Source organism: Strongylocentrotus purpuratus, unplaced genomic scaffold (genome assembly GCF_000002235.5).
Source record: "Strongylocentrotus purpuratus isolate Spur 01 unplaced genomic scaffold, Spur_5.0 spur5_scaffold_13, whole genome shotgun sequence".
In the NCBI taxonomy this organism is placed as follows: domain Eukaryota; kingdom Metazoa; phylum Echinodermata; class Echinoidea; order Camarodonta; family Strongylocentrotidae; genus Strongylocentrotus; species Strongylocentrotus purpuratus.
Genome location: NW_022145598.1, coordinates 19,725,361 through 19,849,175, shown reverse-complemented (window position 1 = coordinate 19,849,175; position 123,815 = coordinate 19,725,361). Strand labels below are relative to the sequence as shown.

Sequence of the window (123,815 nt, the reverse complement as noted above, 5' to 3'; positions counted from 1 at the left end):
TCATTGCCAACATCAATAATATCAACGCCATCGCAGAAGCGCAAGACACCTGTCTGACGATCCAAGTCACCTATCACATTCACGTATTTCTGACTCGGATGGGTCCATTTCTAGCATGTTTAGATTTCTGTGTGTACCTGTCATTTCCTTATTATTCTCATCGGCCCTACGAGCTTTAGAATAAAATAATCGACTTCATGTCTTTTGAGGCACCCGGGCAAAAAAACTCTCACTTTCTACAACTTACTGACGTAAGAATTATCAACATACGCCTAGTTGAGGCACATGGGCTTAAAACTCAACTCTAAGCCAAAATATTAAGTGACCTGGTTAATACAGAACCTGAATATCTGTATGTGTTCTCTGCCTGTGGAAACGAAAGTGTTAACAACGGGAAACTCTCACTCTCACAGGGAAGGTGTTATAACAGGATACAGACGCAGCATTGTCAATAGATTTGTTTCAGCTCAGTGTACTTTGGATCATAAAGCGATGTCAATGAACTTTATTGGCTAAGTACAGTGTCACATGACCACCAGAAACGTTGGAAAACTATGAAATGAAATGATTGATTTTTATTTCTCATGCAAAACATAATACAAAAGTAATTATATCACAACAAATATGTAATGAAACGATAAATATAGTGGAAATAGCACGAGAAAGAGGAACTAACTTGAGGAAGTAGGGACAGGTTTTCCCAGCGATTTTACAAGAGTTTATTGTTATGGTTGATTGTTGTTGGCACTTTACCAGACGGAGAAGCAGGAACATACGGGCTGTGAATACCATAGCAAATATTAAACCAGGCTTAATTCGATAAACTTGAGTACTGGTAATGCGATTGCATTGTGAAAGAAAAGGTGTGGAATGGATCAGAAAAGTTGATCATGTAAGTAATGGTGTGTAATGCAAGGTTGTAGAGTCATCAAAATCATCATAAATTTGGCAGAGTCTTGGTAAAGTAACAATCACTTACACAGATAGATGTATATGGGACAACACACATGGTGTCGGGGCTAGTACTACCCTGATTTCCTTTTCTTTCTATGCTCATTACTCAGCCAGTATACATTTTGTTCCAAAATTGTTTGGCACATGACATTTATTTGTAATCTTGAACATTCAGTGTAAGTTTCGTTAGATTCTGTGAGAATTCATTTTCTTTTTTTTACCAGAACTCAAGTTTATCTTTAATTCGAACTTTCTACATAGGCCTAGATTTAGTTATACCATGTATACAGCGTAGACGATGCAGGGCTTCATCATGTAAAATTTGAACAACAACACAGCAATCGAAAATATTTATCCACTCGCTGGTAACTTTTGAAATGTCTTTCAAAAAGTGAAAGTGTTGGATGGTTCAACTCACATGCATTGGAAAGTATCATTATAGTGCCAATAAACCGATGAAAAAAGCAATCACTTGAAGAGTGATTGCAGAGAATGCAATTACGGAATTGTGAATGCTGCAGACTAATGACAGGATGTGGCAATGATGTTCAAGGATGATATATGACATTATTTGTATCCAGGGGCAACGATGTAAACGGAAATTCATACATTCGCACCGGAAATAGTGCTGATCAAGAATTGGAATTTGATCTTGACCTAATCTTGGAAGTGTTGGAATATTCTTATACATAGGAAAGACCACGTGCGCCAATACCTGAGCGACATTCCTGAATTCACGTGTGATATTAGAAAATGCATCCACAGATATGCGGATGTTTCAGGTACAAACAAATTAATAACTGATGCCAGGACTACGAAGGATGGCGTAGAGTTCCGTATTCAGCAGAAACAATAAAGATAATATGTTTTTCATAGAAATAGCGTTGATCGAGACTCGGAATTTGAATTTTATGTACCTAATAAGAGAAAGTGTCGAGAGTTTCAATTCTCGTATATTGGAACTAAAAAACATTGTGCCAATACCCTTACAACACTCGTGGTATATTGATGGATGCATTCACGATTGTTTCTTAAACGGACAGCAGCTCCAGGTGTCAGGGTTTCTAAGAATGACATCTCTTACATAATTATTTTGTATCCAGCAGAAACATTTTTAAAAAGTAGCGTTGATCTAGACTAAGAACTGGTACTGGATGTACCTCATAACTTGAAAATGTTAAAACCGACTTCGAGAGTTCTCCTCATTCTTGTGATCTTCATCCTTCCGATATTATACCTGTCCTACAATATCTTGAACACGGAAATGACACCTTGGATCCAACACAGACATCATTCAGTCGATGACGACCAAAGACAAGATGGAAAAGACGATCTTGACAACCTAGACAACATACATAACACGATTCTAACAGCTGGATCAAATTTAAGTAGTACGGATCCTTTGGAAATGGTGGAAGGTGGTATTGGTATTTCAGAGAGAAAGGAGCCAATCAATATGACTTGGAGCGTAAGGAAGGATATACGTAATGGGAGTGTGTTAGACGGGAAAGGACTAAAAAATCACTCAATGTTTGTAATCGTCATGGCACAAATGCGCACAGGGTCTACAATCGTTGGGCAAATGTTCAATCAAAATCGGGGATTCTTCTACTTTTTCGAGCCGCTTTATCCAGTCAACTTCCTGATAGATCAGAAGATTATACCGGCCGAACAGAGAAGGAGCGCACAGATCGTATTGCTGCGTGACATAAGAACAGAGAAGGAGCGCACAGATCGTATTGCTGCGTGACATAAGCAGATGTAAGTTCTCTCCGAGGTTTGTGAGGATAATTCAAAGCTGGGGAGGGAGGCTAGAGAACCGCGCCCTAGCGCCATTTTGCTTGCGGAATGCCACCTGCAAGTGGTCGCCTTTGTTTTTTCCAGGAGGTATGCCACCGACACAAGGAGCGACTGGCTGTTAAGTCTATCTGAACCGATTTGCTGCATATTCGCCCTTTAGTGGAATAACATGGCGTCGATGTGCGTGTCATCCACCTTGTTCGTGATCCGCGTGGGACGGCAAACTCAAGAGTGCAATATGAACTGATGAAGTTACACCCTGAACTGCAGAAGAACAATTTAAGCAAATCGGAGATGACCGCTGACATCTTCCAGAGGCTCTTACGGAAAAGCATCATTAACCTATGCAAACAGATGGTGCGGAATGCAGATGAAGTCTCGAAGGAGCCCGTGTGGCTTCAGGGTCGGTATACACGGGTTCGCTATGAGGATTTCGCATCAGCACCCTTGAAGACCACTCAAAATGTCTACAGTTTCCTAGACCTAGAACTGCCTGACAATGTGAAGCTATGGCTCAGGAAAGCAACGGGGAAACATGCGCAAAAGGACAGCAGGATGGGCTTGTTCAATCAACATAAGAGCTCAAAGGTCGCTGCAGCTAGGTGGAGATATACTTTATCGGCGGATCAAATCAAACAAATAGAGGACTCGTGTGAGGAAGCAATGCGATTATATGGATATGAGAGATTTAATGATACGAAATGACGCAACCATTATTTAAACACCTTACAAAGTGTTATCCGGCAGGGTTAGGGGAGGGGTTGGGAAGGAGGTATGTAAACATTTCAAAGAAATCTCTGGAGTAGGATCCGGAAGACAATTTGTATTAAATTATTTCTTATGTTTCGTTTAAAAGGTAAATTCCATCGATTTGTTTTCTTTTCATACTCAATCATGGTGAAATTACTTTTATAAGACTAAAAGCAGATTTATATTTTACCGACCTTGTTTAGATTGTTCCAAATAAATATAAATAGCCACCTTCGTTCTGTTCAAAATGCTTTCCTCTCACTATTAATCGATTCGGCTGATATAGGGCTATATAAAAAAACGATTTTATCTATTTGTGCTTATCATTAATTTGCCACTTAAAATGTATAGTTTCATGAGTAATAGGACTTTCGTTAACATAAATCAGTCAGTCAAGGAATGCACGATTGAATCGAATATGTATGAGTTTCTTTTCTGTTGTTACTGTATTTGATATATATTTGGTATATTACTTGTCAATGAAGGAAATTCAAAGAGAAGACTGGGTTCTGATAAAGATGAAAACAATCTGGCCATCTGCCCTTTATATTACATCAGCACTGCAAGTTTAGAAGGATTTCATAGTCAAATGCCCCCATATTGAAATGTTTCTATTAACTTTGTTGACTAAATATTGCATATAGATTTGAGTATGTGCATGCTGTTTTTCTTCTTCATTATTTATGTCTTGTTTTTGAGAATTGGATATATGCTATATCGTTTAAAGAATATATTTTCCATTGTGACGTATTTTACTGTGATGTAAAATGTGAAATAAAACTAATTGAAAAGAGAATGGAACTGAAATATGTTTTACCTAAAATATTCAAATTTCGTATTCTTTAAACATATCAGAATTAATCACAGGAACTGTTAGTGATATTTACCTATTAAAAAGAAATACTGACTATATATCTTCAGGAGTTTTAACCCTTTCGAGACGGTTCTTCCGTATTCAAAACGTGGCTTAAAAATGTTGAATCAGAGCCCTTAAAATATTCCAGATGCATGAGCAGGGGAGTGTTTTTTTACAAAGATCCTAAGATGAACTTATCTCTAAGTTGGACTTAACAATTATGGACAGCCGTTAGCATCCTTGAAAATATTTAGTAAAAGTTATTTTAAAAGGCATAAAATGTTGATTCAAATCATTCATATTTTCTATTATTATAGGAGATTTCATGTTCTTGATGTGGAATTTATGAAAAGTCTAAAATACTTGAGTTTTTGCTTTTGAACATATTTCATTATAAGACTACAAATGGCTCTCCATAATATTTAAGTCCAACTTAAGAGTTAAGTTCGAATTAGAATCTTTGTGAAACACCCCCCAGAAGGGAAAATATTTCTGCACATACTGTGACCATGTTTGGTTGCGTGACCAATGCATTGGACTCCAGGAAATTTAAAATGGAAAATAAATGTTGAAAACCTTAAATTGGCAACATTTGGGAGTTAAACATCAATGTTCTCGTTCAAAATTTGATAACTCGTGTATATTGCTTCTAGAGACATTACATGTTAGTACTAGAGCAATACAAAAATTATTGTTACCAATTTTAAGAATATTTGAAGAATAACGTATGAACAATTTGGCCCTTATGAAATATCCGTCTTGAAACTAGGATTAATGTAACTATATATCAGCAGAAAAATATATTTGCAAATACCAACAATATCCGCTCTGCATTGGAAATAAAATTTTCGGGGGTATACCGTGCAAATATTTTAAAGATGTAACATACAAAACTTTAACTACAATCGGGGAGGTGTGACCAATACAGTTTATCCATCATGAGAAGCATCGTTGATACCTCCCCTCATAACATATCTGATACAAATTAATGCTCTAGAAATGACATCAGGTAATAGGCTGTGATAATCCTATTTGATCTTTCTTGGAGACATTATGTCTACCAAAGTAGACTCAAAGGCCCATGGTCAGCGCTTTTTATTAGAAAATAACATCCCACATACATGGCCCATGTGAATGTAGGACCGTGTCCTGAATTGAAATTATTGATTCGTAAACGACTGTAGATAATCATAATAAGCTCCGTATAGTGAAATATAAAAATGCTTTAAATACATTTGGGGAAAAAAAATAGTTCTCAAAAGCACGTACATGTAAAGACTGAATGAATATAAATATTAATGACACATAGAGTTATCCATATCTGGATAAATGATGAATCATAGAATGTGGTTGTTCGAAAATGAATAATCAAATATCAAAAATAATCATCAAACTATTATTCAGTAAATAAAAATTATACTCACATTCAAGCGTCTGCAGCTTCGTCCACCAATGACGATTTGTGTTGCAAACATAATGTTGAACAAAACATGTAGTGTACATTACAAAGAAAGCAACAAACAGGAAATGCAAGTTTCCTCCAGGAACCAGGAATAAGGAAGTGAATTTCATATTTTTTTCCACACGAATTTATAAAAGCTGCAAACGAACTTTGTAAAATAAAACTGAAACATGAAACTCTAGACAAGGTTTCAGTTCAACTGTACATTTGAATAACTATTACTATATAAGCGTTGAAGCTTAATTACCCTGCTTTAAAGTGTATATGCAAAGAGATATCACGCATAGCCATGCCCAGCAACACGACACTCATGCGATACCTCAAAGAAGAACGTTTGTATAAAACATTTAAGGATCATCTTGTTTACTTGTCAAGCTGTGTGATGCGGGTTATCTAACTTCTCATGAGGTTGGGTACAAAGTCCAGAGTATTTCACAACATCCGTGTTGAATATATGACTAGACGAACCAATCGGGGGGGGGGGGGGGGGGGTGTTTCTCAAAGATCATTAAAATTCATGGAAAGCCCTTAGCATCTATGAAAATATTTTGTAAAAGTTATTTTAAAAGGTATGAAATGTTGATTCAAATCATTCATTTTTTCTATTACAAGGAGTTTCATGTTCTTGATGTGGAACTCAGAGAAAAGTCTAAAATACTTGAAATTTTCGCTTTTGAATATGTTTTGTTTAAAAGGCTACAAATGGCTCTCCATAATTTTGAAGTCACACTTAGTGTTAAGTTCGACTTAGGATCTTTGTGAAATACCCCCCCCCAGGAATATTTATTCCATAGCCTGTTACATAACGGGGTATTATTTACGTCCTCGTTTGCATACGATAACAGGGGTCAAAGTCCAACCCGGAGTATTCACTTTGCGAGGATGTTTTTTGTTTGTTTTACCGAATCAAACAGGACAATACGATTATTTAGCAGATTAGTAATGCTTATAAAAATAGTAACAAGAATGTAACAGAACCACAACAATAGAATCATTCGTAATAATAATAATAACAACAAAAAGCAATAATATATATTTTTTGTCTCCCCCTCCCCTATTTTCTTTTCCCACTACATTTTCTTCTTTTTCCTCTGGTCCTCATGAAGGACCAGCTACACTGCAATTGCAGCTGAAAATGAGCTATCCAGCTGTCTGCTTTCTCTGTCTTTTCGTTTATTTCGTTGAACATTTTTTTCGTTCTCAATGTTTTTTTTATTTTTTTTTAATTTAATGCAATGTGTTTGTTCTTGCTCCTATCTCTGTTTTAGCGTTTGGTGGTGTGTTTTTTTCTCAGCTAAAGTGGCGCGCGATCACTGGACTCTCCATTGCGCTCGACACGGGAACAGTCCAGACAGCTGACTTCACATCAAGGCACATGAGGACACACCCCTCTTCTTCTTCTTCTTCTTTTTCTTCTTCTTCTCCTTCTTCTCCTTCTTCTTCTTCTTCTTCTTCTTCTTCTCCTACTTCTTCTTCTTTTTCTTCTTCTTTTTCTTCTTCTTCTCCTTCTTCTCCTTCTTCTTCTTCTTCTTCTTTTATTGCTCGTCAGACAATTTCGGAGTTCCGAGGCGCCCCCAGCACCGCGCACACACATAGAATACCATATGCATAAAAGACATGACAATCACGGATCCGCCATTTATCCCCAGATATAGGCCATGGTAAATTTGTGTGGAAGATATGAAGCATTATAATAAACCCCATGTTTACACACAGGGTGGCATTATATACGGCCTAGTCATAATGATAGCGAAATAAATGTAAATAATCTTCCAAAATCATAAACAAGCTTTGACCTTGCGTACCTTTGTCGATATTATACATGTAAGTCCAGATGATTGTGATTTGCGGCGATGACTTTATGGTAAGAATAAATAGGATGTAGGAACACAAACTTCCTGTAGTCCTTTATAATACCGCTTGGAGGTAAACATTTCTTAACGGAATATAACACAAACTATGCTTTCATATGATATTCTATGACGTCATTAACTCATTTGGCCCCTGATAAAATCCAATTGCTATCTCATAGCAGTTTTTCTTTCAGATGTTAGCCATATACACTTGGCATGCTTGGTGCAAGGACATGTCGACAGGGAGAGGTTCGCCTTCTATGATACCTCTGTCACACTAACGAGACCGACTCCAGACCGACTACAGACCAAACAAACAATCACATTACCCCCCGAATGGCCAAGGGTCAGTCGGTCTGGGGTCGGTCTTGAGTCGGTTTTTCGGTGTGACTGCATGAGGTCCAACCTTCCTTTTTGTAGTTACATTTCCCCGTAATTTCTGCAAACAAACTGTGTATCGTTGAAAAGCTATACAAACACATGAGAGAACATTACACCACATTCACGGTTAAGGCCGCCATTTTTATAAGGTTTATGTTTAGGATTAAGGATAATGTTTGGTTCAGGGCCCTGTTCCATAAAACTTGATATCAATAACAAGTTACAAGCTACTGTTATAAGCTACTGAAATCATGGCCGCATCTGATTGGCTGAGAGCAAATTTGTCATAGAAATTTAGCAGTTGTTATAGATACAAGTTTTATGGAACGGGCCCCGGGAAATCGATGAGTGTAGGATAAAGACCGCTGAGCAATTGTAGCAGGAGCATGTGTCGTACAACCTCATGCTGGCAACGTGTAGAGAATTTTCTTCCCCCCCCCCCCCCCCATGTAAACTCAACTTAAGTGAGAGCAGTTTTGGTGTAATCCAAAGTCAAAATCTTTAAACTCTAAGTTCTGGTGCCAAAAAGAAAATATCTGGAAAGAATTTGAAAAGGTTGATTATGTCGTACATTAGAATTTGTATACATTGTTAGCTTTCGAAATCACTAAAGTTGATACGAAATTGTGTTTACTTTGCAATGCGCATAGAACAGTGTATGGGGACTTTTTCGGGGGACATAACTGAATGATATTTTCCCCAAAATTAATCTAAAAGAGTGAAAAGCCTCGCAAATTATTTGTCATCGTTACCAGAACTCAATGTTCCCTTCAATATTTCAATACACCCCCTTCCCGTCAGATCAGTTCCTTTGGTGGGTCGGCTTGGGGATGGGACGAGACGAGGCAGCAGTTCCATGATTGGCGGTTACGTCAGCAAACTTTGAGCCAATGAGGTCACGCTAAGCTCAAAATGGGGGTGTGGTCGAGATAAGCACGCACGTGGATAGGAATGGCGAAACGGTGAACCTTGAACCGTTTGAACTGAAGTAGTTGGGAATGGCACTAATCATTCGCATAGGGGCAGGTAGGCATGTGAAGACTGAATTATGATCACTGAACCGAAAACACTTTTTCCAAATTATGGGCATACTGGTTCCGGTGAGTAGAATGCACTAAAGGGACCATGGGGTTGAATTCATTACTGGTTTTATCGGATTCCTCTTCAAAGTAGTTATTTAACCGCCCTTACTCAAATTAATTGCTTAATTTGACCCCCCCCCCCCCAAAAAAAAAAAAAAAAAAATCAACAACAACAATAAAATGTTATTATTTTTTCATTGATTAATTATTAATTGTTTTAATTTTTTAAAACTCAGATACATCTACAGAGCTTATGACGCAGTCAAAGGCGAAGAAACCTATCCTTCATATCAATAATAAAACCTTCGTTTATTCACATTATGATCATGTTTCCAAACTGCCCATCAATTAATAGACAAATAGCTAAACTGACATCTTTGAAATATTTTCTTCGACATTTCGTCATTAAATAGTAGTGATAGACGTATTTTTAAAATTTTTTGTTCGATTTCTTGGCGTAGTGGTATTTCTTGTAATCATGGTAATCGTTCATCTGTGTGGTTTTTGTTTTGTTGAAGAACGCGCGATGTTGTCTGATGTGGATAATTTTTCAAAGTTCCAGGTACTTTATTCAGTAATGTTGGCCTAATTGGCTGCTGTCACATTGTATTTCCGCGGAGGGTGAAACTACATCATATCCGAACTCACGTTCCGTCTTCTGCATTATCAAAAAGTAAAAAGAAAGAATAAAATAAACAAGCGTTCCATATACAAGTAGCATATAGTGTTGGGCAGGTCTATAAACATGGGGGGGGGGGGGTTATTCATCGATTTTCCACATTCCAGTTAAAAAATATGCAAAATACAAAATAATGTACATTTCATAAAATACAAAGGAATACAAACATTTGTACGAATAGAAACAAACCTACACCAAAAATAGAAGTAAGTGCATACAGGGGAAAATAACTACTTAATATTGTTAATCACTCTGCAGATGCGGAAACAAAAAAGTAAAAGTTGCATGTCAGAATTTTAAACTATGCATCCCCCTAAAAAAGGCAATATTATTGATACAAATTATCTTATATTGACAATGTTGAAAGGAGAGCAACGGGTTACCTGAAGGAGGTAAAAGTTCCTTCAACAAAAAGGCTACGTCAGGAAAATGCAATCTTTATACAGTAATGCTCTAATCATAATCGCAACTTAATAAATGAATAATTAAAAAATATCAACTCAATGTTAATTTTTAGAAATCTATTGGTTTGCCTGTAGAAATAACGTTTTAATTACTAATTCTAATTCTAAAGTTGAACTTGTACATTCTAAAGGTGGTGGAGAAGACTATTGAAATTCAGTAGAATTCGGTAGAATCTGCGAGAGCCTATGTGAACGTGTGTTTGTATTAAAACTCATTATTGTCTTAGAAAAAATTGTCAACATACCTGTAAATATGTATCTTGACGGACAGGATAACGATGGCGATGGTGACGATCATAAACAACATTGCGAGAGTTATCATCAGTCCTTTAGAATAAAACAAGAAGCGACCAGGAGGGTAAAAAGATTGTGGGTTTTCATTTTTGTTTTTTGCTTCCATTTATCTTGGATTAAACAATCGTAATTCAAACTAAGCTACGTCAACAAAATACTTGTATAATGTCAAATTAAAGGCATCGTTTAACAATGTTAAATCTGAAATGGACGGCCCTACGTGCTATCAGTTGTTGTTGTGTCTGTGTCTGTGATATGGTGTAATATAAAAGCCCTGAAAAAAAAAATCGCGCTTCAAAATGATCAAGAAGTGCCTCAAATAGTAAATATCTTTGAGTGACCGGTTTTACCACACTCGTTTTCCCCAATAGACTGTAGTGTTATGAAAACTGTTTGGCAAACACAAATTTTGGTTTCGATATTCAATCATGAATATCTTGATAATCAGACAGACGATCGGCTTGTAAACGTCATGGAGTTCCTGACTGGCACAAAGGTTTATAATTATCACTGCAGCATGAGCTAAATCCAGGGTTTTGTTTCAGAATCTGAGACAAAGTTACCGGATCACTTTAAATATAGATGATCAAAGTATTTATGTATCCTAGAGCAAGGGTAAAGAAGATTGATCCTTTACAACACTCTCTTATACAATCATATCATCAAAACTACGACGGGCTAATGTTGGCTCAAGAATGACAAATTAATATAGGACCGGGATCAGTCTATTTAGCTAAAGTTGGCTTGCTGCCTGAGACCGCGCCGTGCATAGTCCATTTTTTGAACAAGGTAAAGCCATCTTTATTTTTATGCTAAATATATTACTCATTGCGGATGTAGTATCGAAAATAATATCGCTAGTAATATTCGTTTGTCCATACATTGCGAGACAAGTGAATATCACTAGCAATATTATTTTCGAAACTATATTTTTGTTAGTCGACTTAGACCGTGCATGTCATGCTGGGATAATGTACATTTTTCTTGCTTTATACCTCTCTCGTACACTTTGGTACGGAATCTTGTATATTAATGGGCGAGAATACAACAAATCTCGAAGGATAACTCAAGTTTTTTCTTAGGGTAAGGTTTCCTTTAAAGAGGATCGCGACCACTGTTTTAACTTACCGAGTGTTTTATCGGCTGAAAGGTGCCATGTCTGCTCCTGCACTCTGTCATTAGCAATGAAGTCAATCGGTGACGGTGATGGCGAACTGATGACGACAGCTTAAGGACGAAGAAGAAAATAATATTTTCATACAAAACTGTTTTTATATTCCGGTAGGATGAAATTCCTTGAATGCTTCAGCGCCTCGGCTATAACCGGGATAATATTTTAATTGCAGGGCTCTTAGGGAGAACAGTATTAATACTGGAGAGGCTACCCTGGGTAAACAAGACATTATTATTATTGTAATTATTATTATTATTATTGTTATTATTATTATTATTATTATTATTATTATTATTATTATTATTATTATTATTATTATTATTATTATTATCATTATATAATAAAAATATGAGCCTGTTTTGGCAGTGATTTGGGATTTCGGCATGAGACGAATTGGATAAGAACTTTCAATGTTTACAGCTATAGCTATTACAAACTTCAACATACCATGCACTCCACATTAGGAAAATCAACACTCCTTGGCCAAAAGTTAATGGGTAAACCTTCGGTGATCTTTTACAATTTGCATTTGAATATGCGGGCCAATCCCAGGGACATCTTGAGACTTCATGTTATTATAATACTCCCGGGCAAGGGTTTGCTTCGACATATCTTCCGATGGTTGCGCCGGGCTTTAGTTTTGCCAAGTACGGGATTAGGATAATGGTTGCAATTGGGTTTTGGGTTATGGACATGGTTAGGCTTGGCTTTAGGGTATAGTGTTTATTCGAGATTTGAGCTTAAGAATTAGGTAGTTATGGTAGTGCAGGATGTGAACCGCGAAAGAACTTGAGCATGTGGTGTTTCACAACCTGGCGAGCCACACTTATACGGGTGGATCTGATGATGATGATGATTGTTTTACCTGGCTGCTAAGAAAGCATGTAAATGCTTGTAAGTAAACAACTATTGGACCGACGGCTTTAATGTCTTACCAAAGGACACGATCGCATTGACTTGGCTTCGAACCTGGGACCTCCCAGTTACGAGACCACTGCTCTACCACTGAGCTATCGCGCCTCTTTAACCTCTAACCCCTTACCTGTTGCAGTCGTAAAGTCAGGTTCCAGACATGGGCCGAAACACTTCACGCCAACATCTTCAGCATGGGTACAGTCATGTAATCCCAGCTTATTCCTCGGACAATGCCCAATGTTGACCTCAGAACCATCGCATTCCAAATCGTCGAAAACAATGTCTCCAGCGCCCTCCCCGAACGCTGAACAGCACGCGGAACTCTCTGCTCTTTCATATCCAAGCATCCTGCACACAACGTTGGCATCGTTTAAATCCCAGTTGTCGTCACAAATTGTTACCCACGTGTTATTGAAGAGAACTTCAACTCGACCCTCCCTAGGTGTGTCGCCTCCAACAAGGCGGACTTCGAGATCAACTACAGGTGTAGCAAATCGAAAACAAATGCATTATGAAAACGAATATAGAGCAGAGTGAGTGAGAGAGAGAGAGAGAGAAATAAAGAACGCCTCTAATTTACGTAATTCAAACTGCCTTGATGCCCTGTTGCTTTTGGCCTAGTCCTGCATCAGGCCTATTTAATTTTGATCTCCACCACACCAACGCTACCTCCCCCTACTTACTTTGTTACCAGCCGATGATGGCGTGATCATTAAATTAGGACGCCAGGCTGGGCTCGTGACCATAATTATGAGTTTGTTGATAACGCCATCTTCGACGGCTTGAATCAAGTACAGTGTGTAGGGAATTATAAAGGACCGGGCAGATTCTGGACTACTGTTGGCCCTAATTAATTTGTTAGACATATGGGGACAGATGAACTGTGTTTGCATGAAATTGAATGCCTTGAGGTTGTTCGACACGGTGAACTAACCATGAACAAAAATCAGTTGAAGAATAAGTTCAGGAGGCTTACGATTCTTTTGACAAGTCACCCCAAAGTCCTGGAAGTGATTGCACCCCCTTCCACTTTCATGCCATGTTTGACATGACAATAAATGTGACTCCTTGCCACTGCAAACTGGCAAACTGATGAAAACTCCCCCAATGCCGGGTCCGTAGTATCCGCAGCAATGGCCGCCCAGTGCATCCGGGTAGCCTAACATGCGACAGATCACACGTGCGTTGTTCATGACGTTCTCGGGTGTGTGCCTGTAATCATTGGAAGGAGCGCACACGGTTCCCCAGGAGCCGTAGTAAAACCTCTCCACCCTTCCTTCACTAGGTTCCCGACCCCCGGAGAGCCGGAATGGTATTGCACCTTTGAAGAGAAAAGAAAGAAGGAATGAAAAACAGATCATGATTCAACTACTATGGCTATATTAATATGTGTTGGGAAAACTTTTTTAAAAATCCCAAAACGGAAGTAAAAGTATGTGCAAATAATCGTTTCCCATTTCGGTAACACTTTATTATATATTACACTGTACACGTCATTAACGTCATGTATTCAAGCATTGGACGGTAACATGGATATAAACATAGCATTTTAAGATGTCGGCAATTTACATGATGACACCATACACTTTATAGTGACTTGTCTGCACTGACGGTATTGCTTATTTTTTTAATAGGATAACATTTTGTCCTAAACATAATTATAATAAAGCAGTGCTGGAATACCCCGGAATTACAATGATACTACATGTTGACGGAAGCATGCTCATTGAAAGACAAAACAGCCAAGCAAAGCAGACTAACTTTTGTCCAGTTTACTCTGTTCGTGTTTACAATTGCTAACCTCATCACCATGTGTTACCGTAATTACAGCACTATATGTATGTGAATTTAGAATATTATTAAGAAGTTAATTTCTAATTGTTTATGTCTTCAGTTAATTCATTTCCTTCATTCAGTTTTTTTTTATTTGTCCAGAAGTGAGAGTCTGATATTGGTGCTCTACAGTTTACAATACCATTGGAGTGAATTTAGCCAGAATTTCTTTATTTTATTATTTGTATTCTTTAGAATAATTTTAATCAGGATTATCTCGATCAGATTTTAGAAAGATAAGCTATTATCTATATAGCAATTAAGAGGAACACATTACGTTTTCCGATACACCTGGCTGCAGCAAGGCCCATTCCAGGACAACGCACTTCCTCTAACTCGGACATGTTGCAATGTGCAAGGTTTCTTTCTGTTCCGTTACACTGAACCCATTCTAGCACCCCGGGTGCAGAATTTGCCCCACCGCGAAAGGCTGCTGAGGCGCCCTCATAGCCCAACATGCGACAGGTAACGTTGGCTTCGTTAATACCCCAGGAGTTGAAGCACACATTCTCCCACGAATCGTGATAGAAAACCTGCACATCTCCTTCATCTTCCTTGCGCGAGTTACTCAGGCGAATGGGCACTAAAATGCAAGGAGATAAATATTAACACAAGGAAATAATTATGATGATATTATATTGCTACCGTGCATTAAGTTAAATAATATCAGATATTTACAAAGGATCGAACCAATCACCAAACTTTGTTTGCGTCGTTTATTTGCTCCTCCAAGCTAGTATCCTATCTTCAAATTGTTGGCTCAAAAGGACTGCTTCTGACAAAACAGACGTTACAAGTCAGAATTCCGGATTTGCAATCAACTATAATTTGTGAGACGCACTCGCATAACATATCGTTGTTGCCTTCGCGGGGAATTGAACTCCGAGGTTACTTCCATTTGAGTCTACATAACCCTTTGGGTTCTCTGACTGTCACTCCTTTGTACGTCCTATATAATTTGGGGTGATCCCATGTCTCATAACGATAGATAAACTATTGGTTATATTGTGTGTTTTCTCCTTTAAAGATGTTAATAAAAGAAGAACAAATATCAGACATATCAAGAGTCAATAAACTAATTTTAGGGCTACTTAGAATTAGGATTGAATTAAAAAAACGCATACTGCTCTTCAATGCTATGATATCGAAATGTTTTTGGTAAACTTTTTCGTATGGAAGTACTGCAGACACAGATTAGAAATACACGTGTGTTAAAAATGACTATAATAATAATAATGATAATAATAATATTAAAAATATCAATAATAATAATAATTTTAATAATAATGAATACAATAATAATAATGATAATAATAATAGTATTAATAATTGAAAATAAAAGACAAGTTCTTATTAAGCACATTATACCTTTGTAAAAAGTCTAAAAGCTCTCAGGTAAAATTTAGAAAGAAATGAAGAAAAAAAATGAAGAAAATATCCAGGAAAAATTGTTTATGACTAATGAGTACGAATATCAATTGATCAACTTAAGAAATATGATTTAAGAGCAGTCTTGAACTGTTGAACTGTCATAACCTGCTTTACGATATGAGGGATACTATTATATAGCTAAGGGACAGCATGCTTAAAGAGAAGGTTGAGTTCTGGGAACTGAGGTGAAAAATAATTTGGGCGAATTATCATTCTTATTATGCAAGTGTGGACGAACATCAGATAAGACATGTTTCCTAAAAAGGACGGCTCTTCAAATGCCTTCATAGTTTAAATATGTCATGTAACATCGTAAAACTCCGGGGTAGGATTTTTTTCGTGTAGTCCCATATACATCTTTCTGTGTACAGTGTTTGTAACTTTACCAAGACTTGGCCAAATTTCTTATCATTTTGATGATTCCAGAACCTTGCAATACACACAAATGCTTATATGCTAGATGATCGACCTTTTCTGGTCGATTCCACACCGTTTCTTTCACAATCCAATCGCATGACCAGAACTCAACTTCATCTTTAAGACCTCGTTTGAACACGGGTACAGCATACAGATATTTCTGTAGTAAATTTGTTACCGGGTCATATTTTATGAGTGACTGTGACAAACAGGTTGGAGCCAAGCCATGAAAACATTAGAAAGCTAGCAGCAAGATCTTGAACTTAATACATGTTTTGATCGGTAACCAGTGTAAGACTCTTAAAACAGAAGATACGGATTCATAGGTTTTTGTGTTTGTTTCCTTTTTGTCACAGGCCTTGAAGTCGAGTTCTGGATGACCCGAAGGTAGGTATCTGGTACTCCATACAACAGTCATGCATTAGTCTAGGTGACCCATGACAAATGCATGCACTAATATTTCTGTGGTAGCTTTGTCATATAGCTGTTGCAATTATCATATAAATATACAATGTACTTACTTGAGATACAAGAAAGCGTTGCGATTCGACTAAGATCGCCTGTGCTATTTATCCCACCATTAGCAAAGTCACAGTCGTTGAAGTGTAGCTCTTCCCCTGTGCATTGGAAAAAGCCGTTGACAATCCCATCACGAGGTTGCACCACCACGCGCTCGTGATAGCTTTTTGCAGTATGATAGTCCAACATTCGACACAGGAGGATAGCCAGGTTGAAATCCATCGACTCGGCATAGATGGCCTTCCATACATGGTCGTGTAGGATCTCCACTTTACCTTCTTGCATCGTAGGGTCGTATCCTCCGTTCAATCGAACTTCAGCTGTGAAATGACAGAAAACATAAACCTTGTGATAGCTTTTCAAAATCTGTAACGGACTCAATGCTTTCAAGAAACATCAGGGTCCCGTTTCACAAAGCTTTTTTTCAATGACAAATGACAAAAATCAGTGACAAGTCTGCTGATAACCAGTCAGAAGCAAGGATTTCAGTAGCTTATAACACAAACTGTCATTTGTCATTGATGGCAAGTTTTGTGAAACACCTCCCCCCCCCCCCCAGTAAGAGCCTTCACAACACTTTCTTATCTCAGCCCTACTACCAAGACTGAGAGTAGTTCATGTCTCTAATATCGGACAACTAGCTTGAAGATGACTATCTTAGAAATTAATTATCATTGTGGGTAGTTTTATCCGGGAGGATACCAAGTTCTCCACTGAGAAATTTGTTCTGGCAAGGGGGTATTCTGTGGTAATTCTTTGTAATTATGGTCTTTTTGATGAACTCTGGAATTATGTGAACATGACGCATTACGTAATCTGATAATGATTTTTACGGGAAAACAAGAGCTTATTGAAATTGCCCTTGAGTTGATTCTTCGAAAGTCTTAGCGCTCTTGGTTACAATAACGTTTCACAATACACCAGTTTACGGTTGTATCAGTGCGCATGCGCAGACAGTTGACCTCGGGTCATTGGCCCTGAAACAAAGCCAATGACCTGAGGTCAGTGGTATTTATGCGTAAATTAAGATTGCGCCCATGCAAATGATGATGTGCGCGCACAATGCAGCGCGTAGGCAGTGATATCATCATACTTTGCATGGGCGCAATCTCAATTTACGCATAAATACATGACCTCTAGGTCATTGGCTTTGTTTAAAATGGCGCACACAACCGTAAACTGGTGTATTGAAGAGGTAAAGTCATAATGGGTACCCAGTAGGATGGGATCGTCATTGTTGGTCAAACAGTTTTTGAGCGTCATGTAACGCCTGGCTGGAATGCTCCCCAGGGAGTGGAGATCGTGCAAACAGTGCGTGCGGGCAAGCACTGAATCCAATGACCGGGGCAATAGTATATTTATAAAGCGCTTAGAGACATTTGTATTAAGCGCTATATAAAAGTTAAATATTATTATTATTATTATTATTATTATAATTTAACTTTAAACCCATTACCTGGGTCGCATGTAAGTCCAACGTCTTCTTCGTGACCACAGAAATATTCGGATATCATTGACTCGTCATAATAGTGCTCTTCGATCCGATATTGGCATTCCTCTATGCTCTGTTCGTTCCCCTCGCATCGGATAGAATCGAATACATAGTTCCCGTCTCCGGATCCGAGTTCTCCGCAACAGTGGTAGCTGATGGCTGAACCATAACCAAGCATCCGGCACAGAACGTTGGCCGTTTTGAAATTTATGGAATCATCACAGATTGCCATCCATCCGAGGTTGACTAAAAAAATCTCCACAAGGCCTTCGAATTCCGTTCTTCCACCAGTTAGGCGAATATCAAAGTGCCCCGGGCCTGTTTTACCTAACCAAGAGGGGAAAGAAACCATGAGGCGGATGAGCCATTGTTGAACAAAATTTAGAAATATAAGAAATTGAGAAGTCTAAATTATCAAATTTTATGAAAACATACATTCCCGCTTTTCGCCACTGGTTTTACACAACACTCTGTCTCATCATGCTTCTGCCTTGGTAGGCAGCAGCTCAATAGACCTTCCTACCAACAGCAAAAACACTTAAGAAAACAGAGAAGCCTACCTTATCATTATTTTTTCGCAAAACAACTACCCCCCCCCCCTTCCGCCATCCAGCCATCCGCCGAGCAATACACAACATGCTTACATGATGTGTGTGTGTTCATGTTTCTGCAATATTAGGCTGCAGCTCAACGACCCATAAGACCGAAGATACTCTAGACCGACAGTCCACGAGACCTGGGGAGTGTTTCACAAAGACTAACATTGACTTTAAGTTGGACTTAACTATGGCAGACCGTTCATGTTACTAGTTTCTCTTACCATTCCTGGCATTGGTTTCTCAAGGGACCTACAAATCATGGTCACAAATCTCCTCAATCTACATCTTTTGTATAGTTCATTATTGAAGGAAAATTGTTATTTAAAGATCATAATCGAGAGACCAGTGGTGAAAGCAACTAGTGACATGAATGGCCTGCCATAAGTCTTTGTGAAACAGTCCTCAGACATTTATATGTTTCTACGTTGAAAGTAGGTGCCGCGGATATTTGGTCTCGTGGGTACCTCCACCCCCCCCCCTGCTCTAAGGAAGACAACGGACATCTCTATCAGTATAGCACCTTTGATCTTCGTTTAGTTGTGTGTCATAATTACCTGCAGCCAACGAACATGTAACCCGGGCAAGGAACAGAAACAAGGCAACTGCCGCACCTTTCTCATACATTTCAAATAGTCTGCAATCGTTTTCCCCCAAAAATGAAATCGGAGTGTCGATGAGGTCTTCACCCGGCGAAGGGATTCAAATCGAGCTTTTTAGCATGTTCAGCTACTCTGATTTGTTTTTATAGAATACGTTCCTAATCGTTTTCGTTAACAACTGAAGAGAATGTGGCCATAGAACAGCGCAAAAGGGGCAAAGGTGAACGAATTATTGCCTTTTCCAAATTTCTACTGCAAAAGGTGTTTTTAAAGGACACATCCTGACTTTTTATACAATCTGTGTTAAACGATTTTCTCTTCAAGGTCCACTCTCCGGAACAAACTTCGACCTTGCTTCCGACATAGCGGATATGCTCCTGTTTTGTTTTTGTTATTATATGCACGGCAGGTGATTTTCATTAGTCTTATTTGAGTTTATGTAACTTCATGTCGTGAAAAAAACCCAAATGATTTTGTATCAATTTGTGAAGAATCATAACACTCTACGATGCATTCAGATAAAGTTGAAAAACAAATTACCTGAGTCCCATGTATATCTTCTGTCTGATTACGTACGCGAGCAATGAAAGATGAATCCTTAATGCCACTTTCCTGGTTATTCCCCAGAACCCACCTCTGCTTTCATTCCAATAACCGTAGGCTTATGAAGCGTCGGGGGAAGGGGAGGGGTAGTCTTGTATTGTGGGGCCCCTAGAATTTTTTCTACTAGGTGTATTCATCCCCATGATGAAATAAAGTTGGAGGAATGAATGGCTACACAACACACCAAAGTGCATACCATTGTCACAAATTGTCAGAATTTGTTTGTTTGTTTAATTATTTAAAATGGTGATTACAAAACATGCCTGCTTTCAGCTTGTCAGATGTTTTACAGCATGTCCGTATATGGTACATTAAACTACATATGAATAAACAGATAAGATACAAAATAAATCGATAACAATACATACAATTAAAATAATCTCCCTCTCTCTCCCATTCCCACCCTCACTTTCCCTCTGTATCCCCCTTCCCTTTCTTTTCCATTCCCCTCTTTCTCTCTCACTCGCACTCGTCATCTCTCGCTTTGGTCTTGCTACATGTAGACCTTCGTTGAATATTGTATTGTAAACATATTTTCATGTACGTAAAACAACATGTTTTTCTTAAAGACACTATGTCCCTTTTGCAGCCAACCTCAAATTCTGTAGAACTTTGCAGGAATTATGAATCATTATGTTATGTATGTCCTATCTGTGAAATTTAAACGTTAGCAGTGTCCGTATATTCAAATTATGCAAGGAAACCCGTTTACTTGCTAGACTTCACTGTCGTACACTATTGAGTGACTGACTGGCATTTTTTTCTTTGGTATTCATAAAAATGAGCTGTAAAGGGTACATGAGCATTTGTCTACATCAATAACCCACTTCTTGTAATGGCCAAAATTAGAGTGATTGAATCTTTGCGCAGCACAAAACGTACGACCATTCGGTACAATGGTCTGAAAATTAGACTATGACTTACTGGCTTTATAGCTCCTAAGTCGATTTGACAACTAATTATCGTTATTTTCCCACTTAAATACATTTTCAAGCTCCCTTTTTTTAGGGAAGTTTTAAATTAGTATTATCTTTCAAATGCCGTTGGAATTTAACCTTTTCATTTTTTGGCCTGCAAATTGGACATAGTACCTTTAAGTGTATTTATTTTGGTTCAATTTTGTTTACACTATTCAATTTCATTGTAAATCAACCATTATGAGTTCCTGAACTTTACGTGTTGATGTTTTTAAACCGAATGAATAACTAAATATAAAATAAAATAATTCAAGAAATATAAAGGCAAAACCTTAAAGACAAAACCTTATAGAGACTAAACCATAAGGCAGGATGTTCTTGTTTCAATATCAGGAAATATGCATCCGTCTCCCTGGGTTCATATTTATAGGTCACACAAACTTGCAGTAGCTAGCTATCTTGGTTGTTACTTGCCTAAAGAGGACAGCATTATTCATTGGAAAAAATGGAATTAGATTTTGAGATTTCTTTCAACAATTAACGCTTTCGTTTATTCATAATGTTAATAAAATATCAGAACTCGAAAACGGGCGACACAATAAAAAAATTCAGTGTTAAGATGCTTCTGCGCTATATACATATATTTAAAGTGTAAATGTTTGACTGTTTCTAGTCCAGAATCTGCCCGGTCCTTTATAATTCCCTACACACTTGATTCAAGCCGTCGAATATGGCATTATCAACAAACTCATAATTATGCTTACCAGCCCAGCTTTCGCCGGGCGTCCTAGTTTAATGATCACGCCATCATCGGCTGGTAGCAAGTAAGTAGGGAGAGGTAGCGTTTCTGTGGTGGAGATCAAAATTAAATAGGCCAGATTCTGGACTAGACTGTTTATTGAGGAAAATGAAACAAGTAATTACAATTATCATGGCACCCAAGAAATCATTTCAGTCAATGGCATCTTTTCACCATATGATTGGAGCAAGTGCCCGTGTCCCCAGATATACATATGTACTTAACACACACGCTACTAATTCACATTTTATTGGTAGAGATATTTGGTACATGAGGGTAGAGCAGAACTCCTAAAATGTCCATTTAGGGAGGCAGAGCGTGCCTTAGTAAGGGCCCTTTGTCGGGCTTTTCATATCCTGCACTACGTATGTGTCTGCATTGTTTGTTGATTGATATCTAATGGTGAATAAATCGTCTCTTTATATTAACATGTAAATTTTTTGTCTTTTTGTTAACGTGCAAATGAATGGCAGATGTTCGTAATCACTGAGCCCTTCATTATAAGATACATATATTGGTATTACTTTACGTCATCGTGAACAAAAAACCGCCTCGCTACAAGCGAGTTCGTAAATAGCTCTGGAACGCATAACCCCAAAATATCCACGGATCTTTTTACACTATGGATACGTCCCACATGTGCATTTTAGAATAATCACTGCCAAAGGGATGGAGGTGCTTCATGAAAACCTTTTGTTTGCCTCTTGAGAAGAATACTTCCACCTGTGTATCAGATAAATGTACTGTTGGTGCATAAATGAATACTGATAACATAACTTTTATAAACACGATCCGAATATTCGTCTCAATGGTTTTACAATTTGCGTACGAATGACCTTTATCTGCCCATGCGCAAATCCTAATTACGAACTCGCTTTTAAAATTGCCGCGTCATATCTGAACGAGCCTCAAGTCATTGTAATGGACAATTGCGTAGTTAGCACATGGGTCAAAAGACCCAAAATATCCACAGACCTTTTTCTCATGGAGAAGTCTCATTTTGTGTATTTTAGAATGATCGATGCCAAAGTCATGTATGTGCTTCATGAATAGCTTTTGTTTGTCCTCTTGTATCATAGAATGTATCGTAGGTGCACAAATGAATATTACATAACATAAGCACGTATTCATCTCGGTGGGTTTTAATTAAAAATAAAAAAAATCACAAATGACCTATATCTGCCCATGCGCAGATAGTATTTACGAAATAGCTTTAATATAAGGAAGTAAAGTTCCATTGTTAAAGGGATCGTTTAACAATGTTAAATCTGAGATACACGGCCCTACGTGTTATCGGTGTCTGTGATATGGTGTAATATTGAAGCCCTAAAAAAATTGCGCTTCAAAATGATCAAGAAGTGCCTCAAAAAAGTAAAAATCTTTGAGTGACCGGTTTTACCATACTCGTTTTCCCCAATAGACTGTAGTGTTATGAAAACCGTCAGGCGAACGGTTTTCAAAATTTGTAATTCCAATCATAAATATCTTGATAATCAGACAGGCGATCGGCTTGTAAAAGTCATGGGGCTCCTGACTGACCTTAAGGTTTATAATTATCATTGCATCATGAGCTAAATCCAGAATTTTATTTCAGAATCTGAGACAAAGTTACCGGATCCCTTTAAGCTCATCATGATCCCATCTGACAAATAAATTCATTATCATACCATACTATGCACAACTGATGCACACCATTCTTGGGAAAATTACTTTCTTAGTAAATGGCATGGGCACCGGGGCCTCGGGGATGTGCCCCCAATCAAAGGACGTAGACAAAAAGAAAAGAAATTAAGAGATAACAAGGGTAATAAGATGAAAGGGAACGCGAAAAAGAGGAGATACGACACTCACTCATCCTTCTAATCAATGGGCTTATCAAAATGTGCCCCCTCAGTATATACACCTAAGCTATGGCAATGTTCCTTTTTATTCAGAATGGATACTAAACAAATTGAAAGTTCGTCTTGATCTCATTCCAGCAATGATATCGACGTTCTAAATTGAACAAAAACACAAGATACATTTAGCAGGAAACTGACTCAACACTTGACAGAGGGGCTCATTTCCGTAAACAGAAATATCAATCTTTACATTATATTTCCTCATACAACGCAATCACGTACATTAACGTTTTTTGTTAACAATATATATGCGCATGCGTTGTGCCTGAAAAGAGGACAACCCTGTCCACCGAATGAGCTTACGGCTGAATGGTCAAGATTCATAAACTCGTCATCTTCATTGCTTCCATTTTCTCCAGCGGACAGAGGAGGCACCATGAAGGATTTACATTCGATAGCATGTATTTGTTTCCTGCTTTATATCTCCAGAGTCGCTAATACAACATCGCCACAATATGGTAAGTACAACATTGTGACATGTTATCTCGGAGGAGAGTCAAAACGGTTAAACGGGATGAATAGTTGCACAAAATGTTTTTAATCATTTCCTTTTCAAAGTAGTCATACAGAATTACGACATTTATCTTAACTATGCACCATATGCCTTTTGCAGCCCACCCAAGACGAATATGATGGGATTCAACCCATTTTAACCCTGTTTGGAATATATTTGAAGAGCTCGGTTCAAAAAGGTACTACGGTACATCCATACATCCAAGTTCTGAGAAGAAAAAAAAAAGAAAAAAGCTATCTTTAATCATCATAGTTAGCAATGCCGGTTTGGAATGATACTGTGGCTGATCATCCCAGAAGGAAAAACCAGTTACCACCAGTTGAAATTTCCAACTGGTTCCAGTTAACTTCAACTGGAACCAGTTAGATTCAACTGGTTCCAGTTGATTCATGATGCACATCAAGCGGATATTTGGTGCGACTGCATTTCATTTAACTGGAACCAGTCCTTATAATGACCAGTTACACCAGTTGATAACTGGTCTGTTTGCATACTTCCAGTTGCACCAGTTGATAACTGGTCTGTGCATGGCATATTTCCAGTTGCACCAGTTGATAACTGGTCTGTGGGCATATTTCCAGTTGATAACTGGTCTGTTAATTCCAACTGGCCCAGTTAGAATTTGACCAGTTGCATTCTAACTGGCCCAGTTAGAATTTGACCAGTTGAATTCTAACTGGACCAGTTCGAATTTGACCAGTTGAATTCCGACTGGACCAGTTAGAATTTGACCAGTTGAATTCTGACTGGACCAGTTAGAATTTGACCAGTTGAATTCCAACTGGACCAGTTAAAAATCTGACCAGTTGAATTCCAACTGTACCAGTTAGAATTTGACCAGTTGAATTCCAACTGGACCAGTTAGAATTCAACTGGTCAAATTCTAACTGGTCCGTGTGCATATTTTCAGTTGACACCAGCTAATTTGCATAATGGATATGGGGTGCGACTGCATTTCATTTAACTGGAACCAGTCCTTATAATGACCAGTTACACCAGTTGATAACTGGTCTGTTTGCATACTTCCAGTTGCACCAGTTGATAACTGGTCTGTGCATGGCATATTTCCAGTTGCACCAGTTGATAACTGGTCTGTGGGCATATTTCCAGTTGCACCAGTTGATAACTGGTCTGTGGGCATATTTCCAGTTGATAACTGGTCTGTTAATTCCAACTGGCCCAGTTAGAATTTGACCAGTTGCATTCTAACTGGCCCAGTTAGAATTTGACCAGTTGAATTCTAACTGGACCAGTTCGAATTTGACCAGTTGAATTCCGACTGGACCAGTTAGAATTTGACCAGTTGAATTCCGACTGGACCAGTTAGAATTTGACCAGTTGAATTCCAACTGGACCAGTTAAAAATCTGACCAGTTGAATTCCAACTGTACCAGTTAGAATTTGACCAGTTGAATTCCAACTGGACCAGTTAGAATTCAACTGGTCAAATTCTAACTGGTCCGTGTGCATATTTTCAGTTGACACCAGCTAATTTGCATAATGGATATGGGGTGCGTGCATATTTATGTTTCAATACAATTTATCTGATTTTACAGCATATTCCTTAATTACTGCTGATTTAGTTATGTGCAATTCATTTCGAAAATACTACAAATACAAATTGCCAATTATTAGGACATTTCATTACTTCGTGTAAATAACATTTAATTAAACATGAAATTGGGAAAACATTAACTATGAACTAAAATATATTCGATAAAATACAAGTATATTCAAAATATTTAGTTAACAAGTCTACCTATTACCAATGCCTTTACAAATTGGAAATTGCAGACGATCTAGTTATACTGGGTTGTTGCCTATTGGCAAAATTAATTAGTAGAAGTGCTACTTATGCCTTTAATTACTAATTACGTTTTCAATTGGTAGTTGATTGGTCCAGTTAGACCAGTTAAATCCAACTGGTAACCCTGGAAATTGAAATGGGCCAGTTGAATTCTAATTGGACCACTTAGAATCTGACCAGTTGAATTCTAACTCGTCCAGTTGGATTTGAACTGGTCGAATTCTAACTGGTCCAGTTAAAATTCAACTGGTCTGGTTCAACTGGCCCATTTCAATTTCCAGGGTTACCAGTTGGCTTTAACTGGTTTAACTGGACCAGTTGCAACTGTTTTTTTTCTTCTGGGATTGTATGATACATGTATAAAGCCTCTAAAAAATCTAAGTCTGCATTAATATTTTTCAGGAAATCATGTTTTTTAATCTTTGTGGATGTAGTACCTTTAGGAACCGAAATTGGATGTAGTACTTTTGGGAACCGAAAATCTTGCATACTGTATGCAAGTTACAATGCATAACTTAAATGGATGTTGGAACCGAACTGATTTTTAAATGCCAATTTGTTGTTGTTGTGAGAATTCAGCTTTTTCGAAGTGTCAGTGTATGAGGCTACTAATAATGTGTACTAATTCAAATTTGATAAAAAAAGATGTCCCACCTTTTGGAACCGAGCTCTTCATTTAAGAAATGATGCAGTATGCTTTAAATCGAGTTGTGTATAAAACGTTATTTCCATCTTCGGACGGAATGAAGAAGATCGCCAGTCTTTTTTGTTGTTGTTTACATCAAGATCTCGCAACACTTTTAGTCTTGCATGTAAAGCATGAGAAAGAAATCAATTGCATCTTGGGTTTAAAAATTCTCTATTATAATGCAACAAAGTACAGAACACAGTTATTCAAAATTACACTACTGATAAACAGAAACAAGAGGACATAAGGATGGGAAATTTCAAGGATGTCTTTGACAGTTTGTGAGAATAGCCAGTTTGATTTGGAATTTGAAATTATTCGGAGATTGTCGCATTTTAAGTGAGGCTATTTTGCAATTTGTATTTTTATTCAATTTTTAGCCTTTTTTATTCTTCATTTCTTGTATTAGTGTCTGGAATGTTTTTTCTTGTTCTTCAAATATTTCGGATCGTTGTAAGCCAAAATAAATCAACTTCGCATAATAACAAAATAAGAACCGTATTTTGTAAGCACTATTATGGTACTTGATGTTTTTAGCGCTCCTATGTAATCGATATAATTTTCACTATTTGAATGTTTTGCACAACTTTCCTTTTGAATACGTTCCTAATAGTTTTCGTTAACAACTGAAGAGAATGTGGCCATAGAAAAGCGCAAAAGGGGCAAAGGTAAACGAATTATTGCCTTTTCCAAATTTCTACTGCAAAAGGAAATTGATAGGTGTTTTTATAGGGCACATCATGACTTTTTATACAATCTGTGTTCTCTTCAACGTCCACTCTCCGGAACAAGCTTCGACCTTGCTTCCGACATAGCGGATACTCCTGTTTTGTTTTTGTATAAACCACCACATGATTTTGTTTCAATTTGTGAAGAATCATAACACTCTACGATGCATTCGGATAAAGTTGAAAAACAAATTACCTGAGTCCCATGTTTCAACTTTCCGGTTTGAAAATGAATAGAGATAAAAACGTTTAAATTGTTGTTGGGTCCCCTCTCTAAAGAAAATATTGTTAGCCCTTTCGGTAAATTACTGGATGTCATACAAATATTTGGTATAACCTTCTCATTAGACGTAGAGGTTCGGGAAAGGATTAATTATAAAGAAATTCTAAGTAAAATAAAAAAAGCTATTATTTTGGTGTAAACAGAGGGATTTAACTTTAATGGGTAAAATACAATTAACTAAAACGTTTGTATACTGCGAAATTAAATTATGTGTCATCACTTACGCCAGTCACACCTTGGGTTTTTGAGGAAAATGAGAAGTTAATGTTTGATTTGTTATGGAATGGGAAAGATAAAATTAAAAGAAATGTGGTGTTTTTTTTAATTATGATAAGGGAGGACTTAAAATGATAGACTTCAATTTATTTGTTTATACACAAAGAATTATGTGGATAAAAAAATACTCATACTAGGACATTCTAATATGGGATCGAGACAATTTTTAAAATATAAGACTCGTGAGATGGGAGGTCTACTGATAATCTTTTAGTAATGTTTCATTGAGCATGAGCAACGGGTCTTTGCCAAGCTTTTATAGGAATATGCTGGAAGTTTGGGCCACTATGAGAGAGGTTTTACTTTAAAAGGAAACATGTAAAAGAAAAGTAATTATTTTTAACTATAAGTTTATTCGTTTGGATGGACATATGTACTTTGATGAAAATATATTCCTTGGAAAAATATATAAATTACATCATATAGTCGATGGTGGAGGAAAAATTAGATCTGCTAGGGGTTAAATTAAATGAATCAGGAATAATTGGGCTTCAGCAGCTATTTAAAAGTATTCCATTGAGATGGAAGGGTCTTTTAAAGAAAAATGATTCGTGTAGGGACACCGATTTAACGTTAGAATTTGTGTTTAATGGAAGAGTTAATACTTTGACGTTACATCGACAGAAATATATGCGGCATTGTTGAATATGAAAATGGATAAGTCATATGCAGTTGGACGTTTGGAGAGAATATATAACTACTTCGAAAAAGACATTCATACAATATTTTAAGACCTAGGAAATAAACTTTAAATAGTAGGTTAAGGGAATTTCATTTTAAAATGTTATATGAACTTATATATACTAGGAAACATCTGTTTGCATTTAAATTTTCAATTAGTAATATATGCCCCTTTTGTGATAAAAATGAAAAGGCCTATGAGCATCTATTTTTTTACTTGTGAAAAAATAAGAGTTCTCTGGAGAGATTGTGGTGATTTATTCAATTTATTGCATATTACTAATTTAAACTGGGAGGGAATTTTTATTGGTATACAAGTTTTAAATGTAGGGAAGGAGCAGTTAATTATTAAATCAAATTATACTTTAAATTAAATACACGATTTTTGTTTAAAGCAGAACTAAAGGTAAACCCCCACTCCTCAAGAAATTAAACAAAGAATAAGGAAAAGTGAAAGAGAGGGAAGAAAATTAGCTGAAGAGCGAGGTACATTAACACACCACCTTAGGAAATGGGAAAATGTTCATACATAGAGACGGCGAGGCGAAAAAAAAAATCTATTTTCGGTTAGAAAAAAAAATGCTGGAACGGCTGCGATGCATTACTAGTATGCATACATCTTTTGGTACATGTCACTCTGCTTTTGTTTTTCAGTGTGTGCGTGTGTGTGTATATGTCAGGGACGGTGGAGCGACTTCCAAAGTGGGGGGGGGGCACCAACAAAAAGGGCTCTGGAGAACAAAAACGGCGCCTACAAATGGAATTTTCAAAGCGAAAATATATATTTTTTTTAGACGTTGGTATATACACCTACATTGTAATTACATTGTCAGGGATGATTTCAATATTTGTTTATACCTTATACATACTTTATACATCATACAAGTGCTTAAGCTTCATACATTGCGGTGGGGTGTGATGCTCTGAATACGCTTTTGCGAGCAAGCGAGGCAAGTGAGGAAAAAAAATAAGATTTGTGAGGTCGCAGCGCGAAAAATTACGTCTTAAAGAGAAGGTTGAGTTCTGGGAAGAGGTGAAAAATAATTTGTGAGCATTACTCATTCTTATTATGCAAGTGTGTAAGAACATCAGTTAAGACATGTTCCCTGAAAAGCATGGCTCTTCAAATGCTTTCATTTTCTAAATATGCATGTAACATCATAAAAATCGGGGGCCGGCTTTTTACGCCACGTGTTCGTGTAGTCCCATATACATCTTTCTGTGCAAGTGTTTGTAATTTTACCAAGACTTGGCCAAATTTCTTATCATTTTGATGATTCCAGAACCTTGCAATACACACAAATTCTTATATGCTAGATGATCAACCTTTTCTGGTCGGTTCCACATCGTTTCTTTCACAATGCAATCGCATGACCAGAACTCAACTTCATCTTTAAAGAGGAAAAACCCAAACCTAATGGGGTTATAACACATTCTCATAACGGAAGACTGAAAAGACCTTTGATAGGTAACATAATTATATCATCTATAATTGCGAGCGTAGCGAGCGACCTTTAGTGGAAATTGGTCTTAGTCGCTTTAAATTACGGGCACGTTTAATGATGAGAGAAAAAAGGGACACTTGTCGAAAGGGAAAAAGACACTTATTAGAAAAGAAAAGGAGCACGTGTCAAAATACAAAGGGTAATTATCAGAAAAAAATCATTTCAACAAATTTCTCTCAAGTATACTTTAATATTCTTGATCATAATTATATATAAAAGTGTTTTCTAAACAGTTTATAAATATGTACTTATGTTTTCTTGTTATTATTGCAACTTAAGTTTAATCCAAAATATTAATGTACAATATATCCATTTGTGTTCAGAATGATATGTGCAATATGTATTTGATTTGATAGAAAATAATAAAAAGTGTAATTATTATTATTATAATTACCATTGTTATTACTATTATTATTATTATTATTGTTTTTATTGTTTTGTATTGCTTGTAGAACCCCTGGAACTTCGGCTGACAAGTGAACACGAGGGGCGAGTGGAGGTTTCAAATGGCGGGCCATGGGGGCCGTTGTGCGATGACCGATGGACGGCCAACGATGCCAATGTTGTCTGTCGAACCCTCGGCTACACACATGCTCTATTTCCCAACGTCACCGGACACGATGTCGAGGTCAGTGGGAGCGGCGATCTCGAAATGGATGAGGTTTTCTCAGATACTGTGAGATGCGTTGGCAACGAGACGAACATCGCTTTCTGTCCCATGAATGTCAGCTTTTCCGACAGATGCGATGAAAATGACGGTGTAAACGTCAACTGTGAAGGAATAGGTATGAATTATTTTCAAACGTGGGCAAGTCCTTGCCATTTTGTCATATACGTTAACCGTCTACATGCAAGATTTTAGTATATACTAAGTCACTAATGGTCGTATTAAGTTGATTGCCCAACCCGAGTTTGGATCATAGTAATGAATACTTTTGAAGATCCCCCGAAACATATTGGACACCAAATGACCAAATACTTGAGATTGATTTTCACACTTATCATGACAGGTTACAAACCAAATTTAATAAAAGCACGTATGATCAACTATCACGATCACAGGCGAGTGGGTACAAGAGGGGGGGGGGGAGGGGCATTGGCATTACCTGCCCATTTATACTTTTTAATTCATATCAAATCGTGAATTCTTGTAGTGAGTGTGTAAATTTGTCTTCAGAGCATTGTAAAAGATAAGATTTTATAAGTGACCAGTTTTCAAATACAAGTAATTTCAGAATTCTAGAGAGAAGGAGTAATTTTTTACTTTTGTGCGCCTCTCATAATTAAGCTTCCGCTTATTTTGTATAACCTGCCCCGTCTAACCCCTCCCTTCTATTTCTTCCTCTCTCTGTATTTAACACACACACATCCCACTTTTTTCACACTCTCTTTATTTTAATTTCTCCCCCTGACCTCTCTCTCTCTTTCTCTTTAATGTCTCCTCCCTCTCTCTCTCTCTGTCTCCCGTCTTTCCTGCCTCTTCTCCGATTTGATCCTCTACAGTAAAGGTCCGCTTGGAAGATGGCACCAGTGACAGGGAGGGCAGAGTCGAAGTGTTCCATCGAGGCTCATGGGGTACTGTCTGCGATAATAACTTCGGCTTACACGAGGCCAACGTCGTTTGCCGAATGCTGGAGTTTGGCTTCGCTGATCGCTACTACGCCGGGGGACTCTTCGGAGCGGGCACCAGTGAGATCCTCGTGGATGATCTTCAATGTATGGGGGATGAATTGAACATTGGCCAATGTTCCCCGAAATATACTGGGACCCATAATTGCACGCACGAAAGCGATGTTGGCATCAGCTGTGTAGCACGTAAGTAGTACTTCATATCTTTTCATTAAAATCCAAAATCTAGATTTTGTGAATCATAAGCGCGGTCGAAACATAGTATTGCATCCTGATATTCCTAATTTCTTGATAAGAATGACAACTGTGACTATGCTAAACACGATCTCAAAGACTTTCAAGAAATCGACTTAAAGGCAGTGTCCATACCCTTTTGTATTGTCTATATAAATCATTTCTGGATCAATTAATTTGCTATTGTCAAAATCACACAGTTTAGTGACAGGGACCAGGGGTATAAATAATTACACCGAAGCGCATTGAAGTATGCCCGTTATGCGATATATAAACGCAGAATATTCCTACAATTGTCGTTGTATTTTTAGTTGATATCATTATTGGCATTATAATTATTATTATTATTATTATTATTATTATCATAATTGTTAGTTTTATTATTATCATTGTTCTTATCATCATCATCATCATCATTATCATATAGTTCCTGTACGCCTTGTCGAAGGGGGATCACCAAACAAAGGTCGCGTCGAGGTGCACTTCGAGGGGTCATGGGGAACGATTTGCGATGATGATTGGAACATGAAAAGTGGCAATGTCGTCTGCCGAATGCTTGGCTATCCTGGAGTCCTCAAAGCTTACGGGGTAGCGTATTACGGGGAAGGAATCGGGCAGATCATCCTCGACCGGTTTGAATGCAACGGAGGGGAAAGTCATATCGCGCGCTGCGGACAAGACATATATGGGAAACATAATTGCGGGCACCATGAAGATTCCGGTGTAGATTGCTCGGGAGAAGGTAAAAAATTAATTGAATAAAAAATAGTCATAAAAGTAATCACATTAAAACTTACTCGCAAAATATTTCAAAGTGCATTTGTTTGTTGGTGCATTGTTAAATTGATTATTCAACAGTAAAGGAACAGAGATAACTCATATTTGGACAGCATTGGCTGCAGAAAATGCTTGACTTGACGAGATTCATGGTCCATGCAGGAAGGGATCACTTGATAGAATCAGGAAATAGTAAGAAATAATATGTTGAAATTACAAACTATAATCATCTGAACATTTGACTTTATCAAACCCTTTTGGCTCACGGGTATAGATGAGGCTGTCTTTGGTAATCTGGTATCGCACGATATTGATTTAATTGATGATGAGCATGAGTCTAATTTTCAGATTTTAAAATCAAATCCATATCTCATTTACCTTGTAAGATCGTCCCATACCTTATTTCAATTACACCTTTAAAAATGACTACGAATTGTAGGTAATGTTAGAAGAGGAAACAGTATAGAAGCGTTTTTAAAGGTTTTAATGCTGTCACCCCTTCCCACTACTCCAGCAACATCGAACATCCGACTCCGCGATGGCCCAGACCCAAGCCAGGGTCGTCTAGAACTGTACCTTATGGGGGCATGGGGCACCGCTTGTCTGAGAAACTGGACATCAATCGACTCTTCTGTAGTATGTCGCAAGCTTGGCTACCTCGGCGCTGCGGATACCCTATCGGGGCCAACCTCGTACGGGAAAGGAACGGGGCTGGTGTTGGTACAGGAGCCCCGCTGCGAGGGCAAGGAATCAGATCTTCTGCAGTGTGACATTGCCTATCCTTTAGGAGTCACCAACTGCACGCATGACGAAGACGTATGGGTGAACTGTCTGCAGAAAGGTATTACTCACCACTCAAAATGCTATACGATGCAGGACGAATTTCAAAGTCGAAGAATTGATATGCTGGCAAAAGGCGTCAGCCATCTTTGCGGAAATGTTCCAGTACGCCTAAAAAAATGCTTTGAAAACTGAAAGTTGAAGATTGTATCATGATCGCAAAGATTTTCAAAAAATCAACGCAGGCACGTTAAAGTGGAAGTTATGTAATATGTAACTCTACTGTTCGACCCTTTCAAAAGGTGACGCTCAAGGCTTTTGAAAGTGCTCTATGTTGATTTTCAAAAAAAATATTTGCGATTGTGATTGTGATTTACAAATCATACAATTAAATGAGTTTACCGATACAGAATTCAAGGTAGTCGTATGAATAAGGTACATGAGGTGCAATAAAGTCAAGTAGTCTGTATTGTCAATTATTTTGTAATCTGTCCTGTATAACTATCTCTATTGCACCTATTCCTTTAGCTCCCGGCTGTAATTCCCTCTTCCGCTCTTTGTCTCTTTCAACGTCTCTCTATCCCTCTTTCTATCTACCACTCTCTCTCTCTCTCTTTCGCTCTCTCTTTCTCCGCGTCTCTTATACCTCAGGTACACCGTCAAACCGAGATCAAATCGACCCAAGATGGACCAATTCTTGGAGATACAGAGTAATGTCAGTTTAGTTCCGTTTGTTGTCGGTCTGATGTTTGTCTCGTTGATGTGACTGGAGACTCACCCCTTCCCTTCTTCTCTACCCTCTTTTAAAAATCATAGAAAATCTTGAAGTGCGTCTTGTCGGTGGACAGTCTTCTAATAAGGGGCGAGTTGAGGTACTACACCGGGGGAGATGGGGAACCATCTGCGATGACAACTGGAACATCCTGGACTCCCACGTCGTGTGCAGGATGATGGGCTTCGACGTCGCAGAGGACTACGGACATTTCGGCGAGGGATCCGGAGTCATTCTCCTCGATGAGGTGCAGTGCAACGGAGCAGAAGAGAACCTTGGACACTGCATGCGGGAAGACTATGGGGTCCATGACTGCGACCATTCGGAGGACGTGGGAGTATCCTGCATAAGCTACGGTTAGTTTCTGAAATGCAAATAACGAATTGGTAAAATACCCTGGATGTTATTCCCCGACCCCCCCCCCCCAAACAAAAAAAAAATAAATAAAATAAATAAATAAATAAATAAATAAATAAATAAATAAAAATAAATAAATAAATTTAAAAAAAAAATTATAATAATAATAATTAATAAAAAAAAAAAAATAATAATAAATACAAATAAAAATAAACAAATACATTTAAAAATAATAATAATAATAACTAGACTTTAATTCGTCACTTTGACGAAGTAGGTGATACGTGCTATTTTGTTATCATGAAAGTGTGCCGATGATGATCTAATGATAATGATCATAAATACGATAAAGACCATGATTAAGAGTGGTATAGCTCCCCCTTCAGGTATTTGATAGAGATTTGTAGAATCAGGATTTCAGAAAAAGTCGCCTAACACGCAAACTAAGACAATTTTGACATGTCGCCTTGAATTGAATTGTTCGTTATGATGATGTCATCAAAATGATAAATGAAGTCCGTCATTCTTGTAGACAATTTTCTTAGCTACACCGTATCAACATTTTGGAGAACATAGAGCACAAATAAGCTAGATAGTGCTCATAGATGAATGCCATGTAGATTCATGATGTGAACGAAATTCACCTTACATAGGCATAACACGCAAATTGAGAAAATTCTGACATGTGGCCTTTAATTGAATTTTGTACTATGATGACATCAATGAAATAAAAAGCAGTGTGTATTTATCTTGTAAGCAATTGCCTCAGCTACAAGATACCGCAATTTGGAAGAAAATCAGTCAATATTATGAGAAATACACTAAATTGTCCATAAATATAATGACGTCATAATATGCAATTTTGTATTTTGACTTCCAAGGCCATTATGATGACGTCAAGATGCATTTAATGGCCAAATGAGATATGAAATCATATCTCCAAATCGTACTCTATCTAAATATGAAACAAATTTGGCAGTCCTTATTCATCGCAATGGAATTTTGATAGGCATGTTTTTGCCCATATATGCTATGTAATACATGAGCTCGCGCGCACGGATATTTATCTTGAACGGACGCTCATTCCGTTATTAATAGTGATAAAGAGATAATCATGGTATCAAAATGCTTGGAAAAATTTGCCAAACATGATGACAGAGAAAATTTGGCGATTATATGTTGCGAAATGCCAGAACGCGCAAAAAACGCGCGCGCATGCGCGTTTGAGTGATTTTTTGTCAAATGCTCAATATGGCTTGAAACGTATGCAAAAAAATTTAAGAATGATTTGGAGCATTTTAAATTTTTGCGCGCACGTAAACGCGCGCACGAACGCGTACGCGCGGATTTGCGCACGTTTCTTTATCTGAAATTGACCGGAAGGATATTGATCTTATTCATGATAAATATGAATGAAAAATTACTTTCTGTTATGAAGATATGATCATAAATTGATTTTTACAAAATGGCGCCTGGATGACGTCACGATAATTTTGTGTCTTTGAAAAGTCATGCAGTTTTAAGTTAGACAAAGATCTATCATCATTGAAAGTTTGATGACAATGGCTTTTGCCATTCTTGAGATATCCTGCGAACAAAATTGAGGAAGAATAATAACAATTTCCTCTATACAGACACAAAATAAATACTAGACTTTAATTCGTCACTTAGACGAATTAGGTGATACGTATGATAATGGTTTACATAACGAATAATGTATTACACGATACATTATTTTATAAAATGCTCCTCCCATTTATATGCTTCTCCCATTATGATCTATCAATATGTCAAGATTAAATTGTGTCTCCTTTATTATTATGGATCTAGGGAAGAAAGATTGAAACAATATATGACCTTTGACCCTGTGCAGTAACCAGTTACACATTTGACTCTAATTTACATCATGAACAACACCTTTTGACGATTTTATCTTAGTAAAAAAAATGGATTAATGGATTAAGTGAAAATAGGGTAATAATAAAGTAAAAAGGGTTGTTTATGACATTATTTGCGATTCTACGTGTTTAAATAATCAAAGGAGATGGTACAGTGAAAAGTCAAAAAGGAAAAAAAGTGAAGAAAAATTTGTTGGAGACACCCAGACTCGAACTAGGGATCTCGAGGTTGGAAGTCAAGTGCGTTACTGATATACCAAAACATCTCCCATAGCGATTACACGTAAACGGGAAATGGAATTCTAAAGTCCTACTTTGCAAGTGAAATATGAGCATGATCCCGGCATATGATCGAAAAATAAAGTGCACACTGGAGATAGCTTATTGTCTCAGCTACAATATACCTGAAGCTCAGCAAAGAAAAAGCTAAAACAACGGAGATATTGCTCGCGAAAGAGGGAAATGTAGAATCCAGTTTTGAGAAATAGTCATGTCCCATAGACAATACACGCAAAATGTGAAAAATTGACATGCCTCCTTTAATCGCAAAAATAAGACAGGATACCTTTGTCAAACTGGAAAATTGTGGCACTGCATTTGTAGAAAATTATCTCAGCTAGAACATATCAAAATTTGAAAGAAAAACAATCAATATTTACAGAGATACAATCAATTTTCCAAAAATATGCAAACGTCATAATATGCAAATTGAAATGTTGAGTTTGGAGGCCATTATGATGACGTCATTAGTTAATTGAGGGGTCAAATGAGACATGAAATCATATCTCCAACTCATAATCTATCTAAATGTGAAAAAATATTGGGAGTTCATGCCTATTCTGAAGAGTTACAAAGAATTTTGTATAGGCATGTTTTGCTCATATATTGTGGATAAAGATAACGCAGGTCCGCGCGCGCTGTCAACTTTGACGGACGCTCATTGTGTTATTAAAAGGTTAACAAGTTATCAAAATGCTTGGAAAAATGTGCCAAATATGATGATAGAGAAAATTCGGCGATTTTATGTTGCAAAATGGTAGTACACTCAAAAACGCGCGCACATGCGCGTGAGCATAATTTTTTTTTAAATGCTCCATATGGCCTGAAACGTATGCAAAAAAAATTTGTGATGATTTAGAGCATTTTAAATTTTTGCGCGCGCGTAAACGCGCGGACTAACGCGCACGCGCGCATTTGCGCACGTTTTTTTACCTGAAATTGACCGGACGGATATTGATCTTAATCGTAATAATTTTGAATGAGAAATACTTTTCCGTTATGAAGATATGATCATAAGTTGATTTTCACAAAATGGCGCCTGGATGACGTCACGATGACTTTGAGTTTTGAAAAGTCACGCAGTTCTAAGTTAGGCTAAGATCTATCATCGTGGCAAGTTTCATGATAATGGCTTTAGCCATTCTTGAGATATCCTGCGAACAAAAGTGAGGAAGAATAATAAAAATTTCTTCTATACAGACACAAAATAAATACTAGACTTTAATTCGTCACTTTGACGAATTAGGTGATAATAATAATAATAATATTGGCATTTATATAGCGCTCTTACAGACATACATGTGTATCACAGCGCTTTACAACATATTATTATTACCCCGGTCATCGGATTCAGGCTTACCCGCACACAAGGTATGCACATTCTCCACTCCCTGGGGAGCATTCCAGCCAGTCGCCATTTTACAAGCGCCACATGCTAATCAAACCACATTAGCTTTCGCATCCTACCGGGTACCCATTTTAACACCTGGGTGGAGAGTGGCAAATGTAGATCAATGTCTTGCCAAAGGACATTAGTGCCGCGGCGGGACTTGAACCGCGGACCTTGTGATCCACAGTCCGGTGACTTATCCACTCGACCACGACACCTCTATACGTGATACGTATGCTAATGGTTTACATAATAAAGAATGCATTACACGATATCATATTATTTCATGAAATGCTTCATCCATTAAGATCTATCCATATGTCAAGTTTAAATTGTGTCCCCTTGATCATTATGGATCTAGGGAAGATAGATTGAAAAAATATGACCATTGACCCTGCGCAGTAACCAGTTACACCTTTGACTCTAATTTACATCATGAAGATAACATTTTGACGATTTTATCTTATTCAAAGAAATGAAAATGTAATTGATAAATGATTATCATCATTATGATAATGATGATCATGATGATCATGATGAAGATCATAATCATGAGCGGGATCCTGACATCTTATTGACAAAATGAGGGGTGATTTAGATAGCACATAGTCTTAGCTACAGCATACTCAAAAATCAACAAAATCCAAGCAGAAATAACGGCGATATTGCTTGCAAAAGACAGGAATGTAGAATCCAGATTTGAGAAAAAATTATCTCCCACAGGGATTACACGCAAAAAGTAATGGATTAAGTGAAAATAGGGAAACAATAAAGTAAATAGGGTTGTTTATTACATTATTTGCGATTCTACGTGTTCGAATAATTAAAGGAGATGGTACAGTGAAAGGTCAACAAGAAAAAAAAAGTTCAGAATTTTTTTTTGGGAGACACCCGGACTCGAACCCGGGATCTCAAGGTCGAAAGTCAAGTGCGTTACCGATATACCAAAACATTTCCCATAGCGATTACACGTAAACGAAAATGGAATTCTAAAATCCCACTTTGCAAGTAAAATATGAGCATGATCCCGGCATACGATCGAAAAATTAAGTACACATTGGAGATAGCTCATTGTCTCAGCTACAACATACTCGAAGCTCACCGAAAAAAAAGTCAAAACAACGGAGATGTTGCTCGCGAAAGACGGAAATGTAGAATGCAGTTTTGAGAAATAGTCATGTCCCATAGACAATACACGCAAAATGTGAAAAATTGACATGCCTCCTTTAATTGCAAAAATACGCCATGATACCTTTGTCAAACAGGAAAAATGTGTACACTATATTTGTAGGAAATTATCTCAGCTACAACATATCAAAATTTTGAAGAAAATCAATCAATATTTACAGAGATACAATCAATTTTCCAAAAATATGCAAACGTCATAATATGCAAATTTAAATTTTGAGTTCGGAGGCCATTATGATGACATCATGAGTTAATTGAGGATCAAATGAGACATGAAATCATATCTCCAACTCATGATCTATCAACATATGAAAACATATTGGGAGTTCATATCTATTCTGAAGAGTTACAATGAATTTTGTATAGGTATGTTTTTGCCCATATATTGTGGATAAAGATAACGCAGATCCGCGCGCGCTGTCAACTTTGACGGACGCTCATTGCGTTATTAAAAGGTGAACAAATTATCAAAATGCTTGGAAAAATGTGCCAAATACGCTGAAATAGAAAATTTGGCAATTCTATGTTACAAAATGCTAGTGCGCACAAAAAACGCGCGCGCATGCGCGTGTGCATGATTTTTTGTCAAATGCTCCATATGGCCTGAAACGTATGCAAAAAAAAATTGAGATGATTTAGAGCATTTTTAATTTTTGCGCGCGCGTAAACGCGCGGACGAACGCGCCCGCGCGCATTTGCGCACGTTTATTGACCTGAAATTGACCGGACGAATATTGATCTTATTCATGATAAATATGAATGAAAAATTACTTTCCGTTATAAAGATATGATCATAAGTTGATTTTCACAAAATGGCGCCTAGATGACGTCATAATGACTTTGAGTCTTTGAAAAGTCACGCAGTTCTAAGTTGGACTAAGATCTATCATCATGGCAAGTTTCATGATAATGGCTTTATTCAGTCTTGAGATATCCTGCGAACAAATTCGAGGAAGAATAATAATAAATAAATAACTAGACTTTAATTCGTCACTTAGACGAATTAGGTGATACGTATGATAATGGTCTACATAACGAATAATGCATTACACGATATATTATTTTGTAAACTGCTTCTCCCATTCATATGCTTCTCCCATTATGATCTATTCATATGTCAAGATTAAATTGTGTCTCCTTGATCATCATGGATCTAGGGAAGATAGATTGAAACAATATATGACCTTCGACCCTGTGCAGTAACCAGTTACACATTTGACTCTAATTTACATCATGAAGAACACCTTTTGACGATTTTTATCTTATTCAAAGAAATGAAAATGTAATTGATAAATGATTATCATCATTATGATAATGATGATCATGATGATCATGATCATGATCATGAGCGCGATCATGACATCTTATTGAAAAAATGAGGGTTGATTTAGATAGCATATAGTCTCAGCTACAACATACTAAAAAATCAACAAAATCCAAGCCGAAATAACGGCGATATTATATATAGGATTTTATTGAAATCAAAACATCAAAAACCAAGAGCAAACAGTCCAAAGACTGACAACTGTCTTGGGTACAAAAATATAATTTAAATCAAATATACATAATAAAATAGTAGTAATGAATAAATACATAAGTTACATAAGTTAAAATATCAAATAACTAAACTATTATCAATAAATATTGCAAAAAGGACATATAAACAATAAGTATACATCATTACAATTACGTCATATTGCTCGCAAAAGACGGGAATGTAGACTCCAGATTTTAGAAAAAGTCATCTCCCATAGGGATTACACGCAAAAAGTAATGGATTAAGTGAAAATAGGGTAATAATAAAGTAAAAAGGGTTATTTATGACATTATTTGCGAATCTACGTGTTTAAATAATCAAAGGAGATGGTACAGTGAAGGTCAAAAGGAAAAAAAAGTGAGAAAAAAAAAGTGTTGGAGACACCCGGACTCGAACCAGGGATCTCGAGGTTGGAAGTCAAGTGCGTTAACGATATACCAAAACATCTCCCATAGCGATTACACGTAAACGGGAAATGGAATTCAGAAATCCTACTTTGCAAGTGAAATATGAGCATGATATCGGCATCTAATCGAAAAATAAAAGACACACTTTGATAGCTCATTGTCTCAGCTACAACATATCTAAAGCTCAGCGAAAACAAAGCTAAAACAACGGAGATTTTGCTCGCGAAAGACAGGAGTGTAGAATCCAGTTTTGAGAAAAAGTCATGTCCTATAGAGAATACACGCAAAATGCGTAAAATTGACATGCCTCCTTTAATCGCAAAAATACACCATGATACTTTTGTCAAAAATAAAAATTGTGAATACTACATTTGTAGAAAATTGTCTCAGCTAGAACATATCAAAATTAAAAAGAAAATTGATCAATATTTACAGAGATACAATCCATTTTCCAAAAATATGCTGACGTCATAATATGCAAATTGAAATTTTGAGTTTGGAGGCCATTATGATGACGTCATGAGTTAATTGAGGATAAAATGAGACATGAAATCAAATTTCCGACTCATAATCTATCCAAATATGAAAAAAAATATTAGGAGTTTCTATCTATTCTAAAGAGTTACAATGAATTTTATATAGGCATGTTTTTGCCCATGTATTGTGGATAAAGATAACGCAAATCCGCGCGTGCTGTCAACTTTGACGGACGCTCATTGCGTTAATAAAAGGTGAACAACTTATCAAAATGCTTGGAAAAATGTACCGAATATGATGACAGAAAAAAATCGGCGATTCTAAGTTGCAAAATGCCAGTACGCGCGAAAACGCGCGCGCATGCGAGTGTGCGTAATTTTTTTATCAAATGCTCCATATGGCCTGAAACGTATGCAAAAAAAATTTGGGATGATTTAGAGCATTTTAATTTTTTTCGCGCGCGTAAACGCGCGGACATAAGCGTACGCGCATTTTTGCGCGCATTTATTGACTTGAAATTGACCGGACGGATATAGAGTTTAATCATGATAAATATGAATGAAAAATGGCTTTCCTTTATGAAGATATGATCATAAGTTGATTTTCACAAAATGGCGCCTGGATGACGTCACGATGACCTTGACTGTCTGAAAAGTCACACAGTTCTAAGTTAGACTAAGATCTATCATCATTGAAAGTTTCATGATAATGGCTTTATTCAGTCTTGAGATATCTTGCGAACAAATTCGAGGAAGAATAATAAAAATAAACTAGACTTTAATTCGTCACTTAGACGAATTAGGTGATACGTATGATAATGGTCTACATAACGAATAATGCATTACACGATATATTATTTTGTAAAATGCTTCTCCCTTTCATATGCTTCTCCCATTATGATCTATTCATATGTCAAGATTAAATTGTGTCTCCTTGATCATCATGGATCTAGGGAAGATAGATTGAAACAATATATGACCTTTGACCCTGTGCAGTAACCAGTTACACATTTGACTCTAATTTACATCATGAAGAACACCTTTTGACGATTTTTATCTTATTCAAAGAAATGAAAATGTAATTGATAAATGATTATCATCATTATGATAATGATGATCATGAGCGCGATCATGACATCTTATTGAAAAAATGAGGGTTGATTTAGATAGCATATAGTCTCAGCTACAACATACTCAAAAAACAACAAAATCCAAGCCGAAATAACGGCGATATTGCTCACAAAAGACAGGAATGTAGACTCCAGATTTGAGAAAAAGTCATCTCCCATAGGGATTACACGCAAAAAGTAATGGATTAAGTGAAAATAGGGTAATAATAAAGTAAAAAGGGTTATTTATGACATTATTTGCGAATCTACGTGTTTAAATAATCAAAGGAGATGGTACAGTGAAGGTCAAAAGGAAAAAAAAGTGAAAAAAAAAGTGTTGGAGACACCCGGACTCGAACCAGGGATCTCGAGGTTGGAAGTCAAGTGCGTTACCGATATACCAAAACATCTCCCATAGCGATTACACGTAAACGGGAAATGGAATTCAGAAATCCTACTTTGCAAGTGAAATATGAGCATGATCCCGGCATCTAATCGAAAAATAAAAGGCACACTTTTGATAGCTCATTGTCTCAGCTACAACATATCCAAAGCTCAGCGAAAACGAAGCTAAAACAACCGAGATTTTGCTCACGAAAGACAGGAGTGTAGAATCCAGATTTGAGAAAAAGTCATGTCCCATAGAGAATACACGCAAAATGCGAAAAATTGACATGCCTCCTTTAATCGCAAAAATACACCATGATACTTTTGTCAAAAATAAAAATTGTGAATACTACATTGGTAGAAAATAATCTCAGCTAGAACATATCAAAATTTTAAACAAAATCAATTAATATTTACAGAGATACAATCAATTTTCCAAAAATATACGAACGTCAAAATATGCAAATTGAAATTTTTTGTTTGGAGGCCATTATGATGACGTCATTAGTTAATTGAGGGTCAAATGAGACATAAAATCATATCTCCAACTCATAATCTATCTCAATACGACAAAATATTGGGAGTTCATACCTATTCTGAAGAGTTACAAAGATTTGTGTATAGGCATGTTTTTGCTCATGTATTGTGGATAAAGATAACGCAGGTCCGCGCGCGCTGTCAACTTTGACGGACGCTCGTTGCGTTATTAAAGGGTTAACAAGTTATCAAAATGCTTGAAAAAATGTGCCAAATATGATGATAGAGAAATTTCGGCGATTCTATGTTGAAAAACGATAGTACGCGCAAAAAACAGGCGCGCATGCGCGTGAGCATAATTTTTTCTCAAATGCTCCATATGGCCTGAAACGTATGCAAAAAAAATTTGGGATGATTAAGAGCATTTTAAATTTTTGCGCGCGCGTAAACGCGCGAAAGAACGCGCACGCGCGCATTTGCGCACGTTTATTGACCTGAAATTGACCGGACGGATATTGATCTTAATCGTGATAATTATGAATGAGAAATACTTTTCCGTTATGAAGATATGATGATAAGTTGATTTTCACAAAATGGCGCCTGGATGACGTCACGATGACTTTGAGTTTTTGAAAAGTCATGCAGTTCTAAGTTAGGCTAAGATCTATCATCATGGCAAGTTTCATGATAATGGCTTTAGCCATTCTTGAGATATCCTGCGAACAAAATTGAGGAAGAATAATAATAATTTCTTCTATACAGACACAAAATAAATACTAGACTTTAATTCGTCACTTAGACGAATTAGGTGATACGTATGATAATGGTTTACATAACGAATAATGTATTACACGATATATTATTTTGCTTCTCCCATTCATATGCTTCTCCCATTATGATCTATTCATATGTCAAGATTAAATTGTGTCTCCTTGATCATCATGGATCTAGGGAAGATAGATTGAAACAATATATGACCTTTGACCCTGTGCAGTAACCAGTTACACATTTGACTCTAATTTACATCATGAAGAACACCTTTTGACGATTTTATCTTATTCAAAGAAATGAAAATGCAATTGATAAATGATTAGCATCATTATGATAATGATGATCGTGATGATCATGATCATGATCATGAGCGCGATCATGACATCTTATTGAAAAAATGAGGGTTGATTTAGATAGCATATAATCTCAGCTACAACATACTCAAAAATCAACAAAATCCAAGCCGAAATAACGGCGATATTGCTCGCAAAAGACAGGAATGTAGACTCCAGATTTGACAAAAAGTCATTTCCCATAGGGATTACACGCAAAAAGTAATGGATTAAGTGAAAATAGGGTAATAATAAAGTAAAAGGGGTTAATTATGACATTATTTGCGAATCTACGTGTTTAAATAATCAAAGGAGATGGTACAGTGAAGGTCAAAAGGAAAAAAAAGTGAAAAAAAAAGTGTTGGAGACACCCGGACTCGAACCAGGGATCTCGAGGTTGGAAGTCAAGTGCGTTACCGATATACCAAAACATCTCCCATTGCGATTACACGTAAACGGGAAATGGAATTCAGAAATCCTACTTTGCAAGTGAAATATGAGCATGATCCCGGCATCTAATCGAAAAATAAAAGACACACTTTTGATAGCTCATTGTCTCAGCTACAACATATCCGAAGCTCAGCGAAAATGAAGCTAAAACAACGGAGATTTTGCTCGCGAAAGACAGGAGTGTAGAATCCAGTTTTGAGAAAAAGTCATGTCCCATAGAGAATACACGCAAAATGCGAAAAATTGACATGCCTCCTTTAATCGCAAAAATACACCATGATACTTTTGTCAAAAATAAAAATTGTGAACATTACATTTGTAGAAAATTGTCTCAGCTAGAACATATCAAAATTAAAAAGAAAATTGATCCATATTTACAGAGATACAATCAATTTTCCAAAAATATGCTGACGTCATAATATGCCAATTAAAATTTTGAGTTTGGAGGCCATTATGATGACGTCATGAGTTAATTGAGGATAAAATGAGACATGAAATCATATCTCCGACTCATAATCTATCCAAATATGACAAAATATTAGGAGTTTCTATCTATTCTAAAGAGTTACAATGAATTTTATATAGGCATGTTTTTGCCCATGTATTGTGGATAAAGATAACGCAAATCCGCGCGTGCTGTCAACTTTGACGGACGCTCATTGCGTTAATAAAAGGTGAACAAATTATCAAAATGCTTGGAAAAATGTACCGAATATGATGACAGAAAAAAATCGGCGATTCTATGTTGCAAAATGCCAGTACGCGCGAAAACGCGCGCGCATGCGCGTGTGCGTAATTTTTTTATCAAATGCTCCATATGGCCTGAAACGTATGCAAAAAAAATTTGGGATGATTTAGAGCATTTTTAATTTTTGCGCGCGCGTAAACGCGCGGACGAGCGCGCACGCGCGCATTTACGCACGTTTATTGACCTCAACTTGACCGGACGGATATTGATCTTAATCATGATAAATATGAATGAAAAATTATTATTCGTTATAAAGATATGATCATTAGTTGATTTTCACAAAATGGCGCCTGGATGACGTCACGATGACTTTGAGTCTTTGAAAAGTCACGCAGTTCTAAGTTAGACTAAGGTCTATCATCATTGAAAGATTCATAACAATGGCTTTATTGAGTCTTGAGATATCCTGCGAACAAATTCGAGGAAGAATAATAATAAATAAATAATAATAAAAATCTTGACGAAATCAAAAGGTGATACGTCTACGTACGTATCACCTAAATAAATAAATAATAATAAAAATCTTGACGAAATCAAAAGGTGATACGTCTACGTACGTATCACCTAATAACAAAAAAAAATGTATATTTATTATGCCTACAGAATTAAGTAATAAGTAGATGAAAGTTTTACCGACAGTAACATCAGGGCCCTGTCTTATAAACAGTTGGGATTAATCGCAACTTCTTCGCGAAGGATATCAATCGCGCCTATGTATATTAAAGATAGGAGACTGTAAACTTGCGATTGGCTGGAGGACTTGCGATTGATTTGAATCAATCGCAGCTCTTTATAAGACGGGCCCAGTTATGTGAGGTCAGTTATAATTTTTTTCAATAAAATGTTTTATCTTTTTATGGCAAGATTTAAAATGTTTGATTGTGTATTCTATCTATTTTTTCCCTTTTAGTTTCAAAACCAACGGTTTCTTTCTCGCAAAGTTCAACTGAAAAACCAAGAACAGGATTTCCATCGGTACTATCCACAGGTAATGGTTTTCAAGAGCCCTTATAACAGTTTGCATATTGATTGAATGTACATCGTTAAAGTAAATCAATAACAAAAAAAGTAAATAATATCATGTCAATTTAAACTTGTCCGTGCCTAGAAATTATTTTTCTGCTGACTGCCTTACTTATACTTGGAGGAAAAACCAAGGCCTTGGTAAATCTTACTACTTACAATGATTTCTAACTACTTTAACTAAATTTGGATAGTCTTTATGAAAAATAGGTCGTTTTATTTTTGAGAATCTCTTCCTAAAAGTAGTTGCATGGTTCATGCGGTGTGGTGGAATATAAAAATAACAGCACAAATTATATAGCATAATTACCCCTAAATATTGTGGATTAATGACAGAGAGAAACAGAGATAGAGAGAGACAAAGAGAGACCGAGATAGAGAGAGAGAGAGAGATGAAGATATAGAGAGCAAATGGCATAATTGTTTTTCCACAGGAATCTTATACTTGGAAAAAATGATCGCACCGTCTTTCATCAGTTGCCTTAATCAATTCGTTATCTTTGTTTCATCTAGCTACTGCTGTTATGTTTTTCGTTCTTTTCCTGATTTCTGCGGCAATTTTGGTTTACGCATGGACTAGAGTCCAACATTACAGGTATGATGTTTTCCTCTGAATTCTTTTTTCCTATTTAAATCATTTACGAAGCATATCGTCCAGTTTTAATGAAGGGTAGAGTAAAGATTTTTATGAAATGCTCTTTATACAGAGGATTTAATTTTTTTTTTATTTTGAACGGCAACTAAAAGCAATAAATGCCAAAGGTTTAGAATAAAATGTTTTGGGAAGTTTTTATACTTTTCTAATTTGAAGGTTATAATCATCACAAAAAGATATATTTACCGACTCCGATGTTTCCATAGTCCTACCAAAAGTATCCATTTAAGAATTTAAAGACTTTTCGGTATGTTCGATGATTATCATATCAGACATTTTAATAACTCCATTGTTTCCATGACCCTAACGAACTTTATCCATATAAGATTGAACAGGTATAAGTACCTAATTAATGTTTTTTGTTTTGAATTTATAAATCAGTATTAAGGCAAAAACACCTTGTCAAACACTTCTCAAAGGAAGATTGTTGGAGACATTTACATCACTGGCGTAGCGTGATCCCAGCCGGGGAGGGGGGGGGGGGTGGGCACTGGCACTATAGGGGTCCCCCGTCTTGAAGGTGAATTGAAAGTGAATTCACAAGGCTACCGGTAAGGGGTGTTTAAGGGTCTATCATCGTCTTTTTCACGCCTCTCTTCACCTTCTCCCCTTTCAAAATATCATTCATCCTTTTACCGGGAAGGTTTTATTGGAAGGGGGACGTGCCCCCACCCTTCGACGTAGCTTTACCACTAATTGGTATCTCTCACTAATGACTAATCTTAAGCTTGTTTGATAGCCAACCACGAGATTACAAGTGGACAATCAGAAGATACATGTCGCACACTAATTATTTCCTGTCTTTTTAGTGGCGTCATTAATGACAGCGATCGTGCAGCGGTTTTGCTTTGTTTTAATACAATCAGTCATTTCCGTCTTTCATGAGGAAATAAACTCTTCAATCAAAATATTAAATGTGTTATTTCAGTGTGTTATTCTGTATAAAATTGGGAGAACACAATGTTCATATGTAAACATATAAACCACATTAATATTCTCCCAATCCTCGTACAGACAAAAAAGGCACACGCTTAATAGATAAACAGGTTTTTGCGATGATAACAATATCAATATGATAATATTAACGTTGGAACATTGATAGCTTTTGCGACATAATAACATGTATATTAATCCGATGACAATTCACCCGCGGGCAATATCCGAAACAATACGAAATCTTCACTTCAACCCTGAACAAAAGACAATAATTTACCCTAAACATAACGTCAATACAAACCTCAATCCTAAACCTGACCATATATATGCAATTGTCGCAAGAGCAAATGTCGGATCACCTTGTAGATATTAGCCGTTTATCAGCATTTGCATGAAAGCTCCCCTTTGAGGACTTCTTTCTGCGAGAGATAAAAATCCTCCTTTTGCATTATTTCTTTTATTGCGCACAACAATATCCAGTTCAGGTATCAACAGATAATTGTTTCCAGCTGCTCGCACCAGCAGTCCCTGTACATACTCAGCAATGGGGGTGCAATGCTGCTACATAAGCAGCACCCTCTGTCAAATACGCGTAGGTGAATCAAATCTTCACCCATAATTCTTAGTGTGTAAGGAGAGCCCTCAATATGCATATCAAATTGGTCAGATGGGTCAAATGATGTAATGTATCCCTAATCTCTTAGGAAAAACAAAATGATTGAAACAATATTTTACCAACATAATGAGCACCAATGTCGGAATGCTTCCTTATTATTGTTATTTTCATGTAAATATAAATTGTATGTACACTAACGTCACCCTTTAGAATTTAATATCGCGGATATTGAAAAAATGTCATTTGTTTTTTTGTATGTTATGTTTTTTTAAGGTTTTTTAAGGGAAAGTGCGGTCAGCAGAAAGTCAGCCGAAGGTCTCAAATTGTCCATTACATGCTTTTTCGCGTTTCGAGACCTCATCCGGAAATCTCTCTTGAAACAACATGGGGCAATGCTAAAGTTTTTAAACAGTGTTATTTCATACATATATCTTAGTAAGATTATCGAGTAATACTCGATAAATCTGTTGACGGTCTGTTTCTCTTTTTTTTGTCATCATGACGTGTTTATTGCAACATCACTAGCTTCCTTGCCATGAAACCCAGTCTCTTTATCACCGCAGCATTAACATATACTAACCATGTAAACTATTGTTCTCCTTTAGTTTATAAATTGTATTAGATCAGAGAAAAAAGATGTCCATTTGCTGATAAGCAGAAATGTGTAAGAAACATCATATGCAAGTTCAGAAGTCTTTTGTTTTTTTAGTTATTGCCACAGTTGTCGTGCACATGTGGCAGCCTGACGTCTTACTGGAGCCTTTAAAAAAAAGACCATTGAGGGAGATATAAGAAACCTTTAACAGAGAAAATGCGGTCTTTACAGACGGGTGATATTGTTATGCAGGTTTTTTTTAGCAGGTTTGTGTTATACATTCTACCCTATCTACAGGAAGAGTGCGGCACTGGCGCAAAGGGATCTTCATCTCCAACCACTGTCACAGAGGAAGGCGGAGTGCTCAAACAGCTACGCCAAATCCTTCACGGGTAGCTGTCGCGAGCGCACAGAAACCAACCCCGACTTGACCAAGGGAGATTTTATAGTTACCTGCCGCGTGACTACAGAACCAAGAGGTGCACCAAGCAACGGGCACACGAAGCCTGCTGAGATTGTGGTGAAAGCCACCGGGAAGCAGGAACAGACGGCACACCCAGAGGTACACCGGGCGGAGCCCTCACTACCAGAAGCACCGCGACCTGACTCACCAGTGACCTACGAGTGTCCCCTTGATATTTGGGAACCTCCCGAGGACTACGAGGACGTCATGATAGCTACCTGTAAAACAAATGTCTAATAACAACGGGGATATAGCCCAGATAGCAATACTACATTATAGCAACGTAAGACGTTTGCTCAACGTCACAAACGTTACAATAAGTCAACAACTATTTTCTTTCATTGGGTCCACGCTTGATTATCAGTGCAGGGTAAAAGTGTTTTCCTTGGGCAACAGTTTGTGCAAAGTTTGACCGATCATCCAATGTCGTGCATGACAAAAGCGTTTTCCTTTGGCAACAGTTTGCTCAAAGTATATGACCGATTGTCCAATGTCGTAAAGACAATTATCAATATTCAATGGATATGAGCAATGAGTAACCCTAAATGTATAAGTCCTTGGTATCAGGGAAGACTAACGGCTCAACGTTCAGCCAACAATGGATCGCCTACTGCTACCGTTTCAACCGTTTTTTTTTGTTTATACCGACGTTGCTCCCCCCCCCCCCCCAACGTAGTATCGCTATCTGGTAAGCGCTCGTAAGAGGAGTCTAATATGAAACTGGTCAGCTTCTTTATTAAGCCTATAGCGATCAGAGAATTCAGTAATCTGTGGGTTCAGTATTAGCATTTCTACATTGCAAACCTGTCAGGTTTTCAGCATTGCTTTCACGAAACACGAAAGCGTCGTAAACACAATTTCGCCCATATCACATAGAAACGCGTGCATTAAAATCAACATGAATTTAAAAGGGACGCACCTACGATGATTTCGTGGAACGATGCCTTGACTTTCAACTTCATTACGATTTTGTTTAATTGTTGACTGCTACTAGAGTAGTAGGCGGATACACATAGAGGAAACAAAATGGCCGCGGCCCCTTTTGAAGGATTTTTTTTCTCCCGCTATGTCCATAAAGGTACCCATGGAGCTCTGACTTTATAATGTATATACGCAATATTATGTAGCATGCTATTATTATATTATAATTATAATTGAATTATAGTAAGTCTTATTGATGAATGAAATAATGTTTTTATTTACTTCACACTTTGATGGGCAATTGTAGATTACTGTCTGACCTAGGACGTTACAGGACTCGATCCCTGTACCTGTGATTAACAGCCCGATGACTGGAGTATCTTTGTTTATAATGGCCCTACTGCAGGGCTCTGCTCAATAGATAGTTAGCTTTAGAGGGAAGGAGACAGTAGGCTCTTGTTAACGCTATAAACTTAACTATAAAGTAAATGATATGCATGATTTGTAGATGACGGTTGTTGCTTTTTATGGGAAAATACTTTTCTTGTTTAGAATATGGCAAACAGTGTTTGAAAGGTTACTCCCCTAACCTTGTTTATTCCTTTGATCGTAGAAATGTGTATGTTAGATTTTAATCGCTATAGTATGTTATAACTGGAAATCTTAGCTTTGTCAGTGTGTTTGATGGACACAGCTGTTTTAACAGTGAAGGGGAAGAAACAAATTACAATCTGTGCAGACATGATATTCCATTTTCCAATTCATAATGAGTCTGAGTTCGGAATGTGTGAATGCAGTGTCATTCTCATTAAATGTTTGAAGAGAATATATAACGAGGCACGAACAAAAGTGTCAGACAATTAACCGATTTTAGCTTTTATATACGTAACCAGGGCCCGCATATATCTTCCTGGGTTTTTGTAATTAATGTATAAATTACATTACTTTGAATAACAAGCGGACCATTATTACAAATTGTAACTTGATTACATTAAGTAGCTATTTTATTTATTTTTGCCCGAAGTGTAATACGAAGAATATTTAAAAAAAACTATCAAAATTAATATAAATTTACGTAAAAGCTTCTATTTTTACTAATATGTTTATGTCAAGCAAAAATTATGCAATTCTTTTTATATAGTATTATAGAGAATAAAATATAGCCCGGAAAGTTCATGACAAATCATTGTCAATATACTTTTTATTCCTGTTTATTAAAACATAATCAATGCTTAAGCAATATACATCGGAAATTGTCAGTGTAGTCATATGTTATTCTTTGTTGTACCTTTGTTATCGTAAAAATTACCTGAACAGTGAAGTGTTTCTGAACAAGTATTCATGTCATATATAAATATATGTACATAAACATTTTTGAACTACATTTAATGGACTCGGTATAAAAGAACATCTTTGAAATGTTTAATCAAAGACAAATTAATGGAGAGGAACCCGACAAGAAAATCATTTGAAGTATTGCCACTCTGTGTAATCAGTTTCAAACTTTAAGATAAACCATGAACATCTCGTGGCGTATTTCATCGGATGGACCATTAAGCGTCTCCGACCCGTTCTTCTCAACTTCTAATGTTATCGAAATGGTCTTCCCAGGTTGGGCTTCCTGTTTTCATCTACGCGGCTTTGTCTATTGCCTCTACTTAAGAAATCATTTTCAAGAAGCAAGTGACTTCGAAATATAGGAATAAAACAAACAAAACAATGATTAAGAATATTTAGAAGCAAATTAGTGCCAAGTAGATTTTTTGTATAAAACATTTTATTCAGTCTTGTTTTCCTTCTTTTTCTCTTCTAAGGTGACTCGGTAACATTGTCTCGGATTCTGAAACAAAATCCTGGATTTAGCTCATGCTGCAATCTAATTGTAAATATTTAGGTCAGTCAGGAGCACCATGACTTTTGCAAGCAGATCGCCTGTCTAATTATCAAGATATTTATGATTGGAAATCGAAATCGAATTTGCGTTTTCCTAACGGTTTTTATAACGCTACAGTCTATTGGGATAAATGAGGATGGTAAAACCGGTCACTCAAAGATTTTAACTTTTTTGAGGCACTTCATGATCATTTTGAAGCGCAATTTTTGTAGGGCTTCAATATTACACCATATCAAAGACATTGATAAAACGTAGGGCCATGCATCTCAGATTTAACATTGTTAAACGATGCCTTTAAATCTCCGTCAACAATTTTAAGTATTTCATCCAGAATCAGTCCATCTTCAAAGCCATCAAACCCAGGAGCAGTACAAAGCCAAAGATGACACTTTCGGACAGAAGAGGTTTCGCTGAAGCATTATCACACGGTGATGTGGTAGGCGAGGCGGGCTCACTTGACGCAAGCATGTCGACGTAACGGTCCCGGGATCCATTGTTTGGAGCTGGGTCCAAGGATAAGATCTCACACATCAGCTGGTAAACGTCCACCTTTGAGGAATTATAAGTTAACGGAAAGGAAAATATGTTTTTAAGTAACATGATTTAATGTTATATCCCCAGCTGAAACATGACTGAATGAGGGTAAATTTATTGAATGTATTTGATACATTAATGATTGACCAATAATTTTCTTTTAAAGAAAATGGAAAGCGAAAAATCTGTAAATATATAACATAAACCGAACAAAATGTTATTCATGCCTATCACATCTAAACCAAATAAATTGCTATGGTTGTATCTAAATGAGGGAAAATAAACCTCTTATCCTTTATCATTGTCTTTATGGCGATAAGTCCTAATGAGGGCGTCCTAATCCATTCCATAGATTAGTGCCTTTGTTACTCTGGTTAAGTTTGGCGATTAAAGATAAATTAGTATTGGCTTGTTGGTAATTCATGTACCGATTCTAGTGGAACAGCAGCGTAGTTACGTCTGAAGTAAGGACCCTGTGCGTAGAAAGACGACTTCATTACCATCCACTGTGTGTCGTAGCCATGGTCAGATAAAGTGAATGAATCATTGGCGCCAATCGTCTGTCAAAGAAATATCAATGGAAAGGAATAAGTGGTCATCAATCTAAAATATCCGAGATAATTCAGTATACATCATAGATGATGGTTAAATGTGCACAATATGGTCATAGTTTAACGATAAAAATAAAAGTGTGTCATTAAGGGAAAATATCCATGGAAAGAAATGTTAAAGTGGTCATCAATCCAAAATATACTAGATATAGAAGATGGTTAAATGTGCACATATGATCATAGTCTAACGATAAATAAAAGTGTGTCGGTAAAGGGAAACTATTATCACTCTAATATAGCGGTGAGTTCTTGTGACGCGGTTACATTAAAAAAAGAAACTCTCTGGAAAAGTTGAGAAAGGTACATTATGTAATACGTCAGCATTGAAATGTAATGTGAGATCTTGGATTTGCGAAAATGATCTGAAATTAATATGGCTGAAAATCACATGTAGTACACACGTAGAAATTGGTATATGGGACTTGAACACATATTACTTTTTTAAATGTTTTTTAATATTTTTTTTTTCATTGATTACAAACAATACAAATCAATCTTAGAAATATAATACAGTTGTTTTTCATCTTGACATGAAATCAAAACATTTTCATGACATAGATTGTACGTTCCGAGTGCGCCATTACCTGCGCCAAGCATCTGTGCCAATCAAGCCCGTGAAAGGATCAGCTCACGTACCAATAAAGGGAATGACTGAACCGTTCACTGTCCACTCCCGTCTTATCCGATGTCACTGTCTTATGGTGCGTCAAATACCGCGTCAAGCGCTAGCTGACGCAGCCGTGCGTCATAAAAAATGACGCCTCATGCGGACATTACGTCACCCTTGTTTTTGTTTACCGTGTGCAAGTGCCATCCTGGATCGACGAACCCAAAGATAGGGAGGACCCTCTCGTGATTGCCGTAATGAAGGCGTTCTGGAATCTCCTCCTTCTTGTACACGTGGAGGGCAGGGTGGGCAGACTTCAGCGCTTCGTACACCTGCAATAGAGAAATGCCAAAGTTTTAGACGCTTAGCCCAACGCACACTACATGATTCTCCTGCTAACCGATTTCGAAGAAAATGGTATCTGTATTTGATATGGAAATCTGAACAAACATAATCTTCCTGATTTATATACCAACATTTATAGATATATATACTATTATAAATCAAATCAAATAAATCCAAATAAACAATGAGACGAATACAAACAACAGTTACTGGAAGTTTAGTGCATTTAAAGCTTTTAGTCAGAATAACAGCCAAATTGGCTTCAAATCCTAGACAATCGCACTAATCGTCGGATGTCACTACGATTCAGAGCAGATTTAGCTTTTACTCTTCCAAGGAAGCATGGAATCCCTTGAAATTCGAATTGTATTAATGATATGACTTTCGAACCCTGGATCATTAAGATTTAATAAGTTTGAATGTTCAAATTAGATGTTTTTGGAAAATTCTTTAAAAATCGGATCGTAGTCAAATCTCATAGTCAGAAAGTGGGCGGTGGGCTAATAATAGTAGATTAATAAATGTAATTTTACATTCAAATGATCGCAAAATCCTTCGAGAAATAAACTAAAGGGACATTACAATACTATTGTAAATACTAAAGACCTCATCTTTACGGAATATGCAATGTATCAATGTCCACATTTTTCCATAACTGATGCACAAGGCTATTTAAATTGCCTAAGGTTGACTTTTCGAAATTCTTTTGAAATGTGTTATCCTTAAGTTTCAATATTATGTTTTGTGAGTTAGTAATCAATGATCATACATAACACCGAGCTGCACGGACTATATTTGAACGAGAACACATTATTGCTGTTTCAATATCAAGAAAGGGGTATGATGATGCGCTTCCAGATAGCCCAGGATTGCCGACTCCAATACCAAATCTACGATCTCGCTACGATTTTGCTACGATTTTGCTACGATTTTGCACTTATCCCCTCCATTCTTAATTCATCTACTACTGTACACCACAATATTATACGATTTGCTGACTCATAAACGTACCCTGACTAATATAAATGAATTCGCCAATACCTACTCCGCTGTTGATAATAAGAAATTGACATCTTTGAACCCTTTAATAAATCAATTAACTGCCCTTTTTAATGGATTAATCACGATGACGAACCTTTTTTCGTTAAAAGGGGCTTATTTGACGGCGATTTATTCTTGAATGAAACAGCTAAATGTTCAATTACCTCGTCCAGTTTTCCTTCAACGGCAACCATTTGAAAATTTGGACCGTAATCAGCGATGATGAAATCAACGTCAGAGCTAGCGATATAGTCGTACAGGTTGACGTGTTTCGATGTCTCGCTATTTATGTGCCCGTGGTCGCTTAGGATGATGACATTGACGGTCTCGTCCAACCCTCGTTCCTCAAGAACACGGAAGAGATACCCAATGGCATCGTCGACTTCGTATAGCTTATCGATGGCCTCTTGACTTCCAATACCATACTTGTGCAGCCATTCGTCGGGGTTGTCGAAGTACAACATGATGAGATCGAAATCGTCATCGGTTAACCAGGAGATGGCGTCATATATACGCGACGTCATGTTGTAGTTCAACCTGTGACATCAGTCAACATCTTTAAAAAACGGTATGTTTTAAACTATGGCATCATCAAATCATGGTGCTAGGGACAGAGTGGGGCATGAAAGCGAGTGATATTCAGTGTCTCAATTTGTCGAAAAGGGCAGAGATATAATTACGTACCTTCGAAAAAAGTTTGAAAGTACCACGTCTTAAAAATGATTTGAATTATATGATGGCAGAAAACAAATCTTTGAGAACCCTACAACAATATAAAATAAGAAAGGATTTTCATTAATCGCTATCTAACGACATTAAATATTTAAAAAAAAATATTTATCATAAACATGTCATGGAGAAAATTCTATTTTCGAATGCATGTTTTATGAATACTGACAATTAACAAGATGGGATTTGCCTTAGTCCTGCAGAAAACTAATTGTCAATCGAAAAGCAGTGTGGTTTATGTATCCAAATCTAAACAAATCTGTCTAATAAAATCCGAAGATAATTGAAAATTGCATGTTCATTTTCTTCCTGGTGTTAGTCCAATTTTGTATAATCATGAGAAGTAGGTAAATGATAGAGGTAATATGAACTCATTTTTACCATAGATATACTAGCGACTATAGTAATTAGCATGTCTAGTATATCCATGATTTCAGGAACCCAAACCACTAGATGCTCGGGATATTCTTATCAGTGATGCTTTTGATGGGTACGCTACGGGATAGAGAATCGTAACAGCGTGAAGACCCTGCTAATTGATAGAAGCATATGACCATTAACGTCACATAAAGTGCTTTGGTACTGCTTATTAAAGGCATCGCTTCACAATGTTTTATTTCACATCTCTTTATAAAACACATCAAAAGATATAAAAACAAATCATTATTTAAAACAATATAAATATATACAAAAAACATTCATTTACATTGTACTGATGAAAGAAGGATGAAGGGTGGAGGATGTGAGGGATCAACAAAGGCCATTGGCCTGTCAAGGTTGATCTGAGATGCACAAATCTGAGACGCACAGCCCTACGTGTTATCTGTGTCTGTGATATGGTGTAATATTCAAGCCCTACACAAATTGCGCAAAATGATCAAGAATTGCCTGAAAAAAGTAAAAAATCTTTGAGTGACCGGTTTTACCATACTCATTTCCCCAATAGACTGTAGTGTTCTGAAAACCGTTAGGAAAACGCGAAATTAGGTTTCGATTTCCAATTATAAATATCTTGATAATTATACAGGCGATCGGCTTGCAAAAGTCATGGGGTTCCAGACTGACCTAAAGGTTTTTTTAATTATAATTGCAGCATGAGTTAAATCCAGGATTTTGTTTCAGAATCTGAGACAAAGTTACTGGAGCCCTTTCTAGAAGAAGGAGAGGGATATATTAAAACAGTCATCAAAAGCGATTTTACTTACCAAAACCACTCGGTGCTCGGGATATTCTTATCAGGGCTGATGCCTTTGATTGGTACGTTACCCCCAGGGTAAAGAATCGTACCTGCGTGTAGGCCCTGCATGATTGCCGTCACCCAGACCGGCTCTGCCCCGGTGTCGAACCACTCTGTAATGTTGAGTGCTTCTGGGTACGAGTAGGTTCGGTTCTTGGTGACAGGATCGAAGTATAAGTTGTGAATGGCGCCATGACTTTCTGGATACAACCCTAATGCGACATTAACAAAATAGTTTAAAAATGGGGGAAGGAAAAGTGCGCTCACTGTAATCATAGTCCTTTGTTGCAGAGAGTGAGGAATCTACAGAGGCACGGCGGTGTAAGTTAGTACAAATATATAGAATTAAGAAATAGAAAGAGGAGTGGATTAAGCAAGGCAATGACGTTACCAAAAAAATTACTCGTCCTCTTCCCAAACATCACTCAATGGCCCTGTTCTCTAACATGTCATCAACCTTATGAGGCAGGTAATACTACCTGACAGCGGTGCCCTTTAATGGCTGGACCCTTTCCAATCATGCCAATGGATAACTTAGTAAGGTCTATATTCATGTATGAAACGTGCTTACGGGAACCCTGTAGTTCGTGACCGCACTTAATCCTAGACGATTAAACAACTCAGTCAACAAGATAAACAAATCATGAAAGTAATCTGGGGAGGGTTCACAAAGACTAAGATTGACGTTCATGCCACTAGTTCTTCTAACCATTCCTGGCATTCGTTTCTCATGGGACGTACACGTCGTGGTCACAAATGTACAGAATTTACCTGTATGATAGTTCATATTGAAGGAAAAAATAGTATCTAAAGATCATAATTGAGAGACCAATGGTGAGAGCAACTAGTGGCATGAATGGCCTGCCATAGTTAAGTCCAACTTAAAGTCGATCTTAGTCTTTGTAAAACACCTCCTGGACATGGTTCACACCTTACCTGTGGCAATGGAGTACATACTAGGCGTAGACATTGAAATGAAGACTCCGTTCATCCAGCTGGCTTTGACACCGTTCCTCTCCACTTCTTTAAGATTGGTGAGGTCCAAGCCATATGAATCCCACCTCAAACCGTCAGCCAACAGGAGGATCACCTTTTGCTGCTCAACGGGATTTTTTTGAACATGGAGTGAAAAGACGATTGCAAAGACCTTCCAGAAATCATCATCAGGGCGAATTCATTACCCTATACATGTAATATATCCTGTACAAAATCAGGTTCGGATTATGCCATTCTTTTTCATTTTGTCATTTTCACACAGGTGTCCACGAGTACACCGATACTTATGTGCTATATAATCAACTTTTCCGTCGTGGGATTGATCCCTTACACGGTATTAATGTCCTATGGCAAGCATCGATCTATAGTTGTCATGATATATAGTTGAATGATGATAGCCTTTTTGATAGATATATTGTCATATGCCCTCAGGGTGACCATATGGTAAGAATACTCCTCAGCGAGTGGAAATAGTGCACACTGGGTATTGTTGTGTGCATGAATGAATCCGATGAACGGGTTAATTATCTGTAAACCGCTTAAAAGAGGGTATTCCGTATTATGAGCCATATACAATCAGATTTATTATTAGTAGTATAACAATAGGCTGATTGGGGTGGCTTAATAGTATAGTATTAATGACTGCTTTGAGAGAAATGGTTGTTTTTGTACGCTCAAGGGAAGGTTAGAATTGTACTATTGCCCGAGGCGTGCCGAGAGCAATAGCCCAATTGTAACCTTCCCGAGAGCGTATAAAAACAACTATTTCTCGAATATTAAAGCAGTCATTAATACTTTTATATGCCGAAACAAAGAGTCAACTTATGACACCACCTTGGCCTTTATCTATTTGATCTGCACGGTTGTTTTTTTATGAGTGTAGACTTTGAGAGTAGACTAAAAAATACAAAATACAAAATAAAAGAACTTTTTATCGAAGATGATATTCGATCTCTTGCGTTCAAACGATGATGTGACTAAAATCACCGCCTTAGACCGCTCGGCCATCGCACACAGATACCATACTTAGCAGTTTTCTCTTATATATACATTAAAATTGATTGAAAACGGCTTCGCGTGCGGGATGTTTGGCGGCAGCTCCATTAAACCAGGGACTTGGGATACAACTAACAAGTCCCTGATTAAACGGGCCCTTCTTTTACTTTTGCAATGCATTGGCACGAACTTAGATCAAGATCTATCGGCAGATGTTGTTTTTGGAAGTTTATTTTCATCTTCATGTCAACAATGCAAGATAAAATTGTCGGTAAGATCGATCGAGATTCAATTGTATTGAAATTACCGACCAATTCTTCGCACACGTACGGTATCCGCGATCGCTCAAACCACTTTTTAACATGTAAACCTATGGGTATTTCACCAAGACTGAACTAATTTCCCGGTAACAATGGTTACTGGGATTTAAGAACTATTTTTTTAGAACTTTTACATGGGTTTGGAATTTTACCGAGAATTTTACAGGAATAGTTAAAGTTTATGAATGCAATTTCGACCAATCAGATGGCTGGATTTCTTAAGTGAGGTATATAATAAGACCTATTCTATATTTGTATGACATATATTTTGAACAACTGAAGCAGTGGACGGGGGCAGTGGACGATTATGGATTTTGTTCTCATGATGTATGGGTATATTTTAACTCGTTGTGTGCGTGTGTGTGTGCGTATTGTCTGTTAATTATCATAGCCAGATATACATGTATGCTTGAAAGAGGCCCAATCGTTATTTCACGAAACCTTCACCGCCCCCGAAACACCACACACAAAATAAATCGTCAGATTCTTCCATTTTTTGTTGATATAGAGATACACCATTACTAAGCTTGCTGTACATAGATTTGCGGAATATTGTTTGCATATAATAGTGCCCAATTTTCGATGATGATACTTCATTCCTGTATCGTAAATATCACATCGTTAACAACGTGTCCCTGTATTTTGAACTGTTCGAACGGACTTTGGATGTTATTAACCCGGCTTAATTTAGCTCCGGCAAATTCAACGCTCAGTGCATTCAAGGAATAAATCCCCCCCCCCCCAGGTACCCACTTATTACACCTGGGGTGTTTCACAAAGATCCTAAGTTGAACTTATTTGATTTGATTTGATTTGATTAATTTATTTCTGTTTGATTTTCTTTTTCTTTTGCATTTTTACAAATATATAACAAACAAAATATTGCAAATTTTACACATTTCAAAAGAATATAATGTCGAATAAAGTAACTAATCGAAAACATCAAACAGGACGGTTGACAAAGTAAGCAAAGCTTGATAGCATGACTACCCTCAATGGATACATAATAATACGAATATCGTGAAACAAATATTGGTAAAAGGGGAAAGAGAGAAAGAGAGAGAAAAAAAAAAGAAAACAGAAAGAGGGGGGGGGGGGTGTACATCAAAATGCACAGATGTATGTGGTACAATGTAGTTGGATTTCAATTTGATATATGAAGATATAAAAAAAAGAGATGCACATTGGAGTATTGGGTGGCCAACTTGGGATATATTATAGAATGAGAAGAATCACGAGGTTTCTAGGCAATATAAATAGAAATGAGATATCAGAGAGCTGGTTTATGTAAACTGTAAACCTTTGTTTGTATACAAAACAGGAAGTAACCCAAGTAGGTCACTCTTTATTCATAAGTTTATTCATACCAGGTCATGGAAGGTTATAATCAACGTTGTACTTTAAAATTATGGAGGGCCAGTAGCATCTATGAACATATTTTGTGTAAGATATCTCAAAAGGCATAAAATGTTGATTCAAATCATTCATATTTTCTATTTATCAAGGAGATTTCATGTTCTTGATGTTGAATTTATGAAAAGTCTAAAATATTTTTCTATTGCATACATTTCATTTCCCCAGGGTCGGGTGTGGTAAATGCACCTTGTGTGTATTTAGAGACTTTAATATCCACTAGACCACAACACCTCGATATTCATGATCTCCGCCACCCCCTCCTTTATCCCCATTAAAAATGATGATTTGGGGTCTCGCATGTCTGGGAACCCCGTTTTAGAACAGAGTTTTGATGATTATCATTAAATTCAAGTTATTTACCTTTTCACCGTGTGCTATCCACGTGATCATCATGACCCCTGCTATCACTAATACCACCTTTGGAAGCAGCATACTTTATACCGTATACCTGTACATGGTGTGTAGAGCGTGGATAATTTTTTTTTTCATAGAATGTCGACAAATCTCAATAATGGTTGAAGACCCCCCCCCCCCCCTACTTTAATGTAACGCGCGTCTGGAAATCGTAATAGTACATAATATCCGTAGGCCTGTCTGTTAGAATCGCATTTTTGTATGCATTTACCATATAGAACTTTAATACAAAGTACAACTACATACTGCCAATCTCTCCTCCGTTCATCACTTACCATGAAAGAGTAGGATAAATGACTAGATTCATTTATTGCATTGATTGTCCAGCAAATCTGCAAGAAGAATAATATAAACCTACTTACCAATCAGGAGTGTGCGAATCGAAGGAACAGCCTTAAATAGTAATATTTTAAAATGTTGCCGTTCGCAGAGGTTTATTAGTTCACGAATAACGTGTAAAGAAATAATTTTACGACCCTTCACACCAGTAAAATATTTTAGACTTGCGCAGTTCATATAGGACGTTACTGTTGACAGGAGTTTTATTGTGTCGTCTGTACACGACTAAACGAAAACGCCCCCTGTTTGCACATTCGTCACTGAGGCTGCAATGTTGAATCAAACAAAAAAACTGCAATGATGTTGGTACCATTAGCTCCTTTCCCACTTCATTTGATTAGCCTAATGTACATGTCATTCTTGATCCTGCCCAACTGTGTGTAGGCTGAGAACGTGACCTAACAATGATCGCGGGTCAATTGTTCCAGGATTCATTTCGTCAAAGGTCTGGGTTATACCTCAGCCACGTCGTCAAACAGAGTTCAGACCGACTCCAAACCAAGAGATTTTAGGTCATAGACGTAACATAATATTTTCGTTCAGTCAGGTGTCGGTCTTGTCGGTGTAAATAAGGTATAATATACAAGATACAAGATACAATATATTTTATTTGGTCTTTGCAAACAAGTAACATAGAAATTTGGTTTCCACTGGCGTTACACTAATATTCAAGAACATACATAATTACAAGAAATAAATACATCACGTTTATAGAATGAAATAGATGAAATAAGAAACAAATACATGCAAAAGATAATGAAGAGACAAAAATGGTCATTGGTACTTCAAATCCTGAGTTTCAAAATGAAGCCTTGGTCATTGGTGTTTCAAATCATAATAGTTTCAGTATTAATTAATTTCCGACGCAGAAGTTTAACGTTTAACCTGTGAGTTGAATGTATGAACTGAGTAGGGTACAAATGAATCGTGAAAGGCGGGTTGGGGTGGGGCGAAGTCGGATACCAGAACGATTAAATGAATAAAATAAATGAATTGGATGGGTATTGTATTTCATGATTGCACCGACCTTATCAACAATTTGCTCAGTACAATGAGACTCGACAGAAGCTAATTCTACCCGAATTATGCGTTGTGCCATTTTACGTGGCCTTTCCAATTTCTTCTTGTCCTGTTTTGAGAGATTGCCAAATGAACATATAATATTGAAAAGCAGGACACTCTTTATTATTGAATTGTAGAATTGCGTCAGGATTGTTGCATCTATATGGAAACTTTTCAACTTACAAAGAAAAACAACCTCTTGTTAGCTTTCTTATACACCGATTGTGTGTTATCCCTCTATGATAGTTTGTCATTTAAGACAGTTCCAAGATATTTATAGTTTCCAACCTGTTCAATCGCCTCATTATGAATGATCACATTCTCGTGGTCTGTACCTTTTCGACGGAAGTAATGATTATCACACCAGCGAATGAATTCGTCTACCTGTGAGAAATAATCATTTCCCTGATCAGACAAAAGAGCAACAATTACGGTGTCATCAGCATATTTGAGTATGCTACAGCAAGAAGTTGAGCTTACACAATCACTTGTATAGTTACAGTGATAATAAAACCGGGTAAAGGACACACCCCTGAGGGGCACCTATGTGTGTAGTCACCGTAGATGACTGATGACCATCCGCCTTTACGCACTGTGTTCGACCTACCAAGAAGTTGTGAATGCATCTAATCAATCTACGGTCACAAATGTTCGTACGAACGATTCGTTTGTACGAATCTCCCTGTTCCTACGAATATCAGAGTTCGTATAGATTACGTCTTTCTTACGGAGTTCGTACGAACGCCGTTTTAATTCGCAAGAACAACTCAAGACCTTCTTGAGAAACGAAGTGATTTTCGGTATTACAATGGCCCTAGAATTCGTACGTTTTTAGTAAGAACGCCTTGAGTTCTTCTTACGTCAGACTTACACCAATATTACGAGTCTTTGTTCTCCCAAGATGGTCGTACGTGTAACTCATGGCATGCACAAGTCATTCGTAAGAAGATGTTATGATTTTTAAAAATATTTGGCCGGGTTGCAAAAAAAGCGCTTCCGTATACTGTCGAAAATTCTATGACTGTTGAAAGTTTGATGTTTCACGATGGCAGTATTGCCAAGAAGACTACACCTGCAACTGCAACTCCATCATGTGTTTCTTGAACTTACTGTTATCATATCTGTTACTTCCTGTATCATAAAAGCAGTCATGTTCACCGAAGAAGTCAACAAGTATTTGCTCTGTGGTGGCATCAAAGTCATACTTCTCCTTTCTTAGTTTCCCTGTTACCTCGTCTTCCACGCTATCAAACTGCCGTCTTGATGGTTCTTCCTCCTCCTCCTCGTCATCTTCCACCGCCTCCTCCCGGTCGCTTCCAATGGCAATCATTTCTTAATATTGTTGTTGCTGCTCTCCTCCTCTTTCTTCTTCCTCCTCATCTCTTTCCTTACGTGTTTCCCTTCCCTCTCTTCCCTCTAAAAGATTTCCCCTTTTGTCCCATATTTCTTCGACAGGAGATGCACCCTCGACGAACACTATGAACAGGCGCGCCGAAAGCAGTTTGGGATTGGGGGGGGGGGGGGGGGGGGGGGGGGGGGACATTCCAGGGGCTCACCTTCCAGGGGCAATGGCGTAATGAGCAAAAACGTTTTAAAGGCGGGGGGGGGGCAGAAGAAAAATCTGCATCACCACCACTCTTACACGTATATTGGCGTGGGGTCCAGGGCCTGAGCCTCGGCAAGGAGTCAAGGGGCTGAGCCCCCTGAAGATCAGGGTTTTTAGGCATTACATTACTGTCAGAAAGGCACATTTAGATAAGCTTTAGATGAGCTTATTTGTGACACTGGCATGTCACTAATTGGAGGGGAGTACAGGAAGCATAGCAAGCTCAGAGGTTTTTAGATATTTAACTACAGTCAGATGAGCATCCAGGGGCCAGCCTTTGGGCCCTTGGTCGGGTCCAGGGGGCAGAGCCCCCGGAAGCTCAGGGGTTTTAGGTATTTAATTACGGTCAGATGAGCATCCAGGGGACCGATTTAGGGCCCCTAGTGGGGTCCGAGGGCGGAGCCCCTGTAAGCTCTGTGGTTTTTATTAGGCATTTTAGTTACGGTCATATCTTTAAATTTTAATACCTCATTTGTGACATTGGCAGGTCACTTATTTTTTCTCTCTTTTTTTTCTTTTTCTGTAACATACTTTTTCAAAAAGTGAGGGGGGCTCAACCCCCCGAGCCCAGCTGTTCTGCAGGCCCTGACATAAAGACTTTAAATAAGCATATTTTTCGCCCGCCTGTAAATTTGGAAATTTCTAAATTTCCAACAAACGCCTTACAAAAATACTGAGAAAAAAATACTGGAAAATCATGTCATTTCAGTAACATTTGTAAATCACTGGTATCGAATAAGAAATAACACCCCACCCACCTATCAGTACGCCAGCGTTCAGGGGCTCATGTCTTCTTACCCCTATAACAAAAAACACAAATGCTTTCCCATCCTCTCACAATATTTCGAAGATATGCTCGTATCGCTATTATAAAAACATCCATTGACAAATATAGGTGGCATGCGGAATGTTTAAGAATTTAAATTCCTCTTAACTTTCCTTTTCTTTGAATTGAATTTTATATGTGATTTATTTCATGTTTTATTATTGTTATGTTCTTTTGGGTTAAAAATACAAACCATTTTTACTCCTTTACTGCTTTTCTTTTTTTGGGGGAGGGGGAGGGGATGGGGCTTTTTTTTTGGGGGGGGGGACAAAAAGGCGTTTCTTGGTTGGTACGGTGTAATTACGGCGTTCGTATGGCCGCCTTACGAAGAGAGGGTTTCGTACGATGTTAAACAAAATCTTGGACAAGACCATCGACCAATCTGCGATCTTACGAACGGTCTACGAACGGTCTACGAACGCTGGTTTCGTACGGCCTTCTTAAGAAGATCTTACGAAATGGTCTGAAAATCGTTCGTACGGCGTTCGTAGCAGCCCGTAAGGGTATTTGTGACCGAGGCTTAATGTCTACATTCATTCTCATCAGCTTACGAGCCAAACAGTGGGGTGCAATAGTATTAAAAACACTACTAAAGTCCAAGAAAAGCGACCGAGCATAGGTCTTTGTTTTATCCAAATGCTCATATATTTTATGCAAATACACATGAACGTCATCCTTAACACTCCTGTTCGGTCTGTACGCAAATTGAAAAGGATCCATAAATTCTTTAGTTTGTTTCAACAAATATGTCAACATCAATCTCTCAAAAAACTTCATAATATTCGATGTCAAAGCTACAAGGCGAAAATCATTAAGTTCATTTCCCTTTATAATCTTTGAAACTGGAACGATTGAAGATTTTTTCCAAGTATTGGGTACCAAACCAGAATCGAAATCATCAAAAACACTTGCCGTAGAACTGGAGCCAATTACTGGCTACACACCTTTAATGTCCTTTTTGATACACCATCGGGCCCTGTAGCTTTGTTGATTTTCACTCGATTAAGTACTTTCCTGACATTTAATTCAGAGAAGTATACTGTACCATCAACGACATTTGACAAAGTATCTTGGAAGAAAAGAAGAGAAAAAAGAAAGGAGAAGAGAAGAAAAACAGGAGAAGAGAAAAGAAAAGAGAAGAGAAAGAGAAGAAGAGAAAAGAAACTGGGAGAGAGAGAAACAAAAAAGGAGAAAAGAAAAAGAAGAAGGAACAAGGGATTTCAATTTTGCTTCGAGGACTTTACGTCACGGGGGGCGTTTTCGTTTAGTCGTGTATATACGTAACATCCTATATACTGCTGAAGTCTAAAATGATTTATATATATATATTTTGGTGTGAGAGGTCGTAAAATATTTTCTTTACAATTTATTCGTGAACTAATAAACCTCTGCGAACGGCAACATTTTAAAATATTACTATTTAAGGCTGTTCCTTCGATTCGCACACTCCTGATTGGTAAGTAGGTTTATATTATTCTTCTTGCAGATTTGCTGGACAATCATTGCAATTAATGAATCTGACTAGTCATTTATGCTACGCTTTCATGGAAATGTATACTATTAACTAGATCTATTATTTTTAAATTATTTTTAAAATAATTCCATAAATTGGGGTAAAACTAAAATATTCCACCTTTATGAGCGACAGTGTACATCAGTTAAAATACACATGTTATATGTATCAAGATTTCTTTCTATTTGTTCTGTTCATGTTGCTCTCACCTCCCTTTTTGTTCCCTCTTCCTCTCTTTCTTTTTATCCTCTCTCACTCTCTCTCTCTCTCATTGTATCGGTCTCTCTTTCTCTGTTCTCTCTATCTCTCCCTTTTTTATATTTATCTACTTCGTTTCTTCCCTCTCTCTCTGTCTGTCTCTAAAGAGAATTTTAAAGATGATAACATGAGTCCTGGAATTTCGGTTAAAAAATGATCGGATAGCTATCATTACTCTGTATTAATGACTGATTTTAACTAAAAGGTATGGAAGCCAGCCCTCCTCACTCGAAGGTCATTTTATTATGATATTGGTCTACAAACCAGTCCTGGAGTTCTGAGCTATCAAATTGTGTTTCTTCGAACACGAGATGGCGCTGTTTTGAATGTTATTCTTCGGAAAGAGAGAAATCGTCAATGTTGTGTATTAAGTAACGGGCGCAAACATTACTATTGTCTGATTGTGACAAGAGTATTATTCCCTTAACCTAAATGTTTACTTATACTTTCATCAATAAACAGTCATACTTGTTCACAGCTGTATACATACCAGTCTTTAAAAGAACGAAATACCTGTGATTGTGATTAAAAATTTAATATTCGACATCAGCCTAAAATACACTAATGTTTTCCCTCAACCATAAAATGTATGAACTATGAAATACATAGAACATTCAAATACAAGAACTGGCAATTAAGATACATAAAGCTTATGTACGAAAAATAGTGCCACATTCAGTTCAACGTGTTCAAGCCCGTTACCATAATATAAAATATGAAATACATAGTACATTCAAATACAAAATCCGAAAATTAAGATACATAAAGTTATATACGTGATACAGTGCCACATCCAACGTATTTAAGGTCATAACCATACTGTATAAACTATGAAATACATAAAACATTCAAATACAAAAACCGATAATTAAGATACATAGCTTATATACGGCATATGGTGCCACCTTCAGTTTAACGTTCAAAATGTCGTAACCATATAATGTATAAACTTTGAAATTCGTAGAACATTTAAATACAAGAACCGATAATTAAGATACATAGCTTATATACGGCATATAGTGCCACCTTCAGTTTAACGTTCAAAATGTCGTAACCATGTAATGTATAAACTTTGAAATTCATAGAACATTTAAATACAAGAACCGATAATTAAGATACATAGCTTATATACGGCATACAGTGCCACCTACAGTTTAACGTTCAAAATGTCGTAACCATATAATGTATAAACTTTATAATTCATAGAACATTTAAATACAAGAACCGAAAATTAAGATACATAAAGCTTACCTACTGGATAAAGTGCCGCATTCAGTTTAAAGTGCTTAAAGTGATACTCATATAATGTATACACTCATAAAGTCATAGAACATTTAAATACAAGAACCGAAAATTAAGATACATAAAGCTTACCTACTGGATATAGTACCGCATTCAGTTTAAAGTGCTTAAAGTGATACTCATAAATAACGTATACACTCATAAATTCATTGCCGTCCCTCTGCAATATAGAAAAGTTAATTTAAAAAATGTTGCACTGTTCGCTGCTTCTACCTCATTTGTCATATTGTAGTTTAATTTGGAGAGTACATAACATACATGCCTGATTAAACTAGATGTGATGTAAAATAGAAATATCCGCATCCAAGGCCGAATACAAAAAAAATATATTCTAATTTGATATTGATGAATGTCAGTAAAATTACACAGTATCAAGAGTGCGTATTTATTCATCAATGTGTTGAATAACTTATGCCTTCTATGTTATTCATTTTTTAACCATGTAAACTTTATATGTAACAAATATAATGACATATTCATGTATTTTCTAATTGTTTACGGCACTCACGTCACAAGCGTTTGCTAAAGTATTTTCACTGTATAAATTCGAACATGCGACAACTTTTGAAAGTAAATGTTAACTTGAATTGCATTTACTTATTATACTCGGTACCAAGCTCCTCAATAATATTGACCAATTACCTAAATATCAACCATATGGAAAATAGTACTTTCAATAAACAATCTTAAACAATAGACAAGGCTCACAGACCTTTATTTTACTTAAATTTAAACCCGATGATGGGTCTAGGTTATCGTCTAAAATCGGGTTTAACAAATAAAGTGGAATTTGTCTTAGGACAATTTTTTCCTTGTGATTGCTTGTTTGCTTGCTTGTTTGACCTGACTGCTAAAAAAGCTTGTAAATGCTTTAAAATAAGCAACCAAGAGACCGGCGTTTTTAAGTCCTTTTCGAAGGACTTGGTAATGTGAATTAAAACCTTACTACTGCTTTACCACTGACCCATCGCGCCTCCGAAAACGTGATTTTCGACCTAGGGTGGAACTTACGTGAATTTGTATAATACAATCCATAACGTTTCTCTACGAACATAATGATATATTTTGATATGACACTTAAATGTTTAGGTACAATAAAAACAAATCTAAATATTGCCCTTTGGGAGCAATACTCAACAGCATGTAGCAGGGAGGGGGGGGGGGGGGTTATCATTAAAATCCTCTAGCATTTTTCAGAGTTCATCTCTTCACAGAAGTGTTATTTATGACGCCATCTTTAGGTTCTCATAAAATATATAGAGGGGAGTCTGCAGGATCATGTTTGATTCAGCATTGACTGTCTTTACTTTTTTAACAAGACAGAAATTAATAGTAAAAACTGTTATACATTTTAAATATCAATATGTAAAATTACTAAGTGTATAGTATAATAACAAATAACTTTACTAATCGATCTAACTCATTTAAAATTTCTCCCCCTCAATGTATCGTAACCTAGTTTATATTCGTCAGATTTCGTTGACAACATTGTATACTTTTCAACTAATGACATGTCAGTACTGATTCCTGTTTAAAATTTATGCCTTCATTGTCTACACCACTCACTTTATTTGCATATATTATGTACATTTACTAAACTACAAAGGTCCACCGTTATGTGTATGATGTCCCATACATTCTATTTTCACCTTTACTTCATTTACAAGGATAAAAGAAGAAGATGTGAGATGAGTGAGACTGTGAGAGGCATTGAAACGTGTACCTTTTTAGACATCTAAATATTTAATTCAAATGAATTGATCCTCCGATGTCTTTCTTTCTTCTCTGTTTTTCTCCATCTACTGCATTCTCTTTTCTACACTCGATTCCTTATTTAGATGCTATGAACGTATTCACGCATAACTGTGATGGTGACCTAACAGAAAGTCGTCTTTAATTGCAGTTGGCGTTCCCAACAAATGCGTTACTTCCCAGGATTTTGCTTCCTTGTATTTTCTGCAGTATACTTACCGTACGGATCTTTATGTTTACCATGTTGTTCCGATAATGAGAAGAACATAAATGTGGAACTCAATCAACGAATCAAGACATCTAAATTGCGATAGAGTTTGGGATGTTACTTGGGAGAAGCCAGGAGTACGCCTCATCTCTGTATTCGTTCTGACTTTGTATTATTTCCTCAATCGACTTCAGGTCTTTACAAAACCTGTGAAAATGATAGAAAAGCGAAAGAGAGAGAAGGAAAGAGAGTGTAGGAAGGAAGAGGAGAGATAAGAGAAGAAGGAGAGAGAGAGAGAATGAGAGAGAGACATAGAGAGAGAAAGAGAGGGGGTGAGAGATATAGAGAGAGTAAGGAAGAGGAGAGATAAGGGAAGAATAAGAAGAAGAAGAAGAAGAAGAAGAAGAAGAAGAAGAAGAAGAAAAAAGAGATTGAAAAAGGAAAATGAAGGGAAAGAAGAAACATGCACATCAATGAAGATAGTTTTCGATGGTATTACCTGTGATCAACTGAGCTACTTCAGAAAAGCAATGCATTCCTCTGTAAATGAGAAATAAATCAAAGCACTAAAGAAATGGAAAGAAATATCCTGACATTTGTTTATGACAGGAATATGTCTTTAGCGGAAATACGGTAAAAAAATGAGATAAAACAATAATTTAAGGGATAGAGCGACGGGGTAAAAAGAATAATTAATGGGGATTAATGTATTGCGAGGGGACTTAATATACCCTTTCATATTGTAAATCAACACAAAAAACGGGTAAAATTAAATTCTATATTGAAAGGACAAAAATGGTAACACATACTTGATTTTTTTTCCACTATCATTTGTATCACAACTGTTAGTTGAATGACAAATGCTGTTTTGTTTAGAAGAATAAACATGATAAATTAAAGGGAGAAAGGGAGGACGCTGGTGGAGTTAAGTGGGCCGGGAAAGAGGGAGACAAAAAAGGGGTGGATGGTGTTGATAATTATGATGACAATGATGATGAAGATATATGGGGATGATGATGAAGGTGATGATGGTGATGATGATGATGATGATGGCGATGATGATGGTGATGATGATTTTGATGATGATGGTGATGATGGTGATGATGATGAAGGTGATGATGGTGATGATGATGATTTTGATGACGATGATGGCGATGATGATGGTGATTATGGCGATGATGATGATGGAGATGATGATGATGGGGATGATGATGATGATTCACAGCTTTTATATGGCGCCATTTTCCGATTAAATACATTCAAAGGCGAAGGCTCTTCCAATTAAGATACTATTCTTACACTTGCCGAAATATGTATACATTTTTACTCATTAGTTGAAGTGGTTTATACTTCATCAATTTCACAGAAAGAATAGAGGAAAGGGAAGTGAAGGAAGAAAAGCCGATGATAAAAGAGCATAGTCTTCCACCTTTAAACATCCTTGCAAGAATTCGATTGAAATTGATGATTATAAATGAAACTAGAACTGCAATCGTGTTAGAGCGATACGCATGAATTGACGTACGTCCCTGTACGTGATAGAAAAAGGAGCATTAATTTGTCAGAAGTCTATAGCATCTAGGATAGTGGAGATAGATAGGCCGGCCGAAAGAAAGGCCTAAAACATGGCCTTAAACAGACAACATGGAACCTGGAAGGTCAGACAAAAGTGATTTCGGTAAAGGAAGAATCTAGTGACCTTGATGGAATGCTAGAGACTATTTTTTGCCTGCGACGATTGAAAGAAATCGGGATAAAGGAAAGGACCCTGCAAGATAGGGCTCACAACCACAGCGTGCAAACAAATTGGATTTGGGTGTAAGGAGAACACGGCAGGGTGCGTGCTGTGGCACAATTGGCTTTTCATACTAACGTAATCATGCACGGTATAAAATGGCGTTTAAAGTGCTCCCTAGAGAGATTTTCAAAATCCGGCTTTGAGATGCTCTGCGTTTTTCGACCCAGAACATGCTAGTAACATTCCAAGGAGAAAACGATCTGAAAGTGGGCGAAAATTCTTCTTAAAACTGACGTCATAGCCAATGCATATTATAATTAGGCGGAAACCTAGTCGTTCTTGTTCAAATGCGATTTACAAAAAAAAAATCTGTTTAAACATAATCATTCGAAAGGGCATTCCATTGTGGTCAGTTTCATCATGACGTCATCAGAATTTATCAAACTTGGCAGACAGTTGTATGGAGAAGAAGAAGAAGAAGAAGAAGAAGAAGAACGAAAACAAGGCCTTTACGAAAATCGTCCATGCAACAATGCCGGGAATAAATGAAGCTGTTTAGCAGTGTCTAATATAAAACTGATATTTCAAACTTACTTATCCAATGCTCCCAAACTGACTGGATCGAAGAGGTACTGCACTTCGAAGTCTCCCAGTGCACATGTATCATGCATGCTAAGTAGCTTAGTGAAGCTCATGGTCTTCAGTATCTTCTTCTTGTTTGGCAACTTGGCTATCAGGTCCTTCTCCGTGAGAGCAGTCTTATGAAATGAAAACGGAAGTGAAACAGTTTTCTGTCAAAACCCCAAATGCTAGTTCATGTAGTGCAACTACTTTTCAATACTTTTTTGCAATACTTCCAGTCACTCCCTTTTTAACATATTTTAATGTCGTAATTTTGTTTGAGTTCACTTGATTTCAAACCTCTACACCAGACATACTATATATATATAAAGACAGCACATGTATTAACATATGTTTCAGTTTCTGATGATGATCATGAAATAAAGTGATCGAAAATTTGATAACTTGCAAACATGATTCTAATAGTATAATGAGAGATTTCTGTTTAGTCCTGTATGTAGGCATCTTTTGTGGAAACATTGGATTCTTTTTTGGAATTTTCATGTAATTAAAAAGCGAGGGAACTATGTTTTCTTCTTCTCGCAAAGAGTTTATAGGGCGTACACCCGATCTTTAATATATGCCTGTAATACAAAACTTATTTTGTACATACAGATCGTCGGAAAAGGCTGCTTATTAGCATCTGAAGATTATAATTGAACGAAAAAGAACAGGCCCCTGGTTACCTTGTCCTGAGGGGGTTGTCCATTCATCCATCCAGGATAGGCCGGTGGGAAAGCGTAGTTGTCATACTGGCCGAAGTTGACCGAGGCATGAGTAGCGCTGAAGATGAAGATGAAACTGGTCACGACTTCCGAGATCTCCTTCGCTGTTTTGAAGTGACCATCGTTGGGGAGTCCCTGAAAGCGATCGTATTGTAGTTGTTATTGGTTAGTCCTATAATGGCAAACAGCCCATTTTTGTTAACGATATCATAATTGTGTGTGCATGTGTGTGTGTGTGTGCGTGTATTTGTTGTGGTGTGTGGGTGTGTGTATTTGGGTGTGCGTGTCTGCATGGTATGTACAATTGACTTATAAATTATGTTTATGTACTTTAAGTTTACCTTCTTGCCCAGTTATATAAACTGCTAATGAGTTTTTGTTTAATAATGTTTATGTATGAGCAATTAATATTGAAAACGATTATTTATTTATTTATTCAACTGTATGTTGTTCTTGCTTGTATTACATTTGGAGGAATAAAGCAAAATTATTGGGAAAAATGATGGTTAGGTGTGGAATTGTTTATATTTGAAAATAAACATGAACAAAATGATCACCTCGTGATTAGTTGTTCAGCTCCAGTTTTTTGTGTTTGTTTCTCCTCCTTCTGATTCTCTTTTTTCTTCTGTTAATTTTTGTTCATCTTCATTATTATCTTCTCCTTCTTCTTCTTCTTCTTTTTCTTCTTTTTCTTCTACTTTGTCTTATTCTTCTTCTATATGTACATACCTTTATGCCGCCCTTAGCTTCGATGCCATTGGCGCCCTCTCCAACAGTGTCATCATTGCCCTGACTTGCAAGGAATGCGGCCCATTCTTGCAGTTCATAGTCGCCGACGATTTTCCCTGGAGAATCTGGAGGAACAATAGTAGAATGACACTTTTTCACGTATGTCACAAACATACATGCAGTATTGCGAGAACGCATGCGTTATCAACAATTACAAAGCGTTTAAAACAATACATTTCTTTTTGGGAATATCTAAAGGCTTTGAACGAATCAAGAATTAAGTAATCGAAAGCATGCACAGACAGCAAAGTTTGAAAAACAAATTTTACCAAACGGAGCTTTAGCTCTTTGCCTTTTTAGTTAAGTTGATACAGTCATGTTAACTAAAACATTACAGCTCTGTATTTCTCGTTTTGCGATTTTCCTGCTTTTTAACTGTTATGATGTGAATTTCCTTATATCCCTTTATATTCAAATTTCCTATAAGAGAGCTTCTTTTTGTTGCACGTGGTTGTGCTTCAATTAATGTAAATTTCACGAACGTACCATAATAATGATCCACTATGTGTTTGACATATCTGGATATCGCCCCGTGTATTCGCTTGGCATCATCGCGATAGTAGTACTTTGGTAGCACACTGGGATCTGCCACACCCCTGTTCTCAAGATCAGCATGAAGGGAGCCCTCTACGTCGAGTCACCAGGTTGCCCATCGACGTTTGATTATCTCGGACAATCCAGTGCTTCCGCATGTCATGATGTCACTCAGTAAGCCATGTGCTCCTAGCAAAGGTCCCATACCGATCCTATAAACAATAAAGAAGCAATCATGATTAATATGGTGAAGAAAACGATATTGTTGATGCTCTCTGACACCTGCATTAATCACCAAATCCCTAGTTTATCAATATAAGAACTGTTAAGTTTTTATGATTTTTCTTGATGCCAATGCGCTTGACCGATTTCTTTTTTATAATGTCTTTCTTATGGTTTCTCAGTTCTAGCATGAAATTGTTTAGTTACATTGTCTATCAATTAACAGTAGTCCCTCGTTCCTCGTGATTAGGGCAGGCGGTTATTAGATTATTTAGAGGTATTATAGTAGTGGTTTTGTCTGATAAAGCTGGCAGAAGAGTTACTTAAAATGACGAGCATAATGTCCGTAGATTTTTAAATTGGCCTAAAGTAATGACCTGAATTTCTTTCAAACAAGCAGGCTAATAACAAAAGAAATTGCCAAAAGAAAACTGTCTGAAACAGGGGGTTGTCCCCTTCCCCCCGCCCAACGACGTCAGTGCTTGCGCTTCTTACTTGTTAATTGCAAGAAGGTAGAGAAAGTGCGGAGCTAGAAGCCGAAAGATCGGATGAGACGGAGACAGACAACGATTGGTTGCTATGACGACAATTTCCCCGATGAGATGAGTGAAGCCCAAATGAGAGGATGCTTCATGGATAGAAGCATCTGCTAAGTTGAAATAGCACTTGGCCATCATCCACGTGTATTCCGGGTCAGTTGGATAGAACACCTTGTTAAAGATGAAAATAAAATTAAGATGTTCGTCTTTTAAACATAATAGTATTTTATATCCTTTAGTTTCCGTTTGTATAATCCGATTTAATGTGTCAATTCTTGCGATTTACTCTGATTAGTACAGGATGAAATTGTTATATGTCTGTATTCGTTGCTATACTTGGATTTTGCAGTAAGAATACAAGTGAAGTTGGGTTCTGGTCATGGGATTGCATTGTGAAAGGAAGAAAATGGGAAAGGTTGATGATGATGATAAACATTATTTACTCGAGTTGAACATATTTTTAAACAAGTAATATGTACCGGATTGGTTGGAGCTGGATGTTGAAAGAGCTGTATGGCGATCGGCATCAAGTTATCTTCACCATTGACGAAGAATAGTGCAATAGGAGCACACTGAAATCAAAACAAACAAGGTCATAGTTCAATAACAACAAAGGGGTATTACAGCTGGATTCAAAGCTAAGGGCTTGTCTTTGAAGAAGGTTCGGAGCCGCCAACACCATTAACTGCGCATTATGATATTTCAAAATCAATAATCGCCTCTGTCTACCTAGGCGGCTTGGAAACTAAGACATTAACACAAAACCAAAAGCACCATAAACAAAACCCAAGCACTAAAAACAACAAAGCAAAAGCACACAACTGCACTCCGGAGCGTGCAGGTATAATACATTTGTTATAGTACGTTTTCTGCACTCCAATGCAAATAGATGTTTCAGTGCAGTCCACTGAATGTAACGTGACCCGGTTTGAACCGCTCAGATAACAGAACATTCTTGGAAGTTGTATAAATCTATCTTTCCCTGTCCCATGGTCTGGAAGCCATTGGCGGGACAGTGACATGGGTTTTGAGAAAAGGGTTTTCCCTAACTTTTTAAAGCTGTTCTAGTTAGATGTTCTCTTCTCATTATTAAAGAGAAAGACTGAAAAGCAAGTAGAAACAATCAAAAGATAAATAAGAGCAAACTTGAATGTTTTGAGATTGCTACAAATTTAAGAATATTGTACACCCAGAAGCGCACACACATACACCCCAATCCACCACACCATCACATTACCCCTAAACAAATCTAGATTGCTTACCAAAACCCCCTCCTTGCAAGGCAGATCCTTGACCAGCTCATGGTTAACTATGAAGAGTCGCTTCTCATTGATTACCTTATCGATCGTCGATCCATTCAGAAGAGATTCCAACTGCTTGGCATCAACTGCGAAACTAGACAATTAGAATAATCCATCAAGGTTAAAGAGGAGGTTCATTCATATTTATTATATTACTTTTGTGCAATTTGGTGAAGATTACTCATTATTTATCTTATCGGCTAAAGAATATTCTCATTTCAATAAGCTTTTATTGAAGAATGTTTGGTGAAGTTAGAATAAATTGTATAAACATGTCTTTTTAGGAACGGCACATTTGTTTTCATACAAGCTTCTTTAAACTGTAATTATCAAAAAAAGATACTGCTTGTGTTTATCTTAAACGAAATGATAAATAAATATTGGTTGATTTCATAAAGGCGTATATTTGTTTGTTGTTGTTGTTGTTGTTTCGTTTTGTTGTTGAAAGAATGAACTATGGATTAGCTGAAAAAGGCAGATCAGTTGAGTGCAAATAATTTCTTAACCCCAAATTGCAATAATCATTTTGGTATGAATATTGACAAACAGATACTGAAGGTGGTTTACTTCTCAGGTATTTGAGTACAAAGTCGGATCATGGCTGGGTTGCACCCGGTTAGTCGTTGGTTGGCGAAATGCTGATCCGATTTCCAATGATAAAACCCCTGTCATGAAGGGGGAATAACAAGAACAGGCAATCGAGCACGTTTATGAATACAGATAACTTTAATAATACATGTAATAATAATACTTAGAAGGAGAAGAAAAAAAAAGATTAAAAAGTAAGACGCGATGAAATAATAACTGTGCGATCATGGGCATTTGGATCGGATTTCCTGCTTATTTCTCGTTATAAAACATATAATTAGTGTTTTAAGGCTCGTGCGTTATGTGATATGCATGGCATTTTGCGAAGTCATAATGAGCCAGATAATGACCACGACAAATCTCGTCCATTATCCTATTGTGATTTAACGTGTGTGCATTGCATATTTACTTATGCTATACGGTACGGTCATCTGGGTACTTTTGGGCAATGCTTTTTCTATTCGACACAGAAATCTTCATACATAATAATGGTATTCTTTATTATCATATCTATTCTCACAACTCTTCTGCTCAATATTGTTACTATTATTATTATTATTATCATTATTAACATTATCATCATCATAATCATAATTTGCTGTTGTCGTTGTTATTTTTCGCATCATTATGATTATTTACACCACCATCTTCATCATCATCATTATCATCATCACCATCATCATCATCATCTCCATCATGATCGTCATCATAACCATCACCATCTTCACCATTATTATCCTCACCATTATTATCCTCACCATTATCATCTCCATCATAATCACCATCATTACCATCACTATCATCACCAACACCATCATCATCATAATCATCATCATCATCATTACATCAACACGTTCTTACCTCTGGTACTGGTAGTAATGGCGGGCGGTACAGTTTCTCTATATCCTCAAGGGTTTCACACTTCCCTGTTGACCATTCCAACCAAGCAGACTTGGCAATCAGTTTGAACACCTCCGTCTCAATGTCCCACTGTAAATAATAATACTACTAATAATAGTGTAAACTTATAGAGCGCACACACCGTCCAGGGACGCTCAAGGCACTATATTCAGATTCAGCTTTAGTTTTATTATATCGTTTATATTTCACCTTTCTATATTCCAGAATTTAGCAATGAGTTCACAAAATAAATGGTACTAACAAATATCAATTCAATTAAAATGGACTAGACCAGACAGTAAGTAAGATATATCAATTTGTTTCATGCTGTAAATTGAAAATAGTGAAGTAAGAAGAAGATTGAAATAGGGAGGGGCCTACAGTGAAACCCATGCTTGTGAGTTACACTCCACACAGGATTGTTTATTTTGTAAAAGTCATTACAAAAAGAGGGAACGAGCATTATAAATGCCAATCACAGTTACCGAATTCACATTCGAAGGCCCTATTGAATAATAATTTCAGATATGATTAAAAATCATAACAATTGACACAAATCTGGTGAAATGTCTGGTCAAATATTACAATTATTCAGAGTTTGTGTTTCAAAGCCGTATAAAACAGTAATTAGTAATTTATCAAATCCGATTTATTTTTCATGTCTAACATTGGGGAAACTGGACCTCTTTAACCAAATTCTAGCTCCACCAGACAACGCTGATGGCTACATATAACTGATGTCATCCTTAATGACGATGCCTTTGCTCAATATCCAAAGTCAGTAGGGCCTACTGCCACTCTGGAAATTTACGAGCAGATTTTAAAATAGTATATTCAATGTTACGTTCGATCACGACATTTAATATTCCTTTTATTCAAAATTATGTATATAATGTCAAGATAATATGTTACACTTTTCATTAGGGCTGTCATAACTATATTAATTTTTCCCACGAACACCAGGAATGGACTAAAGCAGGACATATAGTGCACCGTTCCCATAAACTTGGAAAATATTATCTCTTTTCATGAAATAATTGTGACAGTATGAATTATTTTTGAGAGATGATGTTCCTCTTTAACTTTACTGATCAATGAAGATCAATACAATCAATAATCAATACAAGAAATATCAATTAAGTCCTGTGACTTGATTTATCAATAACAAATCGTATCATAAGAGGTATACGATGAGAAATAAAGAAAATTGGTCAACTCTATGGGCAACAGTGCCTACACCCACACGCACACAGTCATCACAAAATTACCTTGTATCTAAAGGAGAACGCTTCACCATAAGGAATATGGCGAACCTAAAAAGAAACAAAACAGAAGAAGATCATTCAGTATTCCCTATCTCTTATCTCAGTTATCTGTGGGAATTTACTAACCGGTCAGGTAAGTGCACATCTCAGAGGGACAGACCTATTTACTCGTGTTTCCCATTTATACTTGTGTCTCTCCGGAACACCTTGTCTTGTATTTCGACAAACTATGTTATATTTTACGTTACTACATAAATAGATGTTAGTGTAATTGTTATAATCGATCAAAATTAGGAGAGGTTATTGGATAATATCTGCACAGAGCTGGCTGCATAAGTGTGTAGTTAAAACAGATATCTGCTCAGGCACCAATAAAAGGCGTTAGTTCTGCGAGGTGCATGGATTTTAAATATTGATGTAATTTGTATCATTGCATCAGAGAAAGTAGACACCACGAACAAGGTTATCGAAATTTCCCACTTGGAAACATTCAGAGTAACGATTACTATAAATGTTATAATGGTTAAATACCGCCCCACTTCATACGCAGATGAAGAGCTCTCTGAACACATTTGTGACGTCACTCAAGCGACAAAATTAGCGTATTAAAGTAGACCATGTCCCATCATCGATGCACACATATTTAGTGCTTGTTTCGTCGTCCCCTCTTCACTTATTTGTCTTACTTCACCGGTGTCAGTGTAATATTTTGATCCGTTACTTAGTCTGAATTTTGGACTTCTTTTTTTTTAAAGAAGAAAATGTCCGAAAGACGCCATTGTACATACAGCTGCAAACACCAACACAATAAGTCATGTGCATCGTTCTGAACGGAAACAAACACCGTCTATTATATTATTCGGGGGGCTTTTATATTCGAAAGTGGGCTGATATTTCCACTAATTATTATTTCTCTATTTTTTCAATCCATGAATGATTCTAAGCAAAGGATTATATTTATCGGTATCATCATCATTTCTCTTTTAAAATAATATGAAATACATTTGATTTTAGAATGAACAAATTCTAATTATTGAGCAATAATTGTACTGAAAGTATGTTTATTAGTTACAGGATGTTGTCTGTTTACGCAGGGTCGGTTCCTAATGTGACGTCATCTAAACGGCTATATTTCCTGGCGAAGCGCTCGTATATCTCAGGGGGGCGTTTCACAAAGCCTTTTTTTCCGTGACAAATAACAGAATTCAGTGACAAATCTGCTGATAACCAATCAGAAGCAAGGATTTCAGTAGCTTATAACACAAATTGTCATGTGTCACTGATGACAAGTTTTGTGAAACGCCCCAGATCCTGACAGGTGCTTTTATTTGTGTCAATTTTCTAATGTCCGATACGCAGTTGACTAAAAAGTTGATACTATATTCATATATGTAAGCTCTCTGGTTTATATTGATACATTATTGGCAATATGTGTGCTTTTGGATAGGGGGTGGGGAGGGCCGGGTACGACTGATATATCAAACTACTAAAGGGATAGAAAATGGAGAATGAATACCGATCACGAAAATAATATTGACCCTTTTTCATATTTTGGCTGTTTTGATATACTGTACTTAGCTAAATTGTGTATCGTGATCAAATATATACTAAAATCATAGACTAAATACTTGTTTTATTATCCGACTACATTTTAGCTTTAGCTTTGTTTTATTATTTTTCGCACAATTTTATTATTTATTAAGATGTCTATTGCTTCATAATGTATTATAATTGTTATACAGAGACTACCCTGTATAGAGAACACAGAATAATAAATATATAAATAAATTCATTAATGAATAGATAAATAATTTTTATAATTTTCCTAGCACAAAAATATGTTAGATACCGGCCCCTGGTAACTGTTACGGGATTACGAAGGAGGGAATCCCCTTTGCATACATTATAATTTGCTTGGTCTACCAACCTTAGAGTTGCCAAGAGAGGCTTTTGTTCTAGAAGCATGCATACAATAAGTGAACAGGTCTATTGCCGGGGGGGGGGGGGCAGTTATTTTGGGGATAGTCATAGTTGTCCTAGACCGAGAGTCTAAGTCTACATGATTTTGGAATTTATTTGGAAAAATATGGAGCCCGGGAAAGCAGTTTCACAGTTTCCTAAATTAAATGGGAGGTGTATAAACGACTTTTCAACTGTTTGGATTCATTCTTCCGTTAGTTACTAGTTGTCGAATCGACTTAGGAGCTATAGAGCCAGTAAGTAATATTTTAATTTCAGACCTTTGTACCGAAGGTCGTACGTTTTATGCTGCGCAAAGATTCAATCAGTATAATTTTGGCCATTACAAGAAGTGGGTTATTGATGTAGACAAATGCTCATGTACCCTTTACAGCTCATTTTATGTATGTTATTACCAAAGAAGAAAAAAGGCCAGTCAGTCACTCAATAGTGTCTGACAGTGAAGTCTAGCAAGTAAACGGGTTTCCTTGCATAATTTGAATATTAGGACACTGCTAACGTTCACATTTCACAGATAGGACATACATTACATATTCAAAATTCCTGCAAAGTTCTACAGAATTTGATGTTGGCTGTAAAAGGGACATAGTATCTCTAAAGGGTAACGTTGTTCTGATGACAGAAATGGTGTTAAGGTGATAATTTCAATGTTAGATGTACAATTAAAGATAATCTGAAAGTTTTAGTGAAAACAGACCATTATGAATGATAACAATTTCGAAAAACTGATATGATCGATTCCTTAATTCTCCCAACTATATTATTACATTATAGGTGAATGTAAATGAACTGGCTTCATATACAAGACAATAAAGTGTTGAACGATTTTTTTTAAAAGCCTGCCTTATGTCTGTCATGAAAAAACGGTTGGGAAAATTCAAAAATGGTTGGGAGAATTTACTGTTTAAGGCTGTTGCACAGTGACGCCTTCAAAGAAAAACATAAATATCGTTGTGGTTTGAGAATTTAATACTACACATTTAATTATGCCTTACCAGGAGATTGGCCCGGTTCCGAAAAGTATCTAGGCAATAAATGGGATTATTTACACGTTGAGAAAAATGGAGGTTTAAACCTCACTTTTTCGCGTATACATGTAGTATATGTGAACGCGCCTTATGTTAACTTTAAATTACCATGTGGTCATAAAACATTATGGCTGGAGGGTTAGTACAGTAGAAGGAATATAAGAAGTAACATTTCATACAAAAATTACGCAGAGTTTCCAATGTTACCGAGTCACTAAAACGCTGAAATCGGAAATTTACCCACCCCGAGATGAACATGTCTAAATGTTTTCCTACTTGAAGCCACCATACACAACTTTTGCGGCTGGGCTTTTGGAGGCGGTTTACCTCGTCATATCTAATCGAGCCTTAATAATGATAAATTAATTACTATTCTTACCATGATCATACCCGTTTTCTCGCTCTTGTATGTGTCATAGAAGATTTCCTTTTTCTTCAGCTCTGTTCGTCGTTGTTCCGAGTTAGCGTCCTCCTGCGGTAACGAGGTGTCATACTCCTTCAGTTTTAGCGTCGATCCCGCCCAAACGCAGCGATTGACGGGAAACATGAAAACCTCATCGCTGTTGACTTTCGCCAACTTAACGTAGTCGCACAACCACCTGCCATGACGCAGCCACTTGTTCTCCCGTTGAAGCTCGATGTAGAGTGGGTCCCCAAATTTTTGATCCTCGATCACGAATTTAAAGTCTTTTGTTTGGCCTATTTCTAACTCATCAATCGCTATCTTGATATGGTGAGACTTGACCTGTTTCTTGTTATAGAATCGAATGAACACGTCTTCTTCAAGAAGCATAGGTCTATCTCGGTCACCAGTTTTTAAGGTCAAGGAGTACTCGGTACCTTTAGTGGTCGCCATGGGGAATTTCTTCGAGATCGGCTCAGATTTTAGCTCGTTTCTGTTCCACCAATGCAACTTCTATCTCTTGAAGAAAACAGCTTGCTTGCCACGACGACTGCTCTTGCAGAGTGTTGTACCGCAATGATTATGATGGTCTTTATCTCATTTATGATATCTTTATACTAACTATTAGATTCGCTCTTTCGTTGTGATCATGGTGATGATGACGATGATTGGGCAAAAGGTTTTCAGGACGCGAACTGGATTGACCAATGAGAAGACAGCTTTGGCGAGTTCAACAAGTGGTACACGATATCGCTCCAATGAAAACTTACGGGGTGGAGCTTCCAAATGCTCCCAATTAGAAGTAACCTAGCCCTCTAACAAAAAACAGTCTTTAAAAAAAGGCAAACAAACGCCCACAGTGAGTATTCAAGAGAAGTCACGTGAACCAGCAGGAGTCCCGGGAGTTAAATTAAAGTGAGTATATCCTGGCGTTCGGCTCAAAAGATTTAGTAACAGTTCGGGGGGGGGGGCGGTTTTTGGGTGGGCTCAAACTCTAACAAATGTCATCAATCCCCCTTTCTACAGCCCAATTTTTACAAGGCATAGGAGAATTGTATCGTAATAAACAAAATGAATGAAAACAAATTAACTATTTATTGCAGGGAAAGTCAGAAGGTGCCAGACCAAGGTGGAAACCAAGAACTAACAGGAAAGGGATTTTAAAGTGACTCGGTAACATTGTTGAAGGTTAATGGAAAAAATGCGGATTTTAGTATGAAATGTTACTTATTATATTCCCTCTACAGTCTGCACTGACCCCCTAACATGCTAAAAATCCTGAAAAATTATCAAACCACAAAGATATTTATGGTTTTCTTTGAAGGCGTCACTGTGCGGCACCCCTGTAACAGTAAACTCTCCCAACCGTTTTTGATTTTTCCCAACCATTTTCACATGAAAATAAGACACGAGACAGACATTTTAAAATCTTTCAACCCTTAAATGTCTGAAATGGTATACAAAGCCAATTCATTGCTATGTGACGATTTACATTCACGTAATATATAATTAGATTGTAATAATATAGAAAGAATTAAGGAATCGATCAGATCAGTTTCTCCAAACTTTTATCATTAATAATTGTCTGTTTTTACTAAAAATTTCAGATTATCTTTAATTGTACATCTAGCATTGAAGTCACTACCTAAGCACAATTTTCTCTTATCTGAAAAATGTTACCAAGTCCCTTTAAGACATGTAATGGAATGACACTGCAAGAGCGATAAACACGATCCACCTCAGAGCTGGGAGAAGATACCTTGGTAATATTGTAACGATATCCCAATAAATAAGCAAAGTTAATTTCAACCATGATTTCAAAAACCTACGCGGTTTCCACATTTCGACAAACATATCAGAAAAGGATTGAGTGAGTTTTAGGGATGTTCCCATTCAGACAAGCCTCTTTATTGAAATCAAGTAATATTGAACAAAATTGTTTAAAATTTCAAAATATGTAGAGTTTGTGGAAATGGAAACAACAAACTGAAACTGAAACCTAAGGTTCTTCACGTTTCATTTATTTTCTTTATAACTATTTTCGTTTTATTGCAAGGCTTTGAAATGAGGATCGCGGTGCCTGGGACATGAAGAGTCCGATTGTGTCACTGGATTAGTTCGTACTATGATTGATTATAACGCGGGCATGGGTGCTTTGTCCCGAAATCATCGATGTTTGCATTTCAAGGTACTGCATACCTTTGTATAGATTTAGGGCATTTAGTAGTAGTACAATAACATGGGGATAGGTGCATGGTGACACATATAGCTCCGTTTAGTCTCATTTGACAACGCCCCCTATCGTCAGAGTCCAGCAGCCTATAAACATGTTAGCCTATGGACTTTCACCCCCCAAAAAAAATCGTTAACGAAAAGCACATCCACCCCGACGTACGATATCACTAGCTTTTTCATTGGAACCCTCATGTCCCATTGACTTTTGAAAGTTTACCCACCGTAATTTGGTCAAAATAGGTCGCCAGCTCGCCATTACCTATATAACACATGTTCAACAAGTTGAACTTTGGACGCAATTTACCACTCGATTGTAAGGTTATAAGTCAAGCACCCGAAGGATAACTAGCACAAAATATTATAGATCAGTTCTGATTTGTTCATTATGTCCATTTCAGCCAACCCCACCGTAATTTTTCTATTTAGTATAGACAAGCATTTTGCCGAGGTAAGCAAAAGCATGAATATTCATGAACACCATGGACTATTCGATTATTAACAGAGGGGTGCAATTGTGCATCACATCAAACTCCCCTACTTTCAGTCAAGTATTTCATTGTATTATGTAGTTTGGTAGGTTTATTTTACTAACTGTTTAATTATCAAATATCAATGATAGTTTAAAGATATGGAAAAGGTTCTTGTATTTTATATTTAGCAAAGCAATCTCACGTACAAAATCACTATCAAGTGTCGTCTGATCCGCCGATTGCCGTCTGCTATATACGCGAACTAGCTACGTTTGTGCTGGCGAAAATGAGACAACTGGAGCAATATGATGGTAACGCAAGAACCCCGGTGACACGACAGAAACTCAACCCGGATTTAACATTTTCACCTCATTAGTCTTGACTATCATCATCTCCTAGAGGCTTATTTTTCTGGCAAATACAATAAAACTCTATGATGACGGTTATGAAAATGATGTCAAAGATATATCATCACGTTTCAATTCAAAAGCAAAATATGTCTCTTCCCGGATGTTTTTTGCGCTTGAAGAAATACGTTAAAAACACACCCCTTAGGTCCAATATTAGCCTATTGCCATCATGTTTAACGTGCGAAATGTCGGTGTTTTCGTAACAACTAACATGAAACTGAAACTAAAAACCCAAGATTATTCATGTTTCATTTATTTTCTTTAGAAATATTTCGTTTTATTGCAAGGCTTTGAAATGAGGATCGCGGTGCCTGGGACATGAAGAAATACGTTAAAACACACCCCCTTAGGTCCAATATTAGCCTATTGTCATCATGGTTTACGCGCGAAATGTCGGTGTTTTCGTAACAACTAACATGAAACTGAAACTGAAACTGAAACCCAAGGTTATTCATGTTTCATTTATTTTCTTTACAAATATTTTCGTTTTATTGCAAGGCTTTGAAATGAGGATCGCGGTGCCTGGGACATGAAAAATCCGATTGTGTCACTAAATTAGTTCGTACTATGATTGATTATAACGTGGACATGGATTATAACGTGGGCATCATCGATGTTTGCAGGTGTATTCTTATTATTTTTTTCACTATTATAAGTTTTTGAAATGCGGACTATTTATTCTACTGGTTCTTTGAACTGTTATTTTAGTTGAAAGTATCGACCATTTGAACTGGGTCATTAAGTTAATTATACCAACCAGCTCGGCCTTTCCAGTTTGTGGTAAATTGCTTTTCTTGTTCTACGTTAATTTTGGAGACAAAGTTCATTTTTGTATAAATCTTTTGGACATTTCCAACTCATTGTTACCGTTATTATCATAAATACTCTACTTGTTCTGCTACTTTTTCTTCTATTTCTTTTTCTGCTTTTTATCCCCTTTCTTTTTTCTCCTCATGTTGCTCTCACCTCCCTCTTTCGTTCCCTCTTCCTCTCTTTCTCTTTACCCCCCCCCCCTCTCTCTCTCTCTCTCTCCCCCTTTTTTTTATAATAATAGATGATATTTATGAAGCGCGCTACAATCATGACAAATTTGAATATATAAACAGCATGTATACAACAATAAATAACAAAGTAGATAAGCAAATGAAAAATGTTATGGGAAAGTGCAACTGAATGTACCTATAATTACACCTAACTAAAACTCTTTGACATTACATATAACAAATTCAACAAACATACACCCATTATGTAGAATCAACCTCCAAATCAGCAACGGACAAAGCAGCTCTAGATGACCCTAAGGAACAAATAGGTTTTCAGGGCTCTTCCAAAGCCTTGGCGTACGCAGGATTTTTGCAAGGGGGGGGGGGAAGGTTAAAATTTTAACGCCGAAAATTTTGCAACGACTCAGCAAGCCCTTGTATAAGCGGGATGGGGGGGGGGGGGTGAGAGCACATTTTTTTTTTTTTGCTCCAAAAGAATTTGCAACGCCTCGGCCAGCCGCAAATAAGCGGGGGGGGGGGGGGGGAGAGGGGAGGGGGGGGGGAGGGGAGAGGGGAGGGTGGGGGAGCACTTTTTTCTTTGGGGGGCGGGGGTCCCGGAAATTTCCAACTTTTGCTGACCGGTATTTTCAGTGGGGGGGGGGGGGGTGGTCACTTGTTTGGGGCACCCTTTTGCAAAAAAAATAATTAATATATATATATATATAAATAAATATATATATATATTTATTTTAAGGGGGGTTCCTCAAAAATCGCACACATAGAAAAAGTTGAGGGGGGGTTACCTACCTATTAATTATAATCTCTCTTTCTCTCTTTCTCTCTCTTTCCCTGTTTTTTTTATCTTGCTTTCTTTATTTCCTTCTCTTTATTAATCACTCTCTGTCTCTGTCTCTAAAGAGAATTTTAAAGATGATACCATGAGTACTGGGATTTCTGTATAAATTGCTCCGATAGCTAATTTTGAAAGCTAGACCTCCTCACTCAAAGGTCATTCTATTATTATATAGGCCTACAAACCAGTCCATAAGTTCTGAGCCATCATTTTTTTCTTCTCATTACACGAGATGGCGCTATCTTGAACTATATTCTTCGGAAAGAGAGCCTCGTCAATGTTGTGTATGCAACCAGGGAAATGTGAGTTTAAACTCACATCTCCCTAATGTAACAGAGCAAACCGATATCTGATTATGACAAGAGTATTATTCTCTTTACCAAAACATTGTCTTATAACTTTCATCAAAGAACATTCATACTACTCATACTCATACTGGTCATAATTGATGACGATCTGCAAGAAAATGTTATGTTTTAGTAAATGATTGTAATTATATAGATTGTGCTAATTTCCAGAGTAATACAAGAGGGCATTTTGATATTTTACATGTAAATGCAAGAAACCTGAACAAGAATTTTGAGGATCTGGTATTGCTCTTGTCCTGCCTTAAAAATAATTTCTCGATAATTGGTATATCAGAAACCTGGTTTAAGCCTTCCTCTGATTTAAAGGCATTCCAAATCCCTGGGTATTCTCTCCTTCATGTTTGTCGTTCTGGTAAGAATGGTGATGGGGTGGTCTTGTTCATAATGGAAGGATTTGTCTCCAAACTTCGTCATGATTTGTCAGGCATTGAGCCAGGTTATGAAGCATATTTGTAGAATTGGATGGTCACAATAAGAAAACAATTATTGGATGTGTGTATAGAGCACCAAATTGTAATAGTACTTTTTTATTGAAAGTTTTGATTAACGACTTCAAAAACTAAACAGAAGTAATGCAGATGCCTATTTAATGGGAGATTTCAATTTAAACTTGTTGAATTATAGTAATGATGAATTCATATATGGATTATTTTCACTCATCACAAAGCCAACTCGTATTTCACATACTTCTACTACACTAATAGATAATATTTTCACTAACTGCATTCAGAATGACCTTAATGCTAGTATAACATGCTCCGATCTTTCAGATCACATGCCTATTTGTTTGTGAGAATAGGGGTGATTTTGTTAATCGTAAAGATGATAGAAACATTTTTAAGAGGTTAATAACAGATGACAGAATCGTGAAGTTCAAGGAACGCTTAATGGTGACTGATTGGCAGAATGTGTACATGTTGGATAATGCTAATGATTCACACGAACACTTCTACGCTTTCTCTGGTTTATATTATAGGTGTTTTCCTGTTGTTGTAATAGCTGTTAAGAAAAAAATGTATTAATAAATCATGGGTTACCAATGGCCTAATGAAGTCAATAAATCGTAAACACAAACTTTATAGTACTTAAATTAAAAGACCGACTAGTAATGATAAGAAGAAGTATATTGATTATTAAAATGTTCCAGTCACTACTCCTCGGCTAGCTTAACAAAGATATTATTCAAATTTATTTCAGGAAGCTCAGAGAGAAATAAAGAAAACATGGTCACATATTAATGATGTATTATGACGGGCTAAAATAAATTGTTTCCCCAGGAGATGTTCCATGAAGATACTTTATTGGTTACAAGTAAGGAGAAGGCTGACTACTTTAATAAATATTTTATTGGGTTGCCAGCTAAAATAAGCAGGGAAATTCCTTTAGTCCAAAACTCTTTTCATGAGTACTTAGAGCCGACTATAGACAATGCATCTTTGTTCTTGAGACCAACTTCCATCTCTGAAATATTAAAGTTTGTTTCAACCTTGAAGTCAACAAAGTCAAGTGGGTCAGATGATATTGCCCTTCGGATTTTTAAGGAATGTATTCATGCTTTAATTACATATGTAAGCTACTTGTGTAGAGAAAGCTCCGAGAAAAACGAAATTGAATGGAGTTGAATTGAATTGACTTGAACTGAGTGAATAATCCTACATCTCCTTTATAGTCACGTGTAGGCAAAGGTAAGCGAGGGAGAACAGTCATACAGAGTATTAATACATATCCACGGTAAGAAAAACAAAATTGGAGGTGAAATATGAAGGAATCTTGTGAAATGTGACACGTTAGATATATTATAATAATGAAAATGACATTTACCTTCTATGGAAGTGGTTGAGTAGGAGTGGGTGCTTTGGACTGGAGATTTGTGCTGATTGGTTCAGTTGATGGTTGTCGTGTTACAAATGGATCTGTGTAATTTTAAAAGGAAGTAAATTAAAAGAAGATCGCAATGACGTTCAAGAAATGAACATGAGACGAAATTACTTTTACATATTATATGATCTTGCTATGATCCGATTTTTGATTAATTGCAGTAGCATTTCATATAGACATTAAAACATGTAAAATTGGAATGATTGAGTATCAGAATAGTCATATGAAAAAGAAAAAAAAAATTCAAGGGATTTCATGCTTCTTCTGAGGAGAAGTGGCTAAATCGGTTCACAGTCGCAGTGACGTCACCAATGTATTTGAAGCCGGATTGGCTGTGAATCTTAGTAGAAAAATAAAATGTACTAAAATTTCTGTTGTTAGCATTATTAATATTATTCACAAATTAGATCGGGAAAATGATGTTAGCTTAGACTTCCATATCTGATATAATTGTAATTTCCTAAAAAATCGATCGCAGGAGGATCGTGAAGTGTGCCATGGGCACCCCTATTTTCACGAAGTGACGGTAGTGAATGAAAATCGCATACAATTTTCGTGCATATTTTCCTCACTACCGTCAATTCGTGAAAACAGGAACGATTATTATATTGAAATGGTCGTGCGAACATGACATTGATATAATACGTAATCCGGACAGAGTTTCAAAAGGCAATACAAAATGGAACCGACATTACACTGTACTCTAGTATTTTTCTTGGATGAATTTGCTATTGTGTTAGAATCACATCTCTATGCATTTAAATGGGGTTTTATCAATTCAGTCGTTCTCTTTAGATTCATAACAAGATGGATCTTTTGTAGATCAAACTTTATGGCATTACGTGCACCTATAATTCTAGAGTAATGTCTCTTTTTAACTACCTACATATATATGTTGTTTCATATATTTGAATGTTTTCTACTCTGATCAGAGGAGCTATACTACCCCTTCTGGCAATCAATGTTAACTGCAATAATGAAGAAGAATTTAAAAACAGGGGAGAACAAAACTGCCTTCTCTTTTCGGAAATCTGTTATACATTGCTAAGTGATCTTCAATACATTCCCAAACGGAGTTTTAAATAAATCTAAGAAATAAATCCCAAACGCATGCATGTATATTATGATATACAGACCAAGTTAGCTATTCTAAAGCCTGATAATACTCAACAAGTTTTATAACAGTTATAACACTTTTTTACCCCTTTTTTATATCCATGACATCCATAAAAAACAATGTTATGATATATTGTGCAATATGAATAATAATTCATGTGGTTATGATAATGTTTCAATCTTATTTAAACCTTACAATAACAAAAATATATAAAAGTGAGATCTATCTTGTGTCAGCATGCTTGATACATGATTGAAGGTATAACATCAATGAAAACTGGATAATTATTCCTTGCATTACAAACCTCAACATCAATTTTGCTTGCACATGAGTAACTCAGAACGAATTTAGCATCTAGCGTTGGACCTCTCGTTCTAGTATATGTAAATTCAGGTTCCCTCGCTTCCCTGCAGAACTTGACCGACATGAATGAAGCAGAACCCGCAATTAAGTATTCAAAAGATGGCCTCGCCATGATGTGAAGATGTGCGGGATGGAGAATGTGAATTCATCACCTGGACTGCTTGTAGACACATCTGCCATTAGAGCCCCTGTATATTAATTGTAGGAGAGAGTTTAATTACAAATAGGTCCCCTGTTTTCATTCGACAGGAAAATAAATAATTTATTATTATTTGTTATAATCGCGATTTTGTTCAATGTAGTTTAACACAATAATATCAATTTGGTCCTATTTAATACTGATCTAATATCGAGGACCCTTTAAAATATCCTTGCCACGGCATTGTATTTATACCTGGGTAGAGAGGAACCAAGGACCTCTCGTTTGAGAGTTTTATAGAGACAGCTGTTTTGTGCTCGTCACTCCAATGACCAGCTCCCTTCTGCCTCAATGATTCCACATTTGCCCTCTTCAAAGTCACATGACCAATCTAATAGTATAAAATGGAGTCAGGATGTAATGATAGGTAAAAGCCAGGGATCCATGGTAAAACACACATGTACGCAGTGGCAAACGCAGGATTTTTTCAAGGGGGGGGGTGGGGTTTAAAATCCGGCCAAAAATTTCGCAACGACTCGGCCAGCCGCTGAATAAGCGCGGGGGGGGGGGGGGGGGGGGGGGGGGGTTAGAGGACATTTTTTTTAACTCAGCCAGCCGTTGAATAAGCGGGGGGGGGGGGGGTATAAAGAGGACACCTTTTTTGGGGGGTCTCAACATTTTTTACTTTTTTTTTTTTGGGGGGGGGGGTAAGAGGACACTTTTTTTGTTTTTGGTCTCAACATTTGAAAAATTGACGTTTTGGTCCGTTGGTGGGGGTGGAAGGGGGGGGGGGGGGTAATGTCATCTCTTTTAGGTCAGCTATTATTTTTTATTTAAAACAAACATAAAAAAGGGGGGGTTCCAAAAAAACATACACAAAACATACACATAAAAAAAAAATCAATATTATTCAGAACATACAAATTACCATGTCCATTGTCTGTCGAACTCTTTGATTAATTATATATCTCTCATCTGCTCTTTCACTCTTAACCACATTCTCTCCCTCTCCCTCTCTCTCTCCCTCTCCCTTTCAACCATTCCACTATTTATTATCACTTTCCGTTATCTGGCTGTCTCACTTACTCTTTTTTCTCTCTCTTACCGTGATTTTACATTTTGCTAGATTGTTCTGTATGTTTTTTTACAACGTAACTTGTTTCACTGACATAATTTATACTAAGCATAACAAAAATTTGGGGGAAAGGATTCTACTTCCTATTAGTGTGTATGGGTGTGTTACCATCCCCCAATAAACCAGCACATCAAGCAGCTAAACAGAAACATCCAAATTTCTCTCTTAAAAGTTCACAACTTTTTCTCTTATGAACATGAAAACAGCATTGAAGCTGATGAGGCCTCCCTGAATAACTGTTGACGTAAGAAAAAAATCAAAAGATTTTATGTTTGCTTTCTTTCCTACACAATTGGTTGCCTTACCACGTTGATGTTATTATTTGTCTAAAGGATTACTTCACAAAATTGTGTTGAACTCCAATACCGTAAAGGACTGTGTATAGTTATTTAGGTCCAATAATTTATATAGTCCTGGAAGTTGATGTTTCCTTTTGAAGGAAGCTGCATGGTTGTATTGTGTTATATCATGCAAGAGCGACTTCCTCAATTAAATTTCACTTAAGCGGAGGTCATTAAGTTATAATAAACACGGAATATTATGATTCGTAAAGAAAACCTTGCTAGGTGAAACAAACTTTAACTTCCGTTTGATGTTTGTTTGAATTGGATAGTCATAATATTTGACGTCATGATATTAAAAGGACACGAGTGTATAATAAGTACATCATATGAGTTTGCATTATATCTGTCATTTTATTCATAAATAAATATATTGAAGGAAATTCAGAATGATATTTAAGGGTATAAACTAGTTTTTGAATTGTAAATCCTTCGACCGTTTCCAATATTCATATTACTCCGGTTGTCTCATTTTCGCCAGCACAAACGCAGCTAGTTCGCCGTCTATAGAAAGAATATATCAGACGGCAATCGGCGGATCAGACCACACTTGATAGTGATTTTGTATGTGAGATTGCTTTGCTAAATATAAAATACAAGAACCTTTTCCATATCTTTAAACTATCATTGATATCTGATAATTAAACAGTTAGTAAAATAAACCTACCAAACTATATAATACAATGAAATACTTGACTGAAAGTAGGGGAGTTTGATGTGGTGCACAATTGCACCCCTCTGTTAATAATCGAATAGTCCATGGTGTGTCATGAATATTTATGTTTTTGCTTACTTTGGCAAAATGTTTGCCTTTACTAAATGGACAAATTACGGTGGGGTTGGCTGAAGTGGACATAATGAACCAAGCAGAACTGATCTATGATAATTCATGCTTGTTATCCTTCGTGTGCTTGACCTATAATCTTACAATCGCGTGGTAAATTGTGTCCAAAGTTCGACTTGTTACACATGCGTTATATAGGCAATGGCGAGCTTGCAACCTATTTTGATCAAATACAGTGGGTTAACTTTCAAAAGTCAATGGGACATTAGGGTTCCAATGAAAGACCTAGTGTCAACGTACGTCTTGGTGGATGTGCTTTTCGTTTAAACAAAAAAAAATGATTTTGTAACGATTTCTTTTGGTAAAAGTCCATAGGCTAACATGTTTATAGGCTGCTGGACTCTGGTGATATGGGGCGTTGCCAAATGAGACTAAACGGAGCTATATAATTAAGTTACTTTAAATGTATAATCCAAAATGCAAACAGCATTTTTTTAAACGCGAGTACTTTATTCACATTATATATTTTTTTTGTAATGCTTTAAAAAAAAGGAATGCGTGTACCTTATACACATTATTATATATACCATGTATACAACTGTTTCCTCAATTCAAATAATATTAGGTATTTGCACATTTGCACATCACACTTACAAACTTACAAACATATAAGTATATCTACCTCTGTATTATAGAATCACATGTGTAGGTATACCAAAGAGCCTAATAACTCATTGGGTAAACGTCATTCAACACAAACACACACAAAAACACACACACGCACATACACACACACACACACACACACTGCATGCAACCCGTTCCGGAGATTTCCTTCCTCATAAAATTCACATTACAAAAGAATTATCACAGTATGTAATACAAAGCAAGATCTACGTACGATACAAAACATTTCATGAATTACAATGAACATAGAAAAATCTCAGATCATACATGTTTGTACATTGGTTTTTTCGTGTAACAGTTAATAATCAAAATAACCATAGAGGAAGGTATGAATTTTACCTAGCTCGACCCAATCACACACTTGCACACCCACAACTCACACCACACAAACTCTTCACGCCTCACCCCCCCCCCCCCCCCTCTAGCCCACCCACCTTACACCACCCCCTTCACGCCGACACACACACTGCATGCAACCTGTTCCGGTTAGTTCACCTGTACAAGAGAGAGAATTATAAAAAATAAAATAATAAAATAATAATAATAATAATACCCACATTCATTAAAGTAAAAATGCATCGATTAGTTCCCATTTCTGTAAATGCATCCCCAGTTTCCCCCTTTTGAAGGCTATTTTGTATTCCTCGTCTCTGTAATCTTTCAGCATATGTACTACTTTATGTACAGGTGGCAGAGTTCCTTGTTTTCTAGAAATAAAAATGATATACTTTACTAGAAATATGATACAATTTATTACAAACATTAATTCTAGCAGTATTGCCGGATATTCCAATATCATGTTTGATCATGTTTTTCCCTATTCGCGCAAGACCGCCATCTCTTGTCAGAAAAGGAAGGTCAGACTGTGCGTTAGATTCACCACTATTCAACTAAAATAGAAATGATTACTACAACTTGCATTTCTACTCTACACGAAGAGAGTTGTGCTTGGTTTGCTACTGTATTCTTTATTAAAGTGAAGATAAACAAATGATAACTGCATTGTAACTTTTCCTGTCATTTTATTGTATTCTCTTGGATATTCGAATGTATTACACCAAAGAATACCCGTATTCTCTTAATTTCGTAGAACCAAACGCTGCGACGATGAAAATCTCGGAATATGTAGTTGTGATATATAATTATCAAACGGGAATAGATAATCGGTCGATTTCAGTCAAGAAACATTGTTTTATAGCTTAATTAATATCTTGACCTTGAGAGGGAGGTATACAACATAAAACGTTTATTATTTTAAAAATGTATAACTTAAGACTCGATTTCAACCGCGACAACTATCACTAAATATTGTAGGGTCGCATATGCTTCCCATATGTTCATTTGAACCAAATTCATGACTCCATACAAAAACTTTGTATTACCTTTAAATGGAGTGATACTATTATTACGCTCTAATCCTTAGTTCACATGCGAGGCGGTATCTAGCATCTCTAGCGAGAAAATCTGTTTGATAAATCTACGATATGCCTCTGCACGAATTACCAGCCTACTATACGTATATACAAAGCGTGTTTAGTTAATGTATCGGTACATCATTTACCGAGCTAGGTATCATAACATCCGTGAATTACTTTGGCTGGTGTATATATGGTGAAACATTTCCCAAATCCCTTCGATGTTTGCTCTCGAGAGTGGTAGGCAATTAGGTACCCTGTTGCATTCCAATTATAATCTTTCATTTCAATGTTCATTAATCGTAAATCAGGCACATAGCGAACATTACTTTTCCATTCCTCTCGCTTTTTCTTATCTCCCCCTCTCTCTCTCTCTTTCTCTCTCTCTTTCTGTAAACCTCTCCCTTTCCCTTACTCTTGCAAACAACACCATGACCATTGTCTCTCTTGGTTTCTCTGACCAAGCTGTTCCGCTTTATCAAACAGAACGATATGATACATTGTATTTCGTATTCTGTTCCACTTTTCTGTCTGCATGTATACCTACATCCTTCCCCTCCCCTTATTATCTCTCTCTCTCTCTCTCTCTCTCCCAATCCTCTATCAATTCTTGCCAACCACTCACTACCTTCTCCATTCCTTTCCTCTCACATTCTTTCTTTTCATCGTGCATCTCTCTCTCTCTCTCTTCCCCCTCCCCCTCTCTCTCTCTCTCTCTTTCTCTCTTCACCCTCTCCCTCTTCCTATTTCCTTTTCTCTCTACCTTCCTATATACGAGGGGAGAGATTAAGAATGAGATTATTAAACCTAAAATTGATAACCACGGCTCATGAATTATTGTTTGATCGTAGAATTTAAAATCTCATCTTGAAAAGAGATTGAAATCTTCCCCAATCGCAAATCCACGAAATGCTCATCCGACCATACATTGTACTTGTCATATCTTCTCTTATCTGTTATTGAATTAGTCTGTTTGTATCAATTTGTATCAGATTTTCATAATCAAATCACGAAGTTTAGATGCATTTGATGTGAGCTATGTCCATTGCTTACGATTTTTATTTTCACCCAACGCAGGCTCTTTCGCTCTCTCTCTCTATCTCTCTCTCTCTTGCTTTCTCTCTCTATGTCACTTTCTTTCGCTCTCCTTTCTATTCATCTTCCCTTTTAGCTGCTTCTATCTCCAGTTACCCACTTCTGGTCGGTCCATATCTGTCTCTCTCTATCCATGTTCTCTTTCTGTTTCTTTATCTCGCTCATATTTCCTCATTCTGTCCGTCCTCCTTCACATCTCTCTCTCTCTCTCTCTCTCTCTCTCTCTTTATATATCTGTCTCCACCACTCTCCTTCCCCCCCCCCCCTCTCTCTCTCTCTCTCTCTCTCTCTCATTTCATCCCTTTCTTATTTTCTCAGCTTACCATGATTAGCTTTCTCTCTCTCTCTCTCTCTTTCTCTCATCTCCAACCAATCACATCCCTCTCGTTTAGATAATACGCCGCTCGTTAACATCCTGCGCTCTCCGTGCATCCCTGCCAGCCATTAATAATTCTTCAGCTCCCCCATCTTCGTGCAGCTCATCCGGTGAAGGAGGTTGACGAGAGGACGAGATGAGAGAGGAGAGAAGGAGCTGGGACCATAACAAACGGATCATTATCATTCACTGATGCAGGCCTGCATCTCACAGTGCTCCCGCCTATAATCCTCGGGATAGTAAATTGCAAAACGCGTAATTCTACAGGGAAAATAGTAAACATGAGACCAAATTGAAGACAAATTGCACATTTTCCATGGATCTAGATGTAGAGTTGACTGGTGTCTACATCACCCAGGCAAGACGATGTATTGAGGCGATATTCATGCCAATGTAAAGGTAAGGCACAGAGGATTTATTGCAGTTTAATACGTCTAGCATTTTTGTATGAAGAATTATAATTAGCGTACTCCGATCACGAGATGAAGAAAACGTAGGGAACTCTTATGCACTATTTGGCAATGTAATTCACCAAATCCATGTATTTGTAAACATATGTATATATATATATATATCTGACGAAATATATTGACACCGGTAGTAGTATAATGAACTATGTGGGATTTTTTATTTCAATTGTAACATTGTATGTGACATATTGATACTCATACATATACCACTTTTAATATAAACTACGCACCTGTTATTCTGTCATGTTCTTTTTATAAATCACGAGTATGTTCCCAGCGCTGTTTATATATGTCGTATCCCCACACACATGTAGATTTTTTTTTTTAGAAAGTATCAAGACCATTTAGATGTAATATCCGACCCCCACCCCATATTATCTCTTTGCTCATAATAATAAAGTTAGAAAATTAGTTCCTATATCATAGGCCTACTACAATTTTGTAGGACAAATCTATTAGACTCGACGTTGATGGTATAGATTTAACAACCATCGCTGATTATGTTTTGGTTGATCTACTTCAATTTCTTCTATGCTTCCCGCTTTTTCAATTTTATAATTGGCAATCTGTTATGACCCCTTTTTATGGAGGTTTGATCCTGTTAGTGCGATCGTTCAAGTGACGAGTTAATGATATGGATTTGTGTCTATAATGGTAACGTTTGGAAATAAATTGTAACACAAAGTGAATGACTTTCCGCTAGGGATATGAGCAAATTTCTCGTTACACGTTTCCCTCATGGACTGTTTGCATTAATATTGTATGCAATATAATTTACCAGACTCGCAATTCGTTGTTCTTGTTTAGCCTTGACATTTTTTACTCAGTGGTAATGAAGAATAGAACGGGAATAGATGAGACAATGTTCATTCATGACAACCAGTTGAACGTAAAGTATTTACAATGAGTATTACTCTTTGCAATGAACCTTTAAGCGTAATTATGAAAAAAGCATTCTTTACATTTTGAGATTTTATAGAGTTTTGGGTAAGGTAATAAAAACAATTTTTAAATCGATTTTGACGAGATTAACTTAATACACCAAGATGATTAATTAACTTGTTTCCGTTAAAACTCTGGTACCTGATAACATACAATCGGCTATCCATGCAAATAGGATAATCAACGATATTTTACCGAACATCATTATCATTATCCAGTATGGGGGGCTTAGAATATCGTAATACGTACGATGACACCGGGAGCCGTGTTAGGATAATACTTGGGAAGAGAGCTCGGAGATTCTTGTATTCTTTTGTGTACATGTGCCTAGCGATATTGGGGGGGGGGGGGGGGGGCTTGAAAGGAAGAAAAAAACCTCTAGAACCTACTGAATGATCCAGGCGAGTGTTATATATGTTCAACAAGTTGGAAAAAAAAATTACTGCACATTCGCGAAGGGGAATTCCAATTTGGTGTCTCTTCTCATTCCCTCCCTCTGTTTTGAGCCATCGAATCTCCCAATCTAGGACACCTAATCAAAATTCAATTTACATGGAGAAGGGCGGGAGCGTGTACCTGATGCATTTTCTTAAAACACAACCATGGACAATCTTCTATACTAGGTGAATTCATGTTTCATGTTAATTACGCCTTATTCGCCTCAGGGCATCTCATTTTGGATGATGAATTAATTTACATTTTGTTCTATTACCAACAGCAAATGAAATGATTTTGTTTTGTTGTAATACTACATTCTTTCGTTTGATATGGTAAGCCTACATACATAGTCCTTTCCATTCCAAGAAAATTGTATAACGTTAAAAAATATATATCGATATTATCTTTAGAGCTTGGCTGCCCTTGTCACATTTAGGCACAATTTGGATCATGTTCGGAATATATCATGCCCTGTTGTGAAAACAAGTGTGCTGAGGGGGTGGTGTGCTTAACATATGAATTACATGGGAATTTTACCCTACACAAAAATAGTCATTTCCTATTTTCAGTATTAGGAAAAATATATATTTCAATAAAAGATGCAGATTGCTCCAAAATAAATATTTTAGAGCAAATTGTTGATTTTTACAAATGTTGACAAATATTAAAAATGATCATCACGAAGTATGAACGCTTTTATTGCAAGTAAGGTCTGTGGTGTAAAGAAAGACATTCATAGAAATCATCATTTCACTATGATTTCTCCATGAATAAAAATAATACCGAAGGCATTCCGGAATGGCACAGATTGTCAGCTCTCTTGCCCTCTATTCATGTATTTAATAGTAATATGTTAAACTAAGTAATTATTTCGGGCTGTACTTAGAATGATTAGTTTCTCAAAACTTAATTCTACACCGAGTAATTGAAAACGAGCTTGCTAAAAATGATTGGATCATGGAGATTATAGTTATATTTCCATGATTGGATTTCGCATTTTTGATTTTTAAATGACACCGCTGTCAATATAGATCACGGCGCTTCTATATTTAATAACCTTCTTATTTTCATCATATCTTTTTCCAATTATGATTTATAAATACCTGGAATCCTACGTAAATCGCAATTATCACAAACTATAAAGTCAATCTAACACATGAATCTTCGATAATAAAAGTATGTATGGCGAAAGATGAAATTGCAATTAGACGTCATTTTTCATTATGTTTAGTGTCTAACAAAATCAATTTAAAGAGGCTAAAGTACGTTTAGCGTTAGAGTTAGAAGAAGGATAAAATCTCGCATTAGGTTTAAAATGCAGTCTAACCTTGGTAATGAGTTTTTTTTTATGAGAGCAACAAATAATAGAATTGTAAAGGCTTGAAATAGATCGGGCTAATAGTACGAAAGATATGAGTGATGGTAATATGAAGTCACTAAATCTTTGCGAATCTTTGTGAATCTCAAATTGGCATTATGGTCAGTGGATTATTGCGTATAGACGATCAATTTTCCTGTTAGTTGTGTACACAAATATGAATTTCGGACTCATTCTAAAGGGTTTTCTTCATTAGGGCACACCTCAACGTATATAATACATAATAGATAAAAACATGTATATCTTATTCTATTTCGTTCAAACTGTCACAACTTTGCTTCCCTGACTTTTACTGCTTTTTACTAGAGTTGCATTATCCTTTAAGTTAATGGAAAGTTAATGATGGATATTTTGCCGTCTTGTCCCTTGTAAAACTACACCCGTCATGTCAGCTAATCTATTGCTCTAGGCTAAATGAAATATTCTAGAAAAGTACTTCATCAGATAATGTATTACCGAGAGTGCATTTCTTTCTGCAAGATTAAGTGCTCGAAATATCGACTTTAGGAGGACTCTTTTAAATGGCATTTTTGACAGATTCTAATTCTGATTGATATTAAAAGGAAAATGTCCCCACAATAACATTTGAGCGACACTGTAAGAAAACAACTATGATCTTGCACCTCGTTCTTTTGATTTCTATTAATATTTCATGGAAAACATTTCAGAAGGTTTATATACATTATCTTCCATCACCAAAATGACGGAAACCTCTTTAGGCATGTGCGTGTGTGTAATTGGGTTTTACAGACGTGTATCAATCAGATATGATTATTTACGTCTGGGGACCGACCTTTAAAAGTCACCATCCGAAAGACGTGACTCAGTTTCGAGCCTGTGTCATCGGCTGAATCTATAAGGGGTAGCTTCTTAAATATCAAGGAGCAGTTGTTGACTTTAATATTGAATAACTTATCTAACAGAGGGTTTAGATGACCATGGTCAGAGTAAGAATATTGCAACAAATATTTAGAATATCAAGGGTCACACCCTAAGATGAGTCTCCTCTCCACGCATTGCATTTCATCGTAACGCCCGCACACAAACAAGCACGCACATACACGCACCCAAGAACACGCGCGCGCACACAGGCACACATACCTATCAAATACCTTTCTTTTCCAACGAAAAAACTAATGAATGCCGAAGGATATATCTTCGGATTTATATGAGTTTCAGGGGGAGGGGTACACCAAAATGTATCCCTTAACCGTCCTAACGACCCCCCCCCCCCCACCTCCACACCGCCCTGGCACACACGCACACACACGCACACACACACACGCAAACATCTCCGCGTCAAAAACATTTATTTTACAACGTACAAAAATCAGACCTTCTCTGTTAAAAGGCCCCTCTCTTTTAGCATTCCCCTCGGTATAGAACTAATTTAGAATTTGATTTTGAAAGGCTTGTCTTCCTGATGTCGCCAATGGGACACTTTCTCCATATTGGTTACAACCCGACCTTGAAATTGAACGCAACCGTAACGGGCAATGTAGACATCAATGACCTCTCACCAGGGACACTTTCCCCTTACAGAGACCCTCAATGGTACATATAATTCATCGATCGTTAGGAGAACAGGGGCCCACCAAACTGATGTTGAAGGTCTTGAATTATTCATCCAAACTCAAGTAACATCATGTTGTTGTTTTTTACACACAATCGATTTCAATATGGCCTTGGTTCAGACGATTAAGCAATTTGCAAGACGTCGGGCGTTGTTTATATTAATGTATCTTGTTGTCACTTTGACTTCAGTCTAACCAACTCCTTGGTCTAACATCATTACATGTTTCCATTTTTGTACTTATAACGTTAACCTATTTGTGATGATACCTTACGTCTTCGATGCTACTTTTCAGAGAAAGACAACAGTAACGAAATGTAGAAATAATGATGATAATACCCTGGAATCTGGGCACATTTAAATATGATGAAATACTTAATACTACCTCACGGATTATCATCATTCTAATTCCATAGAAGTGTGAACTAGGCCTATATGTAAATAAAATATATAATATTTATAATAATAATAATAATATTCAGTTTTTATATAGCGCATAATACATCTAAGCGCTTTACAGAATATACAATCACCCCGGTCATGAATTTAATGCTGAACGTGTTTTATTTGCATGTGTTCACAGTATTTATGAATCCTGGTAATTACAAATATAGATTCTAGCAAAATAGTGAATGTTAAAGTATATAATTAATTGTTAATGCGTTGGTGCTAAATCTGAGTACGGACCCAAACACAACTTGCGGACTCATTCGTAAACGTGAAGTGTTTTTTTCAGTTATTTTCATTTGCAACAAGTTTCTTTTGTGTTTTTATACATATATAGTTTAAACAATCCATCCGTCATTTATGTTGCATTTAAACAATTCAGAAATTCAGTCAAACCAGTTTCTCCACTGTACTCTGGATAAGGATCCATTACTAAAACCTCAAGATTGGCTCAACTGATTTATTAACAATGTGGCGTGTCTGAAAGTGTAAACTGTTTGCAGTAATTCTGACCGCTTTGACGTATTTGCTCCGTCCTGGCCCCAACTGCCAGATAATAAGATCAGCTATAAAAACAAGACAACGCCGGTATTTTTCTGTATTTCTATATTGCTGTTGATAGATATTTATTTAAAGGTACGTCTCGTTCTGTATGTACGCCAATTATAATGTGATTCTAGTGATGAAATAATCTTGACATTCTGTTTATCCACTCCGCTAGAGGACCTCTTTTGAATTGAATCTGGGGGTGGATATCACATCAATACTTCATTCAGTATCCTCAATCTGTTCCCAATTTATTGTCATTTATAACCTGTGTTCCTTTCGGATACTGACAACAAGGTATTACATAGATGTACGTTGCCATGGGGCCAATATGGACGTCGCTGCTGGAGGGAAATCTAATGAATATTGATTTAACCCCCTCAAGAGGAGCAAATGCCAATATTGTAGTAAGAAAATACAGGAAGTAAAAGCAATTTAGAGGATTTAGGGGGAAGACGGAGAGTCCATAAGGGATATTGTAAAATTTACCCTCTATAGTAATTGAGATAGAAAGTGAAACAGAAAGAGAGAACATAGAGTGAGATAGAGACAGAGAGAGAAAGAGAGAGAGAGAGAGAGAGAGAGAGAGCAGAGACAGAGATACGAAGATAAACAGAGACGCAGATAGAATGTATCTTTATTTTGAATGTGTGTGTATATTGGTGTGTATTATGCAAGTATTTTTTAAAATTATTATTTATGTTTATTTTCTCGTTCTTGTTTGTTACAGAGCCACGATCACAAGCAAATTTCTTCTTCCCTTGGATCATAACCATTATATTGTACATTGACATTGTAGACTCTTTTATAAAGGTTGGATACAGATTTTAATTTATTTCAATTTAATCGAAAATAAGGAATGGAACTGCACAAGTGTGTAGTGTTTGTAAAGAGAGAAAGAAATTGGAAAGTTAGTGCATTAGAGAGACAGAAAGAGAGAGAAAGAGGAAAACGGAGGGAAAGAAGAAACAAATAAAGAGAGAGAGAGAGAGAGAGAGAGAGAGAGAGAGAAAGATAGAAAGAGAGAAGACAGAAAACAGTGAAAAGGAGAAAGAGAGCGAGAGAGAGAGAGAGAGGAGAGAGAAAGAGAGAAGGGGGAAAACAGGGAAAAGGAGAAAGAGAGAGAGAGAGCGAAAGAAAGGAACACAGAGAAGAAAGAAAGAAAGGAAAACAAAGGAAAATAGAAAGAAAAACAGAGAGAGGGGAAGAGGGGGAGTTTGGGCCTGGCTAGAATGTTTTTGCCCACATTATTCAGATCAACCCCTTTTCCACATTCTCAGTTTTTCTGAAAGGACTACTAATGGAATCATACGATCTATTTAATTTCCAAACACCAACTCGTGATGGAAGGGTTTGAACCAATATGTTTAGTGATGAAGCTAATCAAGTTTGAATATCCTATAAAAACTGTGATGTCAATCTACCTCAGTAGTCAGTACGATAGGTGCACAAACAGACTAAACAAGAGCGGATATATCGTTTGATGAGCGAATAAAAAGATGCATCATTTTTCTTGTATAACGAAAATCACATTCTAGACCCTTCTTATTCGATGTATAAACAAGAATTAATTTCAAGATTCTTCGGTGTCAAAATTTATATTGCTTTCACATAAATCCCGTGTTTATATTGGGATTCTTATACATATCTTCCTCTATACGCGTTTACGCCCAGTGCTACGCATAGGCCCTGCACACACAGTATAACAGCCGGTTTAAACCTCTACTCGTTTTACCAATCATTTGCTGAGAACCTAGGAGGGAAACAGGCAACTGATACTATACAAAGGTGAAGGAAAAGTATTTTACAATTTACATGTGATTTCTCGAAAAGGGGGCGTTATAAAAACTAAATCATTTCGGACAATCGTAAAACACACGACAGATGTACGTGTATATAAAAAAAGCACACCCTTTTCCCAGTTTACGAATTTGTTTTCTGTAATTTTTTCTCTCTAAACATGTGGATTATAAGGATGTTCTTATCATAAAAAGGTGAACATGTAAATTGGCATGAAATTCGACCTTACACTTGGAGCAGCAATGGACAAAGTGAGAAAATGGTTCCGTGTATTGAATGCCTAATTATATGTCATGAAGGCTAGAAAACGTAATTCCAATCCACCCAATACCTTAACACCCACACATAACTCCTAGAGCCATTTTAGGTCTTTCCCTCTCGATCTTACGCTTGCCCCATTTCTTTCTCTCTCTCTCTCTCTCTCTCTCTCTCTATCTATCTATCTCTCTCCCTCTGTCCCTAGTATGTCTCTCGCTGTGTGTATGTTTTCTGTCCATCTTTATCCGCTCTCTGCTTTCTCTCTCTTTCTCTCTCTCTCTCTCTCTTTCTCTCTCTCTATTTTCCTCCCTCTCGTTCTCTATCTCTCTCTCTCTCTGTATCTCTCTCTGTGATACCCCCACGCACTCAATCACCCACGTAATGCACACACACTCTCTTTCTCTTCTTTTAGGCACCTTCTAAAGGTATCAAGTTTTGGTATGGGGTCATGAATTTGGTTCAAATGAACATATTAGAAGCTTTGTACAGTGTATGCGATTTTACAATATTCAAATGATCGTTGTCGCGGTTAAAATCGAGTCTAAAGTGATGAAATTGTAAATAATAGACTCTTTATGTTGTATAGCTCCCTCTCAAAACTAGTTCTACATTAGCTTTAAAGTAATCTTTCTTGACTACAATCGACCGATTCACTATTCCCGTTTGAAAAGTATATATCAGAACTGCATATTCTGAGATTTTCATGGTCGCAGCTACCGTGGAATGGCATTAGGCGCTATTTGAAATATTTGAAATTTACTGGAAGCACTGGTAAATTTGTGATTATTTCTCGAAAGTATTTTAGGGGCTAACTTTGTAGGTGCTCATAATACACCCACAAGGGCATCCAAATATATCAAAACCATAAAGAAATACTATCCATTTAATTTACAAAATTTCCCAAAACTTTCCATTATCTTTAAAGGGAGTTGGTAACATTGTTCAGATCAAAGAATAAAATCTGAAAGGTTGAGTGAAAACAAACCATTATTAATGATAAGAATTTGGAAAAAAATGATCTGATCGATTCCTTACTTCTCCCAACTATATTATTATATTTTTTCTTAACATGTTAGGTGAATGTGAATCTTCACAAAGCAATGAATTGGCTCTTTATACCATTCCAAACATTAAAGTGTTGACGGATGTTTAAAAGCCTGTTTTGTCTTATTTTCATGGAAAAACGGTTGGGAAAATTCAAAAATTGGTCGGGATAATTGACTGTTATGGTGTTGCATAGCGACGCCTTAAAAAAATATCGTTGTGATTTGAGAATTTGTTCAGGATGTATTGCATGCTAGAGGGTTAGTACAGTAGAAGGAATCATTTACTTATCTAGTTGCTACATCCCTCCACAGTTCTCCCTTTGTCAAATCTACAGTTCACTGTTGTTGGGTTCATCTTCACCTTCATCATTCGTGAGTATCCATAGGGCTTGACAGTGTTATTATTTTGTTACAAGACAGGGGCAGATCCGGGATTTTTTTAAGAGGGGGGGGGGGGGTTAAAAATCGTTCCGAAAAACTTGAAAGAGAAAAATTAGGTTCACCACAAATTGAGTTCCTTCTTGGATCTCATGCCAAAAATCGGGTTGAACAATGGAAATTAGTCCGACATCTTATTTTTCCTTTAACCGAACGTGATTTTAGATCCGGGGTCGAATTTCAGTGAATTAGTAGAACACGGACCTTATAAATTTTAGAAAAGCACGTAGCGACTTTGACACCTACAGCCCCCTTATCCATCAATGTGTAATACCGAACGCCTTTTTTTAATAAGACACCTATTCCCAGCATAAGTTATAAGTCATCCTTAGGCTTTCATTCGTGTTCGCATCCAACTTCAAGATATTCATAGTAATACTAAGGTTAACACGACAGTCTGTTAACTTAAGGTTTAACTTCGTAGTTATGTTGTAGTTGGGGACGCAAGTGACTTCGAGATTATGCAAGCTTGTAGTCAAATGAAAGCTTTCCCCTGGCTTGTAATTAACTTTGAATACTCGTTGTTTTGGTCCAGTGTAAACGAACCCTTGTCGTTAGTGTATCGTCGTTTAGACCTATGATTTAAGGCTTTTGCAAAGTTTAATTGTAAAGCTATTAAAGACAGTCCCCGTGTGAACATAACTTTTAGGACGAATATGTGAGGGTCATACCAGATTAATTACGTTGCTCCGGTCTCTGTTAATATCCGCCCTTGGAGAGCAACGGCATATTTGCTTTATCCAGAGTGGTGCTTTTTGATACCAGCATTATACCCCCGGGTAATTTAGAACAAAGAGTTTGACTTTTCTAATTAAAGAGCTAACAAATTGTCCTTTCACTCAGTGATATATTTTATCTCGGTGCTATGACTTGCAGCTTAAATAGATTGCATCACCTTTTTTTTTCTTCAACATCACTGCGTTCATGAATCACATAGAAAACGACATTTTTGACAAACAAAAAGCATGACGACAATATTTTTTATAACATGACATAATATGGACAAATATATGGGAATTTATTTTCAAATATAAATAATAGCATCCTGAAGACATATAAATGAACAGTAATTCAGGATCGTCATACTGTGCTAAGCCAACCTCCCCCGCCCCCCCCCCCCCTCCCTGAGTTCAGTTATTTTCTAGCCGGTATGGAGACAAAAAAAGTTATAATAATTCTTTACACAGGACAACGACGCTGTCAATATCTGCTCACTTTCAGACTACATTGTTTATCATAATAAATAACATATATTAACAATAGTAATGAGCACCGAAAGGTGGACCTGTGCACTATACAAGTAGCCACTATTATTATTATTATTATTATTATTAACAATAATAATGATATAAGTAGTAACATATAAAGCCTAATCATGATGATAAGCGCTGTTCTATTATTAACCTAATGATTTCATTACCTATTTTACAACTATCATTTTACAACTAGCATCAATTAGGGGCAGTGTTGAGTATTCATAGCTATGCAAAATACATTTGCGGGTATAGAAATGATAAACGTGTCTCAAAAATGAAGAAAAATAATCAATAATTCCGCGACGATGTATCATCAATATATCAACCGTTATGAAAATGCACAAGTGGATTATCCATGTAGACGGACAATGTGTGCATGCAGTCGACTTGTTACAAATTACCATACGTGATCTCGATCCGTCGTCGTTCATAAGCAGGAGTGTGAGGTTCAATACTGAATAAGTCATCACAGTGGCTTCTCGTATATCGTTCATCTCCCTCGCATCTTACACCCGTGTTGCTCCAGTAGTATGACCATATGCAGCATTAGCAAGGCTAATGTTAACATTACTGCTATTATGGTGCTCTAGCATTGGTTAAGGCCAGAAGATGGGTAATATCTCTACGCATAGTAATAACAACTGAATTATTCATACCGTTTGTAATTCTTTTTTTTTTAAAATAAATTGTTCGTAACTCAAGAATGAAAAGTTGAATGGTTGAATTTGGTCTTTCGTTGAATATTCTAAGATATATATGTTAATATGTCACATTCTCACGAAAAATATTTTTTTTACATACGTGAGTGAGCATATTTTACTTATTACCCCCCCCCCCTCTCCCCTCGCTCTCTCTCTCTCTCTCTCTCTCTCTCTCTCTTTCTCTATACTTTTTTTCTTTTTATCTTTGTTTGTCACTTCCTAGATACGCATCAATTTATATTTCAACTTCCATCCATGATCATGTAATCAATTTCAATTTACATACCTCCGTTGCCAAGGTGAAGAGAAGTGTTTTATTATTATCACACTCTGCTGCAACTCCGCTAAATGGAATATGTTAACTCCATTTTGATTCGACATGGTTCCATTTCAGCCATGAATCCGATATGACTGAAACGGAATCCATTACGTGATGAATTCTTATATATCAAAGTTCACAAGTCATTACCCTATAACAAGGAGGAAACACTAATGAAAAACTGTTGTTCTGAGGAAAGAAAGTAGTATGTGGTAGTTTTTAATTTAGACTTTAACCATGCGACATTAAAGGAAATCTACTATTTCACTTCATTTTTCACTAACTTTTGCTGTATTTCTAAACTCACAGGTTAATTTTTGAACCCTTTTTGTTTTTGTTTTTTTGTCTTTAAATGGATTCATCCGAATTTCCAGATACATTCTCATTTTTTATCACATTAATTTTAATTTTCTACCCCGGCCCGGCTTCGTTCATGCAATGGGGGACGCCGCATCAAAGTACCTAACTATCAGTGGCGTATCCAGAAATCAATAACCGGGTGCTCCCCCACCGCCCCCCCCCCCCAACAAAAAAGGGCAGAGTGTCTCTGGGTAGCCCCCGCGTAAATTCACTTTATGACGTATTTTTAGGGGCGGGGAAGTATCGGTGTTGAAACTACGAGAGGGGCTACAAACTGGCACCAGTGGCGAAGCATGGGTCAAGCCAATGAGGTGGCGCTGATATCCTTGGGGCCGCAGGTCTTACCCACCCCCCCCCCCCCAACCTCCCTTATTTTTTAAATTTCTGTTTCTTTCTGTTTCTCTCTTTCTCTCTCCCCATTCTCTCTCTATCGCTCTTTCTCTCCATTTAAGTTTTCAAAGCTTATCAACAATCGGTAAGAGTGGAGGCATGTCACCTCCATGCAACCCCTCTACCTTCACCACGACCCGTTACACTCTTGTCTTGAGATTATTCGTATTTACATGATGCCAATTTCCAAATGCATTTTCCCCTTTTATCACGTTAATGTCTACTTTTCATCCCTCGGCCTCTCCAATGCGACGGGGGACACCGCATCAAAGTACCTTACTATCAGTGGCATATTCAGAAATCGATAAACAGGTGCCCCTCTCCCCCCCCCCCCCCCCACACACCTCCAAAGGAGCAGAGTGTACCTGGCGTAAATCCACCGTTTGCGACCTTATGATTAGGGGCACATCGCCTCCATGCACCCCCTGTATCTACCCCACGACCCGCCACGCTCTTGATCGTCGACACTAAAGAGAGTCTATTTCAGTACTTGATCATCTTCGTTTTATGGCGAGGTTGTGTTAGCCTCGAATCCCCTGGACTTTTTCCAAATGGATTTTTCATGACACCTGAGCTGAGTAATAATTGGTGTGAAATATGACTGGAGACGTTTCAGAGCGAACTCAAGGACTCAATTCCCCTGGCTAAGTAGCCTCTACTACTCAGTAAAAATGAAACAATTATAGTCTACGGAGCGCATTAACGGCACTCTAGAACGACTATTTTCATCAGCAACGACATTTATACTCAAGCGACATCGTACACTTATATTCAAGAAACTCAAGACATTTTTTTTTTAATCTAAAAGAAAAGCATAACAAATGAAATATATATTTACAATGGAGGAAGAATATGGAATCCCCTAAGAGAACGACACTTGTGATGGGGTCGCCCTATACAGACATACATATTAATTACACCGTGATTATAAATATACATACACGATGTATATAGGCTATATAAATTCAGACTTAGTAGCGAACTATACCTATTTATACATTATGCTTCGTTTAGACACATATTCATATAAATATCATTAGATTAAATGCTCAAAGAAAATGTGTCGAGCTTGTTATTCACGGCCTTCTCTAGAAATACAAAGATGTTCGCATCTGTTGCATTACCTTGGACAGGAAATACCGGCAAATTAGTATAAAGAGACACCGACGAATTCGAGAGATTGTATGGCACAGAATAATTGTTGTATTACGGAGTAGGCATACAATTTCATCTTTGCCATACCCTACCTGAGCCTCAGTACAAATGGAATTTTCACGAGCTTAAAGACAACTTTCGTTTCTGGCCATTTATATATTATAATGTAAAAGAAATGATTGAGAAAGGTAAATGATGAGGTACTTTCAGATGATTGAATGTAGATGTCCTTAAATCCTCAAGATGATAATGAATAGACTCAATTTTGTGGAAGTCACATATTGTGAAGAGCACTCCACATTTAAATAAATATGTGGGACTACCCTCACATATGGCATGAAACTTTGATCTAAAATTTTAAAGCTTTTTCACGTCATAATTCGGAAATGAGGGCATGTGAAGAGGAGTACAAGTTCAGGGAAAGATTTCTACTATACCATATTCTTCTACATTGACTTTGGCATTAAAAGAACGAGAACGCTCATAAATTATTGTCCCCTCTTTTCCAGAATTCAACCTTCTCTTTAAGATGAGGCGTAAGAAAGCCATACGCACCTGGTTTTTGGCAATGCATCAAAACCACTTTTCGTATACTGGGGATGCATACAAATGAAACTGCAAAAAATAACGCATAGTCAATCCGTTTCTCCAGTTTATGCTGTTTTTGTATATATAACCTTTTAGCGCATAGCGAATAGCAGTTTCAGTCGAGGTCACACGTAAAAGCATGGATGATTTCTATTCGGTATATTTTGTTCATAGCGTTTATGCATAATACTGGAAAGCACACAGGGATTTTATTTGATATTCTCTTTTCGAGGAAACGTGTGGGAGTGTGCACATACAAGGGATTTTTAAAAACGAAAGAGATCAATACTGTGAAAACTGTGCGTAGATTGGTGTGGCCGATATCCAAAGGCAGTGTGTGGGCGAACGATTTATATATTTTCATTTGCCAGTCTTGAAATCTTATGTTCAAGACTTTGCCTTTGGAACGCCCTGAATCCAGGTATCTGTGGAGAAATGCAATCCCTACTACTCTTACCTGGATGTTCTGTTTTTTCGTAACCACAGCGATTACATATATACGTATTCTCTAGATGATCTTATTTTGATTTAAAGAAATACTTAAATTGGAAAACTGTTATTTTTCATTTATGTTGTCATTCATAATTATTCATATCTCGGTGTCATAAAATTGACGAGTAGCACTAGGCTGAACAAGTCAGCTGACAGAAAATGTATACAAATAAATAATATGCAATGCAATTTTGTTATTATGAACATGAGAAACATGTTACTATGATATTTCGTGAACTATTGTATTTGTAAGTGCATTCTCCATTTGACCATTGTACAACCTTAACCTCTTTTAATTATAAAAAAAACACTCATTTACCGAAAAAAGTATGGTTGCGTCTAAAAGTTTGTTTAAACGTTAGATGCTATGTTTTTTTTAGAATGAGTCACATATGATTTGATAATTGAATCACGGTAATTTGAAATTCACAAAATACAACAGGTAAGGTAATTGACTTCATGTGAGTATAGTATTATGTTAGTAGCCTATATCTCAAGCTAAAGCAGCGCGCACGCAGAACATATGGATTGGTACTACAGATTACATCGAATTCAAGTATCAAAATAATATGCAATGCATTAATAGATCAAAGGTGGAATGAGGGCCGCGCGTGTGTGTGTGTGCGTGTGTGCACGCGGGTGTTTGCTTGCGTACGTAAACTTTATTGAATGCATATCATCGTTCGATATAATAAAGTTCACTCTGAAACGTCTTAAGCCATATTTCACAACAATTTCGTTAAGTATGTCGATCGTAACAAAATACATTAATGTACGTTTTGTATAAATACCAAGTTATTAAGGATTATCACTCCTGAATATAAATTCTAGATTATCTTTCATTTACCATTTGGTTTTTATTTCTCTCTCTCTCTATCGTTGATTGCAGATCTCCATTCACACATCGACGAGCACCACTAGCCATTAATCATCCTCTCGTATTGATCTTCACGACATCTGCGTCATCCGCCCGCACAATCCCAGGAAAAGGAGCGGTAAATAATACTCCAAACACACTCCGGCTCAGATCGTCTGCATCAACACGCCGCTGAAATAACGGTGGTTTTTCAAATACTCTAGATGGTAGTAGCGGGTGGTTTCTTCAAGAACCACGTGAAGTGATTTACGATAACAACGGACAGGAAAAGGAAAATACGACATCTTTATCTCTTGCGTTTTGTGGTTTATATAATTGGCGCCTCGATTTATCGAAGGAGGAATCCCCCTTTTTTCATTTTGTCGGATAGCAACCCATTTCGAGCAGCTGATACCCTAATTGTAAGTGTTGCCTTCACCTCCATTTGCTCACGTCAGCTACAGCCTCGTAAACACCTTGGATGAAACATGGCGATTATGATAATGAGAGCGCAATTTGTTTGTTGTACATGGGATAGAAAGTAATTTCCTTCCTAAAATCACTTTCTACGTAAGCTTGTTTTAGATGATACAGGAAGCAATTTCGTACGTAAAACGATTATCTAAAGTGTCCTTGTTTTTTCTACCATATTCATCAACAAACTAGACAGAATCGCGAGCACGATGATTATGTGATTGAAGTTGGATTCCCTAGCAAACGTCATTTCATCTGATGAGGAAATATGATGAAAGGGATGATATTTCCTAGCTACATGACACAATCTATGAGCCACATCAGCAATTACACGACTAGAAATACTTGTATTGACTTGAAGTAGCCCACATCTTATCTCTTGCCTGTTACAAATACCACCTTCTGTTTACGTCACTCACCGATTTCATTACTCGCAACAAAATATTATATGAGATGTTGAATTGATTTGCGCGCAGCCCACGCAGTTCTCGTGTGTGATTTTTGTTATTTCATGCTTTGAGCCTACCAGGTATAGGTTGTACGGGACATTGATAGTTACAGCTTATTTTTCCGTGCCTTCGCATCTTGAGTTGTTGATATCCAACCATTGTGTGGGATTTTTTGCTTGCACCTTTTTAGAATAAGAGTCTACTTCCAACGGATTTGATGTACACAACGTGAGAGACAATTTGATTCCTCAACATGGAAGATCAAAGTTCAAGTGGCAATGACATCCCTGGGACATCCTATGGTGATGGGACCAATGGATCACATGGTCAGAACAAAGCACCAAGACATGTGCCTTCAACGTCAAAGGAAAGTCCGGTCGTAGCCAGACGGAAAATCACGCGTCCTCCACGTCTCGAGAGCGTTTCGGAGAGTGAAGTGAGCAGTTCCAATGTTGAGTCCCCATCTTCAAGTTCAGAATTCGGTATCAGGTCGTACCTTCATAATTTCTACGAGCCAGAGCGAGGAATGCGGAGCAAAGATGATCTCTTCCTTGGTGCAGATCATCAATCGTCCATGAAGAACAATCGCCATGACTCGTGCTCCACGCATTGTTGGAGAAGACGGTGCTCCTGTGCTGCGCATTGGTGGAAAGCAGGAGTCTTTGTCGGTGTTAACATTCTAATCCTTGCGGTGCTAGCCCTACTGATAGGGTACTTGGTAGAACCTAAGCAGGAGATCGTGGACTATCGGGCGGACGTCGCCGTGGTGGACCAGGACAACGCCGCGTTTAATCGCAAACTCGACGCAGCGAAACTTGCTGGGCTAATCATGCTATGTGTTGGAGGATTTATTGTCGCTGTCTCCCTATTGGTCCCTAGCGTGTTGACCTCATCGTCCGAAGGCACTGGTCATCCAGGCGGGGTCAACGTCGATCCCGATGACCATTTCCCACCGTACATGCCCTTGAAGACTACAGAAGACCCTATGGCCGAGGACGGGATACCGTATACCTCTGAACTGTCCAATGTGCAACCTGAAAGGTCAGGGGCGGAATCTATAGTGGCCGGGAAAGGAATGATTAAGGTCCAGGCCAGTTGAAACGTTGTGGTACTATGGAAGGTCTAAAGTTTGTTGAATTTAATTAGTAATCTATCATTGATGAGGTGCTTTTAGTAGGAGACGAAAATGAAAAGGGATGACGTTTTGCCATCATGTCGGTTTTTTTCAAAGAAATCCTTATATTTTCGATTTGATTCCACTTCATTGGGATATGAGAATCACATCATTCCAGCAAAACGACTGGAAATTTGATAAAATCGTTTTTCATACAGTATTATTTTCAAAACCACGATGTATTATTAATCATGTTTGTAAAGCCTCTTGAAATGTTACATGCAGTTGTCTTGTAAGAATGCTAAAGGTAAATTCGAAGCAAGATACAATTTTTTTCTTGCAGAAACCAATTAGGTTTCGTGTGGCATTATGCAAATTTCGCCATGTCCATGTGTACTGTCTTTGTCACGATTGGTGTTGTGCAGACGGGAAAATGGTTTTGTTCTTGCAGAAACCAATTAGGTTTCATGTGGCATTATGCAAATGTCACCACAATGTCCACACTTGATTACCTGTATTGTCTTTGTCACGATTGGTGTTGTGCAGACGGGACATTGGTTTGTGAGCTGTTCTAACGCCAGTTATCATGGCATATGTACGATGTTTCACACTTTGTGTGATAAAGAGTCATATTTTCTACACACTCTGAATTACGAAAAGAAATATGTGTTATCAAAGAGACACATACATTTAGAAGAGTAAAGCCTCGTTCAGATATGACGCGGCAGATCGCGGCGGTTGTGTTATTTTAATGATGACGTAATGTGTGATGCGCTTCACATTTCTGAATCTTATAACGCAGAGCTCAATGAATACGCACAACTCCTTTGTTGCGCGCATTTGTCATTATGTTTACACATTTTAACAAACTTCGGCGGTCATTTTTGTGTGTTTTTTTTTGCAGCGGTTTATCGCGCCATATTTGAAGAGGCCTACTACGACTGAATGTTGTGGCGGATTTGTAGAGGCGTATGTCCTCGATTAGAATGTGTTTTTTTTTACACACTTGTATCGGTTGATTTATTGATTGTCAAAGTTGAGAAACAGCTGAATAAGCTTAGTTATTGGACACGGATGTATAAGAGCCATTAAAGGATGAATGTGATTAAATGTGATTTATTTCATGGACACAGTTTTTACTGTCATTTTGATTGTCTATTGTGCATATTCCAACAGTATAGCTAAAGAGAGATGATGACGAGCAAAGATGAAAAAGGTATGGTGTGCCAAACACTTTCAAAAGACGTGGTTTTAAAGAGGAAAAAAACTAAGAAAACATGTTTTTGGCCTTTAACAAATATTATATCATAAAGTTGTAAGAACTTCCCGTAGTGCTGAAACGTTTACAATCTTTATCAGTATTGTATTTCCGCCCAAAACCAAGATGATACAAGGCAAGCAAAGGGGAAACTGTTTTTAAGATACTTGTTCTTCTGTGATCACCTTGCTATCCTTATATTATGATTAAAGGAATGACAAAATAAATCAAAATTAAAAAAAGAGAATGTTTCCCAAGGAAGGATTGGAATGACGGTCGGCTTAAAAAGGGCATGTACTGCAACTTAATAAGGAAAGAAAAGAAATTAGACCGTGAAAGAGTGACAAGACAAATATTTCCCCTCTTTCTTCGTTGTCGTTTCAGCGTTAGCAGTGTGTTTACGTTAGCAATTATAATGGGGAAAAGAAAATATAGGTTGGCATAACACATCTCTTGATCAAAATCACTGCTAAATTTAACGGTCAACTTCATTTTAGATCAACGAGATGCTCTTCGTATCTCGTCATTGCTTCTGCTTAGGCATTGTATACGGATCTATGGTTGATTTCACATAGAAGGCACCCACGCTTGAAAAATGCGGCGAAGCGTCATCCTTCCTCCTTTTTCCGTTTCCATGGTGATTTTGAAGAGCTCTTCGGGGCATCCGTAGATGCAGAATTTTGAGTCCAACCAGTCGGTACCTACTTGTTGTTGTCACGGTGGACGCCGTAGGTGGAATGATGATAAATGTATCCAAGTTTCAAGGGATTTGGTAATGTTAAATCGATGGCCTCATTTTCCTCAACCATCCTCCTTCCCCATCCCACATATATCTCTTATAAATCGTTTTAAATGTATAATGATCGTTTAGCTTCGTCAAACAAAAAATTGTCTACGTGTCGCAGAAAAAAAGTCGCAACTACTTTCAAAAAATAAATCTAGGGTAATTTAAATGGAATTGTACGTCACCTTTTCAAATATTCGAATATTACAAAGACGTACTACGTAATCCGAAATTGATTTTTTAAATATGCAATAGGGTATTGAATTTGCCCCCCCCCCCCCCCCCCCCCGAGTTGATTTGTCGAAAGTAGTTGCGATCATCGTGTTCAGGATGCAATTTTAATCGTTATTATAAGATAAGTACATCGAATCATGTTGTACCACATATACTCCTGCGAGAAATGCTTCGTGGTCCATTTCTGACACTAACCAAATTCCTAATAATCACTAAACCAAGCACTATCGTAACCCTCCCCCCCCCCCTAACCCTAAACTTATCCTTTAACCATGTCCCAAAACCTATCCTATATATCTGACGAAAATAATGCCTTAATCGATTTTTGTGTGAGCATTGTCGGATCACCGCAATGTTTCTGTTTCTTTAATACTGTGGTAAGATCTGTCCAGACACGTTTTGTGAAAGATAGGTAAAAGAAGTCTTTCTGAAAGCTGAATTGTGTATTTACCCATTTTGTTCCATCATTTAAATTTCTTAAATCATAAAAAATGGCATAACATTGACTAAATACTGGTGAATATCACGAACAACACAAACATGCGTGTCGGTGCAATTTCTAATCTTTTGACGGGCTTGAAATGTAATCATGTATTTCAAGAGGATTTTTTTTTTCGTCATGGGACATGACTCCAATGATATTTTTTCATAAATTATGAAGACAGTGTATGATAAATCTCACAAATTATTTTTCACTCTCACCGGAAACTCAACTTATCTCTAATTTAGGTAAAGCTTCTGCTTCTTCAGATATAACTTATTCCTTGGAAAATAGATCCGTGAGCTACATGTATTCCCATGATGGCTCCATGGTTACCCTGATGCTACTTCTTATGTTGCCATGGAAACGAAAGAAGTGTGGTGCATCCTTCTACATCCTCGAGAAGCTCTAGAACATCTCAAGGGATGTGATTATCATAGAATTTGCCCCATAATAATCCCATTAAACTAATTGTGCATTGACGTTGTCGGTGTTTATCTTCAAGACATTTTAGAAACGATGAGGAGCATACAATTTATTCACATTTTTCTATCTAATACGATTGCAATTAATTTCCAAAAATTGCATATGGAAATGATGTTTAGATGTATACGCGGTACGTATGTTTGATGTTTACACATTTCAAACACGTCAGAGTGTGACGTAAAAAGTTGACGCTGTTAAGATCGCCTCGGGTTGATCTTTCAAAACAAGTTGCGATCGTGTTTTTCTGCCAAAAAACTCGAATAATTTTGTTTGTTGTTCTCTTACCTCTCTTAAAATCGAGGTTAGGTAATGTGTTTCTGTTTGTATTTGAACGGAATTTATGGAAATTCGTAGGATTTATCTGTGTTCTTGTACTTATACCTGTGTGTGTGTCGACACATTACATGTATGTGTCACCACGCTCATGAACAACTGCCTAAAATGAACTTTCAGGATACATTTTTCGAGCTCTAACGCTTTATTTCGTTGTGAATTTGGCCATAGATTTTGTTTCATAGGAATTAAATTACCATGGATATAAATTATTGCTGTTCAAGAATTAAAATGAATCCATTCTATTAAAGTGAAAAAAACATTGTTTAAGACATTGTTCACGATTGAGTTCAACGGATTTTAACACAGAGTTCAACGAATTTTAACACAGAGTTCAATGGATTTCAACACAGCGTCCAACAGAAGGTTGAGTTCAAGTAAAGATGAAACATGATTTGTGAATATCAATGTAGAATTTTCCACTGAAGAAGCCCTTGTATTCGGAATGTGACGAGATATAGCTAGATTACACTTTCATACTAAACATGTGCGTAGTCCGATCTGGCAAACTTTGTGTGGCCGCGACTGACTCTATTTCTTATCATTTTGATGATTCCAAAACATCAAATTATACAGTAATTCCATTGTACTACAAAATCAGCCTATTACATTTGCTTCTAGTCATTCTTGTTAACAATGTATAGGCATGACCAGTGATCGTCTTCGTCTATAACCTTGTTGGCGGGATTCACCGCCAAAATAGTAAGATTCATTCAGATACAGCTCTGCTGAAAAGAGCGTTGGGGCTCCAAATGATTCTCAAAACGGATTGGGGACTGTAAACGTCGCGTACATATTGTATATGTAAAGACAGTGTTTACGTTATCGTAATCATATCGTATTATCTATCGATTTCGTCACCGATTCATTGTAATAACTTGTCTGTTTTATCATCATTCCGTTTGAAATAAATTTTAATGCAAATGCATAATCTCGTGAAATGTTCTGATTATATCCAATGTAAACATTAATAGTAAATCGTTTCACTAAAGTTGTATTTATTGACCAAAAATGGGTTATGTTATACACGCTTAGATGACTGTGTTGTATGAGTTGCTCATATGGAACTAAGTTCATATCTAATACGGATGGACAATAGGGCTTCTTGCGAAATGAAGGAGAGCACTTTCTCTCATTGCCTATCTCATTTCACTTATGCCCCCTCTCTATATATGTTTATTTATTTTTCCTCCACTCTCTCTCTTTATCTCTTTATGTTTTTTCTAATCCTCTCTCTCTCTCTCTCCTCCTATTATCATGATTTATGTATTTTTGCCCCTACTCTCTCTCTCTCTCTCTCTCTATCATTCTCTCCTATGTATTCTTATTTCGGCTCCTCTCTCTTGCTGTATCTCTCTCTCTCTCTCATCAATTACAACCTGGTAATTTTAGATAAGGAACACAATATTTAAAAAATATAATGGTCGAGGAAATCATTACCAAAGGCCATTATATTTAATGTTGTCCTATGGCTTGGCATTAAAGATCCTGTATTGCAATATTAGGCACACTAAATGAGTCTTTCATTTTTAATGCTTTCATGAGGCCACATTACGTTATATCCGAGTTCATTTTCGCGAGACTTGCACTATTGGTGATGACACAAATTTTCTTGCTTTCGATCATGTCGATAATAACGCATGTTTACACGAGAAACGATCCATATTGACCGGCTCATTGCTAGGAGAAAGTATTTCAGTACCCAGAAAGGCAACTGATAATTCGAAAAACATTAAAGTGCTCCAGTTTCGTTGACACGATGTGTGCAAACAGAATCTGTACCAAGACGATCAATAAGGCACGTGATTATGACGTCACAAATAGGGGCCACATTCATGAAGGTATCGCGCTGGTTAGAATATGATACAGGTCAAATGATTGCCGCGGGCTTGGTCAATGGAAGTTGTCCAATCGACCGTTTTCTAAAGCACCATCTTAGGGGGTACTATTAACAAAATGTGACACGGATTAAGCTTAATGTATTTTATAATCTAGATTACAATTCAACCACTTTTGACATTCGGGTTGTCAAATTTATGAAAACCATGTCTCAAAACCATTAAATTTTACTCGAGAATTTATGCATCATTTTTCCTTTAAAAAGATGAGAGATTAAAAATATAAGCGTAGCCAAATGGTGTGTTTACGAAGCACATTGATTATAAAATCAATTTAAATGGCATGAAATGCTTTGAAACCGCATCAGGTGAATATTGATATGTTTGACTAAAGATTACTGATACAGCTTTCGTTTTTTTCAAAAAGAGAAAGGGAAATCAAGTATCAAAAGGGTAAATACATTAGCAATGTGTAGAAATATACTTGAAGGATACGCCGTAAGCATGGGCAGTGATCAGATATTGGACACTGTTGGAAAGTAGGAGGAGGAAAAGAAGAGATATAAATCATAAAAGGCATCTGTAAATGTACATGACAGAGGAGGAAAAATATCTTAAACAAGAGCGAATGATCAGATAAATGCCTCGATTTACCAGTTTACATGCCTCTATTTCCTTACATCTCTGACATGTTCACGCAAGCCCGATAGCATGCGATGTAATTCCTTACTATTTTTGATTAATCAGTAGAATATATTAAGTATTGAAATATATCTACAGGATCTTTTGCAGGATCTTTGACAGTAATTGATTTCTCTTCGTGTGTTTCCTGCCAATGATTGATGCCATTAAAGATAGAGATAGGCAGATAGAGAGGGAGAGTTAGACTCTTCGATCTGACTTCATCTACATGAAAAGATAATGACAATGGTACTTTTTAATTGCATTTTCGAAAGATATAAATCATGTCAATTTCTTCATCTGCTGCTATCTGTTACGACGATATCAGGGTAATAAAATGGCAATTAAATGCTGAGCATTGTTATTGCGAAGACGCTACAGACGGACAGACATTGTTTAAGGGTTAGCATGTAGAAAGGAGACCACGTTTCGTTATCATAATGTAAGTAATATCATTTATTAAAGATAAAGGTGAGTTCTGGTCATCCAATTGCATCGTGAAAGAAAAGGTGTGGAATGGATAAGAAAAAGTCGATCATGTAGCATGCAAGTATTTGTGTGTACTGCAGTTCTCAAAAACATAATAAATTGGCCCAGTCTTGGTAAAGTAACAAGCACTGTACACTGAAAGATGTATATGGGACTACACAAATAGTGTCGGGCCTGTTTACCTTGATTTCCTTATCTTTCTATTCTCATTACTCAGCCAGTAGTCATTTTCTACCAAAATTGTCTGGCAAATGACATTTATTTGTAATCTTAAACATTCAGTTTAAGTTTCGTTTGATTCTGTGAGAATTTTTTTTTTTTTTACCATAACTCACCTTTATCTTCAATTATATAGTTACATAAATAAATACCAATGAACATGAACATTATTAAGTGAAAACCCGATATCCAGTGCTTTCTCTGACTTAAGACAAATTAAATGATCGCAAATACTTTCGAAAAATCAACCTTAGGCAACTTGTGAGTCGCCTATTGAAATATGCGACATACTAATGCAGTGTTACATAATTCGAACGTGGTTTCAAAGGGTTATAAAATAGAGTATTTAAATTGCACTTAAGTCGGTATTTTGAAAGTCTAAGCGATCGTGGACTTACAAATGTTTAATATCAATACGCACACGCACACAGACACAACAACGCACCCACACGAACAGAAAAAGCGAAGAAACACTGACAGGTGACATGATAACATAATGGTTTTCATAAGGGTTGACAAGAGTGATGCAATCTTATTTTGAGGACATCATCGAAGTTTTCTATCTCTAACCAACGAGTTGCCACAGCGCTCTTACTCAAACCAAAGATCTTCAAACTGCGCGAAATAAGATAAAACATCACTCAGCAAAATAGCGGGAAATAAGTGTAATAATTTGAGTGCTTTCCGTTAACAATGTGGTTAGGGCGCACCTGCTCATTTAAAGGATGATTGAAGGGTAATTTAGTTTCCCCTGAGGGCGCATTTCATCTT

At 37.0% G+C, this 123,815-nt stretch overlaps 8 protein-coding genes and 1 pseudogene across 8 annotated transcripts; 4 read left to right on the top strand and 5 right to left on the bottom strand.

The window, feature by feature from the left end:
- Window positions 1–1,195: 1,195 nt before the first annotated feature.
- Window positions 1,196–4,311, top strand: LOC105446049 (annotated as a pseudogene).
- A 5,157-nt stretch (window positions 4,312–9,468) lies between these two features.
- LOC105446050 (putative DMBT1-like protein) lies at window positions 9,469–14,012 on the bottom strand. The gene is made up of 5 exons (XM_011682350.2): window positions 13,641–14,012; window positions 12,792–13,142; window positions 11,704–11,802; window positions 10,527–10,608; window positions 9,469–9,796 (listed from the first exon to the last, which is right to left on the bottom strand). Exons 1-5 carry the CDS (start codon window positions 13,855–13,857, stop codon window positions 9,766–9,768), a joined length of 780 nt encoding a protein of 259 aa, XP_011680652.2. The 5' UTR covers window positions 13,858–14,012; the 3' UTR covers window positions 9,469–9,765.
- A 611-nt stretch (window positions 14,013–14,623) lies between these two features.
- On the bottom strand, window positions 14,624–19,698 carry LOC579947 (lysyl oxidase homolog 2). The gene is made up of 4 exons (XM_011682351.2): window positions 19,510–19,698; window positions 18,321–18,683; window positions 16,867–17,184; window positions 14,624–15,080 (listed from the first exon to the last, which is right to left on the bottom strand). The coding sequence occupies exons 1-4, from the start codon at window positions 19,577–19,579 to the stop codon at window positions 14,746–14,748; spliced, it is 1,086 nt and encodes a 361-aa protein (XP_011680653.1). The 5' UTR covers window positions 19,580–19,698; the 3' UTR covers window positions 14,624–14,745.
- Window positions 19,699–24,016: 4,318 nt separating this feature from the next.
- On the top strand, window positions 24,017–47,633 carry LOC577581 (deleted in malignant brain tumors 1 protein). Its single transcript, XM_030983121.1, has 7 exons — window positions 24,017–24,232; window positions 30,709–31,041; window positions 31,760–32,071; window positions 32,547–32,861; window positions 33,411–33,737; window positions 34,493–34,804; window positions 47,165–47,633. The coding sequence occupies exons 1-7, from the start codon at window positions 24,151–24,153 to the stop codon at window positions 47,266–47,268; spliced, it is 1,785 nt and encodes a 594-aa protein (XP_030838981.1). The 5' UTR covers window positions 24,017–24,150; the 3' UTR covers window positions 47,269–47,633.
- A 136-nt stretch (window positions 47,634–47,769) lies between these two features.
- LOC115918563 lies at window positions 47,770–52,716 on the top strand. The gene is made up of 2 exons (XM_030983122.1): window positions 47,770–47,872; window positions 50,377–52,716. The coding sequence occupies exons 1-2, from the start codon at window positions 47,802–47,804 to the stop codon at window positions 50,777–50,779; spliced, it is 474 nt and encodes a 157-aa protein (XP_030838982.1). The 5' UTR covers window positions 47,770–47,801; the 3' UTR covers window positions 50,780–52,716.
- An 891-nt stretch (window positions 52,717–53,607) lies between these two features.
- Window positions 53,608–57,026, bottom strand: LOC577518 (ectonucleotide pyrophosphatase/phosphodiesterase family member 7-like). The gene is made up of 4 exons (XM_030983120.1): window positions 56,660–57,026; window positions 55,301–55,441; window positions 54,320–54,451; window positions 53,608–53,906 (listed from the first exon to the last, which is right to left on the bottom strand). Exons 1-4 carry the CDS (start codon window positions 57,017–57,019, stop codon window positions 53,691–53,693), a joined length of 849 nt encoding a protein of 282 aa, XP_030838980.1. The 5' UTR covers window positions 57,020–57,026; the 3' UTR covers window positions 53,608–53,690.
- A 1,360-nt stretch (window positions 57,027–58,386) lies between these two features.
- Window positions 58,387–65,334, bottom strand: LOC115923221 (ectonucleotide pyrophosphatase/phosphodiesterase family member 7-like). Its single transcript, XM_030983601.1, has 3 exons — window positions 65,077–65,334; window positions 59,398–59,557; window positions 58,387–58,673 (listed from the first exon to the last, which is right to left on the bottom strand). The coding sequence occupies exons 1-3, from the start codon at window positions 65,332–65,334 to the stop codon at window positions 58,426–58,428; spliced, it is 666 nt and encodes a 221-aa protein (XP_030839461.1). The 3' UTR covers window positions 58,387–58,425.
- An 8,463-nt stretch (window positions 65,335–73,797) lies between these two features.
- LOC763828 (allene oxide synthase-lipoxygenase protein-like) lies at window positions 73,798–84,555 on the bottom strand. The gene is made up of 11 exons (XM_011682353.2): window positions 84,079–84,555; window positions 80,695–80,739; window positions 79,388–79,516; window positions 78,506–78,603; window positions 77,900–78,032; window positions 77,117–77,209; window positions 76,594–76,808; window positions 76,000–76,088; window positions 75,283–75,398; window positions 74,515–74,688; window positions 73,798–73,965 (listed from the first exon to the last, which is right to left on the bottom strand). Exons 1-11 carry the CDS (start codon window positions 84,553–84,555, stop codon window positions 73,798–73,800), a joined length of 1,737 nt encoding a protein of 578 aa, XP_011680655.2.
- Window positions 84,556–98,756: 14,201 nt separating this feature from the next.
- On the top strand, window positions 98,757–117,366 carry LOC105444779 (neurensin-2-like). Its single transcript, XM_030983119.1, has 2 exons — window positions 98,757–99,150; window positions 114,238–117,366. The coding sequence occupies exon 2, from the start codon at window positions 115,381–115,383 to the stop codon at window positions 116,224–116,226; it is 846 nt and encodes a 281-aa protein (XP_030838979.1). The 5' UTR covers window positions 98,757–99,150; window positions 114,238–115,380; the 3' UTR covers window positions 116,227–117,366.
- Window positions 117,367–123,815: the final 6,449 nt, after the last annotated feature.

What these genes read in the sequence shown, in the direction of transcription:
- LOC763828 (XM_011682353.2), bottom strand. Translation starts at nt 84,555, where the DNA reads ATGGCGACCACTAAAGGTACCGAGTACTCCTTGACCTTAAAAACTGGT. An exon ending in AAGCTAAGGGCGGCATAAAG is followed by an intron (nt 74,689 to 75,282) that starts GTATGTACATAT and finishes GATCGCTTTCAG; the next exon opens with GGACTCCCCAACGATGGTCA. An exon ending in GACAACCCCCTCAGGACAAG is followed by an intron (nt 73,966 to 74,514) that starts GTAACCAGGGGC and finishes TCATTTCATAAG; the next exon opens with ACTGCTCTCACGGAGAAGGA.
- LOC105444779 (XM_030983119.1), top strand. Translation starts at nt 115,381, where the DNA reads ATGGAAGATCAAAGTTCAAGTGGCAATGACATCCCTGGGACATCCTAT.
- LOC115923221 (XM_030983601.1), bottom strand. Translation starts at nt 65,334, where the DNA reads ATGATTGCCATTGGAAGCGACCGGGAGGAGGCGGTGGAAGATGACGAG. An exon ending in TGATGGAGTTGCAGTTGCAG is followed by an intron (nt 59,558 to 65,076) that starts GTGTAGTCTTCT and finishes CCCGTTGAGCAG; the next exon opens with CAAAAGGTGATCCTCCTGTT. An exon ending in TATGTACTCCATTGCCACAG is followed by an intron (nt 58,674 to 59,397) that starts GTAAGGTGTGAA and finishes ATGTCGCATTAG; the next exon opens with GGTTGTATCCAGAAAGTCAT.
- LOC577518 (XM_030983120.1), bottom strand. Translation starts at nt 57,019, where the DNA reads ATGACGTCGCGTATATATGACGCCATCTCCTGGTTAACCGATGACGAT. An exon ending in CAGGATGGCACTTGCACACG is followed by an intron (nt 54,452 to 55,300) that starts GTAAACAAAAAC and finishes TTTCTTTGACAG; the next exon opens with ACGATTGGCGCCAATGATTC. An exon ending in CTGCTGTTCCACTAGAATCG is followed by an intron (nt 53,907 to 54,319) that starts GTACATGAATTA and finishes AATTCCTCAAAG; the next exon opens with GTGGACGTTTACCAGCTGAT.
- LOC115918563 (XM_030983122.1), top strand. Translation starts at nt 47,802, where the DNA reads ATGTTTTTCGTTCTTTTCCTGATTTCTGCGGCAATTTTGGTTTACGCA. An exon ending in ACTAGAGTCCAACATTACAG is followed by an intron (nt 47,873 to 50,376) that starts GTATGATGTTTT and finishes CCCTATCTACAG; the next exon opens with GAAGAGTGCGGCACTGGCGC.
- LOC105446050 (XM_011682350.2), bottom strand. Translation starts at nt 13,857, where the DNA reads ATGAACAACGCACGTGTGATCTGTCGCATGTTAGGCTACCCGGATGCA. An exon ending in GGTGACTTGTCAAAAGAATC is followed by an intron (nt 13,143 to 13,640) that starts GTAAGCCTCCTG and finishes CTACACCTGTAG; the next exon opens with TTGATCTCGAAGTCCGCCTT. An exon ending in TTCAGCCGATAAAACACTCG is followed by an intron (nt 10,609 to 11,703) that starts GTAAGTTAAAAC and finishes TTTATTCTAAAG; the next exon opens with GACTGATGATAACTCTCGCA.
- LOC579947 (XM_011682351.2), bottom strand. Translation starts at nt 19,579, where the DNA reads ATGTATGAGAAAGGTGCGGCAGTTGCCTTGTTTCTGTTCCTTGCCCGG. An exon ending in TACATGTTCGTTGGCTGCAG is followed by an intron (nt 18,684 to 19,509) that starts GTAATTATGACA and finishes CCTCTTGGTTAG; the next exon opens with GTAAAACAGGCCCGGGGCAC. An exon ending in AACGCTTTCTTGTATCTCAA is followed by an intron (nt 15,081 to 16,866) that starts GTAAGTACATTG and finishes CTTGCATTTTAG; the next exon opens with TGCCCATTCGCCTGAGTAAC.
- LOC577581 (XM_030983121.1), top strand. Translation starts at nt 24,151, where the DNA reads ATGAAGGATTTACATTCGATAGCATGTATTTGTTTCCTGCTTTATATC. An exon ending in TGTAGATTGCTCGGGAGAAG is followed by an intron (nt 32,862 to 33,410) that starts GTAAAAAATTAA and finishes CCACTACTCCAG; the next exon opens with CAACATCGAACATCCGACTC. An exon ending in GGTGAACTGTCTGCAGAAAG is followed by an intron (nt 33,738 to 34,492) that starts GTATTACTCACC and finishes TAAAAATCATAG; the next exon opens with AAAATCTTGAAGTGCGTCTT.